We start from the raw sequence: 106,645 nt of genomic DNA on the forward strand, positions 1-106,645 counted from the left end.
AGCGATGTCGGAAATTTGATGTTTTACCGGACTACTGGTATTCACGTTACACTTGTGAAATGGTCGAACGGGAAAATCCCTACTTCATCGCTACCTCGGAGATGCTGTGTTCCATCGCTCGTGCGCCGACTATGACACCCTGTTCAAACTCGCTTAAATCTTGATAACCTGCTATTGTAGCAGAAGTAGCCGATCTAACTGCGCCAGACACTTATTGTGTTATATAGGCGTTGCCGACCGCAGTGCCGTATTCTGCCTGTTTACATATCTGTATTTGAATACGCATGCCTATAGCAATTTCTTTGGAGCTTCAGTGTAGAATCCATAGGTTGGCGCACAGTTTTTTGAGAATGGTAGTGGTACTGTTCGAAATGGAAACATGACTTGCCATTTCACAAAGAAGTGGGTCAAACATGTACACACTAAATTTTAAACATAAGAAACTGCAATGCCATGCACTTCACTAACAGAGACGACTGGATTGTGATATGAGTGGTTGGTTCATCTGAGTTACGACAATATTCATAAGTAGCAGATGCATGTTGATGGCATCAAGTTCAAATCAATAGGGATCTGTCTGGACCACTTGCTCCAAATTCAGGTGATAGTAAAAGGTATGTTTTAACATTCGTCGATTTCCTTACTTGTTTTTCTTGTATCGATTTCCTCAAAACAAAGGCAGCAGTGCCAAAATTGTTCAAAATTGTTGAAGCGATGTCTACAGCTCATTTTAATTTGGAAATAAGTCTTCTTCATTGTGACAATAGGCGAGAATACATATCGAATGAACTGAAAACACTCTGTGAAGACTTGGTCGTTCAATTCGAGTTCACAGTGTGATGTACACCACAGCAGAAAGAGTTTTCTGAAAGTCTAAACAGGACTATTTTGGGTAAAGTGTATTGTATGTTTCTCAAATCAAAACTTAACAAGAGTTTCTGGATGGAAGAAGTGTTGCCTACAGTCTGTATTACAAATTGTTGGCCAGCTACAGCCATGGAGAGAAACATGCGAAAACCCTTGCAAGTAAAAATATTTCACCCCACCCAGAAAGTTAGTTACAAGTCAAACACACCCTAAAGACACATACTGTAATTATTGAGTATAATGTGAAGAATTTACGGCTGTAGCTACGAACTGTAAAACGGATAATTGCAAAGCAATAAATGTAATATGAATGGAATGTGTTAACAGAACCAGGCTTTGGATTAATATCTTAACTTATTCACTTAAAACACGCATTAAATAGCTTTGACTATGAAAGAATATCGGTTAACCTTACAAATATCCCTGTGTGAATTTTGCCAAGTAAACTTATTGGTTTTCAGCATTACTTGAATGAACAAGAAAACCTGTCCCTTAGATGCGTCTGACGTTCTGAAAATTACTCACTGATTATTAGCCAAACAAATGTAGTGACTGTTGGCCTGATAGTTATCGACTAACTCATGCATCTACTAAAGTAATACTGAACTTAAGACTGATGATTGCAATGACGTGGGCAAATGTGGACAAAGAGTTGTCCTATTATGCCAGTGCTGCTTATTATGCTCACTATAATAAATGAACGTGAGACGTGCAGAATACCGCTGTTGTAGGTGTGGTTCTGCAGTGCAAAACGGGGGTCGAGCTTCTGTCGACACGAATTCTGGACCCCACTCATGTGCTAAGATGGGTGTCAAATGCACATCACTGCATGAACGCTACTGACGTGCACAAGATGGGCACACGTCCCAATTTCTCAACGAACTCCGAGACTGTTAGTTGAACCATTCAGCGTGCTATCCCTTTTCGCCAAACAGATCACGCCCACCAGTCGCAGAATATGAACACTCAGCTGACCAATGGCGAGATTCTTTTGTGCCAAAAATCCCGCTAAGAAAAACACTCCACAATAGAACGTCAGTCAACGACTTTTCGATTCACACTTCTTCTTCCAAAACGCTGCTGTTTCTGCTGGGTCTCCGTGAAGTCATGAACATTTTTACCAATTGTGCTTTTTCACCCCCACCACCTAGCCTTGCATCAGAGGTCCTCTAAAACTAAAAACAGAGGCCTTGCCTGGGCTCCTATTTTTCTGCAAACAGCGTTTCTTTTGAAAAGCGTAAGATTGTTATCCACCGCTGAAGGCATTCTTCAGAGCACGAGAAAGCACCAGCCTCCTGCAGACAGAATCTTCCCTTTCCTCAGCTTGGTCGCAGGGCAAAGCTCTGTCATAAACGCGCAATAGTTGACACACCGCTGGTTGGCGCAGTCAACATCGGAGGGTTCCTGCCTATGCCGATACCTGAGGACTGCTTTTATTCTTACATCAGTCACTGCCTTGCCTGTCTCTAATCCAGTGTGCTTCCCATACCCACGCACTCACAGAAAGCACAGAGAACCGACAACGGAGACCTGCACCATGTTAAATATATTGACATGAAGTTAGAAGTCAGTGCATACTGCCACTATAATCCAGTTCATTTTAATAAAACATTATTATCATACTCTTCTCCATTATTATCTTCTAACCAGTGTGTTATTCTCATATTGAATAAAAGGGGCATGTAAAATGGCCTTCCACTTTACAAAAGCGCCAGTGCCTCTATGGTGTGGAAGAAAACCCAGTTTGGAGAAGATGGAGGTTTTTGGTTGTGTAGCCTTTTTAAAAATTTCAGAGGAGCTTTTAGTTAGAGGGTTTGATTCTCGTTCACTTAAATGCATTTTTTGATGGCTCTTGCCTAAATGTTTATAGATTTTGGCGTCGAGAGCAGAAGAAAGTAATTTCAGGGGAGAGTGCACTTTTTGATGAAACGAAACTTACTTTTGGAGCTACAACTAGTGAACAGTGATTTCAGGAAAAGAAGAAAACAGGACAGGAGAATACAAGATAGACGGAAACAGAAAAACACAAGACAGATGAAAACAAGAAAGGAGGAAAGGAGACTGAAAAGTCAAGAGAACTGGTCAAGATGCCTGAAAAGGTACAAAAACTTCCACGAAACAAAAGGAAAAGAAGGATGCCTGTATGATTTGACGATTATGGAGTACTGCTCTTGCATACTGAATCTTTTGTTGATAATGTTCATGGATAATGTGAAGATATACAAGGGAGACATGATGAACATGAATGGAGGGAAACAATCAATGAAGAAATAAAGACATTGAAATTTAATGAGCTTTGGGAGTTACATTACTGGCCATTCAAATTGCTACACCAAGAAGAAATGCAGATGATAAACGGGTATTCATTGGACAAATATATTATACTAGAACTGACATGTGATTACAGTTTCACGCAATTTGGGTGCATAGATCCTGAGAAATCAGTACCCAGAAAAACCATCTCTGGCTGTAATAACGGCCTTCATACACCTGGGCATTGAGTAAAACAGAGCTTGGATGGCGTGTACAGGTACAGCTGCCCATGCAGCTTCAACACGATACCACAGTTCATCAAGAGTAGTAACTGGAGTATTGTGACGAGCCAGTTGCTCAGCCACCAATGACCAGACGTTTTAAATTGGTGAGAGATCTGAAGAATGTGCTGACCAGTGCAGCAGTCGCACATTTTCTGTATCCAGAAAGGGCCGTACAGGACCTGCAACATGCGGCCATGCATTATCCTGCTGAAATGTAGGGTTTAGCATGGATCGAATGAAGGGTAGAGCCACGGGTCCTAACACATCTGAAATGTAACGTCCACTGTTCAAAGTGCCGTCAATGCGAACAAGAGGTGACCGAGACGTGTAACCAGTAGCACCCCATATCATCACGCCAAGTGATACGCCAGTATGGCGATGACGAATACATGCTTCCAATGTGCGTTCACCGCGATGTCGCCAAACAGGGATGAGACCATCATGATGCTGTAAACAGAACCTGGATTCATCCGAAAAAATGACGTTTCGCCATCCGTGCACCCAGGTTCGTCGTTGAGTACACCATCGCAGGCGCTCCTGTCTGTGATGCAGCGTCAAGGGTAATTGCAGCCATGGTCTCCGAGCTGATAGTCCATGCTGCTGCAAACGTCGTCGAACTGTTCGTGCAGCTTGCAAACGTCCCCATCTGTTGACTCAGGGATCGAGACGTGCCTGCACGATCCGTTACAGCCATGCGGATAAGATGCCTGTCATCTCGACTGCTAGTGATACGAGGCCGTTGGGATCCAGCACGGCGTTCCGTATTACCCTTCTGAACCCACCGAGACCATATTCTGCTAACAGTCATTGGATCTCGACCAACGCACCAATGTCGCGATACGATAAACCGCAATCGCGATAGGCTACAATCCGACCTTTATCAAAGTCGGAATCGTGATGGTATGCATTTCTCCTCCTTACAACAGGCATCACAACAACGTTTCACCAGGCAACGCCGGTCAACCGCTGTTTGTGTATGAGAAATCGGTTGGAAACTTTCCTCGTGTCAGCACGTTGCAGGTGTCGCCACCGGCGCCAACCTTGTGTGAATGCTCTGAAAAGGTAATCATTCGCATATCACAGCATCTTCTTCCTGTCGGTTAAATTTCGCGTCTGTAGCACGTCATCTTCGTGTTGTAGCAATTTTAATGGCCAGTAGTGTAATTGAATGATGTCCATTGATAGAAAATGGGTCTTCAAAATTAAACGTGACAAAGACGGAGGAACTGAAAGAAGCTTGTGATCAAAGACTGTATTCAAAGGAAGGGCTACTATTATGATGAAACGTACGCTCCTGTTGCATGTTTGGCTACATGAGAACACTGCTATCAATCATCATTGAAAAGGATCTTTATACAAACTAGATAGATGTCAAAATGGCTTTCTACATGGGGAACTACACGAAGATGTCTTCATGACGATCCCTCAAGTTGTCATAGGTCAAAAGAACCAAATTTTCAAATTAAAGAAGACCTTGTACGCATTGAAACAGGCCCCTCGCTTGTGGAATGCATCATTTAACAGTTCTGGCAAAACTATTGGTCTCCTACATCTACATGAACACGAATACTCCACAACTCACACTTAAGTGGCTGGCGGAGAGTTCACGAAACCACTTTCACAACATTTCCCTACCGTTCCAGTCTTCAACAGCGCTTGGAAAAAACGAACATTTAAATCTTCCTGTGCGATCTCTGATTTCTCTCATTTTATTACAATGATCATTTTTCTCTGTGTAGATAGGTATAAACAAAATATTTTCGCAATTGGAGGAGAAAGTCAGAGACTGAAATTTGGTAAAAAGATATCGACGCAACGAAAAAACCATTTGCTTTAATGCTTGCCGCCCCAACTCGTGTATCATATCCGTGACACTCCCGCCCCTGTTTCGCAATGATACAAAATGAGCTGACCTTCTTTGAACTTTTTCTGTGTCTTCCTTCAGTCCCTTCTGGTAAAGGTTTCTACTGCACAGCAGTACCGTACTCTAGCAGAGGACAGAGAAGTGTAGTGTAAGCAGCCTCTTTGGTAGACCTGTTCTATCTCCTAGGTGTTCTGTCAATAAAATGGAACCTTTGGCTTGCCTTCTGCAAATTATACATGTGATGGTTCAAGTGTAAGTTGTTCATAATTATAGTTCCAAGGTATTTAGTTGAATGGACAGCCTTAACATTAATGAGATGTATCATGTAACCAAAATTTAACAGATTTCTTTTGTTACCCATGCTTTTCATTATTTAGGATCAACTGCCACTTTTCCCACCCTACATATACCATGCCTAAATAATTTTGCCATTGGTTTTGATATTCTGATGACAACATCATCTGCAAACAATCTAAGTTGCCTGTTCAGATTGCCTCATAAAACGCTTATATAGATTAGGTACAGCGTAGGGCCTATTATACTTTCTTGGGGAATGCCAGATATCGCTTCTATTTTACTTGATGACAGGAAATTACGAATCCAGTCGCACAACTGAAACCATACTCCATAGGCACACAACTTCGTTATAAGTTGTTTGTGAGGAACTGTAGCAAAAGTCTTTTGTAAGTCCAGAAATATGGAATCAAGCTAAGGTCCCTTTTCGATAGCACCCATTCCTTCTTGAGGATAAAGAGCTAGTTATCTTTCACAAGAACGCTACTCTCTGAGTCTGTGATGGATGTGTGTCAAGGGATCGTTTCCCTCGAGGTAATTCATAATTCTGGTGTTTGGACACCAAAGTCCTACTGATAATCGACGTCAATGGTATGGGCCTGTAATTCTTCGGTTTACTCCAACTTCTTTTCATGTGTATTGGTGCGGCCTGTGCAACTTTCAAGTCTTTCCCGCCGAGCGCCTGTTTGTATATGATTGATGGTGCCGAGTGGCAATAGTAATTCATATGTAAAGAGCAAAGAAACAGTTAAAGGCACGTAAATTGTTTTGGTGTGTAGTTTATGGTGTAGGAAATCGTTGCAGAACGATTCTATAGGATTGAGTAACAGTGAAGCTCGTGCAGTGACGTCTTCAAAAGAGAGAATTAAGTATCAAACGATAACTCAGTAATAAGGGTGTTACAAAAAGAATAACCTGGTTTTGAACGGTAATAATTACGAAACATGGGACGTGCAAACAAGAAAATGTGTGTTATTTGAATGGGCGTAGGCTAGAATTTCAAAAAATCGCCTTCAGGTGTCAATCAATGGGTCTTCTCAATTTGCAGTAAACAGAAGTAAGATGGCGTCCGCTCAAGAGAAGGTGTTTTGTGTGCTGGAATTTGCAAAGAGTGAGTCAGTGATTTCGCTCAAGAGTGCTTTTCGTCGGAGTTCTGACATTCATGCGCTTGCACCCAAAAGCATTCACCATTGTTAACGCCAGCTTGAAGAGACAGGTTGCTTGTGCAGAGGTACGAGACCAAGTCGATCTAGAACTTCTGATGACTTGGAAAGAATTTAGCAAACGTTTGAGTGGAGTCCACGAAAGTCTACTCCACCTAAGTAGAGAACTGGCAATGCCTCATACGACTGTCTTAAGGGAACCACACCGTGGTTCGGGTCGAAAAAAATCGATTTTGGGTTTTCATCATATTTCGATAGATTAAGGTTTTATTTAAGTACTCTGAAAAGGATTTTTCTTAAAAAATTTTTTTCGAGCATTTAAAGAGCATTTCCCTACTATGTGTATTTACTTGCCACGCCCACTTTTCTGTCACCCACTTTTCTGCATATATTTTAGATCTTTATATCCCCTATATTGCTCGTTAGGGATTTTCTTCACTCCTGAGTGTGTTGGCTATCCTTGGAATGCAACGGTCGGTATTCTTTTGTTTCTACTGTTTGTAAACGACACACTTTCAAACACACGGTTAGTTTTGTGCAAGTGTGATTGCGAGTAGTTGTTATACTTACGTTTTTAGTGCTTGTTTACGTGTGTTTTGTTGTATTTATTGAAGATGACGAAACGTAAAGCCATTTTCAAGAAATGAACATTTAGAGGAAACAAGTTTAGAAAGCTTTCTGTACAAGAGGTTATGTCGCCTGGCAACGATGTTTCTAATTGCAATTCTTCAACAAGTGCATCATCAAAGAAGCTCTCCCCATTTCAAGAGAGTTACAACGAATTTACTGTAAGTGACAAGGGGTGCAGTAACATTATTATAAATTTGAGAATATTATCAGATATAATTTCTAAATTTGTACTATGTAGACAGCGTGGTGAGTCACAGATTGTGAAAATTTGTGAGAGTACCAGTGGGAGAAAAGGCCTAGCAGTTGCTTTGGATTTAATTTGCACTAAATGCTCAGCTATTATTTCATTTATGAGTTCTTAAAAACCAGATGCAATTGGCCCTTATAAAGTCAATACTAGATTAGTTTATGCCTTACAATCCATTGGCAAGGGCATGGCTGCAGGGAGACCATTTTGTTCATTGATGAACTTACATCAACCACCAAATAAATTTCAAAAACTGACTGCAATATTAAAGAAAGCTGTATGTGAGGTCAGTGAGGAAAGCATGAAACTGGCTGCTAGGGAAGCAGTGGAAGAGAATGATGACTGTTTGGATATTGCAGTTTCACTTGATGGAAGTTGGCAGAAAAGAGGACATACTTCTCTGAATGGAGTAGTGACTGCCAGAGTGTAGACACCAGTAAAGTGTTAGATGTGGAGATAATGTCTAAATATTGCAAATGTTGTAAAGTCAATGAACATAAAGAAAACAACTGTGTGGCTAATTTTAGAGGAACAAGTGGTGATATGGAAGTTCATGGAGTACAACAAATATCTCACTCAAACCAATAGATAACTCACAATACTATGGTTTTCGACACATGCATTTCATATGTTTGTCTTTAGCTTCAGCGGTCATGTGCGAACAAAGGTGCTGCTTAAGATCGTAAATATGTATACTATTCACATGTAGGGAGTTTACAACTTCACTGCATGTGGCCTCTATGCTAGGCAACCAACGATTCAGTGTTTCCAGTGCCAGCCGTATGGCAGAGTCTAGATCGTATAATTTTATAACTGATGGATGTTTTAGATAAATGCAGTTTTCACCTGGTTTCACACACAACGCACAGTCATCATACACCATAGTAATAGAAAGTGCCACATCAGTAAGACGAATGTCGGGGGGAGAATGAGTTGGATTATACTCGATGGTCATCTGCTGATTGATGTAGCGCTCTGCACCACATATTTCCTCCAAGTCGAACACGGAAATTAGTACTTTAACACATTTTGATACATTTTCAATCTCCATTCTAGCATGCAAACCCCAGACATGATGTGCCTCTATAGCAATGTTCACACATTTGGATCCACTGGGAGTTAAATTGTATGGAGGTGAAAAGTGTGGCTGCACTCGATGTTTTCTTCTTATTTACAGTATCTGCACTCTGTAGGTGCGCTATCATAGGAATATTCTGCTGGGATGAACCATATGTTGGCACCCAGTACTGACCTCTATCTTGTTGTTGTTTAACACCGCCAGTGGCAGCATTCAATGTATTTATGCTGGTCATGTATCATCATCACACAAGTCGATGAGTGGGACAGAGAGCAGCAACTCCTTGTCCTGATCCAACAAGTGGACTATGTACGCTACAGGATCCCATGATGCCGCTACTGGTTCATATGTGGCGGGGCTGTTGCTGTAGATCTTGATGAGATGGCGGTCAAGGCAGATGCAGGTCTGGATGCGTCTGTAGAGCTAGGCATATTGGCGCTCGACCCTGTTGAACAAAGATGAGGAAGAATTAGATATGTGCCAATAGGTGAAAACTTTGACAAATAATAAGGCTAACAAGGGAGAGAATAATTTGATGTGTGATATTTACTTTTGCATTTAACCCTGTTCTTCATGACTGTCATGGAGTTCGACTGCTGTTGGCGCTTCATGGTTCTCCTTCTCTTGCTAACTGACTGAACAAGACTGAGGCGGCGGAGCTGCTGAGCTTCACCTATATTACCTACAATGATGTCATCAGATACTTCAATCATATTGGCCGAAGTCAAACACGTGACTCAATTAAGGGCTCCTATTGGCTCCCGCCATTTCCCCCACCCCAGAACGTCATCAGCAGACGTCACGGCAGAGCCTTCTGGTGGTGGTGATATGAACTAGACCCACACCACATGGTGGACACACACTGTATACGGCCATCTTGAGTAACGGTACTTGTGTCACGATCTGACATCAGGAGAGCGCCCTCTGGTGGCACCAATATGAACTAAGCCAGTTGGAGTCCAGACCCATTGGAGAGCAGATCTGCTTGAAACTGGTTAAATAATAATAAATAACAAGTCCTTTTTTCCCACGAATCCTTAGGAGGAGGTCGGTTTAGTACAAGTGTCCTTTCTTTAGTGCCATTTTCTTTGCTCAGTAGAGATAACCAGGGTATAATGCATTATCCTGCTGGAATTTGAACTTAGCGCCATTTTACTGGGGGAGGGGGGGTTAGATTAGTGGAGATGGCCCAACTGACCTTCTTCCCACCAAAATTCAAACTTCCCGCCAAAATCCGCCATCTTGATTGCCGTCATCACAGCCATATTGGGTGACGCCATCGCCGCCATCTTGGATAACGGTACTTTGGCGTGGGAACGCCCTTGCCCCAATACTGGCATGTACACTGTGCTTGGATTCAGCATGAAAAGTATACGCTGTGTAAAGTGCACTGCATTCACATCTTTTAGTGATAGCAAATAATTATTTATAATATTTAGATGAGGAGGTTTGTCCCAGTATTTGTGATTTTTCCCTCAACTCCAATTTTCATGTGAACAGAGTTGCAATAATACGAAGTATCTACACCTGCTGTTTCTCAATAGCCTAGTTTGAGCATCCTCTAATTACACTGAACATTTTTATACTGAACATAATAAAATAAAAATAAAAATACACTTCAAAGTTGGGAGACAAGAGAGGGAGGTAGATTGTCAGATAAAATACATAAAGACATGATGAAACACAAAGGCATGAGGGCAGAGCCCCAAAATCTTAACCTAAATACAATAAACATTTTCATATATAATTTTCAGTAGTAGCTTGAGCAGGGGCTGTTGCCATAACTTTCCTCCCATTACCTCCGCTGTCATTTACTTCTGCTTGTAGGTTGGTGCACTAAGTGATCAAAAGTATCCGGATGAAAATGACTTACAAGTTCATGGCGCTCTCCATTGGTAAGGCTGAAATTCATTCTGATGTTGGCCCACCCTTAGCCTTTATAACAGCTTCCACTCTCGCAGATATACGCTCAATCAGGTGCTGGAAGGTTTCATGGGGAATGGAAGCCCATTCTTCATGGAGTGCTGCACCGAGGAGAGGTATCGATGTCGACGGTGAGGCCTGGCACGAAGTTGCGGTGTTCCAAAACATCCCAAAGGTTCTGTAGGATTCAGGTCAGGACTCTGTGCAGACCAGTCCATTACAGGGATGTTATTGTCGTGTAACCACTCCGCCACAGGCCGTGCGTTATGAACAAGTGCTCCATCGTGTTGAAAGATGCAATCGCCATCCCCGAATTGCTCTTCAACAGTGGGAATCAAGAAGGTTCTTACAAAATTAATGTAGGCCTGTGCTGTGATAGTGACACGAAAAACAACCAGGGATGCAAGCCCCCTCCATGAAAAACACGACGACACCATAACACCACTGTCTCCGAATTTTACTGTTGGCACTACACACTCTGGCAAATGACTTTCACTGGGCATTCGCCATACCCGCACCCTGCCATAGGATCGCCACAGTGTGTACTGTGATTCGTCACTCCACACATCGTTTTTCCACTATTCAATCGTCCAATGTTTACGCTTCTTACACCAAGCGAGACGTCGTTTGGCATTTGCTGGCGTGATGTGTGGCTTATGAGCAGCAACTCGACTACGAAATCCAAGTTTTCTCACTCCTAACTAAGTTTTCTCACGCCTAACTGTCATAGTACTTGCACTGAATCCTGATGCAGTTTGGGATTCCTGTGTGATGGTCTGGATAGAAGTATGCCTATTACACATTACGACACCCTTCCACTGTCGGCAGTCTCTGTCAGTCAACAGACGAAGTCGACCTGTATGCTTTTGTACTGTACATGTCCCTTCACGTTTCCACTTCACTATCACTTTGGAAGCAGTGGACCTTGGGATGTTTAGGAGTATGGAAATCTCATGTACAGACATATGACACAAGTGACACATAGTCGCCTGACCACATTCGAAGTCTGTGAGTTCCGCAGAGCTCACTATTCTGCGCTCTCACGATGTCTAACGACTACTGAGGTCGCTGATATGGAGTAACTGACAGTAGGTGGCAGCACAATGCACCTAATATGAAAAACTGCTCCAACCACCATCACATGGAGCTCATCCACTGCCCCAATCCCTGTCCTTCCTTCCCTCCCTGTATCGCCATCTGCGCCACCTATGACAGGCTCCCAGCTGGCACAGATATCCGCCTTCTGCCCCACAGGCTCTGTGCCACCTGCGCCCCCAGTCCCTGCATAACTCGCTCCTCAGCGAGGACCTGCCTCCCGCCATTTGCCCCTGCAACACATCCCCTACCCCCACCTCCACCCTGTCCTTTCCAAGCAACCTTCTAAATGCCCTAATGTTGACCCTTCCCCTGCCCTCTCCACAATGAAAACCCCTGATCCCTGTAACCCACCCACCCCCATGGACGCGACCCCGTCCCCCACTCCTGCCACCCCTTACACCCACACCTTTGTCCTCTTCAATCCTGACACACTATTCCTGGACACCCGCACCCTCACCCTGGACATCCTTAAATACTTCCCCAATGCCCCGATCTCCCTTCTCATTCTTCACAAGGACTCAGTCCTCATTAAATCCCCCAATGCTTCCTTCCACACTGATATCCTCTCCAAAATCCCATGTATCCAATTTGGCCAATGAGCCACCCTCACCCACTACGACACACCATTATCTCCCCAACAGCCTGAACCTCCCCAACATCCACTGATCTTTACTGCTGTCATCATGAAGCTTAGCCCCATGGTCACAGATGCTGAGGTGTTTGCGGAACTGAATTCCCATCCAAAAATCCGCTTGGCCCGTCACATCTTTAATGATGCTGGGCCGACTTATGTAATGCAGATATTCACCAAATCCTCCTCCTCCATTGACCACCTCCTTACGGATGGAGCCTTCATCTACAATCACTGTCATAAAGTGGACTCTCCCCATTCCCCCGTCCAATCCTATCGCTGCCAGTGCTGCCTAAGTACAATGACCATGTTACCACTGCCTACAAGAGCCCCCCTACCTGTCCCCAAAGCAAAGCTTACCACTTCTTGAAGAACTCACCTCTCCCCCCTCCTGTAATACCTGTAACGAACCCCATCCTACCTACTCGTCGAAATCTAAAGCAAAACCTCCTCCTGTCACCCCTGAGCTTACCATCCCTGTCAGTCTCGTCAGTGGCCACATCCACCCCAACAATTTGCTCCACCCTCCCCCTACTGCAGAGGACATCAACTGCTTCATCACCATTGTCCTCCAAAACATCCACCCCTTCCAACACTCCCACACCCTTCACCAAATCACCCTCTCTGCTCATTCCATCTTCCATCTTACCACCTATGCCACCTATTCCCACAGCCAGGCCCACTTCACCTTCACCCCTCTCACCACCCTCGTCTAAATCTCCCCTCCCATGGTGCGACAATATTACCGTATCCTGTACCATAATATCCGCTCCCTGCCCACCCACAAACTCGTCTTCCTCCACACCCTCCCTCAACACGGAGTGGATGCCTTCATCCTAAATGAAACCTTCCTTCAACCCCATATCTCCATCTCCACAGCCTCTTACACCCTTCACCACACCGATAACCCATACACTCTGGCAAGTGGTGGGGTTGCTATCAGCCACCTCAAAAGTCCCTACATGTTCGGCCGCTACCTCTCCTCAACAATCCTGCCGAGCATCTCACCTTCAGCCTCTTCTTCCCCACCCTTACAGTCACATGTGCCACTATTTATATTTTTCCTCATACCCCCTCCCATACAATTTCCTGGTCTACATTGACCACACTTCTCCACCTATATGATTGCCGCTGACCTCAGTATCCACAACCGTGTTCATGCCAAACTCCAGCAGTGGCACCGGTTTGTCACCACCCTCCAGGGAGACCTGGTTCCCCTCCCCCAGCACACCCAACTCAAATCCAACACCACTCCCAATGGGTTCCTAGCCTCTCCCAACCTCCTTGGGCACATCACCGTGGATGTCCTTGACCTCAGTGGCAGTGGCCATGCTCTTGTCCTCATTGTCTCTGATGGTCGCCATCCGCACCCCACTCCTCGCCCTGACACCCCTCCTAAACTTGTGCACGATTACACCCATGCCAACTGGGATGCCTATCGGGACTCCATACACACCCAGGTCAAACACCATGACCTTACCCTCCAATCTCCTGATGACATCTCCCACACTGCTGCCTTCCTCCACCAGACCTTGTCTGACACCGTCGCCACCCATACCCCTACCAAAGCCATTCACCCTCACCGCCCAGCTTTGACCCCACAGGCAATCATTCTCCTTCGTGAATCACGCCGCCTCTACCTCTCTTTTCTCCACACTTGTGACCGAGACACACTCACCCACCACCAGCAATTACAACAACACATCCACAACATGCTTACTGCGAAGAAGCCTCATGCTTGGCGACAGCCATGGACACAACTCAACGCCACGCTCCCAATAAACTCTTCAAAGTATTGATCTGCTTTCCACTGCCTTACTGGGAACCACCCTGCCTCACAGTACCCTCTCCTCCTTGATGACGTCCCCTTCCTGACAACCCCAGTAAGTCAAACCACTTTGCCTCCCACGTCTTTGATATCTTTTCCATTCCAGATAATCCCCAATTTGATTATTCCCACTTCTCTGACATCATCGAATGTACGGATACCTCTGTTCTTCTGCCTTGCTTCTAGCTTCCAGTACTTGGGCCACCATCTGAACTTAACATTCCCATCAATACACAGGACATCAGCCTCACACTCCACACTAAACACAACACCGCTCCCGGCCATGATCACATTACCTACCACTGTTCCAAACACTGCCCTCCCTCCTTCCCTGCAGTCCTTGCCATCCTCTACAATGTAATCCTTGCCATCGGCTTCTACCCCAACCTGAGGAAAACCTCCCGTATCCTGGTGTTCTCCAAACCCAACAAGCCTCCGTCTGATGCCTTCTTCCTATTGCCCTATATGTCTCACCTCAGTGTTCAGCAAGCTCTTGGAATTCATCCTTACCCGGCGAATCCATCACCACCTCCACCAACACCACCTGCTCCCCAACACCCAATGTGGCTTACGACCTTCCTTCTCTGCCGATGACCAACTCCTATGCTCACTCATTTCCTCTCCTTCCAGCTTAACTCCCATTGCTCCGCCATTTTTGTCTCTCTCGACTTTAAAAAGGCCTACTACTGTGCATGGCATCCCAGTCTCCTGTTTAAAATCTAAACCTATGCCCTTCCTATCAACTATCTCCATCTGATTGCCTCCTTTCTCTCCTGTCGCCCCTCCAACGTTACCATCCATAATGCTGATTCCCACACCTTATACCCCTCTGCAGGCGTGCCTCAAGGCTCTGTCCTCTCCTCTCACCTCTACCTCCTGTGCACGGCAGATATGCCCCTCCAATACACCTCCTGTAGCGTGCCAAATGACACCGCCTTCCTTGCCCTCGCTCCTACCCTTCAACAGTCCCAACGCCTTCTCCAGAATCACCTTGACCTTTTTACCGCATGGTGTAACCAGTGGGTCCTGAAAATCAATCCTTCCAAGACCCAGGCAATCATTGAAGGTCGTACCACTCACTCCTTCCAGCTCCTTGATTTTTCCCTTACCATCTGTGCCCGTGCTGTCCACCTCTCCCCCACCCTCACCTACCTAGGCCTCACCATTGACCGTCACCTTGCCTGGATCCCTCATCTCTACTCTATCCAATCCAAAGCCCACAACCACCTCCAACTCCTTAAACTCCGCTCTGGCCGGACATGGGGTTGAGCCCCTCTACCATCCTCCACACCTACAAATCCTTAATCCATCCCATCCTCTGTTTTGTCAGTCATGCCTGGATATCTGCCCCCCCCCCCCAAAATTCTATAAGTCCCTCCATATCCTCAAGCATCATGCATTCTGCCTTGCCTTCTGTATACGCCTCCCACCGCTCACATGGATCCTCTATGACCTGATTCCTTTCCCCCCACTACTCCTTTTCCTAGAACGTATCTGAGCCCTCTACACCTCCTGCTGCCTTGATCCCCCTCATCCCATGGTTGCTACTCTCCTCTCCAACCGCCGCCTGTTGCCACTCCTTCACTGTTGTGTCCCCCTACCCTTCACCTTTACACCCTTTATCTCCTTTCCCGAGGTGGCTTGCACCAGCTCCCCCTCCCAGATGATGCCCTCTCTCCCTCCATTTCTCCCTCCTATCAACTCTGATCCTCACCTCCCCCTCTCTCCCTCTGTCCTTTTCCCGGGCTCCCTCTGCCCCTCCTTCCATTGTGTTCTTCCCCACCTACCCTCTCTTTGACTACCTTCTCTCCCCCGAGTCCTTTTGCTCTCCCCTCCACTGCCTTCCCTATTCCTTCTCACATCCACCCTGCCCCCTTTTTCTATGTCCTCTTCCCCCATCGGCTTCCCCCCTTTTTTTCCCCTCATAGGTCCAGGTCCACCCCCCGCCCCCATCTGCCGCCGTGACACCTATGGTGCGGTTTTCAGTGAATGTTCAGTGTTGTGCATCCCCTGTCAATGTTGCGAATGGCCACCATACTCTTGTGTTTTTTATCTCGTGCAAACAGAAATCAGACTATCGCCGTGATTTTTTTTTCTTACTGTGCCTGTCTCCTTACCGTGTGTCTTCATCCGCATCGTCAACGCCGTGTTTTTCTATTTTAAATTCCACAACTTTCCGCCGTTTTACAGTTTTTTACAATGGCACCGTTTTATCGCCTGTTTTCTTATTTGTTTCTCTTCTCGTTATGTTTTTTAACTTTTCTGTAGGCTGTAGAGCAGCATATTACGCTGCTGCCAGCCCCCCACCCCCTCGGGGGTGGGGGGAATCGAAATGCAATTTTTAAAAAAAATCTTATATCACTGAGTGTTTTGTTTCTTTGTGCTGATACTCTGTATTATTGTAAGTTATCATTGATGACTTTTGCGGCGATTTATTCAACCTAACTGCAATATTCTATGAATTGTTGGGACGCATCGGAGATGCTCGCAGACGGCGGACGAACTTACCTTAAAACATGAAAAATGTAAGTCGGTGTTGTAAATCATAAAAAGTAGCTCTAAGTGTGTTTCTTTGTTTTTTTGCGGACTTTGAGGGGGTAGGTACACTGACGAGCCAAAGAAACTGGTACAACTGTCTAATATCGTGTAGCAGATATGCAGAGATGGGCAAACTCGTTCATTACTGGGAACTAGTTCACTGGTGGGAATCGTTCATTTTTACTCGTTTACCGTTCATTTGTGCGTGGTAAATGGTTCTTATGAAAAACTGAAAATTAGTAGCATAGGTGACTGAAGATGGAAAGCACCAAGAGCGGGCACTTGCCTCCCCCCTGGAGTGCAGAGATTTTATTAATCACACAATTCTCATCTACTTGTAGAAGTAATTTTTGTGATTCTGCAAAACCTCATGTTTAGCCAGTTGTAGCGTTATGTGGCTAATCGCAGTGAAATACGAGTAATATAAGGAGGCGCACGAAAAACCGTCCCCGAGTACAGACTCCTTGGCAATTACGTACGATTTGTTGACCGCTACGGTCAGAATAGAAAGACATGTAATAATTAGGCAGTAAATACATAACAAATAACCTAATGAAAACAACTACTTCGAAACAACAGATAACGATTGATGGACGACAATGAGCAGTCTCATACTCGGGGCCGATTTTTCGTGCGCCACCCTGTATCACTGAAATAATATAGTAGAAGTTATCATATTCTCTTTACAAAATGTGACACCAGTCGATCGATTATGGAGCGCGGGCTTCATTCGGTTGTAAGTCGGTCAGCTTTCCAAAATAATGAACATGCTGTTTTACCTTGGATTGTCCGCCCGCGGTAGCTGAGTGGTCAGCGTGACAAACTGTCAATCCTAAAGGCCCGGGTTCGATTCCCGGCTGGGTCAGAGATTTTCTCCGCTCAGGGACTGGGTGTTGTGGCGTCAACTCAAAAGACCTGCACGAGGCGAACGGTCTACCCGACGGGAGGCCCTAGCCACACGACATTTCATTTCATACCTTGGATTAAAAAAAGACGGAAAATGGCCACTCGTGTGTGGCGTGCCGACTTCCTTTGCATGTGGGATAGCAAAAAAAACTTGCCTTTTTATAAGTAAGTCTTCAGCTGTTCATCGAAATAGTGAAGTAAGCTGATATGCCCTTTTGTTGCCTGAAGAGATGTATGTATTACATACCACGTAATTTTTATGTAATTTACGTAATTATAAAATACGTTTTTATTACCGGTCGTGGACGCTGAATAGAATACGAAAAGAACCAGAGGTCCAGAGTTCAAAAAAGGTTTGAAACAGATCTAGAATGGGCGTGCGCAGCGAGTGAAACGAACAAAACTCGATACTGAACTAACTAAGCGCAGCATTGGTTGAAATAAAATTTAATAGATGTACTAATGTAAATATTTTCTGTCTACAGACCAATTAAACAATAATTTTATGATCTAGTTTCTCAAAAAAAGGGAACACAAATAGACATTTACCTTCACAGGAATTGCATAAATAATTTTTTAACGATTTGGTAACTTGTCTGCTAGAGTAAGTTATCGTGATGCATCACTCTAGTGTGAAGATGTGACATAGGTATTAAACATGGCCATTTTTACGGTAATATTTTTTCTGCTCGAACTTTGTCATGTTTAGATATAAGTTATAGTATTTGCTGCTGCTGTTTGCCAGATATAGTGCTACTGAATTTCACTTTGTATTACTCTGTTAAACCAGTTTTACTACTGATTTATTTTTCTTGTTGCTGCACATTGGCTCATATTAGTTGTAATGTTGCATTTGCTCTGCTAATTTAGATATACTGCTGCTTGCTTTGCCAATTTGCATTTTTTTTGTCATTGCTGTTTGTGTTAATTGTTTTGTACTGCTGCATTGCCTCGTCCCTTAGGATATATATATCTGAGCTCAGTAGATTTAACTTAGCTTAAGAGGGGGTAGGCTATATAAGAAACTAACTATGAAGAATAGGGAAAGAATGCTTTGAGAAGTTATATGAAAAAAATTTTGGTAAAAATGAGTATTGTACAATGAGAAATATTTATTTTAAAAGAGGATGAATAGAATACAGAAAGCAGGTTTAGATAGGATTTTTTGGGAATAATGATGAACGAAGGGAGATCTCCAAGAAAAAGAAAGTTTTGTTTGCAAAATACTGCAGTAATACAAACCCTGTCCTTTCCTTTTGTGTTATTCCGTTATGTGTTTGTGTACCCTTGTGTATTTGTGTTCTTCCTGTCTTTATGTGTTTAGCTGATATGAGTTATGTTGTAGAATTTTTCTACTAGTATGTTATTTTCTTTGTAAAGATGTTTAGAAATTATTTATTCTGTTCTGTTTTAATGCTCATGTGTGAAATTAATGTTTCGAAAACTATTCTCATTATTTTATATATTTAATTATGTCATAATTCCTGTAACACTGATGTATATGTCTGTTTCTATTCTTTTGTAAAGCCTGTATTACAACAAATGTTCTCTGTATTATTATGTTTTAATAATGTTTTCTGTATCTTTGTAATTGTATTCATGTTATAAAATTGTAATGGACACCAGTTCATCAAGTTAAGTAACTTGTAAGCATTCATTTCACTGCACACGTTTCTGTTGGTCATAGTATATGCACTATGTGTGAGAAGTAGCGACTGTTAGTGTTTGCATGTGTGTTAATAATTCAGCAAGGGACTGGTTAACAGCATTGCTGGTTCTAAGGACAATTCCAAAAAGTTTGTGAGTCCACAAGTGGTGGTTTATGGACTTGCTGTATTGTCCGCAAGACTCTTCGATGGTGATTGTGCACCTGCACAGTCGCAACAGATGGCTGCTGGCCGTCTCTACAAGGACTACAGTGGATCTGAATCTTTGATGGCCCACCAGTACCATTATTTCTACAAGGACTGCAGTGGGTCTGCACCTCTGGTGGCCCACCAATACCATAATCTCTACCTGGACTACAGTGGGTCTGCTCTGTGATGACCTACCTACCAATATTCTTCAAAACTTGGACTGACTCTGCTGTGGGGTTGCTCTGTTGTGGCCCATTACCTGTCTGCATGTCAAGAGTCAGCACTGTCTTTCCGTTGGAAGGACAACACTACTTCTTCAAGACTGCATGGAAATCTACTACTTCCGTGTGCATTTTCTTTTACTGCTCAAACTTTGAAAAAAAAAAAAAGAAAAGACACTGCAATTCTATTGTGATGAATGATCGGGACTGTCTTTATGGACTGTGAGAAAATTTTAGCTTTTGAGCAACATTGTATCAATAAGTGTGTGCATTTGATTTCTTTATTATTGAAATTAAGAAAAAAATTTCAAATCTGTATTGGCCACTGCCCAAAACAATTTGTAAAGTTTTTTGTGGGGAGCATGGGGGCTATGTAAGTAGGCTGCTTAGGTTTTTATATTGGTAACGCCATGTAGCGCTCTGTATGAAAATCACTGGATATACTGTGTGCAGTCTGCGGCTGGTTGGCATTGTTGTAATATTCGCTATTGTAGTGTTGTGCAGTTGGCTGTTAACAGCGCGTAGCGTTGCGCAGTTGGAGGTGAGCCGCCAGCAGTGGTGGATGTGGAGAGAGAGGTGGCGGAGTTTTGAGAGCGAATGATCTGGACGTGTGTGCATAAGAGACAGTAAATTTGTAAGACTGGATGTCATGAACTGCTATATTTATTATGAATTTTGAACACTATTAAGGTAAATACATTGTTTGTTCTCTCTCAAAATCTTTCATTTGTTAACTATGCCTGTCAGTAGTTAGTGCCTTCAGTAGTTTGAATCATTTATTTAGCTGGCAGTAGTGGCGCTCGCTGTATTGCAGTAGTTCGAGTAACGAAGATTTTTGTGAGGTAAGTGATTTGTGAAAGGTATAGGTTAACGTTAGTCAGGGCCATTCTTTTGTAGGGATTATTGAAAGTCAGATTGCGTTGCGCTAAAAATATTGTGTGTCAGTTTAGTGTTGATCAGAATAGGTAAAGAGCGAAATGTCTGAGTACGTTCAGTTCTGGTCAGCTGTTTGAAAATCAAATAATGTAAGAGGTTTATCAGCACAGTAATTCATTAATTTTTCTAAGGGGACGTTTCAACGAGCCCAGGCGAGGCGTAAGGCTTTGTGTGGTGCAATCATCAAGGGTACACGAGAGGGCCTTCGACTCCGAAAGCCCATATCGATGACGTATCGCTGAATGATTCACATGCTGAAACTTGTTGATGGCCCAGCATTGAAACCTACAGTAATTTGCGGAAGGGTTGCACTTGTGTCACGTCGAACAATTCCCTTCAGTCGTCGTTGGTCCCGTTCTTGCAGGATCTTTTTCCGGCAGCAGTGATGTCGGAGATTTGATGTTTTACCGGATTCCGATATTCACGGTATACTCGTGAAATGGTCGTAAGTGAAAATCCCCACTTCATCGCTACCTCGGAGATGCTGTGTCCCATCGCTCTTGCGCCGACTATAACACAATGTTTAAATGTACTTAAATCTTGATCAGCTACCACTATAGCAGCAGTAAACGATCTAACAACTGCGCCAGACACTTGTTTTATAGGCGTTGCCGACTGTAGCGCCGTATTGCGCTGTTTACATATTTCTGTATTTAAATACGCATGCCTTTACCAGCTTCATTGGCACTTCAGTGTTTGGTAAAATCAATACGCTGTGTAAAAGGAATATTGTGGCTGTATGCCAAAGTTTTCTGACTGCGTTATGTACCGGTGCTGGACTCTGTAGCCAGGCGTGGCTCACGCAGTCGCTGTAGCGCGATACCAGTGGTATGTGGTATAGTGGGCAGGGTCCGGTGTCACGTTGGTAAGCGAGCGTGCCTCTGGAGCGCGATACCAGTGGTATGTGGTATAGTGGGCAGGGTCCGGTGTCACGTTGGTAAGCGAGCGTGCCTCTGGAGCGCGATACCAGTGGTATGTGGTATAGTGGGCAGGGTCCGGTGTCACGTTGGTAAGCGAGCGTGCCTCTGGAGCGCGATACCAGTGGTATGTGGTATAGTGGGCAGGGTCCGGTGTCACGTTGGTAAGCGAGCGTGCCTCTGGAGCGCGATACCAGTGGTATGTGGTATAGTGGGCAGGGTCCGGTGTCACGTTGGTAAGCGAGCGTGCCTCTGGAGCGCGATACCAGTGGTATGTGGTATAGTGGGCAGGGTCCGGTGTCACGTTGGTAAGCGAGCGTGCCTCTGGAGCGCGATACCAGTGGTATGTGGTATAGTGGGCAGGGTCCGGTGTCACGTTGGTAAGCGAGCGTGCCTCTGGAGCGCGATACCAGTGGTATGTGGTATAGTGGGCAGGGTCCGGTGTCACGTTGGTAAGCGAGCGTGCCTCTGGAGCGCGATACCAGTGGTATGTGGTATAGTGGGCAGGGTCCGGTGTCACGTTGGTAAGCGAGCGTGCCTCTGGAGCGCGATACCAGTGGTATGTGGCATAGTGGGCAGGGTCCGGTGTCACATTGGTAAGCGAGCGTGCCTCTGGAGCGCGATACCAGTGGTATGTGGCATAGTGGGCAGGGTCCGGTGTCACGTTGGTAAGCGAGCGTGCCTCTGGAGCGCGATACCAGTGGTATGTGGCATAGTGGGCAGGGTCCGGTGTCACGTTGGTAAGCGAGCGTGCCTCTGGAGCGCGATACCAGTGGTATGTGGCATAGTGGGCAGGGTCCGGTGTCACGTTGGTAAGCGAGCGTGCCTCTGGAGCGCGATACCAGTGGTATGTGGTATAGTGGGCAGGGTCCGGTGTCACGTTGGTAAGCGAGCGTGCCTCTGGAGCGCGATACCAGTGGTATGTGGTATAGTGGGCAGGGTCCGGTGTCACGTTGGTAAGCGAGCGTGCCTCTGGAGCGCGATACCAGTGGTATGTGGTATAGTGGGCAGGGTCCGGTGTCACGTTGGTAAGCGAGCGTGCCTCTGGAGCGCGATACCAGTGGTATGTGGTATAGTGGGCAGGGTCCGGTGTCACGTTGGTAAGCGAGCGTGCCTCTGGAGCGCGATACCAGTGGTATGTGGTATAGTGGGCAGGGTCCGGTGTCACGTTGGTAAGCGAGCGTGCCTCTGGAGCGCGATACCAGTGGTATGTGGTATAGTGGGCAGGGTCCGGTGTCACGTTGGTAAGCGAGCGTGCCTCTGGAGCGCGATACCAGTGGTATGTGGTATAGTGGGCAGGGTCCGGTGTCACGTTGGTAAGCGAGCGTGCCTCTGGAGCGCGATACCAGTGGTATGTGGTATAGTGGGCAGGGTCCGGTGTCACGTTGGTAAGCGAGCGTGCCTCTGGAGCGCGATACCAGTGGTATGTGGTATAGTGGGCAGGGTCCGGTGTCACGTTGGTAAGCGAGCGTGCCTCTGGAGCGCGATACCAGTGGTATGTGGTATAGTGGGCAGGGTCCGGTGTCACGTTGGTAAGCGAGCGTGCCTCTGGAGCGCGATACCAGTGGTATGTGGTATAGTGGGCAGGGTCCGGTGTCACGTTGGTAAGCGAGCGTGCCTCTGGAGCGCGATACCAGTGGTATGTGGTATAGTGGGCAGGGTCCGGTGTCACGTTGGTAAGCGAGCGTGCCTCTGGAGCGCGATACCAGTGGTATGTGGTATAGTGGGCAGGGTCCGGTGTCACGTTGGTAAGCGAGCGTGCCTCTGGAGCGCGATACCAGTGGTATGTGGTATAGTGGGCAGGGTCCGGTGTCACGTTGGTAAGCGAGCGTGCCTCTGGAGCGCGATACCAGTGGTATGTGGTATAGTGGGCAGGGTCCGGTGTCACGTTGGTAAGCGAGCGTGCCTCTGGAGCGCGATACCAGTGGTATGTGGTATAGTGGGCAGGGTCCGGTGTCACGTTGGTAAGCGAGCGTGCCTCTGGAGCGCGATACCAGTGGTATGTGGTATAGTGGGCAGGGTCCGGTGTCACGTTGGTAAGCGAGCGTGCCTCTGGAGCGCGATACCAGTGGTATGTGGTATAGTGGGCAGGGTCCGGTGTCACGTTGGTAAGCGAGCGTGCCTCTGGAGCGCGATACCAGTGGTATGTGGTATAGTGGGCAGGGTCCGGTGTCACGTTGGTAAGCGAGCGTGCCTCTGGAGCGCGATACCAGTGGTATGTGGTATAGTGGGCAGGGTCCGGTGTCACGTTGGTAAGCGAGCGTGCCTCTGGAGCGCGATACCAGTGGTATGTGGTATAGTGGGCAGGGTCCGGTGTCACGTTGGTAAGCGAGCGTGCCTCTGGAGCGCGATACCAGTGGTATGTGGTATAGTGGGCAGGGTCCGGTGTCACGTTGGTAAGCGAGCGTGCCTCTGGAGCGCGATACCAGTGGTATGTGGTATATTGGGCAGGGTCCGGTGTCACGTTGGTAAGCGAGCGTGCCTCTGGAGCGCGATACCAGTGGTATGTGGTATAGTGGGCAGGGTCCGGTGTCACGTTGGTAAGCGAACGTGCCTCTGGAGCGCGATACCAGTGGTATGTGGTATAGTGGGCAGGGTCCGGTGTCACGTTGGTAAGCGAGCGTGCCTCTGGAGCGCGATACCAGTGGTATGTGGTATAGTGGGCAGGGTCCGGTGTCACGTTGGTAAGCGAGCGTGCCTCTGGAGCGCGATACCAGTGGTATGTGGTATAGTGGGCAGGGTCCGGTGTCACGTTGGTAAGCGAGCGTGCCTCTGGAGCGCGATACCAGTGGTATGTGGTATAGTGGGCAGGGTCCGGTGTCACGTTGGTAAGCGAGCGTGCCTCTGGAGCGCGATACCAGTGGTATGTGGTATAGTGGGCAGGGTCCGGTGTCACGTTGGTAAGCGAGCGTGCCTCTGGAGCGCGATACCAGTGGTATGTGGTATAGTGGGCAGGGTCCGGTGTCACGTTGGTAAGCGAGCGTGCCTCTGGAGCGCGATACCAGTGGTATGTGGTATAGTGGGCAGGGTCCGGTGTCACGTTGGTAAGCGAGCGTGCCTCTGGAGCGCGATACCAGTGGTATGTGGTATAGTGGGCAGGGTCCGGTGTCACGTTGGTAAGCGAGCGTGCCTCTGGAGCGCGATACCAGTGGTATGTGGTATAGTGGGCAGGGTCCGGTGTCACGTTGGTAAGCGAGCGTGCCTCTGGAGCGCGATACCAGTGGTATGTGGTATAGTGGGCAGGGTCCGGTGTCACGTTGGTAAGCGAGCGTGCCTCTGGAGCGCGATACCAGTGGTATGTGGTATAGTGGGCAGGGTCCGGTGTCACGTTGGTAAGCGAGCGTGCCTCTGGAGCGCGATACCAGTGGTATGTGGTATAGTGGGCAGGGTCCGGTGTCACGTTGGTAAGCGAGCGTGCCTCTGGAGCGCGATACCAGTGGTATGTGGTATAGTGGGCAGGGTCCGGTGTCACGTTGGTAAGCGAGCGTGCCTCTGGAGCGCGATACCAGTGGTATGTGGTATAGTGGGCAGGGTCCGGTGTCACGTTGGTAAGCGAGCGTGCCTCTGGAGCGCGATACCAGTGGTATGTGGTATAGTGGGCAGGGTCCGGTGTCACGTTGGTAAGCGAGCGTGCCTCTGGAGCGCGATACCAGTGGTATGTGGTATAGTGGGCAGGGTCCGGTGTCACGTTGGTAAGCGAGCGTGCCTCTGGAGCGCGATACCAGTGGTATGTGGTATAGTGGGCAGGGTCCGGTGTCACGTTGGTAAGCGAGCGTGCCTCTGGAGCGCGATACCAGTGGTATGTGGTATAGTGGGCAGGGTCCGGTGTCACGTTGGTAAGCGAGCGTGCCTCTGGAGCGCGATACCAGTGGTATGTGGTATAGTGGGCAGGGTCCGGTGTCACGTTGGTAAGCGAGCGTGCCTCTGGAGCGCGATACCAGTGGTATGTGGTATAGTGGGCAGGGTCCGGTGTCACGTTGGTAAGCGAGCGTGCCTCTGGAGCGCGATACCAGTGGTATGTGGTATAGTGGGCAGGGTCCGGTGTCACGTTGGTAAGCGAGCGTGCCTCTGGAGCGCGAGCTGCTTGTCCGGTGTGTTTATGACGAAACAGTATTCACGCGCCTGAGAAACGTTAGAAAATGCATCTGGCTCGATCTGTAATACTCAGAAGTTTCTTGTTACCGTTCCATATGCAAAGCACGTAATTCATTTGAACTACGTTTTGTGATATAAGGATACGACTGGAAACTGCACATTGATAAGATGGTTACGCATAGTCACTTTAAGATACTTAAGTCCCGTACCGTGATTGCTGCAACAAAATAAATGGCAGTTTCGCCCTAATTTGAGTGAAGCATTACTTTTTTAATTTAATCGTATGGCTAGGGCCCCCCGTCGGGTAGACCGTTCGCCGGGTGCCGATCTTTTAATTTGACGCCACTTCGGCGACCTGCAGTCGATGAGGATGATGATGAGGACAGGACAACACCCAGTCCCCGGGCGGAGAAAATTCCCCGACCCAGCCGGGAATCGAACCCGAGCCCCGAGGATTGACAATCCGTCACGCTGAATGGTCAATTCAGCTACCGGGGGTGGACGAAGCATTACTGAATGCGATCGCTAATTGGACTTACTTGCATGGTATCGTGAGCAGAACTTCGCAGTATTTGTATCTTAATATGCGATTTCTGCTTAGTTTGAAATCTCTATTAGGAGTACCTTTACTGGGGCAGGATTTGACTATACTGGTGTCTCACGTAGCAAGGATTTCCACGAAAATGTATAACGTAGCGGGCGCCCTTGATAAAATATGGATCTCCGTTAAGCACTCCTGCTACAGTGACAGATAAGACGGCCAAATCTACCGGGAAGTGTTAACTGAAATTTCTAATGAGGCTGGTAGACTTGTGTTTAGGACCTACTCAAAACTACGTCTGTTTTGGTTCCGCTTCTTCAATCACACAACGGAGTCAGGTTGCGTGAGAAACCAGAAATATTTTCCTTTATCTAATGAAGGCTATTAGCATTAGCTTGCATGCTACGACTGATATGGTCGATTGTGCACAATGGTTTCAGGTAAGCTCTGAGTAGTCTAACACTGGACTTACTTTAACCATTAGGCAAGTGCGTAACCGTTTATTTAATGCTGGATTTAATATTCTAACTTCACATTTCAATAAGTCTTTGCCAAGTTGGGATACAGTGAGTGTTTCATGAAGCGAACTGATCTTCCTGTATACTGCGGTTAGTACAGAAACGCGCTTGCGCAGATCATAACAACGAGCTGGCACGTAGCCGAACAGCTGAGCGCCGTATTACGTCAGAGTGATGGCCGCAGCTTGCTGCTCCAAATGGTACGGGAGCCGGCGCATATTCGAACCTGTAGCTCAGCGTGTTCGGTCAGAGAGCTGGATGGCCTCTGTAATAAAATACTGCGTCGAAGGATCAACCACCGAACTTGAACAGGATGTCTTGCGACGTCCGCAACGACCAAACTCGACGATCACCAACAAAATAAAAAAAAAAGAAACCTCAGCGCGCGGCCGACAACGTGGCATCACTCACCGTACCAGCTAAGTTTTTCCAGTTGTAACTTCGTTAATATTTCCTATTACGAGGATGGGAAGACGTTTACCAGACAGTCGGTAAATGATTCTACGGCGTAAAATCTTTGGTGACACGCTTATGGTCCGATCGCCTCTAAGCTGACGAGAGTAAACTTATCTTTTTTAGTTTCTTGTTTTATAAACAATTTTCCTTACTACCAGATAATAATCAGCAATTTTGAACCTAAATGGGATTGAATTGCTGCCCCAATGCGCGAAATTTGAGTGTAAATTAACATTCATGGCTTTGCTTTAAAAGTAGGGTTCTAACTCAACTCGTTTAAATGTTAGGAGTTGCATAGAAGTTAGCTGTGTTAGTGAACCATTTCATCTTCGTGTAAGTAACATTGGTTGACTTCAACAGTAATGGCAGTTGGTAATGTGGAACGCTTGTATTACACTCTTTGTACGCATACATAAGAATTTCCTCGTGGCAACATAAATAATTGACTGACAGAATATCTCATAATACTTGTTAAGAAATAGAACTGCACTATGCGTGAAGCATTGTAGGAAGAAATGAAAAATTCGAGTACTGGTAACAGCTGTTACTTGCAAGTGCGAGATTTTGTGTCACAAGATATCCAACGGTACTAGTGACATTGAGTGAGATGGCAAATAACTTAATCTGCATTTTTTGGTGTTCAAATTATGTCACAAAACGTAGTTTCTGACTGACCCTCGAGTGGAGCATAACTTCTGTTCTTCACGTGTAACACTTTCATTCACTTAGCAGCCACATGTGTTTCTGAGTAAAGGATTACTATTAAGCATTTGAGAGGCTTTTTGCTATATTAGGCGTCTATTTCACATATAGTGACATTATGCAACTGACTCAGTTTCCTGTACGCTTCGCGGAGGTCTTTTGTCTTCCTAGGCCGGCATTTATTAAGGTTAAACAATGAGTTACCGTGGATTCGTAACAATTTATCCTCTTTAGCTTTCCTGTTCATGACCAAGTGTAAGTGGTAGACTATGGCTAACTTACGTAACTTGTGACTGCTGTATTACAAACCTACTCATACTTTCACTTTTTCCTGTAACTGGCAGAAATTTACCACGACTGAAAACGCGTTAACTAATTAGCTCGCTCATCAATTAGTTCTCATGACTTAAATCTTATCATTTTCCTCTGCTCTAGCTTCTGATGCTTAACACTACGTCTTATATTACAACATGACACAACAAGAAACATAATAGAGCAAAAGCAAACTTTGCATTTTTTTTGTTTTGTTTTGTTTTAGTGGAACAGCATGCATCTCTGTGGCACTCACTTCTGCCTGGCTAATACATTTTATAGATACAAACAAATAAGCAAATGATTCTGATCTTTCTTATCATGTTGTGGCCGGCTAGTGTGGCCGTGCGGTTCTAGGCGCTTCAGTCTGGAACCGCGTGGCCGCTATGGTCGCAGGTTTGAATCCTGCCTCGGGCATGGATGTGTGTGATGTCCTTAGGTTAGTTAGGTTTACGTAGTTCTAAGTTCTAGAGGACTGATGACCACAGATGTTAAGTCCCATAGTGCTCCTTCTCATTTAGTTCCTGGACCTCAGGAAGTAGGGATGCTTGTTTCTTAAAGCATAGCGAGGACGTGCCGGTATCATCCTATCTTCCTTCTTTTTCTGCTTTGTTGTGGTGACACCTTTATCCGCCGGAGCGACTTTAGGGGTAGAAACAGGCGGTGCTGCTTAGGTCATCGGCGCAGTTGGGCCGTGACACGCCATTAGCCGATCAAAGTGTACTGTAGTAGTAAGATCAGGTAACTGAATTTCGGCATTCACTAGCAAGGTGATGTGGAGTAGAGGGAAGGGGCCCTCATACCGAATAGTGAATTTCTTACTTCCCCCCTTTTGTACCAAGAGAAATGGTTCAAATGGTTCTGAGCACTATGGGGCTCAACATCTGAGGTCATCAGTCCCCTAGAACTTAGAACTACTTAAACCTAACTTACCTAAGGACATCACACACATCCATGCCCGAGGCAGGATTCGAACCTGCAACCGTAGCGGTCGCGCAGTTCCAGACTGAAGTGCCTAGAACCGCTCGGCCACACTGGCCGGCTGTACCAAGAGATTTCGGAGCAATACCGAATCACCGGGTTTATATTGAGGGAGTGTTGTTCCAATCCAGTTGTTGTTGTGTGGCTTTAAAATTACTGTGTTTAACTTGTTCCATATGGCTTCGAGACGGGGGGGCTAGACTTTTCACTACGCCTATGTTGATGTCAAGGGGAAATATGTCAATCTCAGATGGTGAAATCATGGTCTTCCAAGACTGCTTCGTATGGGCAGTATCCATTGCCTAATGGACACGACTGTTGTGCACTGAGGTGACAAATCCTATATAGCTGCCCCAGTGTAACTGAGTCTTCCCTACAAAATACGATAGCATTCACACAACAGTTTTCTGCACTCGTCCTAGGCACCCGTGGGCTTTAGGGTGAAATATCCTAGTTTGCCATTTTTTGATTCTTAACAATTTGTAATCTTGTGCAAACAGTGCTGACATAAAATTTGAGCTTTGATCAGTGAGTTCTGCGTCGGGACTTCCGAAAGGCAGAACCAACTGATTGAAAAAGGTGCAAGCGACAATTACAATGGTCACATCTGCAAGTGATATAAAAATTCAGTATGTTGGAAAGTGATCAATAATAGACAATATTCTTGGTGCTTTGTAGAAATTGGCTGCAGATATCCAGATACACAAATTGAAACGGTTTCGATGCTTCTGGTAATGTTTGTAAAGGAACTTTAGTCCTTGGTGGAGGCGCTCTTTGTTCACCAGGCAGACAATTTTGTATATACAGGATGTTTCAAAATGAATGTACGTGTTTTAAGGCTCTGTAGTATTTATTACATACAACCTACAATTATAAACAATACATAAAATGAAAGAGCAACCCAAACAGTTTTGTTTCTATGCGTGAGTGCAAAGGAAAAGGTATGAAATCACCAAGAGAGACTGAAGGACATGTTGAACTAGAGTATTGGGCCAATGAGGCTCCCACGCCAACGTGCCGTTATCCAAGATGGCGGCGATGACGACATCCAAGATGGCGGCTGTGACGTCATCTGATAACATCATCAAAGATGATGGATTTTGGTGGGAAATTTGAATTTTGACGGGAAAATAGGTCAATTGGGCTACCTCCACTAACCTAAACCCCCTTCCCCCCCCCCCTGCCCTGAAATATAGTGGGAAGTTCAAATTCCATCAGGATAATGCAATACACCACAGTTACCTCTACTAACCTAAGAAAATGGCGGGAAGATAAGTCATTTGGACTACCTCCACTAACCTAAGTCATCCGACAGCCAACTCACCCTATGAACTGGCGCGTAGTTTGAATTTTGGCGAGAAAAGAGGTCAATTGGGGTATCTCTACTAACCTAAGAAAATGGTGGGGAAAAATGCACTTGGACTACCTCCACTAACTTAAGTCACCCGACCGCCACCTCCTCTTCCGCCTTAGAAATGGAGTGGGGGAGGACTTGGCCTGTGCTGGAAATAAGTCTTTATTATTCTGCATTCACCAGACTTTATTTAAACAATTTGATGCAGTACCACCATCCAGTGAGTACACCACAAGGTCTAGACTCCAACTGACCTAGTACACAGTACCACTGCCAGAAGGCGGTCTCATCTGTGATGTAATGCAAGATGGCAGTCATGAAGTCAGCTGATGATGCAAGTACCGGTATTCAAGATGGCGAGAAATAGTGTGTTCACCACGGGGTCTGGACCTAGTACACAGCACCACCACCAGAGGGCGCTGTCGTGTGTTCTGTGACGTAATGCAAGATGGTGGGGGTAAATGGTGGGATACAGTGTGGTTTCCATGGGGTCTGGAGTCCAGCTACCCTAGTTCACAGTACTGTCACCTGAGGGTTCTGTCGTCCATTCTGTGATGTAACCCAAAAAAGCGGTCAGGGGTGGGGGAAAATGGTAGGAAAACGACTCTGCCTGTGCTGGACATAAATCCTTAGTTTGCAGGCAGTGTCTCCACCACGAGATCTAGACTCCAACTGACGTAGTACACAGTACTACCGCTACAGGGTGCTGTCATCCTTCCTGTGATGTAATCCAAGATGGTGGTCTGGAAGGGGAAAGGGCCCCTAAAATGACGCAGCCGGGGACGGGTTGCTGGAGAGAGTAAGGAAGGAATGTACTTTATTTATTTTGGAAGAAGTTATTTAGGGATGGATTATGAGAGATAGTATATTTATCATACTGATAAAAAACACATGCACTGACATGCTTGGGGTCTCGGCACACAGCCCACAGGTCTGTAAACTTCTCCTAAATAACGCTCTGCAGACACAAACAATTCCTAAATTACCGAAATAACTTCAGTACAAACATGCAGACTCAACCTAAATAATGCAGTACATTGATGTGCAGCCACGAAATCAGCTCATAAACTGTCCAAATGACGCATAGTGCAGCCCACAGACCCGCTCGCAAAATAGTGGAACAGACACACAATCAACGTACTCAGACACCACCAGTCGCCTCCCTGTCCATTGGAACACACAGGAGGCTATTGCACACACTCCCAGAAGTCGGGATGCACCAACACCCCCCGGTTAAGTGATGCACGGATGCCCATTTGGGTCCCGCACGCATGAGGTGGTGACATCCCTTTCATACATAACTTCATTTAAATATTATGATTGATGCTACAGTCTGACACCGACCGATGTACAGATAATGTCTCCTCTTGATGGCTGTGGTTTTGGAACGAATCTCAGTATCTATAACGCACATAATTTTCCGTGTAAAAAAGCTCTCTCATACTCTCGCAGTTATTGATGTGCTGGATCTATATGTCCCTCACAATAGGACACACACTCATTTTTTCTGGTCATGCCATAACATAAGCCACAGTAACATTACAATGCAATATATACACATTATACACAAACAGTGTAGTTATGTTTTATATCTATGCAGCACCTGAAAAAAATTATGGTATGTCTACATTCACACCAGCTATATGTCTCGATTCTCCTCAGTCCTAGGAAATTATCTGACAAAGTCTTACAATCAGCGTTTCTGAAAGGTACTGCATCCTGCCAAGACTCTCTCAAACAAGTGTTTTGAAGGACAGGTGTCAGACTCTATGTGTGATAATGAATACCGCAAACGTGGACGTAATGCTTGGAAAGACATCACTGATGCAGGTTGGTGTACTGTAATCATCATCACTGTCAATAGAACAGCAAGGAAATTGGAATTCGTTCTTCCTCACGGTGCTAACATGACACCCCATCCATCACATGTTACCCTTCCTGCTTTCAACATACACAAACTTTCTCACGACTTGGTAGAGTCTCCTATATCGCAGCATAGAGGATGTCTTGTGAATGAATCAGCTCTTATCGAATTTACCCACCGAATTATTGATGCCGTCAGTATGGAAGCACCGTCCGCCTTTTCTTTTTCTTTCTGCAGACGAGACTTCCAGAGGCAAAACACTGTTTTATACTGATCGCCATATTACATCAACAACTAAACCTTGCAATGTGCCCTACATATCGTCAAATACGGAAAGACTCTTACTCAATTACACTACCCTCCCACAGGACAGGAGATTGAATATTAGAGTGTGAAACCGATCTCCAACCTAGCAATATATCACCGCATACTATGTCAATGTAGTAAACATACAATTCGTATCCTATGCCATATAAAAATCGACCCTTTTACATCATTTGTACATATGCCACGAAGACAGACAGCACCATAGATATACTCGCAGCACTAGATATTTCCCTGCGAGGTCGGCGGTCCTCCACTCCTGACAGGTGACCAGAGCACCCTCAATGGGCCGAAGTCACTCTCAGAACTGTTCTACAAATTCCGACTCGTTCCCCCTCGACACAAACGCGCTTCTGTTTCTGGTCAGGACCTGCTTCCGTGCTTGCTTTTTCCTATACCCATCTCCAGACTCTGGGATTAAAAAAATAAATATATTTTCGCATGGTTTGCACACAGCAGTATCCTACCGATCGCTCACACAACATAATTCCGAAAATGCAGACTGCGAATTATTTCTCAACAAACTCGAAACTTTAACTAGGTGGAGCATGCTCAAGACCACTGAGTAACTAGAAACTTATCCCATCTGCGAAACCTTTATGTGAGAACTCTAAAGAAATAGAAGAAATAGATATTTCTACTCTTGAATACCGAATTCCGTAGTGTAGCAGATTTCAAAGCATCCCTATAATTTACAAGGTCAACTAAGGTGTTTCTCATATCTAGAGAACTGGCAAACGTGTCCTTCACCTGCTAGATGTACACACCACAATCGATATTCTCTCAACTAAATAAAGACGGGAAATGTGAAGAAACAGTCAACTAAGTAATTTACATGGGAGGGAATAAAGGCCCAGTGCAAACACATACCCGTATTCAATCTTGTCAAATTTCCATTTGATCACGAAAGCTATCCAACACATACTAAGTATTAGTTCGCTATTTTGCTGTCTCCATTACCGATGGCCTCTGCTGTTAACTGGAAACGTGAATCATTCCCACCACAGGCCACACATAGATGGAATCATTCTACGAAATCAGTCACATACATATATTTTATCGCTATAGTTACAATTAAATGTTAGGATTGAGATCTCAGTTGAACAACATTCGACAATGAGTGAAGTATCGGAAATACACCCTGCTGATGGCTTTGGCTCTGGGAATAGAAATATCTGTACCATCGTTATCTTTTTAGATACTCTTCCCTCTGCTATCACAATATCCCACATCAAATCCATACCTTCCTTTTTGCACATGTCTGGCCACAATCAGATGCTTTATAAGCCTGATGCTCAAGGTGAACCTATCACGCATCCCATACTACTACTAAGCATAATACTTCACCAATAAATGATTGTCTACAATATGAAATAATACTGAGACAAAATCAGCGATGGGTGGACATGTCTAATAAGTTTTTCTTGCGAGTGGTGCCACTCTGTCTTAGAAAGATAGGCGTAATCAGCCAGATGATAAGAAACCCGATTGCAACAACTACTGCATGTTACTGTCACAAGCGGTCTTGGTTCTACAGGTGCACACTAGTATCCATGTTAAAAGCTATACCTGCTTTATAAATCTAGGTACGACATCACCTCTGAATGAGGTGGTTTTTCTTTCCGGACAAATACCGAGACGGTGATCACTGGAGTGCATATTATCAGACCAGCAGCCTGATTACATGTAGCCCACGATGCAACCTCATGATAAAATCACTGAATGTTGAAAGTGATGCATCTAAGGTACGTGGTATGTAACTGGTATTCGCAACTCCCTCACGCTGCTAGACATTTCTCCAGTATGTGTAACATATTCTGTCTTGATACCGTGTTAGAGGGTCCGTGATATATCCAATGAGTTATACGCAATGACTGATTGAGAACAGTAGTGGATGGTGTGCTGATTGAGGTCGTAAGAAATGTGCACTAGCTTTTCAGATGTCTAGTGTTACGCTATCCGCTAGAAATGATGTCTATGAATTGGAATCAAGTCCTCCCGTTCAACCACATACCTGCGTTGGGTCACAGCCACAAGTGAATCATATTTCTGGCACTCTCATATCTCGAAACGAGATACCTTTTTCGAACTTGACTGCTGCAGTAAAATTCCGACGTGGTTTTAGTCAGCCCCTATGCATCTTGCAACTGATCCCATTTCTATAGCTCAGCAAATGTGATCGTTCCAATTTAAGTCAGAACTGAGCAGAAGTCGGAGAAAGCCATATCCACCACCTTCTGCAACCCATGTAGAAACAAAACGGCCTGAGTTAGTGCAACAGGACCGTGTTTTGACCATTCGGTGGAAATGCACGCATTGTGGTGCGTTTCCAAACCAGATACAGATACTACAGTCCGAAGCAGGTCTGTGTCCATTCACATCTATCAGCCCAACATGCTATCATCGTGATTCTGTACCATCCAACAGAGAAAAATTACGAACTATAAAAGCTCCACTAACTTCTTCCGATATAGAACTCAGCTAGGCACTGATGCTGGCGCGGTGATGCATAGCTGCGGCAGGGGTCCAGCGTGGATAGAGAGATGGATCAATGCATACCAAAATAGCATTCCTAACGAAACAGACCATCCGTCACTAAATTTACCCATCAAACTGCTGCTGTTGTAGGATGACCCTATTAAATATACAGCTTTCGATCCACTGCAGAGGCCAGTTTAATGTTTCATTACCTGTACTCTAGGAGGATGATCGTATCCCATGGGCTATACTGTAAATCGCAAGAGACACTCCCTGTGGCCCTGTCTCGTTGTTTGAAGCATTATTTGTTTCTGTGGTAGCAAGATTTGTACATTGCCATACATTTTGTTTTTCTCCCACGACTTCCAGGTCTGCGTCACGTTCTAAACTGACATTAAGACGTTCTGATCCCCAGCCTCTCGCAGAAAACTAGACGTTGCACCATGTAAATCATGTTATTACTGAGGCTGCCATATTTCATGATACACACACAAACACTGGATGATTTTAAATAAAAGAGAGCTACAACATAAGTAAATTGAGGGAGTTTTTGAAGCGTTGTGGATGGTTTCCACACTACAGTTCAAAAGTGATTCACAAGCTCTACATTTAAACTCATCTGTCGTAGTCACGGAATAGCTGATGACTCTACATTCCGTTTCGAATGATTCATCATATTACAGTCAAGTACGCGATCAGTGTTTCAGTGCTGTCCATCTCAGAAGGTGCTGTCCATCCACCAAAACTCTTTCTCCAACTCAAACAAGCAATATCAGTCAATCGTTATGTGGTAACCAACAGCGTACCAGTGCACGGATGGGATGGAAAAGACACCATCAATGTACTCTAATAATAAGCATCACACTTGATAGCGTGAACAATTTTACAGTAATATCAACACTGACCAATGATGTGACAGCATGTTTCTAAATTTCAGTATCATAGGTAAACCACTCCTTCTCCACTTTGAGAGCATCACTGAGAACGTGGATAGATGACTGTGCAGTATGTCCATTCATTGTGTATTCTCGAACACATACACCATCACTGTATATCAGACAGCACTCTACATATTTCTAACACCTCGAACATAGTGCCTAATTTACAATCTATCTCTCTGTGTATGGGAGTCACAGAGCATTCTCTCTGTCTCAGGGTAAAATTAGAGAGTGAAAGACCCTCCTCACTCTGTCACTGACCAACCCGCCCTGCAGCACGATTACCGATTTATTATGTAACCGACCAAAAGAAGACCGCTACATTCCACATCTCGTGAATGAATGGAGCTTGCTGATTCCTCACCCATCCAAGTGCACAAGATTTCTCGAGATGCACCCATGTTGAGGAGGTTAGTACTCCTTATCGATGTATAGTAACAGATTTGAAAGTGTCGTGACAGAATAGCAGACAGTATTCTTATGCGTGATGTAGCTCCAGATAGACAGAGTTCGAAGCATTTTTATGCAAATCAACCAAGCTATCAATTTTAAAGTATTATTCCAGAGTCTAGGATCAGCACCTGGAAGGTATTAGTAAGAGAGAACATAAGAACACACACTCCTAAGGCTACAACGTTCTGCACTTAAAACGGGCTATATTGTTAGATCCCTTGCGTTTCCGACCTATAAGTCATATGGAATGTAGCGCTGTTAATATTCCAATGTAAGAAATATATTTCAATCACCTGACATACATCCATCTTCCCGGTTTCTCTACAATAAACTACGTTATCGAACAGTAAAACGAAAAAAAAACTTCTGTCAAACATATGCTCTGCTTGATACGAGCACAATATAGCTTTCCGGAGACGTATAGCATACACTGTTCACATCCGATCACGGTTCAAAAATTATACGATGCCTGCATCGTTAGTAACAGGGGATACCTCTTACAAGGAAAGAGATAAACGCATGGCAGCAGCACCCCACATGTGACAATTACGAGTCATTCAATCACTAACTCTGTAAACACCACATCTGTCAGGCAAATGTATACAAGGGGATTGCAGTGCTTCACTAGCACGTATCGCTAACTTAGTTATGAAGCTGAAGTCTCGATTTTACACCCAAGATGCAACAGGGATTGGAGTACATCGCGTAAATCAAAGTTCGTTTAGAGGAAAGTGTCACGTTTTATCGCACATGAGATGGAAGTCCTCTGATGACCGACAGATTTACCATTAACGATCGCAAGTAGTCAGTGATTTAAATCACATACAGAAGACATGGCCATATACGAGTCGAATGCAGGTTATGTCAGGTGGCTGATGCATCCTGACAGAACAATGGAAAAATTGACCTGTAGCAACTTCTCCCTCTCTACAATCCATCATCAGTCTATAATAAAATCGTATCTCTTTACAGCTCCATCTCAATGTATCATCCCACCCATTCTCTCTTATCCTTTAACGCAGATGCAAGTAAATTTAGAGGCGGACGGTTCTCTGTCTTCCAGAAAAGCGTCAAATAGAGTAGTCAACTCGCGTGTATCACTAGCACCTCAATAGACATACAGTATAATGCAACCTCGACGGAGAAATAATTGACTGCTTCCCTGATGCCCTACGCTTCCATGTCGACGTTTTCTCTGCTTCGCATTGCTGCCGCACACTTGTTCTGTCGAACAAGACGATAAGCAAGTACTTCCTCAATTTCCCCGCATTTCGGTGTACATTTGGTCAATTTATACCTATTCCTAGTCATTTTTCAGAATTCTATCGATTTCTTTTTTTTTTTTTTTTTTGTCAGTCCTATCCATGCGATCATGACATAACCTCTCGTTCTGTGTTCTGTAAGGAATGCTAGGAGGAATGCTATTCTGGCAAGCATTGCGACATCTCTCTACACGCGCTGGACCCTTGCCACAGCTATACATCATCACGCCAGCATCGGTGCCTGCTGAGTTCTATATTGGAAGAAGTTAGTGGAGCTTTTTGTAGTTCGTAATTTTGCTCTGTTGGATGGTACAGAATAACGATGATAGCATGTTGGGCTGATAGATGTGAATGGACACAGATCTGCTTCGGACTGTAGTATCTGTATCTAGTTTGGAAACGCACCACAATGCACGCATTTCCACCGAATGGTCAAAACACGGTCCTGTTGCGCTAACTCAGGTCGTTCTGTTTCTACATGGGTTGCAGAAGGTGGTGGATATGGCTTTCTCCGACTTCTGCTCAGTTCTGACTTAAATTGGAACGATCACATTTGCTGAGCTATAGAAATGGGATCAGTTGCAAGATGCATAGGGGCTGACTAAAACCACGTCGGAATTTTACTGTAGCAGTCAAGTTCGAGAAAGGTATCTCGTTTCGAGATATGAGAGTGCCAGAAATATGATTCACTTGTGGCTGTGATACAACGCAGGTATGTGGTTGAGTGGGAGGACTTGATTCCAATTCATAGACATCATTTCTAGCGGATAGCGTAACACTAGACATCTGAAAAGCTAGTGTACATTTCTTATGACATCAATCAACACACCATCTAGTACTGTTGGTGATCTTCTCAATCAGTCATCGCCTATAACTCATTGGATATATCACGGAGGCTCCGACATGGTATCGAGACAGAATATGTAACCTAGATTTATAAAGCAAGTATAGCTTTTAACATGGATGCTAGTGTGCACCTGTACAACCAAGACCACTTGTCACAGTAACATGCAGTAGTTGTTGCGATTGGGTTTTTTAACATCTGGTTGATTACGCCTGTCTTTCTAAGATAGAGTGGTACCACTCGCAAGAAAAACTTATTAGACATGTCCACCCATCGCTGATTTTGTCTCAGTATTATTTCGTATCATAGGCAATCATTTATAGGTGAAGTATTATTCTTAGTAATAGTAGGGGATGCGTGATAGGTTCACCTTGAGCATCAGGTCACACATGTGCAAAAAGGAAGGTATGGATTTGACGTGGGATACTGTGATAGCAGAGGGAAGAGTATCTAAAATGATAACGATGGTACTGATATTTCCCAGAACCACAGTCGTCAGCAGGGCGTATTTCCGAAACTTCACTCATTGTCGAATGTTGTACAACTGAGACCTCAATCGTAACATTTAATTGTAAGTATAGTTATCATATATATATATATATATATATATATATATATATATATATATATATATATATATTGCGAGGTGACGGGGCTAGCAGTGTACTTAACACTAAATTCTAGAATCTACGTATGTAAGTGATGCTCTAAACCCCCCCCCCCCTATTCTAACTCCGACTTTTGCTGTTGCACAAGGATTAAAAAATATACGCGAACTGACTGTAATCAACCCTGCAAGTGGAGTAGAAAAGAGTTTGGCACCTGCAATAATTTAATTTGATAAATAAATTAAATAAACGAAGGTTTCATTAACATAGTGAGGAATGATAGGTTTGCTCTACCGATTAACAAAATGAAAGTTCTGTCCAAAATAACAATATGATTTATTAAGACTAACCACAAAATAGTAAACCAAAGCACATGAAACATTTACAATACATCAAATTGGCTCAAATTGGATACTCATACAAACACTGTAAAGGTGAAGTTGTCCCTAAACTAGATTGTGAGGTTTAAAACGAAGTGGTATGTGGAGCCAATTCCTTGCTACTCAAATCATTAGAGAGACACACAACTAACCCAACATTAATTGCTGGTACTCAAGACAGAACAAAGTTAGAAAAAGACGAACAGGCGCGCTCTGCTGAGCTCTGATTATCACCTAGGAAAATCCCTATCTGCCGGTGCTGCGGACATACATTACCAAACTGCCTTCTTAACTGCCAGAACACGATCTGGCGTACTGTAGGCGATGGCTGGTTGCTTCGACGTCCTCGACCGAAAAGGCGAGAGCCGACTACCCTGAGCACCCGTACAGCCCGAACACGGAACATTCCCGCCCCCACGACAGTGGCCGTGGTTAAACGTTCCAATCAGCAACTCGAAAACCGGCGGAAAATTCCACTCCATTGCCGGAGCACTACCATTCCACCAATGGAGATTCTTGGTGCCAATTTCTGCGCCGATTTTGCTACGTCACGGAGCTATGCCCTGAGCAAGCCAATCACAGTTACTATTTTGCAGAAAGCGCGGGAATTTTCCCGCCACAACTGCCTGGGTACACAAGTCATTCCCACGCCACGCTGGTAGCCCGCCAGAAAGTGTCTCCGCTAAGTTTCTGCGAAGTAACGGAACCTCTAGCCCAGCCGCTACTTCAGGCCCCGGCGGGCGTGTCTCTTGACAATGTCGGCGTCTGGAAAGCATTCACTCGACTGCCTCACACACATCGGCTTAACCCTCTCGAGATCAGTGGAGCCCGCCTGTCACCGGACCACCTGGGTGACGAGAGACGCTGCGTGGGAAGTCCGCATGTGAAGGAACAGCAACTTTTCACCGCATGCAATTAGAGAGGAGAATCGTAAGATAGAAATATGAGAGGGGGCTCATGCCACCTCTCATTGCCCCTACGCCATTTTAGATTGTAATTGGTGAGCGGTTGGCTCACTTAGGAGCAAGGTAGTGAGTCAATCGCCCAAGAACAATCTTACAAACTGACGCCACATACCGCAATCTATAAAAGAATTACTGCAGCCGAAAAATGCAGCTCATAGAGGGAGGATTATTTATGGTGTAGCCAACTTCACCTTCTTAATATGGAACACTAACACTCACATCACACATCCATACCCAGGGAGCCCTTCCAAACACCGATTCACACAGACATTCACTCTCTAAATATGGCCCGGGCATGTGAGCCAAATATGGAGCAGTTTATTCTTTACAATCAGAGTTGGAGTGCTCCGCAATTAAATGCCCAAAATTTTACAACAATTTGAATCATGAAACTAACCTGAACTCACTCACACATGATACTATTTAAGTTAACAATCTCTTTGTGAGCTTTCAGAATCTAGTTACAACCTCCGATTCATTCTGTCTCCCTGCAGCATGAATAACCTTCACAAAACGTTCCCTGAACTGATGGTCCACTCACAATGACAGTGGTGGTATCTGCTTCAGTTTATGGGGACTTCAGGCACACTGTTTGCATACACACAACAATAAATACAAAATACAAAAAAACATCGTGTGGAGAACAATACAGTAATTTGTAATAAGAATTACAGTGTAAAACACAAACTCATACAAGGTATAACATACATTACAAAAACAACACTAGAGAAAGAAATTTAAGAAAAAAAACAAGGTTCATGGGGCATCAAGTTGTGCGTGCACATTGCACTAAGTTCACGACTGTGCTGAGAATGAGGCACTAAATCACATTGTTAGAAATATTCGAAGCACTTCACAAATTCGACAGTACTGACATCTCATAGGGCTAAACGTTGGGTGTTGTTACTACGTTGTTGCAACGGCAATAGGGTGTTCTGGAGCATCTGCAGTACTCTGTTGAGATTGCACCAAGACCTACGCATATGATCACGGCAGTACGGTAGGAAGACACAGTGATAGGCTCTCCTCACGTCGATTAATTGTCTCTGAGGTCTATTTGTTGGGATACATCACTAGTCTAGGTCTCTTTCTCGCTGGACAGTACTTTACGTTTCCCAATATTGCAGTTCGACGAGAGATGATGGCACGTGGAGTGACTCCACAAGTGTGTGAGGTCATCCATACAGGATCGAACTAGGAGCGACGATTGCTAAAACTGCTCTCTAATAGAGAGGAGAAGTTAGAAATGAGACCATACATTTGTTAGTGTGGCACGATACTGCTTTGTGTATGCAGACCGGCCAATGCTAGTGAGTTGTAAAAACCCAAACAGGTGAGTATAGAGCGTCCCTTTCTGTCCTGAGGCACATGAGGCGCAGGTTCTGACACGATATGTGATCTTCTTCGTGTACTCACGACAACGTGGTCTGCCGCAGGGAATCCCTCCAACCGGCTGCCGCGTCCGGAGAGCTAGCAGGCTGTCGTGTGTGGGTTGCGTGTCAGGGTCAACGGCCAGCCTCACTTTCGCTTGTGGCCCGGCGAGGATCCCGCCTAATCCCTCAGGTATATGGCCCGATGACTGTCAGCTTGCAGGACCGGACGCTCGCCCTCCTGCAGGTAGCCGAAGACCTCTTGTTTTAGCGCTGGCTGGCCTCTGCATTGCCACGATACCCGTCATCTGCACAGTTCTGACAAAAATCTTATGCCTAACTTTTTCCCATGACCTTCTATGTTATAATAAATTTACACAATGACACATTGATGGTCTGTCATTTCAGACACTCTTATTTTACTTTTATAGTTATTTATCTGTAGCTATCATTATAACATCTAATCTAGACATGGAGATAATTTATTTTGATATACACTCCTGGAAATTGAAATAAGAACACCGTGAATTCATTGTCCCAGGAAGGGGAAACTTTATTGACACATTCCTGGGGTCAGATACATCACATGATCACACTTTCAGACCCACAGGCACATAGACACAGGCAACAGAGCACTAGTACAGTGTATATCCACCTTTCGCAGCAATGCAGGCTGCTATTCTCCCATGGAGACGATCGTAGAGATGCTGGATGTAGTCCTGTGGAACGGCTTGCCATGCCATTTCCACCTGGCGCCTCAGTTGGACCAGCGTTCGTGCTGGACGTGCAGACCGCGTGAGATGACGCTTCATCCAGTCCCAAACATGCTCAATGGGGGACAGATCCGGAGATCTTGCTGGCCAGGGTAGTTGACTTACACCTTCTAGTGCACGTTGGGTGGCACGGGATACATGCGGACGTGCATTGTCCTGTTGGAACAGCAAGTTCCCTTGCCGGTCAAGGAATGGTAGAACGATGGGTTCGATGACGGTTTGGATGTACCGTGCACTATTCAGTGTCCCCTCGACGATCACCAGTGGTGTACGGCCAGTGTAGGAGATCGCTCCCCACACCATGATGCCGGGTGTTGGCCCTGTGTGCCTCGGTCGTATGCAGTCCTGATTGTGGCGCTCACCTGCACGGCGCCAAACACGCATACGACCATCATTGGCACCAAGGCAGAAGCGACTCTCATCGCTGAAGACGACACGTCTCCATTCGTCCCTCCATTCACGCCTGTCGCGACACCACTGGAGGCGGGCTGCACGATGTTGGGGCGTGAGCGGAAGACGGCCTAACGGTGTGCGGGACCGTAGCCCAGCTTCATGGAGACTGTTGCGAATGGTCCTCGCCGATACCCCAGGAGCAACAGTGTCCCTAATTTGCTGGGAAGTGGCGGTGCGGTCCCCTACGGCACTGCGTAGGATCCTACGGTCTTGGCGTGCATCCGTGCGTCGCTGCAGTCCGGTCCCAGGTCGACGGGCACGTGCACCTTCCGCCGACCACTGGCGACAACATCGATGTACTGTGGAGACCTCACGCCCCACGTGTTGAGCAATTCGGCGGTACGTCCACCCGGCCTCCCGCATGCCCACTATACGCCCTCGCTCAAAGTCCGTCAACTGCACATACGGTTCACGTCCACGCTGTCGCGGCATGCTACCAGTGTTAAAGACTGCGATGGAGCTCCGTATGCCACGGCAAACTGGCTGCCACTGACGGCGGCGGTGCACAAATGCTGCGCAGCTAGCGCCATTCGACGACCAACACCGCGGTTCCTGGTGTGTCCGCTGTGCCGTGCGTGTGATCATTGCTTGTACAGCCCTCTCGCAGTGTCCGGAGCAAGTATGGTGGGTCTGACACACCGGTGTCAATGTGTTCTTTTTTCCATTTCCAGGAGTGTATGTGTAGAGACCGATCTCAGTATTGTACATGGTGTGTGATAACTGATGCTATGTAATGGATGAACAACTAAATGTGCGGGCCCGCACCAATATTACTATTACTTACATAGATCGCCAGTAGACATGCTCAAGAATTAACTACCATATGCCAACGATCTACATCCTATGTCTTCTGAATAAATTATGTTATTATGCAGGCTGAAGTTTTACTGAACTATAAAGAACATGCAACTATTCTACGTTCGCTCGCCGGTCGTCCCTCCATCTCGGGTCTGTGATTTGATGACCTGAAAAATAACATCTCGACAGGCGCGCGCCAAACACTTGTGGTAGAAAACCCCCACGATATTAATCTAGCTATTGTTAAATCCTACAGTTTGACTTATCCTAGTATATCGTACCTTTTTTTTATTTATTTATTATTTTTTTTTGTTTAACTTATACAATACTCTTACATAATTCCTGTTACGTTGAGATGTCTCGCTGCTCGCCGCTATTGACGACAGTGGTGTGCGCGCCGTACGACATGGCCTCCGAGTTCTCACTACGCCTCACTGAAACTCCAGAGACTGGGTTAGCCATGGCTATACAAGACAATAAATTTATAGTTGCAACTTCTTTTTCTATGTTATGCAGTATTCGCGATCAAAGCACACCTTTCCAGAGGCAATGTAATATGACCAAGCAGGACTGGTTCCTGTTGAGGATTCCGTGCCCACCACAAACCAGCTACACAGTATGTCACGAATTTCCAAGTATAATTCCTTGGTTATTCATCTGTGACAGTCACAAGCAGCACGCTAAATCCCCAACCGTCACATTGGCATGGTAGGCTTTATGCCCGCATTTCTACCGTCTAGGCCCTAGAGCACCATTGGAGTCAAACGCTCACAGGTTCACCCCGACTTGCAAGACAACGATGCTGGCGCATCACTGTAAAAACTATACTGCCCATGTTCATCCTCGAAATCACGCAATATACCACAATCTCGTAGTGCACTGACGCGTGCCTGCAGGCATTGGTATGAACGTCTCACGAACTGGTTGTGGCCGCTATGGAGCGTATCACGACTTCTCAGAACGCTTCTAAGAGCACGTTCTTGTATGCGCCTGTTAGTGCGACATCTCCTCACTCATCATTCTCCCTCAACATGGACACCAGACAGGAAAGGACTAAAACATTGCTCATGGAAAGGTAGTGCCTCTTATCCCATCGACAGTGGAGATCGCGAACATAAACAAAGAAAGTTAGCAGCAGTAAATTCTTATGTGAGACAATGCAGCGTGTTAATACTTTAACAATCTTAATCTATTAATGCAACGATTATTGTTCCCCTATGAAAGGTTCATATATTTGCCTATTCTACTATGTACACCACTTAAACTACTATTATTCCACGAACTTCTTTGTGTGAGAGATGTGGTGGAATCCTATGGACTAGCGCCAATCCCTTGTTAGACTCCCCCTCCTCTGACGTGCATTAGGATTTGCAGGTCTAATTTCAATCTCCTGGTTCTCCTGTTGTCCTTGATTTCGCTCTCTCCAATTACGGTCGCTTTGCCGTTCGTTATTTCTCCTGTCCCAGATTCCTTGTCTAGATTGACCCTGTTCCCTGACGTTCTGGTTTCCGTGTCTCTGGTTTCCATAACCTTGAATAGGGTAACCTTGATTTCCGTAACCCTGGTTTCCTAACTGACGAGTGCGATTTTGCGATCTGTTGTCGTCTTCCCTTGCTGGCCCGTGGTATATGTTATTTTGCGCCTTCTTCCTGTCCTTTGCGTCTTGTTTATCGAAGACTACTTCGAGTTCGCGCAATAGACTCTTGAATGCTTCTATGTCAGGTCCACACTTCCCGACAAGTGTCTGTTGATACCTAACAGGCAATTTGGAAAAGCAAAATTTAATGATTTCTCCGTTGCTATATGGACTATCTAAAAACTGATTCTTCTTGAGTAAATCATCAAAAAATTTGGTTGCGTTCCTATGCCCGGACACTTCCAGTTCAGGACAAAATATTATTTCCTCTTTAATCCTGTCTTGCGTTTCCTTTGACCAGTAGGTCCGCACCAACGAATTCCTGATAAGTCCGACACGTCGCTGCCACACCCCGCATCTTTTCCGCGGCTTGGCCTTCGATGTGTCCACACATGAATTCTAGTTTTGCGTGGGTTGGCCATGATGACGGTAATGAATTAGTAAACTGCGTCACCCAGCTCTTCGGATGCATCGCCCCTCCATTATCTTTGAACTTCTGGAATTTTAGTATCGACAGGAAGTGATTGTGATCAAAATCCTGTCCGATCCTCGCACTTCTGTTGTCACTCGTTTCCGATACTTGCACGTCTGCTGAGTGTCCTGATCTATCTTGCTGATAACAGTGATTTGCTACCTCTGTATCACAGTGGACGTGGCATTCAGCATTCACTCTTCTAAGTGGGCTGCAATTATTGGAGCTATTACTCTCTGTTTCTGCGCGTGCATTGTTAGTTCCGCAATCTGTCACTGGGCTTGAGCACGGCGGGCTTTTCCTCGGAGACACAATTCTGTGTACTCCATCATTGGTATCCGAACGCGCAGTGCTCGTGTGCCCGTTTCGCTCTAGTTTTGATATCCGACTCTCCACTTCTTTCATTCGTTTCGTGATGTTCGTAACCACAATATTACCTTGAGTCTTTAAGACCGCTAGGGATTTTGAGTGTGCTTGTGTCGCACGTCGCAAGCGCCCTGCGAGTTGAGACGTTACTTTTGCGATTTTCATTGCCCCTGTTGCTGCCGTTTTGGCTAGGCCTGCTACTTTTTGTGCTACCATTGACATTTGTTTTGCTTCTCCACATTCTTTCTTTATTGTTAGTAATTCCTCACGAATTTCCCCTATATGCGAAATTATTGCCTCAGTGTCCTTCTTACGCTGTTCGTCAGCTTCTTCCTTCTCCCTCTTACGTTGTTTCTCACCTTCTTCCTTCTCCTTCTTACGCCGTTCGTCAGCTTCTTCCTTCTCCTTCTTACGTTGTTTCTCCTCTTCTTACTTCTCCCTCTTACGCTGTTCGTCAGCTTCTTCCTTCTCCTTCTTACGTTGATTCTCATCTTCTTCCTTCTCCTTCTTACGTTGTTTCTCCTCTTCTTCCTTCTCCCTCTTACGCTGTTCGTCAGCTTCTTCTTTCATTGATCGTAGGAAGCTCAGTATTGGGTTTACGTCATCTTTTTGACCCTCTTCAAACGTGGGAGATGTAACTCTGGACACCTGGGCTATAGAGCTCTGACGTGGCCGAGCTAGCCCCTGTCTGCTCTCGTTCGTTTGATTATAAACTTCTGCTACCGTCTCGACCTGTGTGCCTGTCTCTGTTTCATCCTCTACTTCACTATCATAATCACGGCCGCAACGCTGCTCTGAGATCGCGTCCAAATCACCTTCCTCATCAATGACCCTGGCGCGCTGTCCTGCTAAAAATGTGCCCATCTCATCTCCGAACCTATTCCCGTCAGTAAACTGCCCCTTATCCATTATGCTATCCTCTTTTGTTTTAGCTTCGCTCGATAATAGTCGTGCCTTACTTCTCGTTATCATTCATGAAAAACAAATTTATCTAAAATGCTCAATAAAATTAATCTACTCCATATATTTTTACACATAAACATAAAATTTCAACAACGCCACTCCAACGCTGTAATTATACGCACGATTTATTGTGGTACAGAAACCGCACACAAACCCGACAAAGTGTGATGTGGTACAGACCCACCATCAAAGGAACACAAAAAAAAACAAAGAACAAAAAAAATATATACACTGAAAACAAAAACTGTAATCATGCGCCGCTACTTAAAACTAAATGTGGAACTACCAGAAAAAAAACTTGGGTATAAATCAACAAAAAATTAAGCAAAAAAAAATTCTGAGTGTCCCTACTAATATTACTGCTTGCTTATCAGAAGATTCCAGGAAAGATCCGAGGCTAAGGGTCGCCATTTTATGCAAGGTGCCGGGGCTAGCAGTGTATTTAACACTAAATTCTAGAATCTACATATGTAAATGATGCTCTAAATCCCCCCCCCCCCCCCCTATTCTAACTCCGACTTTTGCTGTTGCACAAGGATTAAAAAATATACGCGAACTGACTGTAATCAACCCTGCAAGTGGAGTAGAAAAGAGTTTGGCACCTGCAATAATTTAATTTGATAAATAAGTTAAATAAACGAAGGTTTCATTAACATAGTGAGGAATGATAGGTTTGCTCTACCGATTAACAGAATGAAAGTCCTGTCCAAAATAACAATATGATTTATTAAGACTAAACACAAAATACTAAACCAAAACATATGAAACATTTACAATACATCAAATTGGCTCAAATTGGATACTCATACAAACACTGTAAAGGTGAAGTTGTCCCTAAACTAGATTGTGAGGTTTAAAACGAAGTGGTATGTGGAGCCAATTCCTTGCTACTCAAATCATAAGAGAGACACACAACTAACCCAACATTAATTGCTGGTACTCAAGACAGAACAAAGTTAGAAAAAGATGAACAGGCGCGCTCTGCTGAGCTCTGATTATCACCTAGGAAAATCCCTATCTGCCGGTGCTGCGGACATACATTACCAAACTGTCTTCTTAACTGCCAGAACACGATCTGGCGTACCGTAGGCGATGGCTGGTTGCTTCGACGTCCTCGACCGAAAAGGCGAGAGCCGACTACCCTGAGCACCCGTACAGGCCGAACACAGAACATTCCCGCCCCCACGACAGTGGCCGTGGTTAAACGTTCCAATCAGCAACTCGAAAACCGGCGGAAAATTCCACTCCATTGCCGGAGCACTACCATTCCACCAATGGAGATTCTTGGCGCCAATTTCTGCGCTTATTTTGCTACGTCACGGAGCTATGCCCTGAGCAAGCCAATCACAGTTACTATTTTGCAGAAAGCGCGGGAATTTTCCCGCCACAACTGCCTGGGTACACAAGTCATTCCCACGCCACGCTGGTAGCCCGCCAGAAAGTGTCTCCGCTAAGTTTCTGGGAAGTAACGGAACCTCTAGCCCAGCCACTACTTCAGGCCCCGGCGGGCGTGTCTCTTGACAATGTCAGCGTCTGGAAAGCATTCACTCGACTGCCTCACACACGTCGGCTTAACCCTCTCGAGATCAGTGGTGCCCGCCTGTCACCGGACCACCTGGGTGACGAGAGACGCTGCGTGGGAAGTCCGCATGTGAAGGAACAGGAACTTTCCACCGCATGCAATTAGAGAGGAGAATCGTAAGATAGAAATATGAGAGGGGGCTCATGCCACCTCTCAATATATATATATATATATATATATATATATATATATATATATATATATATATATATATATATATGAGAGCGTTTTCGTAGGATGATTCCGTCTATGCATGGCCTGTGGTGAGAATGATTCATGTTGTAACCTCCCCACAAAAATATATTTAATTATTATATAATGAATGTAGACTCTGAACAAAATTGGCTCCCATTTATGATCTCTGTGCAGAAATGCATTCACATTTAATGTACCCACCAAGTTCTTTTCTCATTTAATGTTAAGTTCGAAACAGAAAAAATTCCTAAACCACAAAAATAAAAAAAAAGTTCAGTAACCTGGTAAATTTTAGGAGGACAGCAACGCTGCGCCTCGGCCCTGTATTCTGAATAAAAAAGCAAAAAATTCTTACCTCAATAAAAACCGCGAATATATCTGCTCTTACCTATTTCTTTTTTTTTTTTTGGCACGGCTCCGTTCAATGCTGGCCTATACTTTTCTGATTCGTGAAAGGAATGATCATGTATTGGATAAATTCTTTAAATTGAAATGAATGCTTTTTTTAAAATCACTTTATATTATTAAAATTATTATTGGGGGCATTTTTTTAAACAAATTTGATGACAGTTAACATACATTACTAGATATGCGCAAGGCTGCTTGTTTACCTTCTACAATAATACTCATCCTCCAGAATCCCAACCAGAGCAGACTGCAGACAAGCGCAGACATGCGCCGACTACTGCACAGTACTGCCGACTCACGCAGACTACTATACACTAGCACAGACTCCTGCAGACTACTGAAGACTACTGCCGACTAGTGACAAGCAACAACGAACTACATACTGCTCTCTGGTCAGAGACTCTCCTATGCCTTGCCTATTGTCGGCAGCGCATACGTCTTACAATGTTTCCAGTTAACAGCAGAGGCCATCTGAATGGAGACAGCCAAATGTCCACAGCTCGTGGTCGTGCAGCAGCATTCTCGCTTCCCACGCCCGGGTTCCCGGGTTAGATTCCCGGTGGGGTCAGGGATTTTCTCTGCCTCGTGATGACTGGGTGTTGTGTGTTGTCCTTAGGTTAGTTAGGTTTAAGTAGTTCTAAGTTCTAGGGGACTGATGACCATAGATGTTAAGTCCCATAGTGCTCAGAGCCATTTGAACCATTTGAGACAGCCAAATAGCGAACTAATACTTAGTATGTGTTGGATAGCTTTCGTGATCAAATGGAAATTTGACAAGATTCAATACGGGTATGTGTTTGCACTGGGCCTTTATTCCCTCCCATGTAAATTACTCAGTTGACTGTTTCTTCACATTTCCCGTCTTTATTTAGTTGAGAGAATATCGATTGTGGTGTGTGCATCTAGCAGGTACAGGACACATTTGCCAGTTCTCTAGATATGAGAAACACCTTAGTTGACCCTGTAAATTATAGGGATGATTTGAAATCTGCTACATTACGGAATTCGGTATTCAAGAGTAGAAATATCTATTTCCTCTATTTGTTTTGAGTTCTCACATAAAGGTCTTCACAGACGGGTTACATTTCTAGTTACTCAGTGGTCTAGAGCACGCTCTAGGTTTGTTGAAAAAACTATTTCCAGTCTGCATCTTCGGAATAATGTTGCGTGAGCGATCGGAGGATACTGCCTGTGTGCAAACCATGCGAAAATATATTTGTTCTTTGGGTGTAGAAAAAAGCCCAAATTTGTAGAACAGTTCTGAGAGTGACTTTGGCCCACTGAGGGCGCTCCGGTCACCCGTTGGGAGTGGATGACTACTAACCTCGCAGTAGTGCTGTGAGTATATCTACAGTGCTGCCTGTCTTTGCGGTATATGTACGAAGGATGTAAAAGGGACGATTTTTGTATAGCATAGGATACGAATTGTATGTTTACTACATCAGTTTGTTACGTGGTGATATATTGCTGGGTTGGAGATTGGTTTCACGATTTAATATTCAAGCTCCTTTACTCAGTGGGAGGATAGTGTCATTGAGTAAGAGTCTTTCCATATTTGACGATATGTAGGGCACATTGCGCTGAAAGTCTCGTCTACAGAAAGAAAAAGAACAGGCGGACGGTGTTTCCACACTGATTGCATCAGTATTTCAGTGGGTAAATTCGATAAGATCCAATCATAATCCCCCATTCACTCACAAGACATCCTTTGTGTTGGAATATAGGAGTCTCTACTTAGCGGTGAGAACATTTGTGCATGTTGAAAGCAGGAAGGGTAACACATGATGGACGGGTGCCACGTTAGATCCATGATGAACAACGAATTCGCTTTTTCATTGTTGTTCTATCGATCAACCTGTGTCGGTGATATCTTTCCAAGCACTATGTCTGCAGGTGCGGTATTCATTATTACACACAGTGCTTGCTGCCTGTCCTTCAAAACACTTGTCTGAGAGTATCTTGGCAGGTTGCATCACCTTCCAGAAGCGCTGATTGTGAGACTTTGTCATATAATTTCCTAGGACTGAGAAGAATCACGACATATAGCTGGTGTGAGTGAAGGCATACCATAATTTTTTCAGGTGCTGTACAGATATAAAACATAACTGCACTGTTTGTGTACAATGTGTATATATTGCATTGTAAAGTTACTGTGGCTTATGTTGTGGCATGACCAGAGAAGATGAGTGTGTGTCCTATTGTGAGGGACGTATAGATTCAGCACATCGATAACCACGAGGGGGTGATAGAGGTTTTTTACATGGAAAATTATATGCACTATAGATACTGAGATTTATTCCAGAACCACACCGGCAAGAGGAGACATTATCTGTATATCGATCAGTGTCAGACTTTAGCAGCAATCGTAATATTTAAATGTAGTTACACTGGTAAATATATTACTGGCTTCCAATATTCTTGTGAGTCTTGTATGTATTTGATGATTTGTAGACAACTTTTGCAGGTTTAACTGTCAGTGCAATTTAGCGACCTGTGCAAAATAATTTTACAGCTGAAAGTCTTGTCTGCAGAAAACAATGACGAATGGTACTCCCATTGGACCTGCACCACACCTATGCATCATCGTGCCAGCAATTGTAAATTTTCACATGCCGTCGGCAGCGGAGTGAGTGTGATGGCTTGCACTGGCTCTCGCCACCATCGGCGCTGTCTACAAATAGGTCTTCCCTCCCATCCGGTCGCGTCAGCAGAGGTGCCTAGGTGAACACATATTTCGATAAGAATTTTTCTGGTAGCAAGTATGAAAGGGATGTTGCCACCTCATGCGTGCGGGAGCCGAATGGGCATCTGTATGTCATTTCATGGGGGGTGTCGGTGCATCCTGACTTCTGGGAGCGCATGCAATAGCCTCCTGTGCCATCCAATGGACTGGGGGCAGCGGGCGTTGTCTGCATACATTGTTTGTGTGTCTGCTGCATTATTTTGCAAGTAGGTCTGTGGGCTGCACTATGCATTGCTTCGACAGTTTATGAGTTGATTTTGTGTCTGCACATCAGTGTACTGCATTATTTAGGAGGAGTCTGCATGTTTGTACTGAAATTATTTCGGTAATTTAGGAGTTGTTTGCGTGTCTGCAGAGCGTTATTTAGGAATAATTTACAGATCTGTGGGCTGTGTGGCGTGAGCCCAAAATGTCAGAGTGCGTGGTTTGTATCAGAGTGACAAATATACTATTTCTCAAAATCCATCCATAAATAAATTGTTCAAAAATAAATAAAGTACACTCCTTCCTTACTCTCTCCAGCAACCTAGCACAGGCTGAGTCATTTTCGCGCCATTTTCCATCTCCAGATCACTATCTTGGATTACATCACAGGAGGGATGACAGCATCCTGTGGTGACTGTACAGTGTACTATGTCAGTTGGAGTCTAGATCTCGTGGTGGAGGCACTGCCTGCAAAATAAAGATTTATGTCCAGCACAGGTGGAGTCGTTTTCCCACTATTTTCTCCCACCCCAGACCACCATCTTGGGTTACGTCACAGAATGGACGACTGCACCCTCTGGTGGCAGTATTATGTACTAGGTTAGTTGGATTCCAGACCCCATGGCAACCACACTGTTTCCCACCATTTACCCCCACCATCTTGGATTACATCACGGAATGGATGACAGTGCCCTCTGGTGGTGGTACTGTGTACTAGGTCAAGACCTCGTGGTGAACACACTGTTTACCGCCATCTTGAAAATGGTACTTGCATCATCAGCTGACATCATGACCGCCATCTTCCATTACATCACAGATGAGACCGCCCTCTGACAGTGGTACTGTGTACTAGGTCAGTTGCAGTCCGGACCGTGTGGCGAACATACTGGCTGATGGTACTGCATCAAATTGTTTAAATAAAGACTGGTGCATGCAAAATAATAAAGACTTATGTTCAGCACAGGATGAGTCCTTCCCCACGCCATTTCCTGGGAGGAAGAATTGGCTGTCGGGTGACAGGTTAGTGGAGGTAGTCCAAGTGCCCTTTTTTTGTGCCATTGTCATAGGATGGTAGAAATACGCGAATTGACCTACCTTCTAGTCAAAATTAAAACTTTCAGCCAGTTCATATAATGAGGTGGCGGTCAGGTGACTTTGGTTGGTGGCAGTAGTTCAAGTGCTCTTTCTTTCCTGCCATTTTCTTAGGTTAGTAGAGATACCCCAATTCACCTATTTTCCCACCAAAATTCAAACTACCTGCCAGTTCATAGGATGAGGTGGTGGTGGGATGACTTAGGCTAGTGGAGGTAGCCCAATTAACCTATCTTCCTGCCAAAATTCAAACTTCCCGCCTAGTCCGCCATCTTGGATAACGTCATCAGAAGACGTCACGGCCGCCATCTTGGATAACGTCATTTCCGCCATATTGGATAACGGTGGGAGCCTCATTGCCCCAATACTAAGCGAGTGAGTCTTTTGCGCATAGCCCCAAAAAATTAGTTTAGAAGGCTAGTCGTGAATTAGCAGTTCCAGTGACTTCTGTGTTGAGACTTTTAAGGAGACGATTACAACTACATCTTTATTGTTTGCACCTGTTACAAGTTCTAAAATCTACAGACTCTGGTTTACACGCCAATTTTGCAAGCGAAGTGTTTCTGTACGGCGACAAAGATGTTCTGGGTAGCGTCATCTTCAGTGGTGAATCGACATTTCACGTAAGTGGTAATGTGAACACACAAAATGTGCGCATCTGATGGTCAGCAAATCCCAACTAGATGTTATATTCGTAAGACAGACCCCTAAATTGAATGTTTTTTGTGTCATATCTCGCAGAAAGTTTACCGGCGTTTCTTTTTCAGTGAAGCAACTGTAAGTGGTTTTTCTTATCTCGATGTGCTAGATCTATGGGTCTTTCTCAGTTGGAAGAAGCTGCACCACAAAACTTCATCTGTTGGCAAGATGGTGCACCGCCTCACTGATGTAACCCAGTAAGCAGTTGGTTAAACGACGTTGTACCCGATCGCTGGATTGGCACAAGGGGCCAGATATCAAGAGCTTGGTTTTCATTACCTCCACTTCCACACACTCTCTGACGCCATGCGATTTTTACCTTTGGGTGTTTATAAAGAATCACGTGTATGTGCCTTGGCCACCAACTGAACTACCCGACTTTAGAAACAGCGTTGTCACAACAATTACTCCAGACACACTGATCGAAGTTTGGGAAGCACTCGCCTATTGATTCCATGTGTGACGAATGTTGCTCACATTGAACAATTGTAGGAGAAGCTGTTTGATTTGCTCTTTAATTTGATGTATTATTTGTATTTGTAAGTTGAATGTAACAAATGCAACAATGTCTTAAAACTCGTATATTCATTTTGAAACACCCTGTACTTCCTAATGTTAGTTTGTTGACCTCTCCACCAGTAATCTGAGGCTGTACTTGCATTCATGGCTCATCGCCCATTTTGTCAGGCATGTAAACTGTCATGGCACTGTGCTATTATTCATTATTGCAATTCTTTAGGCATCACTGCTTTGTCACCCATTGGTGTTTTGCGATATAGTAGACCATGTTCTGTAACAAAATCAGATAGTGATGCATACCTGTGGCATTCTACATCAGTCTCTTGTGATTCTTTCAGTTCTTCTATGGAAACATTATATTCCTGACTTAAAACAGATCCGACAGCATAATCTGATACGTTCGTCGATAGAATAAAAGGTTTTTCAAAATCTGGGTTTATTAGTAAAGTTGCACTAATCAAAATTTCTATAATTTCCCTCATTACTGCTCAGCATTCATCTGTCCATTCAAATATTACATCTTTGTTTTATCACTTTGCTAAAAGCTTTGCTATTGTAGCATAATCCTGCACAAAACGCCTATAATAGTTGCTAAACCTAGGAAGGATTGTAATTCTTTGACGTTTCTTGGGGTTGGAAAATTATTCACTGTTTCAGTTAGCCTAGGATCTGACTTAATTCCATCTGAACTAACGATGTGCCCCCCAGTACTGAACCTGAGACTGTGCAAAAGAATGTTTTTCTAGTTTTAAACTCAAGTGTGCACTTTGGAATCTAGACAATATGTTTCTTAATCTTTCAGCATGCTCTTCCATTGCTTTTGCAAAAATTATGATGTTCTCGAGATACACGAGATGCATAGTAGGCTTTAAACCTCTCAATAACAAGTGGGCAAATCTTTGAAAAGTGGCAGACGCATTTCTTACACCAAAAGGCATCCGTGAAAATTCATACAATCCAGATGGGACTACAAAATCAGTTTTGGGTCTATCGTGCAGTGCAATCGGAATCTGATGATATGCAGAACGCATGTCTAGGGAGGTGAAGTATTTGCAATTTCCTAATCTGTCTAAGGTCTCGGCGATACGTGGCGCAGGGTAGTGCCCGTTATGGCAACCTTGTTTACTGCTCTCATATCGGCACATACACTATAAGTTTTGTTCCCACTAATTGATTTTTTTCGCACGATTACAAATGGACTGGGCCAAGGGCTTGCAGAGGTTTGAATTATCCCAGCAGATATCTGCTGTTGAATCGTATCTTCAGCAACAGATTGATGGGGTGAACGATACGGTTTCTGTGCTATTGGTCTAGTGTCTGCCGTGGCAATTTCATGTTGTATGAGGTCAGTTGCTGGCAAGTATTGCATTTCTTCGAATGACCACGCTCATTACTCTAAAACTGAATACAAAAAGTTTTGCTCTGACTGCGGCAAACGTGCCAACTTCTGTTTCAACTGATTTCTTAACGAAGGTGTTAATGAGCAAACTTTCCTCACAGGTAACTGCTTACATCTTTTCTCTTGACACTGTTTCCGGTTCGAAATTTCTGTCTGCATAACTTCTTCGCCACTGGCTAGTATTGTGCCACGTGGGATTTCTACATCCCGTTGACCAAAATTGTCTGCACACACAGGTACTTGGAAACGATTCCTTTTTACTTCGGGTCTGCTTAGACCTCTCTTAACATGGATTTGCAGCTTGTCGGGAAAGTCATTCTGAGCGAGCGGGTCGACCAGGAAGTCCGATCTCGGCGATACCCGGCCTTAGACTTCAATCCAGAGAACATTCCCGTTCGAGCGCTAGTTGTTACAGGTGTGATGGTTTTCAGCGCCCATTTACGCGCCTCCCTCCACAGGTTACTCGCGAGTTGGACGCACGCTCACTGACCGGACAGCAGTGTGTGTCATTGAACCGAACAGTGTGCGTCCTATAATCTGTCACAGCCTGATAGCGTGTTAGGAAATTGTTCCCCAGGATGATAACAAAGTCCCGTATGCGTTTCCTCACTACTTCCATATCAAGGACGTACTTTTTTTCCTTTCAATGTGCAGATCTGTTGCACAAGTGCCTGCAGGAGCAATCATTTCGTCTCCAAGTCCACTTATATGGTAGCGGGGCGGATTTAACACACGCTTCTCGTTATTAGAAACAAAAAGAACACTAATCTGAGCTCCGGTATCTACAAGAATTTTGACAGCCTTCTTTCTGAGCTTCCCCTCTAAAACTAAATTTTCCACCTGAATGTCTTCTCCCCTTCATATAGGGTCGATATATTTCATTGGAGGCGTAGGTGGGTGGCAGAACTTGCCCCACGGTTGTTTCCCCGTGGAGTAGTGTTCCTGTTTGATTTTATTTATTTTGCCTGCTGGCACGTTCCTCTTTCGGGAATTCGGCCACTTCTATGGCGGACTACGATCTTGTTCGTCTCCGACGGTATGGCATTTCTTACAACAGGAAGCCCAGCAGCGCTCGGCCGTATGGTTGGGCTTCCCTTATCTGTGGCAATTCGTGTCATTAATGCACAAATGTCACGCTTCGCTGGCGAGCGCGGGGGTGGATACAAATCTTCCCGCTTCCTCGCGTAATAGAGCAACTCTGACTGCTTCACGCGAGGTGATGGGGCAGGCTACCTTTACCTCACTCCCTACATGTGGGTCGATTCCGCGTATGGATACGTCGAATGCTCTCGCTTCAGCTTCTTCGATTAACACTTTATTACGCGCATTAACACTTCCTAGGATGTATGTGTGACAAGATACTGCAAAATTCTGTCCGCAGACGCTTCAAAGTCCTCCCCGCTTTTCTGTCTAAGGATGGATCACGGTAATAGCCAACCCCATGCTTGTCGGAGTAACGCTCTGCTAAGACCGGTATTACACTATCAAATTTCTTTGTCAAAGATTTGATCAAAGATGTGATCCAATATTCCGTCAAATATATTTGACGAAAATCTTTGACGTAGCGCTAGAAGGGGTATTACAATGTCATCAAAGTTTTCGTCAAAGTTCAAGATGGCTAACAAATACAAATTGTTATTTACCACAGCAGCTGCTTGTACCGCAATTGCACTGTGTGCACATGTGATACAGAAGCGGGGGGAAAAAAGGAAACGTATCTGGGTGAAGCCGTGGGTTTCACGACGAGACGAAAAAAGCATTCAACAAAACTTGTTACGTGAGCTAATAGTGGAAGACGTCAAGAAAAATGGTTCAAATGGCTCTGAGCACTATGGGACTCAACTGCTGAGGTCATTAGTCCCCTAGAACTTAGAACTAGTTAAACCTAACTAACCTAAGGACATCACACACATCCAGGCCCGACGCAGGATTCGAACCTGCGACCGTAGCGGCCTCGCGGTTCCAGACTGCAGCGCCAGAACCGCGCGGCCACTTCGGCCGGCTGGAAGACGTCAAGACGTACATCAGTTACTTACGAATGGATAAGCAGACATTTCAGTATGTGCTCAGTGAAGTGATTCCTCATATCTCAAAACATAGTGCTCTCTTAAGAACTGCTATACAGCTGTAACACTTCGATTCCTTGCTACAGGAGAAAGTTACTCTAGCTTACAGTACAGCACTCGAATTCCACAGTGCACATTAAGTAAAATAATACCTGAAACGTGTCAAGCAATTTATAAAGCACTAAAGGACCATTGTCTGAAGGTAAATAAATGCTCAATACACTTTATGTTCATTAAGATCAATTGCTATTTTATTTTATTCACATAGCAAATTTCAGTTGGTGTGTGAAACCACAAAATTGATAGAGATGTATGAAGCGGATGAGGCGCTTTACAATGTGAGACACCCTGATTATAAAAATAGATTACGAAGATTGGAGAGATACAAAAATTATATACGTCTATATCTATAAAATCGAGTCTTCTTCCTCTATTCCAGCCTGCTGCAAGGCAGTCTGGATATACGCAGAGGCGGATGGTTGTGCTTGAGTTGTCGCATGCAGCAAATCCCACCTGTCCATTAAATACCGCTGCAGACCGTGCATTGTAGCGGTGGTGAATTCCTTGCCACCCACTTTCTCCATCTCACGCAGATCTGCTGTGATGTGGGCGCCAAGGGTACCGTAGCGGTATTCTTGGACAGGCAGAGTTCTGGCAATATCAGCCACAGCCTTCAGTGTCCTGGTGGCCTCCACCATGATGTCTGTTGCCACGTCTGGTGTGACTTTCCTCCTTTTAGTGGGAGGCCACTCTTGACGCAGGAGCTGGGGCTGGGGCTGTGGCTGTCCCTCGCTACATGCGACAGGCTCTTGCATCTCATGCAATAAAATAAGAGATAAAAGCCATTAGTTACGTACTTCCTTGCACATACATAATCTTATTTATTTACAGGTACCCACAAGCAGAGGAGAGTGGGAGCAAATTGCAGAGGATTTCGAGAAGAAGTGGAACTGTTATAACACTACAGGAGCAATGGACGGAAAGCACATTCGTATTCAATGTCCACAAGCTAGTGGATCTCACTTTTTCAATTACAAATCCTTCAACAGTATCATTTTATTTGCCATGGTAGATGCTTTCTACAAATTTTTGTACGTTGATGTAGGAACTAATGGGCGTGTTGGTGATGCTGGAGTGTTTTCAAAAAGCAAACTACGTGAGTGTCTCATTGACCGATCTATTCTCAACATTCCTGAAGGCAGGAAGCTTGGGAATACAAACATTACAACTCCAATGGTTGTTCTAGCAGATGACGCTTTTCCTCTGAGTTATAACATTATGAAGCCATACCCCTTAAAATGAATCACAAAAGAAGAAAAGGTTTTCAATTACAGACTGTCACGAGGAAGAAGATTAGTGGAGAGCAGCTTTGGCATTCTTGCAAGTCGTTTCAGGATTTTTCTTACTGCCATTAATCTGCCTCCAGAAAAAGTTACCACAATTACACTGGCTGCCTGCACATTGCACAACTTGTTAACTGAGAGAAGAAAACACTCGTACACTCGTCAGAGAACAGTGTCTGCCGTAGTAGGAGACTGCACTTATCTTGAGACACAAAGCACTGAGGACCTACAGCGAATGGAACCAGTAGCTTGCCAAGCTGCTTCTGGACGTCCAGTACACGGGAGAGCAGTTAAAGAATACTTTAAGACATTTTACAATGGCGCTGGGAAAGTGCCCTGGCAAGATAATCACATTTAGTAACGTAAAATGTAAACAAATGTACATACCTCAAACATTTCTTCGAACGTTGGTGTAGCACGTTCACTTTCACTTTCAGCACTTTCAATGTTGCAAACACTCTCGTCCGCCTCTGTCGCCTTGTTCAGAAATTTCAGCATGTGGAACCAGTACACTTGTGGAGTATACGCCGCCTGTGCACTGGCTCCACTTTTGCTTCTATGCATCTGTAATAATAGTAATGAAAATAATGTAAACTACTTATAGGTTACGTAAACATTATTGTATGCTTCAAGTCGCTGCAGTGAACAAATTAATGCTAATCATTTGTATGACTTGTAAACTTTACTTGCATAAATAAAAAGAAAGAAATATGTCGATACGTAGTTTTGCTTTCTCGTACGAGTAACTTGTGCGGAAGCCATTAATCTTCTTCTTTATGTCCTCAGCCGTACACCCAGGCCGTATGTCACGGCTAATAATCTCCACAATATTTTTGTAACTCTCCCATCTTCGTAATCTATTTTTATAATCAGGGTGCCTCACATTGTAAAGCGCCTCATAAATTTCTATTAATTTTGAGGTAGAAGCCACACACCAATTGTACTTTGCGGCCATGTTTACAAACACTAAAGATGACAGAACGCTGCAGCGATGCTAGCTCTCCACGTGGTAACATATCGCATTGCAGTGAACAGAAGACGGCGAGGCCATAGATTTGATCAAATATTGGACGACATTTGTCAAAGTTCTCTATTACACCATCAAATATCTTTGACAAAGATATTGGACAAAGAAATTTGATAGTGTAATACCGGCCTAACCCCTTTGCCAAGAGTTCAAAACTGGGTGCTTCCCGCAATGGGTCTATTGACGCGCATCGCCCGAAAGCTTCAGCTTGGTGACATTTAACAAAAAATGGTCTGGCATTCGCATATACGTCACATGTCCCTGACGATTTTTAAATCGCGCCCGCCCGAAGGCGCGTCTAGAGCAAACAGTGCAGACAGCTAAGCGGCCCCCAGCAGCAAACCGCTAGGCGTCGCTATGGTTGCCAGCACACAGGATCGGCAGGAAAATGTTGATCCGGATCGAATAGTGGGAAAGATTTCACGTCTGGATATCAGTCTGTGCATGTCAGGATGGTAGCAGGTGGGCATACGGGCTGTTTCTCCAACATGTAAAATGATAAATGCTAGGATTCGCAGGGAAAAAATGGGTTTTATTCCCGAGAACTACCACTAAGGGATACAATGTTCATAAAAATTGGATACAGCCACAGAGTGAACGGCACGTTGTATGGAAAGAGCATTCCGCCCTCAATAGGAATGACTGGTGGATACGTCCAGAGGATAAGGAAGCTGGCAGACAAGAGAGCGACCCGCTGTTGCGGCCGCTACCTCGCCGACCCTCATCAGTACCTCACGTGACCGCACCCGGTCCCCCCACTGGGTGGTTTGTGGCAGAAAGTTGGCGTGTCTCACTCAGCAATACCGTGGTGGCGTCCCTAGCTCAGCCTAATAGCGTGGTAGCCAGCCAAAAAGTACTGCGAAGAAGTTTACATAACTGCCCATGCCACTGCCTGAGGCTAAGTTAAAATAATGGACCGTTACCATGTACAGTATGCAGTACAATCACAGACGCTTGACATACCATTTCAGCATCACTTTTTCTTCTACTAACGGCATTGCATTACAACAGCCTTATTTACGTTTGCCTTCCTTGCTACAAGTAAGTATGCTCACACATTTGAAGATGACCATCCACATAAAGCACATTCATGAATCCGTGTTATTTACATGTGTAATTTTTACGATAAGCATCTGATCAGTACGAAATGCGCGCGATTGCGACTTGTCGTCACTGGAAGAGGAACAAGGAAACTCCCTCTCACTCGCCCCCCCCCCCCATCCACCCACTGCGGCCAATATGTTAAAAACATACGTTTATAAAGACCATAGACTGCCTAAGGCGCTACAGCATTTGACGTTGACTGTTTCCCACCATGCAATCTACTGCCCCTCTGCACTCCACACGCCATGGAGGTAACGGGATCCGATAATTTTTCGCGCATCAATTAAGGAAGAATTACATTATAAATGAAGTGACTATCGTTAGTTAAACCAGACTATCTAAAGTGACGGTAAATCAGACGCTATCGATTAATCGATAGTCTAAGGGATCACCAATTTAGTATTGGAGGGCAGCGTGGAGGGTAAAAATCGTAGGGGGAGACCAAGAGATGAATACACTAAGCAGATTCAGAAGGATGTAGGTTGCAGTAGGTACTGGGAGATGAAAAAGCTTGCGCAGGATAGAGTAGCATGGAGAGCTGCATCAAACCAGTCTCAGGACTGAAGACCACAACAACAACAACAACATCAATGTTTAAGTAACACCTCAGCACAATGTCGCAGCGCGCCTCGCCCTTGATCTCCCGATATCAGCTGACACGTCACCCGCACCGCTGGCGGACCCACCGTCGCCTCCTGCACACCAACAATCCATTTCCGCTCAGTGCTATGTTTCATTGGCTACCAGCAACGCGCAGCTCATGCCGCCCGACCCGCCCTCCCCCTCCCACTTCACCTGCTGCTTAGGACCCATCACCAGTGGCACCTGTCATAAAATAAATACCACGGATGGGGCTCCGGTTCGACACAACGCATTCAGGATCTGTTGTGCTAAAGACATTGTCAAAGATTCACTTGATGCGGGTATCCTACAGTACTCAGACAGCAACTGGTCCTCACAGTACCTCACAGTACAACTCATGTTAAAGAAGGATGGTAACTTCTGTATCTGCGATGATTACAGAACCCCAAAATCTCGCACGATCATCGATAACTACCCTATTCCCCCCGTACAGGACTTCACACAGTCGCTAGATGGTGCCCGAGTGTTTACAGTGCTCGACTGCCGTAAGGCGTACCACCAAATTCCAGTGCACCCACCCGACGTATCTAAGACTTCTATCGTACACTGTTTGGGCTCTTTGATTACCAATTAATGCCCCGTGGCCTAGAAAACGCCACCCAAACCTGGCAACGTTTTATCGACTCAGTGTCATTTAACTTTCCCTTTGCCTAGCATACCTCAACGATATTCTCGGATTCTCATCATCTGTCAGAGAGCATGAGCAGCGTCTTGAACAAGTCCACGTGGCCTTGGAATCGAATGGCATCGAGATGAATCGTGAGAAGTCGCAGCTTGGTAGCAACACCATCACTTTTCTGGGTCATACTATTTCGTGTGATGGCGTGCACCCCACTTCGGACTGGGTCGACATCATTCTCAGTCTGCCTCCCCCAGGAGATTATTCTGAACTAAGACGCTTTCTAGGCGTGGTCAAAACCTCTCCCATGCAGCTTCCATAAAGATACCTGTGTCTGATGCATTGGCCGCAAAGAACAGGTCAGGCAAATGGCTTCTCCCTTGAACAAACGACATGACTGATGCTTTCAACAATCTGGAGACCGCACTTTCCAATGCCGTTACCCTTGCCCAAACTATCCCAGAAGCACATGTGTCCTTCACAGGAGACGTCAGCGACGTGGCCGTCGGTGCTATCCTACAACAGCACGTGGGTGACACTATGGAACCACTCAACTTCTTCTCGTAAAAACTGACAACATCTCAGTGTAAGTGGTAGGTGTTTTATTGAAAAACTTTTAGCGGTTTATGAGACAATCAAATACTTCTGTAACGATATTGAAGGGCCATTCACAAACTGTCTCCAGATCCCCCTCCCTGCAGGCTTCACCACCTCGACCTCATCTACCAGTATTCTACAGACACAACAGACACATGATACATCCAAGGGGCAGAGAACGTGGTGGCGGACTACCTCTCATGGGTCAATATTATCACTATGCCTATCAGTCTCAAAGAACTGGCACGCTGGCAGGCCATCGACACATCAAGCCAACAGCTAGGCAACAACTGATCGAGTTCTCTTGTGCTTGAAATGTGTCATGTTCCCATCATGTGACACCAGTGCTCTGCAACACATCAACAGGCAGGCTCTGACGAGTTGTCCCGATTGAACTGCAATTTGAAGCTTTTGATGCCTTACACAACTTGGCCCACCAGGGTGTAAGAGCAACCACCACACTGGTAACTTAAGATTATGTCTGGCTGGGAGTCAAGCACGACTGCTGTACGTGGGTGAGGACGTGCACTTCCTGCCCACTTAACCACCTCGCCACCTTTGCTATGTCCGCCCCCCCCTCCTCCACTCCCACCCCCACCCAGCACACTGAGGAACTCGGACGTCAATCTCGTGGGGCCACTCCTTCCGTCTGAGGGTTTCAAATACATACTGTCTGTGATCAACTGGGCCACCCGGTTGGTTGAAGCAGTTCCTTGGAGGATATCATGGCTGGCACCATTGCTGACACGTTTATCAACATGTGGATTTCCGGATTAGGCTGCCCTTCACAAATGTACCAGGGTCGCCAGTTCAAGTCTAACCTGTTCAACCAGCTGTGTGGTCTGTGTGATGTGTCAAAGTTCCACACCACGCCCTGCCACCCACAGAGAAACAACCTGGTCAAACGCTGACACAGGACATTGTGCTCATATGAAGTGGTGGGCTCTGGACTGAGGCACTTCCCTGGACACTTCAAGGAATACATGTGATGCACAAGGAGGACCTTGATGCATTACTTGTACGAATCCTGTATGGCGAGTTCGTGGACGATGTTCCACCACCCACTCAAGACTCACTACCTGCCCTGGTTGAGTGTGCATGTGCCCACATACATATTTCTAACCTTCGGACATCACCACCTAAGCCGCACACCACTCCACGTGTGTTCCTCCATAAGGACTTGAAAACATCCTGCTTCATCATGTTACGGGACAATTCTGTATGTGCAGCTCTTCAGCCCCCCTTAGTCGGGGCCACATAAAGTGCTCATGTGCAGCACCAATATTAAGTGCATGATGCTCAATGGCAAACCTCAAACAGTATTAGTGCTCCATGTAAAACCCACTTGGACCTTGGAAAACTCTCCTGAGGCACTGGCTCCCCTGTCGCACCAAGACGACACCTTCTTGGGCCTCCCCTCAGTGCATGAATATGGTGGCAATGCTCCCACTGAACCAGCAGTAGCTGATGCACCTTCTGTCTCCAGATCCGGTCGCCATATTCAGTTGCCCCGCTGGCATGAAGTCTACTATGTTTCACTACAGCTAGTTCTCCTACACACCACCATAGGGCCTCCAGACAACTTCACCACCGTGTTTTGCACTTCTGGGGGGAGGGAGGTGGAGGTGGGGGGATGGATGTTCTGTGGCGACTATTGTTTGTTTCTTTGGTGAACGACTTTCTTTGGGACAGTCCGATGCTGGGTGTCTCATGTGCAATAACACTCGTGTTTTCTGCTATATTGAGTCTAGTTATTCAGTCTTTAATTAATATATTTCCATCAAAATGTGTGTTATTAGTGACGTACATTACCTTAACTGCACCAATAACCACAAGTGGAATTACAACAAAATACTACGATTTCAGCAGTCTGACAAAGAGCAAAGTGCCGGAAATGTCTCCTCATGACGACTGTGGCTCTGGAAATATCAATATTCTATGTACATTTACAATCTCCATAAAACTGCACATAATTATCTATGTAAAATCTCTCATACTTCTTATGGCTGTCGATGCATTGAAAACACATTTTCAACTTCAAATCCATACATCCCTTATCACCAGGCATATTTCCACCAACGTCATTTTTCTTTTGGAACACTGACCACAGTAACTTTACGCTCCAATAACATAACATTTCCGATTATCATTCAAGGTGTATAGCGTCCGAAAAATTATAATATGTCCACACTCGCACACACCAGCCAGCTCTGGATTCTCCTCAGATCTAGGAAATTATTTAACATTTAGATCTTCCAGCCAATCAGATTCGAAAGAAAACTGCAGGTATTTTCAGTCAGCGCTTCTCGAGGCTCTACATCCTGCCATGACTCTCGCAAACAAGTGTTGTAAAGCACAGACATTCGGGACTATGTGATAACCAACAGTGCTCCCATGGAGAAAGGGGTTGGAAAGATGTCACTGATATTGTTTTGGCATGCTGTAATAAACATTGCAGTCGATAGTGCGACAAAGAACATTTGGGGATCTGCTTAGGAGAGCTAATGAGAGGATGTTCTGTGTATCAATGTTACAACCATATTGCCTGCTCTTTTAGTATACTATACCAGATCCAGTTGAACCAGTGCATTGGTACAGTGTGCAGGTGTTTACGAAATGAATCTATCACCCCTTAAGGTCAGATATACTCATAAATGCACTGAAATCCAATTCCCAACGTCAAACTAATCAGACAGCACTGTTCCATAGTTAGAAGGCTGTCTAGTCATTCATCATCACTGACTGAATAGAGAGAGGTCTGTCACAACGAGACAAGTAGCACACTAACTTACACGAGGAAATTCACAACCATGCAGAGTATATGTGAACTGCACAAAGAAATTCAAAAGCATAACAGCTATAATTCATCAGTATCGGATGACAGTCTATAAATATCCCCCTGCACATGTCCTAATCTCCTTTATCGTGTTCCTGTGATTAATACACTATAAATAAGACAGTGTAATGGTGCCACAGTTTTTGATGACAGAGCAGTCTCTCTCTCTCTCTCTCTCTCTCTCTCTCTATCTATCTATTTATCTATGTATCTATCTCTCTCCCTCTGCATTAATTTTGTGATACCAAAGGAGTACAACTACGAATTATAAAAACTTCGCTAACGCCGCCTGGTAGAGATTTTAACAAGATTTTACCATATGTAGATCTTGATCATTTGTGGCGGTCCCATTAAATATACACATATTGGTCCACTGGAGTAGGCGGCCGGTGATTAAAGTCGCTTCGACAGACCTGTGTAAAGTTTTGTTGCCTGTACTGGAGGAAGACCATATCTCACAGACTACCAATCACAACAGAGCGTTCTTGTGTTGTTGTTTTATAAGCAATATAATACAGTGTTTTCTACTGTAACACATTGGAGCACATGTGACACAGCTATACATTTTGTTTTTCTGCCGTGACTCTGATGTCCGTTTTGCCACATTTTCATCAATTTTAAGTGTTTCCAACAATTTTAGTAAATTTATCAGGCTTTCTGTAATTTTTACGCATTTTACCCTATTACTCGAGGTACAAACCACCACTCTCGACGAGTTGTCACGTCAACAAAACGTCTCTTCGCGTCGATATCGTGGTGCCATCAGTCAATGATTTGCAGGACGGTTCTCAGTTTCTGTAACATTGCTAAATCATATCCTCAATTATTTAGCAAAGATCATACACATGTGGACATATCGCGAACCCTGTTACACTGCTTACGTCACATGACACAGATACTGTTTCTTAGTGTAGGAAATACCCATCAGCAGAGAAGACTTGCAAGAACTATGTTCCTTAGCCTAAACGTATTAAAAATTTGGTAAGATTTTATTACGATTGGCCATCCCGCCCTATGTGGATGGAAGTCACAAAGTATTCTCATATTTGTAGTATAAAGTTGAAAATTGAAAGATCTCACCAGCACTTTGACGATTACCACCCCAACAAACGAATCGAATCTGTGGCAGCATTGTGCCCTATATTTCGAAATGAGTTGCCCCTTTGGTCTCCATATTAAACCATGAGTGCTACATCATACACCTTCCCTTTAGATGCATGCATACTGAGGAGGTTAGCACTTCTTGTTGGTGTATGGTTGATACAGGCCAGAGACATTTGAGTGTTGTGATGTAATAGGCGATTAAGAAGAAGAAGAATTGTATGGCGTATGCACGATGGAGCTCCAGACGGAAGGAGTTTGTAACATTTTATGCACATCACTTGTGCTATCAATTCTGTAGTATTGTTGTAGTGTTTGGATTCCATACCTAGAGGGTACTGGGAAGAGAAAAATGATTGTAGAAAATAAACATACGCTCTTCATGCTACGTGGTTCTCACTTAAGCACGCTACAATGTTAAAGCAATGAGGTTTCCGATATATTAGTCGTGTGGAATGAAACACTGTTAATATTCCAGTACAGGAAATATATCTCCAACACCTGACACATATTCACCCTGCAAGTTTTCTATCCCACTCACTATGGTGAGAAACTTCAAGTTGATGAAACTACACCCACTTCGCATCCGATTACGGTTTGGAAATTATGCAATGATCGCAAAAGCCCTATAAAATGATCATCAGCTACGGGAAATGCATGGAACAATGATATCTTATAAGGAAATAGACAAAAGCATAGCAGAGGTTTTTGATACGCGAAATTACACGGCATGCCACACTAACTCCGTGAACAGAACAGTCTCTTCCACACACGCCATATTTCAAGCAAATGAATACACAGGGATTGCAGTAGCCTACTTCACAAACCCCTTTTCTAGGAAAACATCCAAGGCACCAATCAACTTGTACGTATACCTATTACCTCAGTAGACATACAGCAGCAACAGTTCTGTAAGGTATTTGTCAGCTGACACTACGTGTCTGTCATTGGTACAGAGTACAGAGAAGCACACCGTAAATACTGTTGAAAACACGTAAGCTATATTGTACAGGGTCAAACACGCGATCCATTCTGTAGTTGTTTACTGTAGCGCCCCAAAAAGATTATACCATTCTTTTCAGCTAAGGACACTTTGCAAAGTCTATGAAGTGGTTGCCGATAACTTAAGTGTCACACCTGGGCTTGTGATCTGACATATGTAAATTTATTACTCTACATTTGGTGATCATCTACGTTATACAATCTATTCCACCCGTCTTGTCGCTATCAGCGAAAAATGGCTCTTTCCCTAGTTCCTGATGCTTTCATGTCAACTTTTTCTCGTATTCCTCTTGCTATCACACACTCGTTCACATGTACAAGAATTTTCCTGCACCAAGCAGACTTGTAAGTATTCCCTCATTCTCTCTCAGTTTTCGCGCATTTTGGCATATTTTCTCTCAATTTATATGTATTTTCCGTCAGTGTTGATAATTTTACCGATTTTATGTCACTTCTGTTCACGTGATCGTGATTTAACTTCTGGCCACGTATTTTAAAATTGCTTGTAAATGTTGTTCACTTTGCTCGTTGTCAGATTGCCACAATCGTAATATTTTGTTGTACTTTCATTGATACATAAGTGATGGGTTTCCTAGGACGACTCCTTTTGATGTCTGAGAGAGTGGCACCCGTGGCTGATGCTTTGTTCAGGGGTTAGTGGGAGTTCGGGTCTGTGGACGTTGGTACCGCCCTGTGGCTGTAGACCGGTGACTGGATGGGCGCGCAGCCACGAAAAATGTGGTTTCCATCCACGCTCGTGGCGTCCTGTGTGTGTTAGCATTATTGGTTCACACAAAAACAGGAAGTAGCGAGAAAAAGAGAGAGAGAGCGTAGTTGGGTAAAGAGGGTGCGAAAACACGTTTAATGTCAAACTGACATCAAATTAATTATTCTAACTAATTATTGATCAACTAATTACCCCCACCCCATGAAGACGTCATGAGTTTTCCGCCACCGGCACGTGGGTCCCTTTGCCCTTCCCACTGCCCTCCCCCCACTCCTGAAATGGAGCGAAATTCAAATTTGCGGATGGGAATATCAAATTTTGTGTGATCGTGCACTAGACAGTAGTTCCATTCTAGCCCTACAGGGGAAGGATGGTCAATAATAATACTGAAGTACAGGGGAGTAGCCCCCTACCGATATACAAGTGAATAGGTGCTGTTGGCAGGAACATAAGGGTGGGTAATAATATTAGAACAGCGACCCACTGTCCAAAGCGCCTGTTTCTTTTTTCCTTTATTGTCATGTCTTTCCCCTGCCCTATGGGGGACAAAATATGGAATGTATACATGAGAAGGGGGAAGCAATTCGAGTTAAAATATACAAAAAAGGAATAGTTGGATGAGACACGTTTACATAAAATCCACACACAGTTAAAATGGAACTCGATGAAGCTGTAGCACGTTAACACTGGCAGCATGAATTTAAAAACAACATTCAAAGTATGGGACGACGACACCGAACACACACTGCACTGAAGTTACATACACAGCGAGCACCAAAACACAACCAAGTAACTGCAGTAAAATTTGTAGGGCCTGCCATGGGAGGGGAGGTCATAGAGGGGGAAGAGAGGACAAGGAGATGGTGGTTGACGCAGAGGGGAAAGCAGTAAAGGGGGGGAGGGTGGAGTCGGTAGCACACCAAGGAGCAGTAGATGGAGAGGGAGCGCAAATGTCTTGTTCCGTTTTCAAAGCAACCCAAAGTATTGATTCCTCATATTGGTGGTGAATATTCCACCTTGGTATGTGATCACTGATTCAGTGCCCTCGGCAGTAGTCATCCTGACCCCAAATCTTTGGCCAGTGTTTCCTTAACTTTTATGACCTACACCCATAGCCACATGTGGAACAAGGGGGTATTCAGCAGGACTTAATCACATATTAGAGCACAGATAGTATGCACCATCAGTTGGCAATTCCACCAGTGGAGGAACAGAATGATTTTCATATACCCAGGTGGCATGCAAGTAATCTCATCCCTTCACATCTTTTGTCCTATTTCCATCAATTTTACATATTTTCAATCAGTTTTCTTAATATTGCCAAGTTTTCCATAATTTCATTGCGTTTTACTCAATTACTTAGGGTTCAAACCACCACTCTCAACAATTTGTCACGTCAACAAAATGTCTCGTCACGTCAATCTCATGATGCTATCAGCCAATAACATTGTAGCATGGTTCTCAATTTCTCTATCATTCTAAACCATATCCCTCCATTACTTAGGGAGGGTCATATATGCATGGAAGTATTGTGACCCATATTACACTGCCTACATCGCACGACCCAAATACTGTTTCTTAGTGTAGGAAATAGCCATCAGCAGAGGGAGGTTCAAAAACTACGTTCCTTGGCAGAAACACTTCATAAATTTGGTAAGATACTTCTCCCCTTATGTGGACAGAGGTCACAAATTATTCTCACATTCGTAGGACATAGACAGAGATTCAAAAATCTAGCACTCAGCCCTCTATTCCGGAAAGAGTAGCCCCTTTGTTGAACGTATCAGCTAAGAACCCTGAGCAGAATTCTAGATGGCCCCTCTCTATGCATCATGTAACTCCTGGTCTGTCCGTCACCAATCCTACCTCCAACATTTTGTCCTATTTAATCTGGAACTGATCAGAAGTAGAAGGGTACTATGCTCATTTCATTTGATGTCTCATGAAAGAACAGAATGAGCTGAGTTCCACGTAACGAATGCACTTTGATTATTTGCTTTCACAAAGGGTATAACATGTGTTAGTGATGTAGACCTGTATTCTCATTCTAATACAGTAACTCATTCTAATACAGTAACTGCCATTCTGTGAAGATTTTTCATACCAGTCTTACTCACGTCACCTGTCCAATTGCACACGATCTCTCTGCATGTTGCATGCTGGCATATAGTAGATACATTTGAGAGTATTGTGGTGATATGACATATGATTAAGAAGGATAAAACTAAGAAACATATGATATGTGCATAACGGAGCTTCAGACAGAAGAAGGTTCAAACATTTTACATACATCACTTGTATTATCAGTTCCGCAGAATTGTTGTGGTGTTTGGATTCTATACCAAGAAGGTACTGGGGAGAGAGTAATGATTGTAGAACATAAACAAATCTCCTAAGGCTACATGGTTATATACTTAAGCCTGCCATAATGTTAAACTAGTGTGGCTTCTCACATATTAGTCATGTGGAATGAAGCACTGTTAAGACTCCAATGCAGGAAATATATTTCTGATACATGACATACATTCACCCTGCAACTTTCCTGAACCACTTACTGGTGAGAAACATCAAGACAATAAAACTACTACTTCTACACCAAAGGGAAAACATTAAAACATAGATTCTTTGTGATCGATGTACTATATAGTTTTCTGGAGGTACACGGCACCCACTGTTTGCATACGATTATGGTTTGGAAATCATGCTATGCCTACATCAGTCATATAAAATGATCATGAGAAATTGAAAATGCATGAAAGAACAACATCTTACGAGGAAACAGACGAATGCATAGTGGTGGTGTTGACAAGTGAAGTTACATACCGTGCTGCTCTAACTCCATGAATAGAACACAGTCTCTTCCATACATCATATCTCTCAAGCAAATGTATACACAGGGATTGCAGTATACCACAAACCTCTTGTTACTGAGTGTGTGTGTGTGTGTGTGCGTGTGTGTGTGTGTGTGTGTGTGCGTGTGCGTGTGTGTGTGTGTGTGTGTGTGTGTGTGTTCCGTGTATTTGTTTCATGTGAGGGCCCCAACGGCACAGGGTAGATTCTGGATAGGATGAAGTCCAGGCGTTACATCAGGGATAGGGGTCAAGGATGGATCCACCATGTCTTATGGTTGGAATAGGGTTCAAAGATGGGTCCATCATAGGTTATTGCCAGGACTAGGGTTCAGAGGTGGTTCCACAACACACTTTAGCCGGGATAATGTTTGAAAGCGCATACGCCGTACACTAAGGTCAGGATATTCTTCAGAGGTGGATCAACCATACATTACCATCGGGACTGAGTTTGAAGGTGAATCAACTCACCGTATGTCTGGGGCAGTGTCTGATGGCGAATTCACCAGTGATAGGTTTGGAGCATGGTCTGGGGGGGCCTCATGCATGAAACCAATACAGAAAATAGCACAGTGCACTTGATGTTGACAACTGTACTACATTTACAAGCAATTGCAGAAAATAGTGCTAAGAAGTGAAGTCATAATCACATAAGCAGAAGTGACATAAAAAGCTAAAATTACCGACATTGATGGAAAATATGTATAAATTGCAGGAAATTACACCAGGATGTAGGGAAATTGAGGGAAAATAAGAGGATACTTACTTTTCTGTTTGGTGCAGGAAAATTCTTGTACATGGGAGTGAGTATGTGATAGCAAGATGAATATGAGAAAAAGTTGACATGGAAGCACTGGGAGCCATGGAAACTGTCATTTTTCACGAACAGCTATGTGACAGCTGGAACATATGTTTAATGTGGATGACGCTCAAATGTTGTGTAATAAATTTATGTATGTCGGATCACAGTCTCAGGTGCAGTTCCAAAGTTATCAGTAAATACCTGTTATAGATTTTTGTAAAATGTCTTTAGGCTAAGAGCATTGTATTACCAGCTTGGGAGCAGCAATATAAAGCTACACAATGGATAGCACGTTTGGCCCTGTGCAAGGCTGTTTACATGTTTTAAGCTCTAACAAACAGTATTTTCAATGTGCTCCGCTCTACTCTGTACCTATCACAACTGTGCAGTGTCAGCTAACAAATACCTCGCAGTACACATGCTGCATGGTTTTTTAACAACATTCCGCTGTTGTCTGTCAAGGTAAGTTACAAGTTGACTGATGCCTTTGATGATTTCCTGGAAAAGAGAACCATCTGCCTCTAAATTGACATGGATCTGTAGTAAAGGATAATAGACAGTAGATGGATTAATTGGGTGAGAGGGGTTGTAACAAGGTATGATTTAATTGTAGACTGATGATGCATTCTAGAGAGAGGAAGATGTTGTGGCAGGTCATTTATCACAAATTTAATCATTCTTTCTGTTGTTTTCTTGGGGTGTATCAGTTGTGTGGTATAACCTGAGTTCGACTCATATACAATTGAGTGTTCTGTGTGTGACTTAGAGCCCAACCTACCTGCAGTCATCAACAGCACATCATTCCACATCACAGTCAGACAGGACTTCTAACTCATGTGTGATGAATCACGTGCTCCAAACCGATGGAAAACGTATTTTGGCACCCTCCTGTTGACTAAGAAGATGTGTGTGAAGTATTCCATCCCCATGCCACATTTTGGACATAAATTGAGTCTTCAGTTTCATAACTGAAGCGATTCTAAGTTATAGGGGTTTTTGAGGTACTGCAATCCCTGTGAACACATTTGCTTAATACACTCCTGGAAATGGAAAAAAGAACACATTGACACCGGTGTGTCAGACCCACCATACTTGCTCCGGACACTGCGAGAGGGCTGTACAAGCAATGATCACACGCACGGCACAGCGGACACACCAGGAACCGCGGTGTTGGCCGTCGAATGGCGCTAGCTGCGCAGCATTTGTGCACCGCCGCCGTCAGTGTCAGCCAGTTTGCCATGGCATACGGAGCTCCATCGCAGTCTTTAACACTGGTAGCATGGCGCGACAGCGTGGACGTGAACCGTATGTGCAGTTGACGGACTTTGAGCGAGGGCGTATAGTGGGCATGCGGGAGGCCGGGTGGACGTACCGCCGAATTGCTCAACACGTGGGGCGTGAGGTCTCCACAGTACATCGATGTTGTCGCCAGTGGTCGGCGGAAGGTGCACGTGCCCGTCGACCTGGGACCGGACCGCAGCGACGCACGGATGCACGCCAAGACCGTAGGATCCTACACAGTGCCGTAGGGGACCGCACCGCCACTTCCCAGCAAATTAGGGACACTGTTGCTCCTGGGGTATCGGCGAGGACCATTCGCAACCGTCTCCATGAAGCTGGGCTACGGTCCCGCACACCGTTAGGCCGTCTTCCGCTCACGCCCCAACATCGTGCAGCCCGCCTCCAGTGGTGTCGCGACAGGCGTGAATGGAGGGACGAATGGAGACGTGTCGTCTTCAGCGATGAGAGTCGCTTCTGCCTTGGTGCCAATGATGGTCGTATGCGTGTTTGGCGCCGTGCAGGTGAGCGCCACAATCAGGGCTGCATACGACCGAGGCACACAGGGCCAACACCCGGCATCATGGTGTGGGGAGCGATCTCCTACACTGGCCGTACACCACTGGTGATCGTCGAGGGGACACTGAATAGTGCACGGTACATCCAAACCGTTATCGAACCCATCGTTCTACCATTCCTAGACCGGCAAGGGAACTTGCTGTTCCAACAGGACAATGCACGTCCGCATGTATCCCGTGCCACCCAACGTGCTCTAGAAGGTGTAAGTCAACTACCCTGGCCAGCAAGATCTCCGGATCTGTCCCCCATTGAGCATGTTTGGGACTGGATGAAGCGTCGTCTCACGCGGTCTGCACGTCCAGCACGAACGCTGGTCCAACTGAGGCGGCAGGTGGAAATGGCATGGCAAGCCGTTCCACAGGACTACATCCAGCATCTCTACGATCGTCTCCATGGGAGAATAGCAGCCTGCATTGCTGCGAAAGGTGGATATACACTGTACTAGTGCCGACATTGTGCATGCTCTGTTGCCTGTGTCTATGTGCCTGTGGTTCTGTCAGTGTGATCATGTGATGTATCTGACCCCAGGAATGTGTCAATAAAGTTTCCGCTTCCTGGGACAATGAATTCACGGTGTTCTTATTTCAATTTCCAGGAGTGTAGATGGGATGTATGGAAGAAGCTGAGTTCTATTCATGGAGTTAGAGCAGCAAGGTGAATAATTTCACATGTCAAACATCTAAGTTAGGAGTTTGTGAGGTACTGCAATTCTTGTGCATACATTTGCTTGACAGATGGAGTGTGTGAAAGAGGTTATGTTCTGTTGATGAAATTAGAGCAGCAAGGGTATTGAATCCTAACACTACAACAATTCTATGGACTAGCACAAGTGATTTACATAAAATTTTTCAAACTCCTCCTGTCTGGAGCTCTATTATGTGTAAATCATACATTTCCTCTTCTTCTTAATTGTCTGTCATACCACCACAATACCCTCAAATTTATCTATCCAGCTTGTATCAGGGGCATTTCTAGAAGTCGGTCAAGGGGGGGGGGGGGGGGGGGGAGGGGTGACAGAATGGAATATAAAGGAGAGTTGGGGGTCCTCTACCGACAAATTGGTAAATTTGGTGTTACTTAAAGTAGCTTTTGGTAACTGTTTTGGAGTTCAGGGTAAAAAACATGTGTTAATAAATAATAAGACGTCTATTTTAAGTTAAATGATTTTTATTAGTATAGGCAGTAAGATATTTGCCACTCTTATTCTTTTGTTAAAATGTGTGTGGAATACATTGCAACCTATATTGCTACATAATTATAAAAAAGATTGAATCTGTTGGAGTAATATATTCACTGATTTCTGAAGTCATTTTATCCAGTGTAATATAATATTCCACTGGGGGGGGGGGGGGGGGGCTATAGCCCCATAGCCCCTCCCCCCCACTCATCAGCATGCAAACATGCAGTGAGATCATGTGTAATCAGACAGGTGATATGAGTAAAAGTAGGTCGGAACAGTCTTCGCAAAATGGCAATTACTGTATTGGAATGAAAATACCAGCCTATACAATACAAGTTTGGAACACATGTTACATTCTTTGAGAAAGCAAAATATCAACATGTGTTGATTATGTGGAGCTGAGCTCATACTACTCTTTCATGAGACGTCGAATGTAGTCATGGTAGGATCACGAGACTGATGTGATGAGATGTTCTGTCAAGAGTAGCAGTTAGAGACTGGAATAATTAAGTAAAATGCATTGAAATTATGGAAGATTTGGTAATATTATGAAAACTCATGGAAAATATGTAAAAATGATGAAAAAACAACACAAAATGTGAATGGACGAGGGTACTGATGTACTCACCTGGGCGTATGAAGATCATTCCATTTCTCCACCGGTGGGATTGACAACTGATGGTGCATTCTACCCATGCTCTGAGAGTTTAAGTCCTGCTGAATATCTCGTTGTTCTACATGTGGTTATGCGCTGTAGGTCACAAAAATTAAGGAAGCACTGTCCAAAAGATTTGGGGGTCAGGGTGACTACCACTGAGGACACCAAAACAGCGGTCACATACCTGGGTGCAATACGCGCCACCAATATGAGGAATCCACACTCTGGGTCGCTTTGTAAACAGAACAAAACATTTGCTTCCCTGTCACTGTGGAAGATGAGATTAAATGTAGAGAACATCACCTTATGATAGCTGTTTCGAAACACAACATGCCACAAGGTCTTCCAGTTCCCATATATTGGGATGTCTTCCACATTTTTGTCAATAAGTAATACCATTTCTCTCTTTTTAAATTGGTGACAGTGTCACAAGGAGGGTTGATCGAGAACAATGCAGGGAGATCTTTCCATCTCCAACTTTATCCTACAAATGGTGCTGTACATGTGACTCCCATCCACATGGGGGGAAAGATGCCCAATCATAAACATAAACTCCGCACTATGACAGGAGTGCTAGAAATATGTAGATAACCTAACCGCATAGGTATAGGATGCTGTCAGGCACACTTTGGTGGATATGTCTGATAATTAACCATAAATGGACCTACTGCACAGTCATCTCTACATTCACAATCTACTATATACTGTACTCTCAAAGTAGTGGATTGGTAGTTAGGGGTGATACAGGATTGGGAAGCATGCTGCCATGTCATTGGCTGGCACTGAAATTACAGGAAAAAAAGCTGGTAAAATTGCTAAAATTGATCACAGTATCAACAATGGTACTTAATATAATACACTATGTGATCAAAAGTAACCAGACAGCTGGCTGAAAATGAGTTAGAAGTTGTGGCACCCTCCATCGGTAATGCTGGAGTTCAATATGTTGTTGGCCCACCCTTATCCTTGATGACAGCGTCCACTCTCGCAGATATATGTTCAATCAGGTGCTAGAAGGTTTCTTGTGGAATGGTAGCCCATTCTTCAAGGAGTGCTGCAGTGAGGAGAGGTATCAATGTCGGTCGGTGAGGCCTGGAATGAAGTTGGTGTTCCAAAACATCCCAAAGGTGTTCTATAGGATTCAGGTCAGGACTCTGTGCAGACTAGTCCATTACAGGGTTGTTATTGTCATGTAATCACTCTGATACAGGCTGTGCATCATGAACAGGTGCTGATCGTGTTGAAAGATGCAATTGCCATCCCCAAATTGCTCTTCAGCAGTGGGAATCAAGAAGGTGCTTAAAACATCAATGTATGCCTGTGCTGTAATAGTGACATGCAAAACAACAAGGGATGCAAGTCCCCTCCATGAAAAACACAACCACACCATAATGCCACCGCCTCCGAATTTTACTGTTGACACTACACACGCTGGCAGATGACTTTCACTGGGCATTCATCATACCCACACCCTGCCACCAGATCGCCACATTGTGTACCATGATTCATCATTCGACACAACATTTTTCCACTGTTAAATCATCCAATGTTTACACTCCTTACACCAAGCAAGGTGTCGTTTGACATTTGCCGGTGGGAAGTGTGGCTTAAGAGCAGCAGCTCGACCATGAAATCAAAGCTTTCTCACCTCCTGCCTAACTGTCACAGTAATTGCAATGGATCCTGATGCAGTTTGGAATTCCTGTGTGATGGCTTGGATAGATGTCTGCCAATTACACATTACAACCCTCTTCAACTGTTGGTGTCTCTGTCAGTCAACAGACAAGGTCTGCTTTTGTGCTGTACATGTCCCTTCACGCTTCCTCTTCACTAACACATCAGAAGCAGTGGACCTAGGGATGTTTAGGAGTGTGGAAATTCTCACATACAGACATATTGACGCAAGTGACACCCAATCACTTGACCACGTTCGAAGTCCATGAGTTCCATGGATTGCCCCATTCTGCTCTCTCACAATATCAAATGAATACTGAAGTCATTGATATAGAGTACCTGGCAGTGGGTAGCAGCACAATGCACCTAATATGAAAAACATATGTTTTGGGGGGTGTCCGGATACTTTTGATCACGTAGTATATATTGTCCCACATCAATGATGTCTTTTCCGTCCCATCCATCCACTTCTATGCTGTTATTACTACATAATAATTGATTGACACCAACTGTTTGAGATGGAAAGAGTCTTCGTGGGAGCAACACCTTCCTGGGATTTCAAGCACCGAAACAGTGATCACGTACAAGAGTGCAATAAGAGAAATGAACACTATTGGTCTCTTCGAAATGGAACACCAAAACCTCTGGTACGATGCCATTGTGGAACATGAGTTTAAATGTAAAAGTCGTCACCTTCAGAGAGCTGTTTGGAAATGTTCCACAATGTAAACTCTTCCAGTTTCCACATGTTGCAATGACTTCTATATTTTTGTCAACAAGGAACACCCACATTCTGGCACGGGAAACCCATGGCATCATCAGGGGTTTGTTGGTGTTGTGGTCTTCAGTCCAGAGACTGGTTTGATGCAGCTCTCCACGCTACTCTATCCTGTGCAAGCTTCTTCATCTCCCAGTACCTACTGCAGCCTACATGCTACTGAATCTGTTTAGTGTATTCATCTCTTGGCCTCCCTCTATGATTCTTATCCTCTGTATTTCCCTCCAATACTAAATTGGTGATCACTTGATGCCTCAGAATGTGTTCTACTAACTGGTCCCTCCTTCTAGTCAAGCTGTGCCACAGATTCCTCTTCTCCCCAATTCTATTCAACACCTCCTCATTAGTTATGTGGTCTACCCATCTAATCTTCAACATTCTTCTGTAGCACCACATTTCGAAAGCTTCTATTCTCTTCTTGTCCAAACTATTTATTGTCCATATTTCACTTCAATACATGGCTACACTCCATACAAATACTTTCAGAAACAACTTCCTGACACTTATCTATACTCGATGTTAACAAATTTCTCTTCTTCAGAAACGCTTTCCTTGCCATTGCCAGTATACATTTTATATCCTGTCTGCTTTGACCATCATCAGTTATTTTGCAACCCAAATAGCAAAACACAAGGGTGTGAGTACTTAATTGTTCAATTAATTAATTTGCATGATTAATTTGATATGAGTTTAATACTGAAAGTGTGCTTGCACCCCCTTTGTTCTACTACTAGTGCGGTCTCCAGCAGTTGTGGTGGTTGGGCCCATGGCCAGTCATGTACCAGCATACAGCTCTGGTGACGAGGCGCTGACTGTGGTTTTAATGTGTGGCATGGTCCCTGACTGGTTTCAATGCGTGTGGTGCTGCATGGACCTGCTGTCAGTGTGGCTACTACAGAGGTAGCAGGGCACTTCTGGTCTTATGTTGTAGCTGCCTTGTAAGTGTTTATCATGGAAGGAAGTGACCACTGTAATTACGTTTGGTGAGTGTCCTTTGCTGATTTCATAATGGTATTCCTTGCACGATCAGAAAAAATGTGGTCTATTTGTGTACTTAATTTCTCCATGTATTTTACAAGACAAAGATCTTCCAAAATTAAATAAACAGCAGTGAATGATGGGCTTTTCACACCAAATAAAAGAGAGACTGAAGCCCTGTGAATTATTATGCAAATTGAACTTAATAAATGAATATTATTATTATTATTTCATTCCTATCTCAGATGTTGTGTCTGGTTAAAAATGGAAAGTGACGCGGACCTTAATCAAGCGTGACTTCCTTTTAACTGTACGGTATATGTTACATTGCATTTAGGAATTTTCGGGTTATTGAACATGTATTAATAAAGACAGATTTCTGTAGTTGTATATATACATTTGGATGTAGCTGTATTGCGTTGATGTACTGCTGGATATTGTGTAGTATGACTCCTGTAGTTTATAGTGTAATTGGTATAACGTCAACTTTATCCTGATGCCACATGTCCTTGACTTCCTCAGCCAGATGGATGTATTTTTCTCCTGTTATCTTCAGTATATTTGTTGTATTGGGTGTTGATATTTCAATTAGCTGTGTTAATTTCTTCTTTTTATTGGTGAGTATGATGTCAGGTTTGTTATGTGGTGTTAAATATTTTATCTGTTATAATGGTTCTGTTCCAGTATAATTTGTATTCATCATTCTCCAGTACATTTTGTGGTGTGTACTTGTATGTGGGAACATGTTGTTTTACTAGTTTATGTTGTATGGCAAGTTGATGTATTATTTTTGCTACATTGTTATGTTTTCTGGTGTATTCTGTATTTGCTAGTATTGTACATCCACTGGTGATGTGATCTACTGCTTCTATTTGTTGTTTGCAAAGTCTGCATTTGCATTTATCTGTTGTGGTATTGGGATCTTTAATAATATGCTTGCTGTAATATCTGGTGTTCATTGTTTGATCCTGTATTGCAATTGTGAATCCTTCCGTCTCACTGTATATATTGCCTTTTCTTAGCCATGTGTTGGATGCATCTTGATCGATGTGTGGCTGTGTTAGATGATATGGGTGCTTGCCATGTAGTGTTTTCTTTTTCCAATTTACTTTCTTCGTATCTGTTGATGTTATGTGATCTAAAGTGTTGTAGAAGTGGTTATGAAATTGCAGTGGTGAAGCCGAAGTATTTATATGAGTGTTTGCTTTGTGTATTTTGCTAGTTTCTGCTCGTTCTATAAAGAATTTTCTTAAATTGTCTACCTGTAGGGTTTTTATGTTGATAATTCCCCTTCCTCCTTCCTTTCTCCTTAATGTGAATCTTTCTCTTGCTGAATGTATGTGATGTATTCTATATTTGTGGCATTGTGATCGTGTAAGTGTATTGAGTGCTTCTAGGTCTGTGTTACTCCATTTCACTACTCCAGATGAGTAGGTCAATATTGGTATAGCTTAAGTATTTATGGCTTTTGTCTTGTTTCTTGCTGTCAATTCTGTTTTCAGTATTTTTGTTAGTCTTTGTCTATATTTTTCTTTTAGTTCTTCTTTAATATTTGTGTTATCTATTCCTATTTTTTGTCTGTATCCTAGATATTTATAGGTATCTGTTTTTTCCGTCGCTTCTGTGCAGTTGCTGTGGTTATCCAATATGTAATCTTCTTGTTTAGTGTGTTTTCCCTTGACTATGCTATTTTTCTTACACATCTCTGTTCCAAAAGTCATATTTATATCATTGCTGAATACTTCTGTTATCTTTAGTAATTGGTTGAGTTGTTGATTTGTTGCTGCCAGTAGTTTTAGGATCATCCATGTATAGCAAATGTGTGATTTTGTGTTGGTATGTTCCAGTAATATTATATCCATAATTTGTATTATTTAGCATGTTGGATAGTGGGTTCAGAGCAAGGCAGAACCAGAAAGGACTTAATGAGTCTCCTTGGTTTATTCCACACTTAATCTGTATTGTCTGTGATGTGATATTATTTGAATTTGTTTGGATATTAAGGGTGGTTTTCCAATTTCAATTTAGGATCTACTTTGTATATTTCCAATATATGTAGTAACCATGAGTGGGGTACACTATCAAAAGCTTTTTGATTTGATTTGATTTATTGAGCACCCGTTTTATCATGTACAGTGATATGGGATTTGTCATGTGTTACATACAGAAAATATATGAATAACAACATATTATGTAAAAAATATCAGTGAACAAATCTGAATTAAATATATAGGCAAAAACAATTATAGTTTACATGATATAAATTTGTAACAACATAGGACACAAATAAGTTACATATATGCTGTGTATAATGGACAGCAACAAGAAACAATGATTACAACACTCTATATTGACAAATTAATTAATTTTTGTGTGTACATAAAAGAGTCTACCCCATGACACTAGTTTATATATGACTCAGTTATAAGATAGGTGAAGGCACGCTACCTTTCTGAAGAATTCATGTATTCACTAACACTATAAAAACTATTACTAATTAACATTCTTTTGAATTCACTTTTAAAACTGCTCAGCTTCTGAATCCTTTTAATTTTTAAGGGAAGAGCACTATAGAGAATTTTCGGGTGGTATATTGCACTCTTGTTGTACTGGGCTTTGTTCTGCACATCTCTGTGAAAGTCATTACTCTGTCTTGTTGTATAGTCATGGAACTCACTGTTTAAAGAAGAAAACTGGGGGTGAGACTTCAGAAAGCATATACTTTCATAGATGTAAATGGATGGAAGAGTCATGATTTTATATTCCTTGAAAAATTCCCTACATGGATCTCTAGGTGCAGCTCCTTTTATGATCTTTATCGCTCGTTTTTGAATAATGAAAGAGCGTTTTGCCTGACTTGAATTGCCCCAAAATATGACACCATATCGCAAAAGACTATGCATAAATGCATAATATGTACACAATACTGTTTGATCACTGCAGCAATTTTTGAGCCTTCTAAACACATAGCAACATTTACTTAATTTTTTATTGAGCACATCTATATGCTTGTCCCACTTTAGATGCTCATTTAACCAAATTCCTAAGAATTTTGTGTTTGGTGTTTGTAGTATATTCTGTTGGCCTAGCTTCACAGTTATATTGGGCTTCACATTATTTGACACATGTCTGTAATTCATCCATAATGTTTTTTCTCATTCACAAATAAACTGTTGTCCCTGAACCATTTACTTGCTTCAACTGTTGTTGTTTCAATTTTCCTGTTAAGGTCAGTCTCATTCTGAGCTTTAATAAAGAGACTTGTATCATCAGCAAAAAGTACACAATCAGCTTGTGTTAAATAGTTTGGCAAGTCATTTATAAAGATCAAGAACAACAGGGGTCCCAACACCGAACCTTGGTGCACCCCATAACTAACTTCCTTATAACCAGAGAAGTATGACTTTCCATCATGAACTACTTCTACTTTCTGGCACCTGCCAGATAAGTATGACTTAAACCATGCATGAGCAGTACCATGGACTCCATAGCAACTAAGTTTTTTGAACAGTAGTTTATGATCAATAACGTCAAAGGCCTTTGACAAATCTAAAAAGACCCCACAGTTTACTTCATTATCATCAATGGAATTTAGGACAAGTTTTAGAAAGTTGTATATAGCTGTTTCAGTTGATCTATTCTTTCAAAAGCCATTTTATTCATTGACCAATATTCCACTTTTTTTTTTAGGAAAGTAGAGAGTCTTCCATACATTATTTTTTCTATAATTTCTGAAAAACAAGATAACATTGATAAAGACCTGTAGTTTTTTACATCATAACGATACCCATTTATGTATAATGGTTTTATAATTGATTGTTTCAGCTTTCTAGGGACAGTGCCAGTACTGAAAGATGCATTAATTATATCTAGAAAAAGATGAGTAATATATCTGCTGTGTTTAATGATTTTGTCTGGAATGCCGTCGGTGCCACAGGATAATTTATTTTTTAGTTTGCTGATAGCATTCTCTACCTCATGTACTGTTAAAGGATACAAAAACATACTTTTGGGATTCAATGTGATGTTATGACTGATGTCTGTACTACTTTGAGTTCGAATGAGGTTTTGAACTACACTTGTATAATGACAGTTGAATATATTGGCAATGTGTAATGGATCATTTATAGTTTTGTCCTCAGTTTTATTAACAATGTTGTTGTTTCTTACTTTGCTTCTTCCTAAGTTACTATCGATCACTTTCCAAACTGATTTCATTTTTTTGTTGACATTATTTCTACTGATATATGAATCATTATTTAACGTTTTTGCTGCAGTAATTACTGTCTTGTATAATTTCCTATAACACTTAACACGTTGTTTCAAAGTGGGATTTTGCCTTGCTGCTTTACTTAACATTCTGAGTTGCTCTCCAGATTTTCTTATGCCCTGTGTTATCCATGTGTTAATTTTGCCTTTTACTTTCATTTTCTTAAGGAGAAAAGCAATTTCAAAGTTATGTTTGTAATCAGCTAGAAACGACTCAAACTTCATGTCTATACTATCATGTTTATCTAGATCCCAACTTGTATTTTTTAACAAGGAATTAAAAATCCTAATGTTGTCCTCATTAATACATCTCCTGTGGATGTGTTACTCACTTGGCCTAGAATTTTTACAGAGTACATTATTTATACTAAGTTTTAGTGCTTTATGATCCGAGAATCCAGTGTCAATCACTTCTACAACATTGTCTAGTTTATGTAAGTCAAGAAATATTTGGTCTGTTATTGTTTCAGAGTTCTTTCCATGTCTAGTGTATTCAAAGATAGTTGGTGCTAAATTATGCGAACAAAAGACATTGGTCAGTTTTGTAACATTTAAACAGTTGATTTTAAAGTTGACATTGAAATCTCCAAGTACAATAATGCTTTCCGTAGAATGTCTTAACTCACTAAAAAGAATTTCAACACTCTTCAAAAATTCCATAAAGTTGCCTGATGGGGAACGGTATACACACACAATAATTATTTTAAGGTCTGTAAGTTTGCAAACGCAATATTCAAATACTTTTTCAATTTTTTTTATCTTACTGAACTTGATTTCTTTACATTAAATTACTTGTCTGACATAAATGCATGTTCCTCCCCCTTTAAAAGTTTCTCTACAGAAGCTACTAACCATTTCAAATCCTGTTATTCTGACAGTAGAAGCTTGATTTTCTTTTAGCCAATGTTCACATACACATAGAACTGAAACATCCTTTAGGTAATCAATGTATGTGTAGTGTAGCGACCTTTGTTTAGTTTTAGCTTGATATGCCACCTCTCCATCTATTATCAGTTGCTCTTTACATCCTCGTGCTCCTTTGCAGCAGCCTTTTTGTTCTTCATTTATAATTTTGTTCTGTGTTGTATGTGTCATTAATTTCTGTGTAATGACTGAAGTTAATATTTTGTATATTGTTGGTAGGCATGTTATGGGGCGATATTTTGCTGGGTTTGCTGTGTCTGCTTGATCTTTAGGTTTCAGATTAGTTATTCCTTGTTTAAGTGTATCAGGGACTGTGTATGGGTCTGCAATGTAACTGTTAAATAATTTATATTAAAAACAAAGATTCCATGACTTACCAAATGGGAAAGCGCTGGTAGATAGACACAATAAAAAAACACACAAACACAAACACAAAATTTCAAGCTTTCGCAACCAATGGTTGCTTCGTCAGGAAAGAGGGAAGGAGAGGGAAAGACGAAAGGATGTGGGTTTTAAGGGAGAGGGTAAGGAGTCATTCCAATCCCGGGAGCGGAAAGACTTTTCTTAGGGGGAAAAAAGGACAGGTATACACTCGCACACACACACATATCCATCCACACATATACAGACACAAGCAGACATCTCTCCTTCCCTCTTTCCTGACGAAGCAACCATTGGTTGCGAAAGCTTGAAATTTTGTGTGTGTGTTTGTGTATTTTTTTATTGTGTCTATCTATGAGTGCTTTCCCATTTGGTAAGTCATGGAATCTTTGTTTTTAATATATTTTTCCCATGTGGAATGTTTCTTTCTATTTTATTTATATTTTAAATAATTTAGTTAGATGTGAATGTGTTGAGGTGAACATCTTTAGCCAGAAATTTGCTATTTTATCTTTTCCAGGGGCTTTCCAATTGTGCATAGAATTAATTGTTCGGGTGACTTCATGTTGCAAAATTATCTCTTCATTCAAATGTGGTATCATCTTGTATGTGTCTGTTTCTGCTTGTATCCACCGTGCATGTCTGTTATGTTGTACTGGGTTTGACCATATGTTGCTCCAGAAGTGTTCCATGTCTGTTATGTTTGGTGGATTGTCTATTTTAATGTGTGTGTTATCTATTGTCTGGTAAAATTTATTTTGGTTTGTGTTGAATGTTTGGTTTTGTTTCCTTTTATTTTCACTTTTTTTTTATCTTCTAAGTCATTTGGCCAATGCTTGTAATTTCTGCTTCTTTTCATCTAAATGCTCTATCGCTTCTTGTTGTGAGATTTTACCTAACCTTTTTCATTTTTTGTCTGATATTTCATTTCTTATAAATTGTGTTAGCTGTCCGATGTCTTTTCTCAGTTTTTCTATTCTGATCTGTAGCCTGTGTTGCCATGCTGGTTTTGTGGGTTTCTTATGTGTGTTGGTTGGTTCTGATCTCTGCCTAGTGTGTATATTTAGTGTAGTGAGTGCTCCTATATAAACCAGTAGTTGTAACTCTTCCATAGTTGTATTTTCATTTATTTTGTTGTGCATGATTGTGTTGATAGTTGTTATTCTTGTTTCGACTTGTGGGTTATTTGGTGGTCTATGCAAGAATGGTCTAATGTCTGTATTTGTGTCTTTGTATTCTGTATATGTCACCTGAAATTTTTCTTCTATATCTAACATGTTGATTGTTTAATTGATGCACGTTGTTCTTTGTTTGTTTGCTCTGGGATGTTTGAGTCCATTACTGTGTTTTCTTCTTCTTCTTCTGATTGCACGTTATTTTGTTCCAGTATTTGTTGTACTTGTTGTTTGATGTTTTCTAATTCTGACTGGGGTATCCTGCTATTTTTTATTATTACATGGATCTGATCAGCTAGTCGTTGTTCTGTTAAAAATATTAATACTAGGTATCTGGTAATAAATGTTGTGTATATTTGTGATCTGTATCCAGTTGTGTTGGTTCCTAAGTTTGTTGCTTGGTAATAACAGAACATGAGGTGTCAGTTAACTTCATCTGACCATCTCATCCTCTGTCTTTGTTTTCCTTCTAGAGTGGTTGCAGGAAACATATTCTGCCAAACACCTCTATTTGGATTTAAATCATTTTCCGTGTGGCTAGCAGTGTCGTTACCATTGTGGACAGGCATAGGGTTCAAGCATCGTCCCTAACCATGACAGCGCTTGTCCAAGGCTTCATTAGTCCTGTCCTGAACCAACTAATAACACTAAAAGGGGGGTTAGCCCTATTAGTGGTTTGTTCTTTTCGTCACCTTTTACCACTGGCAGAACATACCAGAGGCCTATTATTATTATTTCTTTACTTTCTCAGACGTTAAGTCTGGTTAAAAATGGAAAGTGACGTGGACCTTGATCCAGCGTCACTTCCTTTTAACTGTACGGTATATGTTATATTGCATTTAGGAACTTTCGGGTAATTGAACATGTATCAATAATTACAGATTTCTGTAATTGTATATATAAGTTTGGATGTAGCTGTATTGCATTGATGTACTGGTGGATATTGTGTGGTATGACTCCTGTAGTTGATAGTATAATTGGTATAATGTCAACTTTATCCTGATGCCACATGTCCTTGACTTTCTCAGCCCGTTGGATGTATTTTTCAATTTTTTCTCCTGTTTTCTTTTGTATATTTGTTGTATTGGGTATGGATATTTCGATTAGTTGTGTTAATTTCTTCTTTTTATTGGTGAGTATGATGTCAGGTTTGTTATGTGGTGTTGTTTTATCTGTTATAATGGTTCTGTTCCAGTATAATTTGTATTCATCATTCTCCAGTACATTTTGTGGTGCATACTTGTATGTGGGAACGTGTTGTTTTATAAGTTTATGTTGTAAGGCAAGCTGTTGATGTATTATTTTTGCTACATTGTCATGTCTTCTGGGGTATTCTATATTTGCTAGTATTGTACATCCACTTGTGATGTGATCTACCGTTTCTATTTGTTGTATGCAAAGTTTGCATTTATCTGTTGTGGTATTGGGATCTTTAATAATATGCTTGCTGTAGTATCTGGTGTTTATTGTTTGATCCTGTATTGCAATCATGAATCCTTCCATCTCACTGTATATATTGCCTTTTCTTAGCCATGTGTTGGATGCGTCTTGATCGATGTGTGGCTGTGTTAGATGATACGGGTGCTTGCCATGTAGTGTTTTCTTTTTCCAATTTACTTTCTTCGTATCTGTTGATGTTATGTGATCTAAAGGGTTGTAGAAGTGGTTATGAAATTGCAGTGGTGTAGCCGATGTATTTATATGAGTGACTGCTTTGTGTATTTTGCTAGTTTCTGCTCGTTCTATAAAGAATTTTCTTAAATTGTCTACCTGTAGAATTTCTATGTTGATAAATCCCCTTCCTCCTCCCTTTTTGCTTAATGTGAATCTTTCTCTTGCTGAATGTATGTGATGTATTCTATATTTGTGGCATTGTGATCGTGTAAGTGTATTAAGTGCTTCTAGGTCTGTGTTACTCCATTTCACTACTCCAGATGAGTAGGTCAATATTGGTATAGCTTAAGTATTTATAGCTTTTGTCTTGTTTCTTGCTGTCAATTTTGTTTTCAGTATTTTTGTTAGTCTTTGTCTATATTTTTCTTTTAGTTCTTCTTTAATATTTGTATTATCTATTCCTATTTTTTGTCTGTATCCTAGATATTTATAGGCACCTGTTCTTCCCATCGCCTCTATGCAGTCGCTGTGGTTATTCAGTATGTAATCTTCTTGTTTAGTGTGTTTTCCCTTGACTATGCTATTTTTCTTACATTTGTCTGTTCCAAAAACCGTATTTATATCATTGCTGAATACTTCTGTTATCTTTAGTAATTGGTTGAGTTGTTGATTTGTTACTGCCAGTAGTTTTAGGATCATCCATGTGTAGCAAATGTGTGATTTTGTGTTGGTATGTTCCAGTAATATTATACCAATAATTTGTATTATTTAGTACGTTGGATAGTGGGTTCAGAACAAGGCAGAACCAGAAAGGACTGTGAGTTTTTGAGAAAGAAAACAGTAACAGTGTTGGATTGTCAGTTTTTGAGAAAGAAAACAGTAACTGTTGTTGTACACTGACTACTAACTGTTGAAGCACTGCACATGTGGCTATGTACTCCTGTCAGCGATAATAGATAATGGTGTGTCGCTTACAGTGTGTACTAAAGTCACAGCCTGTCAAACGGACAGTTTGACGTTATAGAAAGAAATGAGCAGTTCTGAAGTCCACATTAGAGGTTTCCTATTGTTTTTGTTTTTACTGCTAGTATGTCTGTCAGTGCTGATTGGATAGCTGTGGTCTGTGGCAAGTATTATCTATAGTAGCTCATAGTTCTCAAAAACCACCATAATTCTTCGTACACTTGTGGCCAGAAAAGAGCTTGATGCAATGTCTTCTCTGCGGTTGAGTGGATCCCATATGCACTAACTATGTGGGAAATGTGATAGGACCTCTGTCATCTACTAGCTGTTACCCATGCCTGTGCTTACATAGCAGTAGCTTTGTTGTGATGAGTGGCACTAAGTAAGCAACAGTAGGGCTATGTGCAATATCATCAGCTGCCCTCATGTGTCTGCCTGTTATCCATGTCTCTGCTCGCATATCATAATCAAAAGAAGCCCACCTGATGTCTTTTTGTCATACAACATTTAAATGACACTGTCATTGTGAGTTGTCAAGCACCTCAGAAGCTGTACTGTAAGACACTTGTGACTTAGTGGCTAAATAGCGATACTCTTGTGACTGATGAGAGTATGGAAGTATGGATTAAACATGTTAAGGACTGCATATGCTTGGTATTCATTATGGTGAATCATCTTATGTAGAACATATCAACCAATAAAAGCATTTCCAGAAATGTAGTAAACTTCAAAAGCCAAAGAGTACATAGCTTCTTCAAGGAGTATTGTTACATATATTTTATGTTATAATCTTCAAGTTAGTAAATAGATGTCTTGCCGCATGGTATGAGGCACCTTGCCACGGTTCGCACGACTCCCCCCGTCGGAGGTTCGAGTTCTCCCTTGAGCATGGGTGCGTGTGTTGTCCTTAGTGTAAGTTAGATTAAGTAGTGTGTAAGCCTAGGGACCGATGACCTCAGCAGTGTGGTCCCATAGAACCACAAATTTACTATAGATGTCTTGTACCTTACGCTTTTTAAAGTAGCCTATGTTCTTCTACACTGTTCAAGCTATCACCATACCAAATTTAATCAAAATAAGTTATGTGATTTAGTCATGAAAAAATAATAGATGGAGTCACTTTCACATTTATGATATTATTATGGCTATACATAAGTGATCTGGCAGACAGGGTTGATCCATGTGGCTCAATCAGCAATATTCCCGCCACTGGTATGGGTCATCTTTCTGGTGGCGTGCGCAGAACGCGCGGTGGCGCCACCTACCGGGCCAATCGGGGAGTGAGGGGTAAGCTCTAGCAAGAAGTGAAGATTCTGCTTTGGGACACCTAACAGTAACGTTGTTTGGGAAGTCTGGTGGACAGTACAGGCACCGTACGAGGCAGCGGGAAGAGCACATCCAAAAGGGGCTGTTTACCCGGGTGACAACGCCGTAGGAAATATCGCCGGCATGGAAGCAGTCACGTTACTAGGAAGCTGTTGGTGTAGTTGGCTTCCTGACGGCCCCTGGCACTGGGATCTGCAGTGGCTGGCTTCGTCGAACAAGAAAGAGCGTAAGGGTTTTGCTTGTGCTGTAAATTGTGACCGGAATAGACTACTGGGTGCAGTGCTGTTGACTTCATTTTCTTGGCAAGCTGTTGCTACTCCTACTAAGTCTGTCCTCGAACGTGTTAATTTTAACTTGCTTAGTACGTAGTATGCAAGGATCTAGTGAAATGTGTATGTGATATGATTAACATTTACTAGTCCTGGAGTGCTGATACATTCTGTTTGTAGATTGCTACTGTCAGTGTTAACTGCTATTGAAAACAGTTTGGCTGGTCCTTGTCTAAGTGCCGCCTTGTTATTGTATTTATATCACACAACGGAGTTAAGCTGGCCAATTACTACATACATGGATAAAATTTTCCCTGGATATATTTTGCTATGAAATGCAATAACATTACTGTTACATTTCTATCTGAAGTGATAGTGTGTCTGACAGACACGTGTCTAATTCTAAATGAGTCGTTTCATTAAGTCTTACAAGTTACTGAGAGGCTAGTTGTTATTGTGTGTTTAAATAGTCTGAAACTGATTCTATTAATGAAAGTACAAGAATTCCTTCAATGACAGTATGTGTGTATTTTATATCCTATATTATAGGGAGCCTGCCATTTAAGTAATGTGATCGTGTGCCATGGTATCTGATTTGTTGTTGCCTTTACTCTGAATTACTTTGGTAATACCAATCACTTCAGTAACGAATGACTACATTTCCTTGATAATTTTAGTAAATTGTTCTTCAGGTTGATCACAGTTATTGAGTAAATAATTTTTAACTCATTTCACTAAATGTGTAATAGTCCATAAGTGCTGTGGTTTATGGATGTTTAAATTTTGAAGTAACTTGCTCTCACCTAAATGGTAATTTTAAAAATGTGTTGATTGTTTTATTTGTTATTTGTCTTGTTTAAATGTGCCAAATAAACATTCAGTGCAACTGTCGATGGCTATTGCCTGATGTGTCACTTGGTCCAGTACTACCGCCCCACAGCCTATTGTGCTGAGCTTGTGTCGTCGTGTAGAAGTTGAATTCCATGCTGTGCTGACACATCATAGGTAGCAGAGCGTCAGGCATCACCATCCATTGTTATATCTGGTGATAAATTAGGTTATTTATCTTAACTTGTATTTGTTTGTGTGATCAATCTCTGTTGGCTATATTCTGTTACAGGATGACAAAACCAGTCACCCACAGCGCCGGGGGTGTCTGGGACTGAGCCAGTTGAGGAGAGAGCAGCTAGTTTACAAGCTTAAGATATGTGGGGCACCAACTGATGGGATGGTGACGGATCTGAGCGCACGTTTGCGGGGAGTTTTGCACTGTCCGGTATGCCTCGCCGGGGAAGGCATTGGTGAGGTAGGTTTGGTGTTGTCCATGGGTGCTGCGTCGCTTTCCGGTGTGCGTGAGAACCTCGAGTTTATGACAGATAGTAACCCTTCCCGTTCACAGATTAGCGAGGTTCAATCCCAGCTCACTCACTGGGTTAATAGATTGGGATATTTAGAACAGCTGAAGGTTACCAGTGAAGAGAAGGCCAATATTGGTGAGTTGCATCAGAGAGCTATGGTATTGCAGTTCTATCCTAATGCAGTAGGGTTGCAGGGGGAAGAGAGCGTAGGAGCACGTACATTGGTACAAGACCTGGTTAATGAGTCAGTGCTGACAGGGAAATTAATAAAAGTTGGGCAGCCATTGTTCAAGCCATTTGCTAAGTTACCCAGGCCTATACTTCTTTTAATTAAGGGATTGAGCATTCTGGGGGTACACGAGTTGCCGCGTGTTGTCGAGTTTCTGTGGTTACTGGTACATTTGGAAACACACGCCGATGCACTAGGTGTTGACCACAGAGTTATTCTTCAACTGATTTATCCTTTGATGAACGGGTTATTGAGTATTATTATTAGTGAAGTATTGAGAGTTGAGGGTAGCCTTTCTAATTTGCAGCGGAAGATCATCGAATGTAAATTCACTCCATGCATTAAGCATGATTTGGCAGCCCAATATTTTTGTCATGTCCAGCGTCAAACTGAGACCCTCGAACAGTATATTGACAAAATTTGTGTTGCCATTACAGTGCTGGACTTATATACACTCCTGGAAGTTGAAATAAGAACACCGTGAATTCATTGTCCCAGGAAGGGGAAACTTTATTTGACACATTCCTGGGGTCAGATACATCTCATTATCACACTGACAGACCCACAGGCACATAGACACAGGCAACAGAGCATGCACAATGTCGGCACTAGTACAGTGTATATCCACCTTTCGCAGCAATGCAGGCTGCTATTCTCCCATGGAGACGATCGTAGAGATGCTGGATGTAGTCCTGTGGAACGGCTTGCCATGCCATTTCCACCTGGCGCCTCAGTTGGACCAGCGTTCGTGCTGGACGTGCAGACTGCATGAGTCGACGCTTCATCCAGTCCCAAACATGCTCAATGGGGGACAGATCCGGAGATCTTGCTGGCCAGGGTAGTTGACTTACACCTTCTAGAGCAAGTTGGGTGGCACGGGATACATGCGGACGTGCATTGTCCTGTTGGAACAGCAAGTTCCCTTGCCGGTCTAGGAATGGTAGAACGATGGGTTCGATGACGGTTTGGATGTACCGTGCACTATTCAGTGTCCCCTCGACGACCACCAGTGGTGTACGGCCAGTGTAGGAGATCACTCCCCACACCATGATGCCGGGTGTTGGCCCTGTGTGCCTCGGTCGTATGCAGTCCTGATTGTGGCGCTCACCTGCACGGTGCCAAACACGCATACGACCATCATTGGCACCAAGGCAGAAGCGACTCTCATCGCTGAAGACGACACATCTCCATTCGTCCCTCCATTCACGCCTGTCGCGACACCACTGGAAGCGGGCTGCACGATGTTGGGGCGTGAGCGGAAGACGGCCTAACGGTGTGCGGGACCGTAGCCCAGCTTCATGGAGACGGTTGCGAATGGTCCTCGCCGATACCCCAGGAGCATTAGTGTCCCTAATTTGCTGGGAAGTGGCGGTGCGGTCCCCTACGGCACTGCATAGGATCCTACGGTCTTGGCGTGCATCCGTGCGTCGCTGCAGTCCGGTCCCAGGTCGACGGGCACGTGCACCTTCCGCCGACCACTGGCGACAACATCGATGTACTGTGGAGACCTCACGCCCCACGTGTTGAGCAATTCGGCGGTACGTCCACCCAGCCTCCCGCATGCCCACTATACGCCCTCGCTCAAAGTCCGTCAACTGCACATACGGTTCACGTCCACGCTGTTGCGGCGTGCTACCAGTGTTAAAGACTGCGATGGAGCTCCATATGCCACGGCAAACTGGCTGACACTGACGGCGGCGGTGCACAAATGCTGCGCAGCTAGCGCCATTCGACGGCCAACACCGCGGTTCCTGGTGTGTCCGCTGTGCCGTGCGTGTGATCATTGCTTGTACAGCCCTCTTGCAGTGTCCGGAGCAAGTATGGTGGGTCTGACACACCGGTGTCAATGTGTTCTTTTTTCCATTTCCAGGAGTGTATAATGTAAAGGGAGGCTGTAGAGAATTTATTGCAGGGCATCAGACAAGAGGACAGGTCGCGGGTTATGTTTGCCCCTAAGCCAACTACCTTCAGTGAACTTGAGACTGGTTTATCAGATTGAGGGGCTCCGTTTTGCTGATAGTAAGAGAGCCAGGGTGCGAGATGCGGAACCTATAACTACCTGGGTGCAACCTAATCATATTGAAGGAAAGATAAATGATGTTGAAAATAGGAGCTGTTTTCATTGTGGGAGTTTCGAGCATTTGATGCCGTGCTTGTCCGGAGAGACGGAAACTGCGCCCAAGTAGCTGACGGTTAAGGAACGGGGACACCTTTAGTCAGGAGCATCCGAAGAATCGCATAAGAACAGTTGGTAGCCAGTGTGTGGCAGCTTGAACCATCAACGGTATCAGATGTATCATTCAGTATGTAAGCTACCTCCCTTGCAACCGACCTCAGAGGGATGTTGTGCGGTTATGGGCAAAGGTTGCCCCTCGTAGGCATTGCCAGGGAAGTGTATCGATACAGGGGTTTTCGTGGCAGATTCACTTGTTAGTGATGGTAAACCTGTCCGTTAATTTGTTACTGGGCTGTGATTTGATACAATGGATGGGTCTGGTTTTAGATTACACCAGTAGGATGTTTCATTTTCGGTTCGCACCTGCGAAGAAGTTTAGTTTGTGTTCGTGCCAGGGGCAGACCGAGGTAAACAATACATCTGTTCAGGATTCTGAATTTGGGCTCAGTCACTTGCCAGGTAGTCAGGCAGAGGAATTATTGGCCCTTCTGAGTCGTTTTCTTGATGTGCTGACTAATAAGCTCGGTGTGATGGATAAAATTTGTTATCATATCCGCTTGATCGATGATGTGCCAGCTTGACAACCACTGTACAGACTGTCACCGCCGAAGATGGAGGCATTGCACCAGGTAGTTGTCATGTTAGAGGAAGGAGTGATCAGGAAGTCGACCTCTCCTTACGCTTCTCAGATGTTTTTGGTGCCTAAGGCAGAAACTGGGTATTGCCCGGTAGTGGACTATAGACGATTAAACCAGAAGGTTGTTTTGGAGTTGGTACTGTTGCCCGACTTCCACCATTGTTTTACCTGGTTTGCGGTGGCAAAGGTCTTTACCATCCTGGACCTCAACCAGGCTTACTACCAGATTCCATTATCCAGAGTTTAAACCAGTCACTGCGTTTAGCATGGACTGGAACCTTTACGAGTTTAATTGGGTGCCATTCACATTGTCCTCAGGCGTGGCAGTCCTGTCTCGGCTGCTAGATAACATCTTGGGGGATGTCAAGTGCAAGTTTGTTTATAATTACCTTGATGATGTTGTAGTATATAGTCCTATATTTGGGGAGCACCTTCAGCATTTGGAGCAAGTCGTACTCCGCTTGCAGGAAGCTGGGCTCATGGTCAAGCCTTCTAAGATAAGTTTGGCACTCAAGGAGATTTAGTTTTTGGGTCATTTGGTCTCAGCAGGGGGCATGAGGACTGACAGGGTAGAACGAGGGATCTACGTAAGTTTCCGTCTCCTAACACTAAGAAGGGAGTTGCCCAATTTATAGGTATAGCTAATTCCTTCCATAAATTTGTGCCCCATTTTGCGCAAATAGCTGCTCCACTAAACCAACTTCAGAAGAATAACGTGGATTTTCATTTAGGTGAATCCCAGCAATCTGCATTTGATGCTATTAAGGAGGCCTTAGCCAATCCACACGTGTTGGCTGTACCAGGTTTTGGTAAGCGTTTTATTGTTCAGACGGACGCATATAATTGTGAGGTGGCAGCAATGCTGCTCCAGGAGGATGAAGGTGAACGTCATCTGATAGCATCCGCATCCAGGGCACTCTTGCCTGCCGAGTTGAAATATTCTGTGTACAAATGGGAAGCATTGGCATAATCTTCACTTTAGAAAGGTTTCGTTTCTGCCTAGAACATAGACTTTTTGACCTGGAGACTGACAACCAGGCATTAAGCTGGGTACTGGCCCGCCCCAGGAAAAGCAGATGTATCACCCGGAGGGCAGTCTGCATATCTTCCTTCAGATTCAGCGTTAAACATATAAGGGGAACGGACGCACTGGGTCGGATGTTTGAGGAGGGACAGGAAGGAGACCAGGCTACTACTGGCATAGGGAATGTAAGTTTGGTTATGGGTGTTCTAACTGAAGTTCCGGAGTTGTTTGGCAGTTAGAGAGAAAAGCAAGGCATGGATCCTACCATGAGTTCCATAAAACAGCAGCTCCTAGAAGGAAAGCAGGTGCCGGGCTATAGCATAGAAAAGGGCATTGTATGCTACCAAACTAAGAGCGACGGAAGGGTTAAGATTTGTCTGCCGAGTGAACTACTTCCAGTGATTTTCCATTATTTCCATAATTCCATAGTGGGAGGCCACTCGGGAGTCGCCAAGACTATTGTTAAAATTCGGGAGCATCTAACCTGGACAACATTGTATAAGGACATTCAGAGATTAGTAGAGCAATGCCATGTTTGTAAGGAGTCCAAGCCCAACCCGAAGGCGAGGAGAGGGTTGCTGCAATCTACCAAGGAGAAAGCACCAATGAACAAGGTGTTCATTGATTATATCGGACCATTACCAAGAATGCGGAATGACAATAGATATATATTGGTAGTAGTGCATGCATTCACATGCTTTATATGGCTCATCCCTAATAGTGGAATAACAGCGGGTTTAACCATTCGCCATCTGATTAACATTTTTTCAATCTATGGTCCACCAAGGCCGCTTGTTAGTAATAACACCCCAGCTTTCGTGTCGCGGCAGTTTAGGAGATTTTGTTTCGAAAGTGCTATACATCATGTCACTACTATTCCCTACTACAGACAACCTTCATTTGCGGAGAGAGTGAATCGCAGTCTTAAGGCCACTCTCATAGCCTTCCACAGAAGTCGCAGCGAAGATGGGATGAGACAATCCCTTGGTTGAACTTAGTCTTCAACTCCACCCACCACAAAGTGAGTACGGCTACCACTCTCTCTCTGACGCTTAGTTATCCTGTGAACTCCCCACTCGCCAATTTGTGGTCCACCAATGATTTACTGCCCGAGGAGGTGACCAGCGAGTTCATTCAGCAGAATTGGAAACATGCAAAGAAAAATATCGAGCTTTCACGCCAGAAACAAGTGCAGCACTACAATGACAGGCCCCATCCATTTAAGGTCCAGCCAGGGGCAAGTTTTCATCCGTAATTTTGTGGCAGGGGGCAAGGGGGAGACAAAATCTCGAGCAAGTTATCACCACGTTTCATGGGACCCTGTCAGGTGAAGGGGTCTTGAACCCAGTCAGTTTGCTGGTTCGGAATAGTCGGATGGGGAAAACCTTACGGGTCCACATCTCTCAGGTCAAGGGAGGGAGCTCTTGTCATGGACAAATGGGGGAGGGTTTCCGGTTTTCTGAGGGAGAGGATGAGCTGTGTGGCTCGATCAGCAATATTCCAGCCACCAATACAGGTCATCTTTCTAGTGGTGTGCGCGGAACACACGGTGGCGCCACCTACCGGGACAATTTGGGAGCGAGGGGTAAGCTCCAGCAAGTAGCGAGGATTTTGCTTTGGGACACCTAGCATTAACATCGTTTGGGAAGTCTGGCAGACAGTACAGGCGCCGTGCGAGGCAGCAGGAAGAGCACATCTAAAAGGGGCTGTTTACCCAGGTGACAGCACCGTAGCAAATATCGCCGGCATGGAAGCAGTCACATTACTGGGAAGCTCTTGGTGTATTTAACTTCCTGCAAGTCTCCTGGCACTGCTATCTGCGGCGGCTGCTTTCATCGAACAAGCAAGGGGGTAAGGTCCTTGCTTGTGCTGTAAATTATGGCTGGAATCTACTACTGGGTTGACTTCATTTTCTTGGCTGGCCATTGCTACTCCTACTAAGTCTGTCCTTGACTGTGTTAATTTTAACTTGCTTAGTATGTAAGTTTCAAGTGAGAGCTGTATGTGATGTGATGATTAACATTTACGAGGGGCTGGAGTGCTGATACATTCAGTTTGTAGATTGCTACTGTCAGTGTTAACTGCTATTGAAAACAGTTTGGCTGGTCCTTGTCTAAGTGCCGCCTGGTTATTGTATTTATATCACACAATGAAGTTAAGCTGGCCAATCACTATAGATATACATGGATAAAATTTTCCCTGGATATATTTTGCTATGAATTGCAAAAACATCACTGTTACAGTTCTATCCGAAGTGATAGACATGTGTCTGTCAGACACACTAATTCTAAATTAGTCTTTTCATTAAGTCTTACAAGTTACTGAGAGGCTAGTTGTTATTGTGTGTTTAAATAGTCTGAAACTGATTCTATTAATGAAAGTACAAGAATTCCTTCAATGACAGTCTTGTAACTGCGACCAGGACGGTCGTGGGCTAGCACTGACGGAAGGCGTGGCGGGACCTGCGGAGTTGCTGTTGGCCGCTGGGACCACGTGTTCCACTGTGGCGCCCTCACACTAAAAGCGGGCAAGGAGGCGAGTGCCGCCACAGCATGCAGCGTGATGGTGTAGAGACCTCTATGGGTCTTCGACGTCCATATCTGACACGGATTCAAATTCCATGGCGCGCGGTACCAGAGACAGTATGTGTATATTTTATATCCTACATTGTAGGGAGCCTGCCATTTAACACTTTCGCTCCAGCTGACAATTATAAGCATCACAACAAGCAACAAGCCAGTGCGGCTGATGCTTATAAGCGTCCGCGCTCACTGTCGGATTACTCAGGCTAGTTGCAGTGTATAAACTTTTGTTTTGTGTGGTCAGTTACCAAACGTATACTGTTCGTAGTGGCGGCTAATGAACTGACACCTGGACCTTCAAATGTGAAAAGGTGCAGGAAAAGTGTTAAATTGACAAAGGAACAGTTACTTAGTGTACTAGACGACAGTAATTTTCTGTGTAGTGAGGATGAGGCCTACCACGGAGATTGTCATTTAGAGGCTGCACAACAACTGCAGAGTGATGATAGCGTGGAAGCACAGCTTTCGAATCTGTTTCGTGACAGTTCCGAATCTGACGATACGGATCATGACAATTGTGTGGAAATCGATGACGAAAAAGAGCCCGACCAGTCATACGGAGATAATCCAGGTGAGTCCTGGCATAAAAAACCACATAATATGCAGCATCACCCATTTACGAAGGAAGAAGTTTTGCAAATTCATCCTGCTGGCAATTCTCCTATGGATTTCTTTAGATTATTGGTAACAGACGAATTGTTGCAACTTGTAGTTGACGAAACAAACAATAACGCAATCAACATATTGCAGAGCAAAAATAGAAAAGAGGGATCTAGGATCTGTAAATGGAAACCTGTAAGTATAGGCGAATTACTAGTTTTCCTGGGTGTTTCGTTACATATGGTTAACGTTAAACATCCGCGATTACAAGACTACAGGAAGGAAGAACTACTGTTTGACAATAGAGCAATATGAGTATAAGCAGAGACCAGTATTTGATCATATTACACGCTGTGCATTTTGCAAAAAATCCACTTCCAGGAAACCAGACGATTGTTTATATAAGATACAACCTATACTGGATTATTTTAACACGAAAATGTCTCAAGTGTATTGCCCGGGAAGAGACTTATCAGTAGATGAATCAATGATTCTTTGGAGGGGAAGACTCATTTAGACAATACATAAAAAGGAAACGTAATAAATATGGCATTAAGATAAGTGCGTTGCGTACACGGGAAGTAGTGGAGATATGGGGGAAAGAGGTTACGCTGAGGTCGTTTTGCATTTGACAGCAGAAAAGCTGCATGCTGGTCATCACATTTACTTGGACAATTATAATAAGTTTTCATTTAGCTACAACTCTGTTGAACCTAAAAACTTTCCACAAGGTACTCTGGAATTAAATAGGAAATATACCCCCGAAGACTTTGTATTGGGAAAACTTGGGAGAGGAGAGAGAATTGCGCGGTATTCTAATGGAATTATGATTGAAAAATGAAAGGATCGACAAGAGGTTTCCTACATTTCCACAGAACATCTAAATGTTATGGAGCAAGTGACGAATGCGCGCCAGCAAATAGTCACGAAACCTTTGCCTATTATTAGGTACAATGCGTGTATGTCTGGGACTGATAAACAAGATCAGATGTTATCGTATTCTTTATGTGGACAAAAGACAATCCGCTGGCCTAAAAAACTTTTCTTTCATGTCATTGACATGCTAATTTTCAATTCTCTATATCTGTACAACAACTACTCAGGAAATAAAATGACTTTGTACGATTACAGAATGAACATTATAAAGGGGTTCCTTCAACCAATGGACGTTCCATGAAATGTGAGCAAGAAACATCACAAACACACGTTGTGCAGAGGCGGGAAGCTACTGCAGGGAAGAAGCAAGTTATGAGGAAGCAGCGTACGAAGTGCGCGGAACAAGGCAAGCGCACTGACACCATACGAGTGTACAACCTGCCCAGACAAACCTGGATACTGCTTGAACTACTATGTAATTTCCCATAAGTAGCAAAAATGCAATAATATCGGGGAAATTCCGTTTATCAAAGACAACTTTTATTCCTTTTGACATTGCATGGTTTCTTTTTATGACGTGGAAGGTTAGGACTTTTTTCCACAAGTACTCAGACAAGGAGGTTTTCTTTTGTGTTAAAGCCTCACGTAGGGTGTGTTTTCACTTACTAATTTCTACACATCCGGGCGTCTGTGATGAATGTAGACAGCTAATTCTCTCATAGCAGGAACAAACATGCTACTAAATTGACGACCTCTATCAGAGCCAATCTTAAAAATGCGCATTTGAAGTAAATATAATTTCAAATGAACCCAGCTTCCTTTTCCTTCTTAAGAATTTGCATTTTGGAATCCAAATTTTTCCTGAATGCAGTGGATTTGTTGCTTGTTTGAGTTGTATTTTTGGTTACATTATCAACAAATCACGAACATTTGAATGACGTCTGTCACCTCTATAGGTGTCAGACTTGAAGACATGACCACAATACAGTCAACGTTTATTTGAAGTAATGCATCTAAGGTGTCATCATCACATGCAGTCAGTATAGGACATGATCCTACAAGGTCTTGATGTCAGCCTGTAGCTCAGGTGTGCTTAGGAGCATCTGCTCCAAGCGGTACCTGCCGTTTCAGTGTGTTACTGGCCCACACTGGAGAGTTGCACGCCTGCGCTGAAAGTGTTAAGTAACGTGATCGTGTGCCATGGTATCTGATTTGTTGTTGCCTGCACTCTGAATTACTTTGGTAATACCAGTCACTGTAGTAACGAAAGACTACACTTCCTTGATAATTTTAGTAAATTGTTCTTCAGGTTGATCACAGTTTTTGAGTAAATAATTTTTGACTCATTTCACTAAATATGTAATAGGCCATAAGTGCCGTGGTTTATGAGTGTTTAAATTTTGAAGTAACTTGCTCTGACCTTAACAGTAATTTTAAAAATGTGTTGATGGTTTTGTTATTTGCCTTGTTTAAATGTGCCAAATGAACATTCAGTGCAACTGTCGATGGCGATTGCCTGATGTGTCACTTGGTCCAGTACTACTACCCCACAGCCTATTGTACCGAGCTTGTGTTGTGTTGAATTCCAAGCTGTGCTGACATCAAGGGTAAGCAGCAGTCAGCAACTGTTTGCTGGTAATGCTGTGTATAGGAAGCTGATGTTTTGATTAACTGTCCACCTGAAATATTTAGTCCGATTCTTGGAGTCCAAACTCCAACTTCGTTTATTGCATAGCTATTTCTCAGAATCTATTAGTTTTATGTAGAAGTCTTGCAAGGTATCTTTCCCAGTTTTTCATATGAGAGGGTAGCTCCTAGCTTTGCAAAAGTGCTCTCACTGATACAACCCGAGTTGGAATCCAAAAGACACCAGGAAATGTGAAGAATGGGAAAGCAGTGTGTCGCCTGCCCCCTCAACTTTGTGATGTCTGTCAGTGTCAGTCGTGCAATAAGCTTCGATGCACCTGAGCAGTCTTCACACTGTGTATAACTGTATGTGTTTGCTTTGTAATTTCTTTATTAGAACATATAAAGTCTGGTGTACCATCAAAAATAGTGGCCAAAAGGAAGACCAGTGAAAAGAATAGATTTCCAAGAAAAATGGGAAGAATAACTTTGCTTTATAAGTAGACCAAAACAAGGTACTGCTATTTGCTTCATATGCCTGGACCCATTTGTGTGACTCAAAAGATAGTTTCTTTCACCACTATACAATAAGCATAGCCCATTTGAAGCAGATTTTTCTTCACAGTCAAATCAAAGAAAGGAAAATAATTGTGCATCTAAAACCAACAATTGATCTTCAAAATAAATTTTATGTCAGTAGCAGTTGGGCAAAATGGGGCTGTTATGAAGGCTTCATATGAGGTATGTAATTTTCCTGGAGGGTGGGGAAAAAACTTCCACTGATGCATCGTGTGATAACGCAAACCTTGTTTCAACATTTCTCAAACAGCAAACAATTATTGGCTGAAATAAATAAGCTTACACTTTTGGACTACCTGTTTTTGCCACATAGGAGATATATCAAAATATATGGATGCCTGGAGTAACTAATAAAACTATGCAAAAAATTTAGTCTTTCATTTAATTCCAATGCATAAATAACATTGCAATTCAGTTTTCATTACTTGTTCATTACTGTACAAATGAGGGGACAGTAAAAGAATTATTAGCAATTACAACCAAGACAATAAAAATTGTCAAACAAATTGCTTACCTTTGAGTAATTTTATATCAGTGTGAACAGACAGGTGTCAATCAGTGAGTGTGTAAACAGTTTATTGTTAACACCAAGAATGAATTAAATTTATCAAATTTACACTACATTGATGGCATGACATGCCAGATTTCAAATAATAAATTGAAGATCACAAAAACAAATTTCTTTTGTGCAATTTAATTCACTGAAAATTTGAAGCTCTGAAAAATTTGCAGGCTTATTATGGTGATGTCCTTCATACTGCTATTAGATGGCTAACCAAAGGAAATCAAAGTCCAGAAAATTATGCTGAATGGTGGCACTTGCAGCTTCGCAGTCAGTATCACACAAAAAGTCAACAAACTTCATTGGGAACTAAATATGATAACTGCACAAGTTGTTAGTAAAATATTTGCATTTGAAGCCAAAAAACAGTTGTATAATTTGTTTCTTGAGGAAAAGAATTGTCTAATTTTGCAACTGCTGTTACAGTCCAGATCACTTTGGCAAAATTACTTACCAAGACATGGTGTCCTATTTGAGAGATTGACTGGAGTAAATAAAATAACTTGCAAATATCGGAAATATTTGAGACTGTACATACTCTTTTAGAGAACCCTTAGCATGTTGAACACAGTGATCTCAAATTATTCTGCAATCTCAAGCTTCGTAAAACACATCTGATAAATGAAGTAACTGAACTCCAATGTGACCCACAGTTCGAAGCTTAATTTATACATCACGAAAAGCTGAAGTACACTGAATTTTGGAGATCCATGCTTAGCAATAAACTTGTGATACAGTGCACAGTTTATTTTAACCCTATTTCCTTCCTGTAGCTTCTTTTTCAGAACTGAACTACACAAAAAAATAAATATTTTAAGTGATTGTCCAGACACTTACATGACGCAATGAGGATTGCATGCAGTCCAAACCATGCAAATATAGACTAGAGCCAAGAAAGTAATTCCCAAATCACATTCATTGAAATTTTCATTCTTTACTTACATTTGCTTTGTCATCAGAGTGAATAAAAATTCCAGGATCAAGAGCAAACATGGTTTTTTGCATAGCCTTTGGCATGTGGAATGAAGTGGCTCGTTGGTACTTCATTTTCAAAATTTTGACATTAATGGCATTAGAATAAACTAAGCCCACACTCATTTTTATAGCGCCTCAAAATGGTAGTTACTAATGTCACTTTCTTCTCTGCAACCTTCACATGCACCTGTCAAGTGACAACATTGTAAGACTACCCACAACATGTTAACTTTATTTTCAGAGGGGTAAGGTGAACTAGTCTCAATTACAATGGTGATCTGTATTTTTAGTTTATTGAAAACTGATCAGTTTCTACACTCACAAACATGGTGGCAGTCATCTATGAAATTATGTCAGAGGCAAGGCTTTAAGCAAGGATTTGAAGTTATGTTGGATGTATGGGATGGGCTCACACTGTCAGAGTTTATAGATGGAGGAGTCATAACTGGCAGAGACCTTCCACCAGGCAGTAATTGTTATTCAGTCACAGTGGTGGAACCTTTGAATGCATATCAGGATTTGCTGTGTGGTTGTGTACGACTTCTGCTGAAAGGTCAATGTTCTGAGTAAGGAACCTGGGGATGATGAAGTGAAAGTAAGGAATTCTTGGAAGGTGACCAGTGTGTGGTTAGGCGGGAAGGGGAAGTATGGTGGTATAAACTGTGTGGCAGGATTCAACATTAGGATTAGGTTGGAGTGATTGGGGCAAAGAGGCATTTCCATTGCAGGGATTGGGACAAGGAGTCTATTTGACAAGCCCAACAATTTAATTTTGGTTTAGGGCTAATGGTGAGGCCTTTGGATAGAACTTAAACTTCAGTGGGGCTGCAGGTTTTGGCAGAAAGCTTAACAACAGTTGAAAAGGTCAGCTAGGCAGCATTTGATTAGTGTGAGAGGTGGACGAGGATAAACACGATGGGTAGGTCAGGGGTTGAACAGTGGTGCCCTCACAAGAAGGTTGGATTACTGACTTAGGTTGTGCCTGGAATGCTCCCCAGGTGCTGCCGAGCATGGGATTCAATTTCAGTGATGTGATATATGAAGCAAGTATTGCACAGTAGCAATATATTGCAGTGCTTCTGAGATGCCTGTACCACGGGGGTGTGTTTTTGCACAACCAGGTTTGTAAGGGCTCGATACTGGTGGAATCTGAAAAGGTGAAAGTCACTGTGAAAAGAGGGATCGGAATGGAGGGGTGGTTAGGCCACTGGGGAGAGGGGATTCCAAGGTTAAGGCAGCATTTAAAGAATAAGGAACAAATACATAGACACATGAAAACACATACAAATACATTAAAATGCACGTAAATGTGGAAAAGGCATCCATGAGGTATGGGAGCATGCATGTGTTGGGGTCAGGGAAGACAGATCAGTAAGATTGCGTATCACAAGTGTGTGTGTAAGCAAATCCACAGTACAGCCATGTGCCCCACACAGCACACAGCGATGGCAATGTGTTTGTGCCATCTAGAAGAGAACTTCCTAGCGTACCAAAACACACATCCCCTAGCTGTACACTTGTGTATGACTGTAAACCAATGAGATGGAAGGCCACCACCTGTCACATGGTATTATCTCCTCAGTAGCTGTGACACACCACACTAGCTAAAATTTAGCTCAAATGCTGTTGACAGTCTCTCTAGAAGTCATTACGATTAATTTTCAGTTAATATCTACAATTACAGCTTTCAGGAGATGGCAAGTACAGTCTTAACTCATTCGCAGTTTAGTGTAACGAGTAAGTGCAGAATTGTAAGGAGGTATGTGTTGCCAATTCCCATCTCACTGGAACCAATGTTTTTCTCGACTCACATTTTGACAGGTTCCGATGTTTTATTATTGCAATATGATCTTTAAATATATACATGCTCTTTCTAACGAATGAATTTTCAAACGGCTTCACATACAAAACAACGCTCACTACTTGCAGTGAGATATCTTTTACTTTTATTACAACTTCTGTATTTCATGTTTTAAGATTCTGCTACTGAATAGGAACAGTAGTTTAGTAAAAATGACTAGGTAATTTTCATTGTACGAAAAAACTACTGTAAATCTGAATCACACTGTTTGTAATGCAACATTTGTACACTCATTTCCTTATCGACTGGACATCCACTTTGCCTTTTAAGATGTTCATGGATATTTAAACTTTTATTTATGTATACTACGGACACAACATGATTAGCATGTAACAAGGAAGGAAATTTCACTAACACAAGAATTTTACACTCCTCTATTTCGTAAACTGTGTGCTTTGCGGGCCAGATACAGGTCGTAACTGTCATAACTGTCAATGGACTGAGCTGTAAATGCATGTAGGCAAGTGTACCATAAAAGTAAGTCTCGTAGTTTCCTAGTGTTCAGCTGCACACTGAAC

At 43.5% G+C, this 106,645-nt stretch overlaps 1 protein-coding gene across 1 annotated transcript; it reads right to left on the minus strand.

Moving 5' to 3' along the window:
• Positions 1-21,415: 21,415 nt before the first annotated feature.
• On the minus strand, positions 21,416-92,027 carry LOC126482227 (uncharacterized). Its single transcript, XM_050106205.1, has 2 exons — positions 91,946-92,027; positions 21,416-25,530 (listed from the first exon to the last, which is right to left on the minus strand). Exons 1-2 carry the CDS (start codon positions 92,025-92,027, stop codon positions 21,416-21,418), a joined length of 4,197 nt encoding a protein of 1,398 aa, XP_049962162.1.
• Between the last annotated feature and the right edge of the window lie 14,618 nt (positions 92,028-106,645).

This window comes from Schistocerca serialis, chromosome 5 (assembly GCF_023864345.2).
Source record: "Schistocerca serialis cubense isolate TAMUIC-IGC-003099 chromosome 5, iqSchSeri2.2, whole genome shotgun sequence".
Classification (NCBI taxonomy): Eukaryota; Metazoa; Arthropoda; class Insecta; order Orthoptera; family Acrididae; genus Schistocerca; species Schistocerca serialis.

Excerpts from the sequence above, each read along its gene's own strand:
- LOC126482227 (XM_050106205.1), bottom strand. The coding sequence starts at position 92,027 with ATGGAATTCAACTTCTACACGACGACACAAGCTCAGCACAATAGGCTG. Across the intron at positions 25,531-91,945 it reads TGGACCAAGTGACACATCAG|AGGCACGCTCGCTTACCAAC; the intron begins GCAATAGCCATC and ends ATCGCGCTCCAG.